The sequence below is a fragment of the Hippopotamus amphibius genome, chromosome 16, assembly GCF_030028045.1.
Source record: "Hippopotamus amphibius kiboko isolate mHipAmp2 chromosome 16, mHipAmp2.hap2, whole genome shotgun sequence".
Lineage (NCBI taxonomy): Eukaryota > Metazoa > Chordata > Mammalia > Artiodactyla > Hippopotamidae > Hippopotamus > Hippopotamus amphibius.
In genome coordinates this window covers 46,246,050-46,390,228 of record NC_080201.1, presented here as the reverse complement: position 1 = coordinate 46,390,228, position 144,179 = coordinate 46,246,050, and the positions used below count along the sequence as shown (strand labels likewise).

Below are 144,179 nucleotides of genomic sequence, written 5' to 3'. Positions count from 1 at the left end.
TCAGAAAATAAAAATAAAAATATACAAATTAGAAGGGGAGAGGTGGGACTTCCCTAGTGGCACAGTGCTTAGGAGTCTGCCTGCCAATGCAGGGGACACAGGTTCGAGCCCTGGTCTGGAAAGATCCTGCATGCCTCAGAGCATCTGGGCCTGTGCACCGCAACTACTGAGCCTGCGCTCCAGAGCTCCCGAGCCACAACTACTGAGCCCATGCACCACAACTACTGAAGCGTGTGCACCTAGAGGCCATGCTCCACAAAAATAGAAGCCACTGCACTGAGAAGCCAATGCACTGCGATGAAGAGTAGCTCCCACTTGGCATAACCAGGGAAAGCCCGCATGCAGCAACGAAGGCCAAATGCAGCCAAAAATAATAAATAAATAAATAAATCATTAAAAAAAAAAGGGAAGAGGTAAAACTGTCACTATTTGCAGATGACATGATACTCTATATAGAGAACTCTAAAGTCCCCACACAAAAACTATTAGAACCAATAAATGAATTCAGCAAGGTAGCAGGATACAAGATTAACATACAGAAATCTGTTGCATTTCTTTACACTAATAACGAAATATCAGAAAGAGGAAATATAAAAATAATCCATTTAAAATTGTGACAAAGAACATAAAATAGCTAGGAAAAAACTTAAATAAGGAGATGAAAGACCTATACTCTGAAAACTATAGCACTGATGAAGGAAACTGAAGATGATTCAAAGAAATGGAAAGATATCCCATGTTCTTGGATTGGAAAATTTTATATTGTTAAAATGGCCATATTGGGACTTCTCTGGTGGCACAGTGGTTAAGAATTCACCTGCCAATGCAGGGGACACGGGTTCGATCCCTGGGCTGGGAAGATCCCACATGCCCACCTCAGAGCAACTAAGCCCGTGCACCACAACTACTAAGCCCATGCGCCTAGAGCCCATGCTCCACAAAAAGAGAAACCACCACACTGAGCCTACTCACCGCACTGAAGAGCAGACCCCTCTCACCACAACTAGAGAAAAGCCCACATGCAGCAACAAAGACCCAAGCACAGCTATTAATAATAATACTATAAATAAATAAATAAATAAATAAATAAATAAATAAATAAATATTTTTAAAATGGCCATACTAACCATAGCAATCTACAGATTTAATACAATCCCTATCAAAATACCTAAGACATTTTTCACAGAAATATAACAAAAATGCTAAAATTCACATGGAACCACAAAAGACCCCAAATTGCCAAAGCACTCTTGGGAAAAAAGAACAAAGTTGGAGGCATAACACGCCCAGACTTGAGACTATACTACAAAGCTACCGTAGACAAAACACCATGGTATTGGCACAAAAACAGACACATAGATCAATGAAACAGAATAGAGATCCCAGAAATACCTACAGTCAATTATTCTATGACAAAGGAGGCAAGAATACACAATGGAGAAAAGATAGTGTCTTCAACAAATGGTGTTAGGACAGCTAGACAGTTACATGTAAATGAATGAAACTAAAACACTCCTTTATATTATATACAAAAATAAACTCAAGATGGTTTAAGGGCCTAAATGTAAGACATTACACCATAAAACTCCTAGAAGAGAACACAGGCAAAACATTATCTGACATTAATCATAGCAATATTTTCTTAGATCAGTCTCCCAAGGCAAAAGAATTAAAAGCAAAAATTCTTAAATGGGCCTTAATCAAACTTAAAAGCTTTTGTAGGGACTCCTTCGTGGTCCAGTGGTAAAGACTCTGCACTGCCAATGCAAGGGGCACAGGTTTGATCCCTAGTTGGGGAACTGAGATCCCATATGCTGCATGGTGCAGCCAAAAAAATTAATTAAATAAATAAAAGTTAAAAACTCTTAGAAAGTAGAAATAAAAGAATATATCCTTAATTTAACAACAAGTGTCTACCAAAAATAATTCCCACAGTAAACTTTCTATTTAATAGTGAAATACCAAAAGCTATCCTTTTGAATCTGGATAAAGGGTATCCAGAAATACTTCATAATATTTTGTAACTTTCTTGTAAGTCTGAAATCATGCCAAAACAATAATAATATAAGATGAAAAGCTGTAAAAAACAAAATAAAACAAAACAAAAACCTTTCCCATGGGTTTAGAGAGACGATAAGGATGCCTATTTTTACCACTGCTATTCAACATTGTACTAGAGATCCTACAAATGCAATAAAGCAAGAGAAGAAATAATCTATGGAGATTGAAAAGGAAGATGTGAACAGGTATTAGATACAGTTATAGAAGTCCAAAAGAATCTACAGATAAAATATTAGAGAGTTTTTTTAAATGCTGCATGCAAGTCAATACAGAATAATTAAAATGTTCTATATAGCAGTTCAAACATCTAGAAAATTACATTTTAAAAGGAGATAACATTCACAACAACATAAAAAATAACAGATGCCTAGGATAAATGAACTAATAAATGAATAACAGATATATATATAGATATAAATATAGAGATAGATATACAGATATACAAAACTTTATTGAGAGAAAATAATGAAGACAAATAAATGGAGACGCACCATCTTCATAAAGAGGGATATTAAATATCTTAAATTTTTTAATTATCTGCAAATTGGTCTACAGATTTAATGTGTGGTTAGGTCAAATTCAACAAGCTGGTTCTAAATTTACATGGAAATGCAGAGGGCCTAAAACAGCAGACACTCTGAACAAGGCCAAAATGGAAGAACTCTCTCTACAAGAGTCAAGAACTAAAGCTTTAGTTTGTACTTAACAGTGTATGGTATTGGCATTGAGACAGACAAATAGACCAGTGGAATAAAATTTAAAAAAACATGGAAGCAAATCTATATTCCTACATGAGACACTTTCATTTTTGACAAAGGTGGCACTGAAAAGCAGTGGGAAAGGGATGAAATTTTCCTATTGGTGTAGGAATAAGGTGTCTACATGAAAAAGTAATTGGACTCCTACCTCACAACCACACACAAAATTTAATACTATATGGATTTTAGACCTCAATGGGAAAGGCAAAACAATTAAAGCCTTCAGAAAGGCTTTAAGAGAATATCTTCACAACCTTGGGAATAGCAAGATTTTTTAAACAAAACATACACACACACACACACACACACACACACACACACACACAAAACCCTGACCTTAAAGGATAGCAATGATAAACTCAATTATGTTAAATTTTAAACTTCTGTTTACTAAAATACCATTAAGAGAGTAAAAAGGTAATTCCCTGTGTTGGGAAAGATATTTTCAACAAATAATCAGTAAAGGCTCTTATCCAGAATATAGAAAGAACTCCTGTGAGTCAACTAGAGGGGGGACAATAAGAAAAGAAAATGCAATATATAAATGGGGAAAATACTTCCACTGGCATTTCACAAAATTATCAACAAATGTACAAAGAAGTGCTCAACACATCAGTAAAAGCAAATTGAAAGCACAATGAGATACCACTGCACACCTGCCTACCAATGTCTAATATTAGAATGTCCAATAATACCAGCTACTGGTGCTGTAGAGCAGCAGGAATGAATACACTGCTATTGGGGATGTACGTTGATGCAACCACTTTTCTAGTTAAAAAAAATTTTTTTTGGACTTCCCTGGTGGCACAGTGATTAAGAATCCACCTGCCAGGAAGGAAACACAATATAATAACACATAGCTTCAAAATCCACAAGTATTTGTTAAACATTTATGGAGGTTTAGATTTGTACAAAAAATATTTTAAAAACTATCAACATGAAAGACATTAAATTCATGATGGTGATTATTTCTAGAGCAGGGGCAGGGGAATAGGGTTAGGGAGGCGGATACTGTATTCTCAACTTTCACTGTAATTTTTTTTAATGTCTCCAGTGAAGATGGCAAAAATCTTATGATTTAATAAATGTGACTGATAGATATGTAAGTGTGCACATTAACCTCTCTAATTACCTACAAATGTAAAACATTTCATAATAACATCATTGATTTTTAAATAACAGGAAAAAATAAAATTAGATGAAGTTTGAAAAAAAAAAAAAAAAAAAGAATCCACCTGCCAATGCAGGGCACAAGGGTTCGAGCCCTGGTCCCAGAAGATTCCACACACCGTGGAGCAACTAAGCCCGTGCACCACAACTACTGAGCCCACATGCTGCAGCTATTGAGCCTGAATGCCACAACTACTGAAGACCGGGTACCTAGAGCTAGTGCTCTGCAAAAGAGAAGCCACCTCACTGAGAAGCCCACACACCACAACAAAGAGTAGTCCCCGCTCACCAAAACTAGAGAAAGCCCATGCACAGCAACAAAGACCCAATGTAGCCAAAAATAAATAAATATATATAGATTTTTTTTTTTCGAGAAGATTACACAAAAGTTGGGAAGGGAAGGAAGGATGTCAACTAGCCTACATCAAAATCTGGGCTGAGGAGGGACAAAGAACTGCTTATGGAAAATGACAGCTGGAGCAAACGGCAGAGGTCAAGATGGCACCTGGCCAAGGGACCAGTAGCCTGGGTCAGCCACCTTTATGAGCACCAGCGGGGTGCAGCAGGGACAACAAAGGTGCTGGCCCCAGTCAGCACTCCTTTTCTGGAAGAGAGAAGCAGAAGCTCACTCTTTAACAGGTTCCTGGTGGTCTTGTGCTCCTTCATGGCCTTCCCGCAATCGCTGCCATTGAATTCCTCAATGACCACACTCAGCCTGGTGCCCTTACCCAGGCAGGGTTTGAAGCAGGCGTGTAAAAGCCCTGGACACCACATCTCTTACAGAAAGCGTGCTTTGTGCATGTTGAATGTGTATATGTATACGATTAGGTTCTTGGCTCCCTTCAGGAGCTTGAAGCAAGAAGCTGGAACAACAAAGCGCCTATTCCACTTCTTCTTGCAAATGCTGCAGGTGCCGTCAAAGACTGTCAAGTCTGCTGAGGCCCAAACTTCAAAACGAACTGCTCCCAGTGGCAGCCTCCTCGGGGTTTCACCAGGGTCCCCACCCCTTCCACCCCCCGCTGTGCTCACTCTCTGGTCAGCAGGCTCCAATCTCAGATTGAGGTCTCTGCCTGACAGTCCCTACCCAACTCCTGCCCCGGAATCCTTAGGTCACCCCCTGGGCCACAGAAAGGCAAAGGAGGTGAGCTGTGTGAAGAATGCATTGTTTAGGGCCGTGGCTCTTTTCCACAACCCAGTCTGCCCACAGGGCCAACGGTCCCTGGCTGAAAATCACATAGCTCCCTAAATGGAGAGCCTTCAGTCCCATGACCAGATTCACGCAGAAGCCAGTCTGGCCTGGCAGGCAGGAAGCCTGGCTGAAGGTGCCCAGAAATACCCATCAGCACTGTTGGCTCAGCTGGGGGAAATTCCAGTTCCCTAAATGAGCAGGGCTTAGAGGCAGGGAAGTCAATGCCAGGCCTCACCCTGGAATCCAGCGCCAGCTCTCGCTCTCAGCCCAAAGGAGATCGGGGTTCTGCAGTGATCACAGGGAAGTGGGGGACTCAAGGCCATGGACCTGGGGGCATGGCTGAGGAGCCCAACTCCAGTCAGTCTGCCCCATGATTTCCTCTGACCCCTGCAGCCCTTCTTCTCTGCTCTGCTCCAGTTAAGTGGAACTACGTGCTGCTCTGATGTGTTTCACTGTGTCATGTCCTGTTGTTATACTGTGTTGTGCAAACTCCCTATCCAGGTCCCTCTGGGGCCTCACCTGTGAGATGCCCCCAGCCCTTCTTGGCCCTCAGGAAAGGTCTGTTTCCCCTATGCCTCTGTTCCCCAGCTCACCCTGCTTGGTCCTCACACTGAACCCTTTGACACTCACCAACCACTGATCACCCGACTCTGAAACTAGCCCACAGTGGAAGCTATCTCCCCTCCATCCTTCAGCACACACACACATTTCTAACAGCAACCAGGTGTTGTGTTAACTCCTGATTCAATCCACCCCCAGGCCTCAGGGCCACCTTCTGCTCAGATACTTGGCACAGAGAATGGTTCACACTTGCTCTTTTTTTTTTTTTTTAAATACTTGCTCTTGAGTATCCTCACTTGGTGGCCTCTTTGCTACAACACAGGCTGCCCCTCTGGTTCTGGGTCTGCTCTGAACACCTCTCTTTGCTGCTGGGCACAGGCAGGAACAAAAACTTGCCAACCTTCCCCTACAGTCTCTGCTCTGATGTCAGCAGTGGTTGGCGGTACAGGAAAGGCCAAGCTTTGCTTCTTTCCCCGGCACCCTCATTCCCCACCATACACCTTTACCTGGAGAAAGCGGGAGGGAATTATAACGGAAAAGAAAACTTACTCTGTTACCTAGCTACAGAGAGCCACATCCCAAGAAGTGTTGGTATGCCTCTCCTAGCCCAAACTTATCACCATATTACTGGTTGCCCTCCCTCATCCTAGAGACTTTCAGGGAGGACCCGTTGTGGTTCAGTCTCCTGACTTCAGTCTGCACCTGAGTTCTCCTTGCCAGTCTGACCCTGCCCTTTCCAAACCCCTCAAAGCCCATTTTCTGTTTCTTTGGAACTCAGGTTGCCATCAGCAAACTGTCCTCTAGCCTCAGAATGTCCCCTTCACTCTCCTTTTATAACTGAACTTGCCCTATTAAGGCAAGTATGTTCACACAAAGATGTGCATGGTCAACACAAGGAAGAAATACTCCTAACTACTACAGGCTTTATTTCTGCAACTGCTCACACGATCATCGCTAACACGTATAATTATATTTCTAATTGCATTTCCACTATCCCACTCCATAAGCCTTTTGTTCTCGGCAAGCACCTCAGCTGGTCATCCTTCCTTCCCTAGTGGAGCAACACAGACTGTCATTCCTGAAGGCTCTGGGCCATGTGCCGGTCTGTCTGTGGTGGGGGTTGTAGTTTTCCATTAATTTTTACCGTATATACAAGGTACACTAATACAATAATATACAATATAAGGGAGCACGAAGAGATCTCCACAGGAGATTGACATACTTCTCCTCACTCTCATTATGTAATAGGAACTTACTGTTCCCTCTATGATCAAGACCAATCACCCCAGTAAGCACAATAACTTCTTCTTTGCTTGGTCACCAGGATAGGACACCAAAATGGCCAAGAAGTAATCTCAGCCTAGAACCAGTTCTGTGTCTGCTAGTGAAAGTATTCCTCTCTCGAGAACTAAAAGTTCTTTTCCTTTTTTAAGATCTTTTTTTAACATGGACCATTTTTTTTTAAGTCTTTATTAAATTTGTTACAATAATGCTTCTGTTTTATGTCTTGTTTTTTTTTGGCCCTGAGGCATGTGGGATCTTAGCTCCCCAGCCAGGGATTGAACCCACACCCCCTGCATTGGAAGGCGAAGGCTTAACCACCGGATCACCAGGGAAGTCCCCGAGAACTAAAACTTCTAAATCCCAAAGTGGCAGGGACAGAAAGAAAAAAAAAATGTTGCTATTGGATCACTCTAATAGTGAGAGCAGCCAGTCCCTAATGGTCAGACTCTCGAATCCAGGCTGTGTGGAAAAGAAACCTGCAAGAAGACCCCCGACAAGTGGTGTGCCTCCTCCAGTTGGTAGATCGGTTACACACATATTGATTGCTGATTTAGAACATACACCGCATCCCGGCAGACACTGGGCCAGCCCCACAAGGTGTTACTTCCCCGCTAGCACCATGTGTGTCTGAATCTTCAGAAGGCCATGCAGGGCTTCCCTGGTGGCACAGTGCTTAAGAATCCGCCTGCCAATGCAGGGGACATGGGTTCAAGCCCTGGTCCGGCAAGATCCCACATGCCGTGGAGCAACGAAGCCCACGCTCCACAACCACAGAGCCTGTGCTCTAGAGCCTGAGAGCCACAATTATTGAGCCCATGTGACAAAACAACTGAAGCCCGCACGCCTACAGCCCATGCTCCACAAGAGAAGCCACCGCAATGAGAAGCCTGCACACTGCAACGAAGAATAGCCCCCGCTCTCCGCAACTAGAGAGAGCCAGTGCACAGCAACGAAGATTCAACACAGCCAATAAATAAATAAAAATTTACCTTAAAAAAAAAGGCCATGCAATCTACTATCAAACCAACCATTTGTGGTTGAGGGGAAACATGGTAAGACCAGTAACTTCAACGAGCATGAGACACCTGGCACACTACGTGTGTTGTACAATGACTCCTTGGTCAGAGCGGATGCTGGCTGGAACACCATTGATGCCACCATGCAAAGCATTTCCTAATCTAGAGATGGTCTAAACTTTCATGGAACTGGTAGTCTCAGCAGTGGCTGTCGTAACAGGTGAGGATGACATGATTCAAAGTGGTGCATGAGGGATGTTTGGTACCTACCCTTTTCTCTTTCCTCTTTCTCTCCCCACATCATCTCATGGATATTATTAAGCTGAAACACCATCTTTACGGTATTAACTCTCAAGTGTGTATCTTCATTCCATATCTAAGATTTCCAAACTCATAACTTACTGCCTACTTGAAGTCTCCTATTGGATGCTCTCAGATACTTCTGATTTAGCTTGTCCAAAGTCCAAAATGCAATTCCTAATTTCCCCACAAATAACCTGTATCCTTCTAACCATGAGGAAGTCTTCCCCATCTCAATACATGGCACCACAGAACCTAGATCTCCCCCTTTCCCTCATCATTCACATCAGATCTACCAGATTTCCTATAAAATCTATATCTAAAATGTATCATCTCTATTGTCTTCTCTAAGTATACTCCACCATGACCTTGGTGGAGAAATCTCTCCCCAGAAGAGGACAAAGCAATGCCTATCTGGTAACTCGAGGCCAGCAGTGACCTCCCTGAGAACCACCTCAGTGCAGATGTGGGCATGAACGCCAAGTGGTGACGCTTGAGGACGGAGGGGGAGATGTGGAAGTGGAAACAGCAAGACTAGCCAAGACTTACAGGGAGTTCTGCTGTGAAGGGAAACAGAGGCAGTGCAGTTGCCACCCCGCCAAAGGGATGTCAGGGTCCCACTCTGCTCCCAGGGTCACTGAGACTGTTCTCAGTCAGACAGTCCTTGGCCTCATCGTCCCCATGGAAGATGCCCCAACACCCTCAATCACATCATCTCACCCCAGCTGAGGCAGCCCAGGACTGCCAGGGTCAATGTGACTCTTCCACCCCAGGACCAGAGAACAGGCAAGGAATGGATGGTGTGAGAGGGGACCTGAAGAGATCAGGGTCACAGAGAGGAGGCTGTGAGCAGAGGGATGAGGGTATCGTTTCTTTCTTGTTTTGTTTTTAATATTTACTTATTTGGCCATGCCTGGTCTTAGTTGTGGCATGCAGGATCTTTAGTTGTGGCATGCAGGATCTTTAGTTGCGGCACGTGGGATCTAGTTCCCTGGCCAGGGATCAAACCAGGGCCCCCTGCACTGGGAGCATGGAGTCTTAGCCACTGGACCATCAGGGCAGTCGTTTCTGAGTATCGTTTCTGAACTGGCAATTTCCACGCCCTGGTCTGGCATCAGGGGTAACAGTCTCTGGCTGAGACTCAGACAGTTCAGGAACAAGGCCAACACTCAGGCCCCACATCCAGGTTCAGACTGAGAATGGGACTGGGTCAAGTGAGGTAGGAATGCTGGCTGGGAGTGTGCAAAGTCTTACTCACTCTCTTGGCTCAACTCAGAGGTCAACAAGTTCCATGGGATAAAAGGCTGGTAAGGTAAATGTGTCAAGCAAGGTGACGTCCCTGGCCTCCAGCCACCGCCACCCCTGCAGTGTCCTCAGGGCTGAAGGTACGAACCTTCTCCTGGCCCAGTCACTGTCACAGAAAAGTGCGTTACCTGGCTGAGTCATGAAGGTGAAGTTACCTGTGTGGCTGTTAACTTCAGGCGGGTATGGTGGGGCTCGTGAGGCCGTCACAGAGCCAGTCGTATGGCAGGTGTGTGATGGAGGCAGGAGACACGGAAGCTAGAGCCCCCACAGAGCACGCGTGGGCAAGCATGTGTATTGGGTGTGGGCTGATGTAGTGACAGGTTGGGGGTTGGACACAGACAGGTGAGTGTGTGACAGGTACACAAACACCACTGCTGAGCACTTCCCTCCAAGCTGCCTAAGTGTGTCAGGGCCACAATCCCCCCAGCTGGGCAGCCCAGAGGGGCCTCATGTCCTCAGGGAGCTCCCCTCCCCCAGCCCTCTTTGCCCTGCAAAGTGACCCTCCTGCCTCTAGAGGGCCCTCCAGATGTCACCGCCCCCTCAGCTTGGGGACAGCAGTGCAGCAAAGCTCGCGAGGCCTGAGAAGGAAGGAAGGTGGAAGCAGAAGAGCAGAGGTCCAGCTCCCTAGGCCCCCTTGCAGTCCTCCCTGGTCCCACATCTATCAGCTGCCAGCATCTTTGTGTCTCTGTCTGTAGGATGAAACTCTCTAAACGAGCGCTCTGCCCTCAGATCTCCCCTCAGACCTTGGTCTGTTACCCCAGCAGTCTGTTTGCAGCACGATTTCCTCGAGCCCCCTACCCCTGTCCCACAGCCCCCACACCAGGTCTGTCTCTCAGACACACACAGCAGAGTCAGCCTGACACACCCCATCGCAACCCCACAATCATATTCATATAATCACATGCACCCTGTCACACACATACGGTTTCACACACACACTTCCAGACACACACAAACACATGTTCTGAGACAGACGGGCTGTTGCAATCACATGGTCACACACACTGCAAGTCTCATGTGCGCCCACAAACACACACTCCCAACAGAGCATTCAATTCACACACACAAAATTAAATTCTCACACACCACACACACCAAGCCTTATGCCCGTCACACAAAACGAGACCCATGCACTCTCCTAGCCAGAAGCCCTCCTGCAGACAGAACACACATACACATACACTCTCTCTCTCTCTCTCTCTCTCTCTCTAACACGTGCAGAGACACATCCCCCAACCTAACATCCCTTCATTCACTAGTGCTCCCCCAGACGCTCAGGGCATCCTTCTGCAATGCCCTCTCTCCTCCCATTCTTAGTGGCCTGAATTCCTGCTCCACAGGGGAAGCTGGGGGCGTGGGGAGAGGAATCGCTGAAGGTGGCCATTAGGACCCCGCCCTGAACCCACACTTCAGGCCCAATGCCCCCTGTGGGTAGCACAGGTCATGTTCCCAGCTAGGCCCCAAGGACCAGGAATTTAAGGAACACACCACCTACCGGCAAGAGGTGTCCGCAGGTCCCCAGCTGGACCCCACTGCCTGCAGCCCTGGGAGGAGGGGGCACACCCAGCTGCCATGCTCCTCCCTCCCCTCAGCGTCCATCTAAAACTCTCACCAACTCATGGATGACAGGAACAAGTTTCTCACCAAGGGCAAGGACACCCACATAGAGCCTGCTGATGAAAACAGCCCCCAGCGCTGGACGTCAGCACAGCCTCACAACTGACTGTGCGGCCAGCACCACAAAGACCCCTGAGGCCCAGGCCATGGCACAGCTAGGGCTGAGGACAGCAGGGTCTGGGGCCATGCACACACTCTCTTGTTCACTGCCCCTGACCTCCTTCAAAAGCAGCCACCATTTTCCCCGAAAACCTCTGTTTAACACAAACCACCACCCATCTCTCACCAAGAAATCGCAGGGCAGATGGTCAGCTGCCCAGGATGGTGCTGGGCCGCAGCCTCCTGACGCTTAGCCTTCCCTTTCTGGTACTCCCACATTCCTTACTTTCCTTCCCGGAAGACCCGCCTTTCAGCTTCCTCCCCACAGGAACACATCAACGACATGGGCGCCTGCTCCGCGACACAGAGCTCTGAATAGAACCGCGGTCGGTCGGTCGGTCACTGCCCAGGCTGCCTATCCAGGCTGGTGAGTGCCTGCATCGACCCCCGGGGCAGCCCCAGTCCTTCTCCGGCGGCTGCTCCGCTGCTGCTCCTTCCATCTTGCCGACGGTGCTGGTTCAGGGCCAGGCCCAGTGAATCACTGCCCCCATCCCAAGACCTGTACGTCTGCTGGGCAAGGCTGTCTGACAAATTTTACAGGCCATTCACCAAGCTGTGGCTTGTGTTTCTTAGCTAAAGGGGGAAGTGGTGGGTACTGACCTCAGAAGGGAAGGTGGGAGGGGGCCAGTCTACTGTCAAGACGGGCATGTAGCAGCCTGATCTACTGCCCCCGACCCCACTACCCTCCTTCCCTACCTCGACCTTCTCTCCCCATCTTCAACATTGCCCCTGACATCTGGAACGGATAGAAGGCCACAGCAGGACTTCCCTGGCGGTCCAGTGGTTAAGACTCCGACACTTCCACTGCAGTGGCATGGGTTCGATCCCTGGTCAGGGAACTAAGATCCCACAAGCCACGGGGCAGCTAAGCCCGCACACCTCAACTAGAGAGCCCACATGCTGCAACTAGAGAGCCTGAGTGCCGCAAACTACAGAGCCCACACACTCTGGAGCCAATGTGCCACAACTACAGAGCCCATGTACCACAACTAGAGAAGAGAAAACCCACATGCTACAACTAGAGAGAAGCCCATGTGCTGCAGTAAAGAGCCTGCATGCCACACTGAAAATTCCTGCATGCTGCAACTAAGACCCAACGCAGCCATAAATTAACTAATTAACTAAAGTAAATAAATATTAAATTAAATGTGGTGTTTTCCCATAATTTTTATAAGTTGTCCTGAAATCATATGCATACCAGGACTCTACCTTCACATATTTATGCAGTTCTTTTCAAATGTAGGTAGATGCCAAACACAATGCATAAAACATTCTTGAATTTGGAGTAGATTTCCTCTTATCTTATTTGTCTTATCAAAGTGCAATTCCTGGATTCATCATGAAATCAACCGCCAAAGCCAGACTGACAGTGAAAATGGAACTTGACCCGCCTCCATGGCCTTCCTATGAAAGCCAGGAGAAAAGCAAATGCACCGTCGCCCCACTACTGTTTACCATCGTTTTGGAGTTCCAACCAACAAAACAGGGCCAGGGAAAGAAGTGAAGCACAGGGACTTCCCTGGCAGGCCAGTGGTTAGGACTCCACGCTTCCACTGCAAGGGGCACAGGTTTGATTCCCGACCGGGGAACTAAGATTCTGCATGCCACGTGGTGCAGCCACGGAAGGAAGGAAGGAAGGAAGGAAGGAAGGACAGACGGAAGGTAAGATCCTAACCCATAAAGCATGACTGATGTCAAACAGCTTTCACAACATGAAGTGCATTCTAGAAGAGATTACTCAGTATTAAAAGGGTATCAATTGTGCCCAAAGTAACCTAAAATTGGAAAGTGTTTCAAATCAAAACTCTAACACATATTTTTCTCTTTTGTAATGTGATGAACTGATTCTGAAAGTTCTTCAAGAGTAAATGTTTAAGAACATTCAAACTCCAAACTAGAAAACTGGAAAAGGGGGAGTTAATAGGAAAATCACACAGAACAAAGACATATGGGACTTCCCTGGTGGCACAGTGCTTAAGAATCTGCCTGCCAATGCAGGGGACACGGGTTCAAGCCCTGGTCTGGGAATATCCCACATGCCGAGGAGCAGCTAAGCCCGCGTGCCACAACTACTGAGCCTGTGCTCTAGAGCCTGCAAGCCACAATTACTGAGCCCACATGCTGCAACTGCTGAAGTTTGCGAGCCTAGAGCCCATGCTCCACAACAAGAGAAGCCACCACACAGAAGCCTGCACACCACAATGAAGAGTGGCCCCCACTTGCCAGGACTAGAGAAACCCCACGCACAGCAACAAAGACCCAACATAGCTATAAATAAATAAATAAAGCCAAAAATAAATTAAACAACGGCAACAACAACAAAGGCATATGACCATCACACAGAAAAGATGTTCATTCTCACAAATAATCAAAAAATGCACAATAAAACATTTTCACCAAAATAGAACAGACTTTTTTTTAAACTGGCAATACCCACGGATAAGTGAGGGCATCAGAAAAGAAAGGAATTTTCACATTGTTGACCAGAATGACAGTAGGCACAAATGATCTGGTGGGTAAGGCGGCAGTGTGCATCAAAATCATTACCAATGTGAAAACCCTTCACACTACCATTCCCACCTTTAGGACTTTATCCTAGGTATGCAATTAAGACAAGAAGTAAAACTTGGCTACCATATTATTTACCGCTACTGATTTACAAAACAAGGTCTTAAATGTCCAGTAGGAAAGCAGACAATGTTTTACAAGAAGTAAATTATTTAAATCTTCCTAATGGGCTAACATAAATACACATTGCTTTGTAGAAAGAAAATTTTAAAGTGAGACTCCTATTTAATTGTTTTAAAAAGAGTGGCAAGGTCCTTACTTGGAAAAAGATTGGGAACTACTACCAGAGTGTTGATTTTGTAGAAGCATGTCTTTAGATAACACCCCACAGTAGACTTGGAGTACAAGGGTATGTCCTGGGGCAGTAAGTACCCCCTATTCAGTCCAGACCTTCAGGACCCCCAGGAACTGCTAGTCCTGGAAGACATGGGGAGCAGGGCAGATATCACTTACTACTTCCCAGGCTGAGCTTCTTGTCTCCACAGTGTCAGGCAACAACTTCCCAGAGTCAGCCATCCTGGATGCAACTCCGGGTCCTTGCCACACCAAGCCACCAGGAAGGCAGCCCCAAAGGGAAACATGTCCATGCAAGGGAACTCCTGGCAGCATATCAACACACCACTACAAGTAAAGTCATACAGACTTCCAGTTACAGATGGCCTGAACACTGTCATTCATGCTCTCTCCCACCAGTGACCAAACCAGAGGATAAAGAAATATGAAAATTGATCACCTCACAATTCCAAAGACAAAGGGAAGGGGTTCATTATAGGATTTGAGATTTCAACAAAATTGTGAAGAATATTGGGGGGGGGGGGCAGTGGCGGGATATTGAAGGGAGAGCTTAGCAGGACTCAAAAAAGATAAAAGTGCTCCCAAGATGGATAAGGACAGGGACACAGCTACTTGCTCCCACAGATTGCCACAGGGGCTGGGCGTGTTGTAAATTGGAGAGTAAGTCCCCTTTGTGGGGTCTTTAAGGATCAGTTCAACATGGCTGCAAAAATTATACTCAAAGAGGCATATGAAATTAAAGGGTTTATTATACACATAAGTCCCAGAGAGAGAGACACAGCACACCTCACGGGGCCATATGGGAGGAGTACCAAGGCAACAGGCTCCACCAAGCACTATTGAGGACCCATGGGCAAGTGCCATGACTGGGGGTCAGGGAAGAGTACACAAGCAACAGGTTTGAGCAGATTTCACTGGTGCATTTGAATGTCACTAGGTTACAGTCATGAAACAGCAGGAAGGAGAACTTGTGGAGTGGACCAGCCTTGTCATACTTTAGTCTGTTTGTGAGGATGTTGAGGCATCAGGAAAATATGAAATTTTAAAATACTATAACACAATAAACCCTGGTATGCCTCAGCATCCGCCATACTAACTGGATGGGTAAAAGTTATCACCTGTGTTGTGGAGATACTAAAGATGAGTGGGACACCTTGACTTAACCACCAAAGGCAAACTTTGTTAAGGTGACAACCAGGAAGAGTCCTATTAGGCAAATGATGAGAATTTAGAATTGTCACATACAAGGGAACCTACATTAGGCTATCAGCAGATTAATCAGCAGATATGATACAGGCCAGGAGAGAATGGAATAATATATTTAAATTACTGGAAGAAAAAAAAAAGGCCAACAAAATGGACAAATTCCTAGTAACATACAACCTACCAAGACTGAATCATGAAGAAAGAGAAATAACTAATAAGATATAACTAATAACCAATAACAGACTAATAACGAGTAAGGAGATAGAATAAGTAATCAAAAACCTTCCATCACAGAGAAGCCATGGACCAGCTAGTTTCACTGGTGAATTCTACCAAACATTTAAAGAATTAACACTCAATACTCAAATTCTTTACAAAAATTGAAGTGGAGGGAACATTTCCAAAATCATTTTACAAGGCCAGCATTACCCTGATACCTAAGCCAGATAAGGATACTACAAGAAAAGAAAACTACAGGCCAATATCCCTGATAAATATAGATGTGAAATTCTCAATAAAATATAAACAAACGAAATTCAACAGCACATTAAGTGAATCATATGCCATGACGAAGTGATATTTATCCCTGGTATGCAACGATGGTTCAATATATGCAAATTAATAAATGTGATTCCCCAAATTAATAAAATGAAAGATAAAAATTATATGATCATCTCAACAGATGCAGAAAGCATTTGATGAAATTCAACATCCTTCATGATAAAAACTCTCAGTAAATTAAGTATAGAGAAAAGGTACCTCACCATAATAAAGGTCATATGTGACAAGCCCACAGCTAACATCAACTCAATGGTGAAAAAAATGAAAGCTTTTCCACTAAGATCAGTAACAAGACAAGGTGCTCACTCTTATTCCTATTCAACACTGTACTGGAAGTTAATAAAAGACATCCAAAATAAAAGCAAAGAAATAAAATTGTTTCTGTTGGCAGATGATAAAATTTTTTTTAATTTTATTTATTTATTTTTTAATTTATTTAGATTACGTTGGGTCTTCATTGCTGCTCACGGGCTTCTTCTAGTTGCAGCGAGTAGGGGCTATTCTTCATTGTGGTGCTTGGGCTTCTCAGTGAGGTGGCTTCTCTTGTTGCAGAGCATGGCCTCTAGGTGGGTGGGCTTCAATAGTTGCAGCTCGTGGGCTCAGTAATTGTGGCTCACAGCCTCTAGAGCACAGGCTCAGTAGTTGTGGCTCATGGGCTTAGTGGCTCCGTGGCATGTGGGATCTTCCCAGACCAGGGCTCGAGCCCATGTCCCCTGCATTGGCAGGTGGATTCTTAACCACTGTGCCACCAGGGAAGTCCCAATATGATCTTATATACAAAAAATCCTAAAGACTCCAGGAAAAACTGTTAGCACTAATCAATTCAGTAAAGTTGCAGGGTACAAAATTAACATACAAAAATCAGTTGCATTTCTATATACCAACAATGAGCTATCTAAAAAGGAAAGCACACAATCCCATTTATAACAGCATCAAGAACAAAATAATTAGGAATAAAATCTAACCAATGAGGTGAAATACCTGTACACTGAAAACTATAAGACATCAGTGAAATAAATTGAAGAAGATACAAATAAATGGAAAGATATTCTGTGTTCATGGATCAGAAGAATTAATACCAGTAAAATGTCAATAATAACCAAAGCTATCTATAAATTCAATCCTAATCCCTATCAAAATTCCAATGGCATTTTTCACAAAAATAGAAAAAGCAATCCTAAAATTCATATGGAGCCACAAAAGACCCTGAAGAGCAAAAGTAATCTTGAAAAAGAAGAACAAAGTTGGAGGCATCACATGTCTTAATTTCAAACTATACTACAAAGCTATGGCCATCAAAACACTATGGTACTGGCATAGAAACACTCATATACACCAATGGAACAGAATAGAGTCCAGAAATAAACCTATGCATATAAGATCAACTAATACTTGGCAAAGACGTTAAGAATACTCAGTGGGGAAAGGATAGTTACTTCAATAATAAATAGTCTTGGAAAAACTGGATATTTATATGCAAAAGAATGAAACTGGATGCCTATCTTACACTGCTCACAAAAATTAATTCGAAATGGGTTAAAGACTTCAATGTAAGACCTGAAGCCATAAAACTCCTAGAAGAAAACATAGATATTGCAGAACATTTGATTTGTAGCATAGAAGAGAGAAAAGTGGTTAAGTAAAAATGCTGTAGTCCTGAGTTTGAATTGGAAGTATCAGTATAAACTCCTTAAAAATATGTGATACAGTGGAAAAAAGAAAAATATATATATGATATAGGTGAATGCATATATAACATGGATTAGATGTAATATAGTAGAGGTAAAGTAGAAGAAAATAAGTAAAAATGCTGTAATCTTGAATTTGAATTGGATATAAATTATTACAACCACTTTGAAAAATGATTTTACAATATCTAGAAAAGTGAAATAGTATATATACCCTATGATTCATTGGTATATATCCTAGAGAAACTCTTGAATATGTGAACCAAGACAAGAATGTATAAGAACATGTATAGCTATGCTCTCTATAAAACCCCAAATAGCCATCAACAGTATGATGGTTAAATCACTTATGGTGTCTTCATCGATGGAATACTACCCAGCAATCAAAATGAATGACTACACCAACACACAAACATGGATGAATCCTTAAAATGTAAGGTTGAACAGAGGAAGTAAACACAGAAGAAAACATTTAGGATGATTCAATCAATATAAAACCCCAAAGCATTCAATACTAAACAACAAATTGTTTAAGGATACATAAATAGGTGGTAAAATGATAACAGAGGGACTTCCCTGGTGGTCCAGTGATAAAGAGTCCGCCTTTCAATGCAGGGGATGTGGGTTCAATCCCTGGTCGGGGAACTAAGATCCCACATGCCACGGGGCAACTAAGCCATTGTGCCACAACTACTGAGCCCACACACCTCAACTAGAGAGCCTATGCACTGCAAACTACAGAGCCCACAACACAATCAGAGAAGAGAAAACCCGCATGCTACAACTAGAGAGAAGCCTGAGCACCGCAACTAGAGAGGAGGCCCACACACCGCAATGAAAGATCTTGCACCTCACAGCAAAGATCCCACGTGCTGCAACTAAGACCTGACGCCAAAAATTAAAAATAAATAAAATATTAAAGAAAAAAATGGTATAGAGAAGGAGTGATTGACACACAATTCACCATGAGAGCTCCGCCTGACAGTGTAACCAAGGGAGGTGTGTTCAGAGCAGGGCACATGGAGGGTGCTGGTTATGTTCTATTTCCCCAGCTAGGAAGTATCAGTAGATCCATTGGCATGCGTTCTTCTTTTCTTCAAATTTAACCTGTGTTTTCTAGCCTCACTGTAAATAATATATTTCTCAATATAAAATTGTAAAAAGGAGAGGGCAAGAGTGGAAGACGAAAGGGCTCTGGGTCTAGGGAGCATCTTTAGGGTGGGGACAGCTTGAACATGTTTTCGAGCCACTCTCTCTGTGATCGTGGCAAGGAGGCAGCCAGGGCTGCTGCAGGCCAATGAGTTTCTGTTGGAGAAGGGGAAAGAGGAAGTGAGCCCATGCTTCCTCTTGATGAAGGATGGGGGAGGGTCAGGCGCCAGCCCTGAGCAGGGTGGGAAGGGAGACAATGGGGACCAGGCAAAGAAGGTTCAGAGCAGCACCGAGGGGTGAGATGAGGCTCCTGCAGCAGACAGAGGAGGGGAAGAGATGCACAACGGCCATGTGACCCAGGGTGGGACCTGCAAAGAGGGCTGGTCAGGGGATCCTGGTCCTGCACATCCACCTCCAACGTGGACATGGCCCTGAGAGCAATGTGCAAAGGGTCTGCAGTGGCTCAGGGGCCCCTTCTCAGGAAGGAGCTGACCTGAGTCAGGGATACTGCTGTGACCTCAAAACCAGACTAGCTGGGACCATAAAAGCAGGAGTCTGGTGGTCCTCACGCACCATGCCTGGTCTGAGTCACATGTCCCCCCAGCCGTACAGCGGCAGGTCTCATGGACACAGAATGTCCATGCAGAGTCACACACACCATTGCTGAAGTGACCCACTGTTCCACACAGGGATTCATGTACAAACTGCAGAAATGCCTTACACTACACTCACTCATCTAAGTGATAACATTAACTCACTTTTGTTTTTCAGACTGCAGCAAATCTTTTATTACACATAATAGCATGTATCCAAACAGCATCCAATACCATTTCATATTTCTAACACAGGGCAGAGTGGGCCTTCAGGACTAGAACTGAGAGAGATGTGTTAAATTTCAAGCTTCTGACCACATCATATCATGATCAGGCAAAGCTTATATGTCATTTTCTCACATTATTCAACATGTGGCTCATACATTTCATCATCTCGATGGAGACAAAAATTTCCATTTCATATTTTGAGCACAGGAAGTTGAGAGAGAAAATCCAGTGAAAACACATTAATCTCAATTCAACTGAGGTTTTTTTTTTTACAAAAAAAAAAAAAAGAAACTTAAGTTAGTCATTTTGAAGGGAAAAGGAAAAGGAAGGCATGGGGTTAAGAGTCAAAACTATGAAAAGGGCTGGTCCCTATACAGGGCCTGCTGCAGCTCTGGAAACTATCATAGGATATTTTAAATAAAGTGGCTTTTCTGTATTTTTCTTTTTTAGTACTGTAAACATGTGCTGTTTGAATTTAACTTAAAACTTTTTTTTTTGCAAACAAAATAAAAAATTTAAGTCTTTAAGGCAAGTATTTTCCTAAGGAAAAAAAAAGAGTTCATTTATTATAAAACTGTGAGGATACCCAAGCCAGGCCCCACTTAAGATTCAACAGCGTGAACTTGAGAGCTTTTTGTTCCTCAGAGTTGAAGTGGGTTTCAATAGAACAGGAGCCACCGGGGCCTCCTGTGTCCTCCTTCTTGCCTTTGTCCACACCCACCCTGTAAGGAAGACTTAAACGGATGTCTCATCTTTCTCAGCCCCTTCTTTGAACTGCTGCTCACAGCCCAGGAAAGCCCCACTGCATCGCCACACCTGCTGTACAAGAAAAACCACGGCCCCCAGACCAGTACAGCAGCAGCCCCTTACATTTCCCTGAGACGCCAGACTCCACAGGGAATACGCCGAAACCTCCACAGCCTCAGACCCGTCACATGGGCCAGGGCGTGGGCAGCAACGCCACCGCCCAGCCCCCCGCAGCATTCAACCCGTCCCATTCCCCAGGAATATGATGCATCTGGTTTTCTACACCCTTTGGCTCATCGCCGTCTTCCAGCCATTGCCGTTTAAGTTCACCGTATTCCCTCTGCTACTGAGCTGCTTCCGGATCCAGTCTCAGCCTCGGCCTGGACATCCCCAAGACGTTCTGCCATCGTCTCATGGTTGTTTCCTTCCGGCTCCCGGTCGGCCTCTCCTCCCCCAGTGCCAGTTCCTTTAGTCCACCTGTAGCTGTTCACTGTCACCCTTGTTCATGTGCTCTGAGATCCCCGAAACTGCGTTTGCCGTGCCGCTCTGACCCTTATCTTCAGTGAGGTTGAGCTGAGTGTCCAGCTGGCCTCAAAGAGAGCCTGTGCCTCGCTCTCCCAGCGGTGATCCACGCCTGTGCGGCCGGACGGGATGTCAGAAAGGCCTCCGGTGACTCTCACACTTCAGCTAACGTTCTCCCAGGTGCTGCGTCGGGCGCCTCCCGGTCAGAGTGAAGCTGCTGGCACTACAGACATCCACCAGGCTGGGGGCGTGACTGTGTGAGACACCATCCTGATGGGGTTGGATAAACGGCTCCTCTCCTGAGGTGGACCCTTCCTCCTGCGTCTCTCCCGGTTTCCCCTGGGCCGGGAGTCGTCACGGAGCTGAGGGCTCCTAGGTGGTGACATGGCCCAGTGGCGGAGGCTGGCTGTGGCGCTGGCACAGGAAGCTGACCCACGTGGTGCCGCCGGACATCTCCCACCCCACCATCCCTCGGGACCTGGAGCCGCGACCCTGGTCCAGTCTACAGCCAGGGCACTGTGGCCTCCCATCTGCCCCAGAGCAAGGCCTCCTGAGCTGCCGTCACCCCATCTTCAGCTACTTTCTGGTCCGCAGCCAACAGTAACTCAGTGTCCCTGAGCATTTATGATGCACCTGTTAGTGTCCTAAGTGCTTTACAGGTATTGGCCCCTTCACCTAACCACTTAACTGACACTCATTAGCACCCGAGGAACCGGACGCTGGGCTCCTGGTGGACACAGCTGTGACCACTGCAGTCAGACAACCACCCCCCACCCCGACCCCATGCAGACCGAGGTCCGGTGGGGAAGACAGCCCTGGGAGTGCCCACGTGGAGTGCACGTGCTCTTACAGACATGTGCAGGGAGCCTCCGACAGGCCTCAGCATCCTAAAAGAACTCACCCTGACCCCGGCCCCTCCGGCTGCTGCACCTCTGCCCCACACACGTGAAAGAGCTGGCTGCTCTTTATGCCTCCTCTTCCTTCCCTCCCCTCATCTCTATCAGCTCCCATCTACTTTCCCCCCACTGCTGCTCTCAAACAGCTCTGTTCAAGGTCTGAAACCCCTGCGGCAGCCCCTGTCCTCCTTTCTCAGCCCTTTTCCCCCACAGCTTCTCTGATGCCACCTTAACCCACCCCCTCCCCCTGCCCGCCTGCCTTGCTGGTGCCCCTTCTCCATCCCCCTTGCTGAGGCATAAATGTGGGAGCACCCCAGGGCTCAGGCCTTCTTCTCTTTTCTGATCTCATCCTCCTTCCACACGATCTCATCCATGACTTCAAATACCTCTATACACGCATGGCTCCAAGACGTGCATCTCCTGCCCTGACTTCTCCCGAGCTCAAACTCATAGATCCACCTGCCTGCTCCAAACAGCAGGCATCTTCAAACGGCAAAACAGAATTTTCTATTTATGCTCCCACACGAACCTGCCCTATGCTCCAGGAACACGGAAAACATCCACCCAGGGCTCAGTCCCAGAGCCAATGAGGTATTCTTTTCTCCCAATCAGATCATGTATAATAAAGTCTTTAAATTTTTTTTTTTTTTAAAGAAGGGAGAAAGGAGGAATGGAGGGTGGGAGGGTCAGTCCACATCAGAGCTAAATGCAGTCTTCCTCACTGACCCCTCACAGCCAGGGGGATCTTCCCTTAGACTCTGTGGCCTCTTGCTCACAAGAGAGGCTCCTAACCCCACCCAACACAGGGTCGGCAGCACCTCTGCTTCCCGGCTGCGTGGTACAGGTCTGCTCGGTTTGACCTCCTCCACCATGGACACAGCCCTCTGCCTCTCTGAAGACACACCTCTCTGGCAGTGGGACTCCCTCCACCCCCATGAGAGCTTGTTCCCATGCTGGATGGAGCCCCTCTCCCCAGAGGCAAGTGACTCCCCCAACCCCAGGGTGAGAGCTGGCCCAGGTGTCGTGGGGGACCGGAGCAGGGTGTGTGAAAGGAGAGAGCTGAACCCAGTTGAGCAGGTGGATGCAAAGGGGTAGTTTGGGGAGAGGCTGAGACTCAGAAGCCCCCATCTGGCTGGGAGGACAGCAGCTCCTGGCTGAGACCCACACCGCTCAGGAATGTAGCCACACCAGGCCAGGGGCTGGGCAGAGGGCCCAGCTGAAGAGGCCTGGAAATCCTCTAGCACTGCTGCTTAGGTGAAGCAATTTGGGGTTGAAGGAGGCCGAGTAAACATCAGGCCGGTGAAATGTCTGTCCCTGAACTTGAGCTCCACCCTCAGTGTCTGCAACGCTGACGTGGACAGGGCACTGATGGCCCAGGCACTGTCACAGAGAAGTGAGTGAGCCAGTTGGGTCACACAGGTGCCCGTGACAGGTGTGTGGCATGTAAGTTCAGGTGGGTTTTGTGGGACAGTCATGTAATCAATGACGGTGCAGGTGTGTGTTTCACAGGCAGGTACATCTGCACAGCACAGGTGGAGGAGAATGTGCAGTGATGTGGGATGATGGGAGTTGACAGGTGAGCAGCTGGGGACAGACAAGTGAGTATGTGACAGGCACACCAACACCACTGCTGAGCCCTTCCCACCCCAGTGCCAGATGTTTCAGAGCCATGTTCCACCCCTGCCCAGGGAGATCCAAGGGTCCTGATGTCCTTGGAGAGCCTCCCAGGCCCTCTCTGCCCTCCAGAATGACCCTCCGAGCAGGACAGGAAAAGGCCCACCTGTGACACACACCCCCCCGGGCTTAGGAACGACAGCCCGGCAGTGTCCTCAGGACCAGAGCAGGAAGATGGGAGAGGGGAGGCACCCTCCACTCCAGCTGTGTTCCCCCGGTTCTCCAGGCTCCTAGACACGTCCTGGGCTCTCTGTCTCCAGGAACCAGAGGCCTGGTGAGTGCTTGTAGCCTCAGACTAGTCTGCTACCCCAGGAGACAGTGCCACACAGAATTCCTCCCGGGAGGGCTGAGGAAGAGCCTCCCTGTCTCCACCCCAGGTCGTGGGGCCCCTCCCATCTCGGACCCCTCCAACCCAGGCCTGCTCCCAGTAGTCACTGAGTCCGCAGAGCATGCGCACACACACCCCTCTCCCAGCCAGGAACCCACCACATCCACTCTGGACGCATGCAGATCCCATCCCCACACGCCATGCGGGGGCAGGTCCTCCAGAGCTGCTGGGTGGAAGGACATGAGCAACCTGGGCACTGCCCCCACCCCCAGACCTGTCCTCAGATCTCAACCCAAGGCCCTCCTGGAGCCCCCACAGGCTGAGCCTACTCTTACCCCTTCGCCCTCCTCCCCGGGGGCACCTGCTAACTAGAAGACCAGCCTCAGGGATGGGAGTTGAGGTGGGAAGAGATGGCGGTGAGCACAGCCCCACTCATCACCACATTCAACTGCTGGCTGCTTGCAGGACTGGCCCACTGACCCCAAGCTACTCCTTGGCCCACCTTGCTCTCTAGACCTCTGCTGCTGTGGATTCCTACGCCCAGCCCCTCCCACAAACCATTGCCCCAACTGCCCGTCCCCTTCTAGCTCCCTCCAGAGCAAGCCCAGAGGAAGCACCCAAGTTTATCTGCAGTTCAGCAAGCTCTCATCTGTTTCCTGTCCAAAGAGGGGCAGGAAGCACTGACCAGGAGGGGTCAGTACCATCTCTTCCTACCCTAAGACCTGCAGGCACCCCATGTTCAAGACCCACCTGCAAGAGCCCACCATCCCAGCCTAGCATCATACACACCGCCCCCCACAGGCTTTGTCACTTACAAGAGATGAGTCTTTCCTGCTTGTGGGCCAGGCCATCCAAATATTTCCGAATCACCTGGCCCTGGGGACCCCTGCCTTACAGAAAAAGGACCCTAGCTTCTGTTGGCCTCACTCAGTCAATTTAATCTCTCTCCCTCCTGCTCATTCCATCTCTCAACTTCTTCCTCCATCTTTCTCTCTACCATTCTCTCGGTCACTCAACCCCCCTCTCTCAATCTCTTTCTTACAATGTCTCTCTCACCATCTCTCCCTCTCCCAGGCTCTCCTGATCAGTCCCCCACCATCTCTAACAAACATTCATTCTCTTTCACACACAATGTCTTTCTCAAAATTTCCCATTACCTCTCTCATGGCACCTAGCTCTCTCAATGTCTCTTGCAATCTCATGCCCCTTCTCATCTCCCTCCCAACCTCCATCTCTCCCTCTCCCTCCTCCTCACCCATCTCAACCAACCTTCCTCTCTCTCTCTCTCACACACACATACACACACACACAGCAGTGGACCCAGAGCTCAAGGGTCTCCACAAAGGCACACCTGTGTGTGTACAGGGGCACACACTGATGTGCAGTGCATATAATATTTGTGTAAACCCATTCTTGGGCCTTTATCCCACCTGTGGCTCCTTCATTGCACAACTCAGGCTGCACTTGGACTTGCAAACCCGTAAGGGAGAGGGGTCCCCAGCTGAGACTCTAAAGGCCAGGGCAGGGTCTGGCTTGAGCTATAGTACCAACCACAGGCCAGGCACTGTGGAGACAAGAGTGAACGACCCAGACAGACCCTGGCCTGGAGAGCCCAGCCTCTAGCAAGGAGAGAGACAGCAAGAGAACTCTTAGCTTCTCAATACGTGGAAGTACAGCAGTTAACAAAGGCACAGTTAGAGGCATCACCAGGTGTCAACATGGGGGGAGATAACCTATGGGCAGATGGGTGTGGCACCCAGCATTGGAGGGTCATGGGGAATCTACCTGGCTTGGGGTCTGGTTCTCAGTCTCAACAACCATCAAGTCAGCATAATTCCTGACAATGGATTGGAAGATGCTGCTTTTGGAAAAGAGCTTAGAGATCAGGGCCTCAAATTCTGGGTGTTCGGGGAAGTGTAATAACTAGGAGTCTGGCTTATTCATGTAGCTGAGATTAGAAGGATCTGGGCAGGGGGTGGGTCCAGGCAGAGCAAACTCCATGTGCAAAGGCTCTGGGGTTAGACAGATGGTGGCAGTTACTAGCCCTGGGAGTAGGCAATACAGGGCCATGGAGCCCAAAGAGAAAGGGCAAAGTGTGGCCAGAGATGAAGCCACTGCCCCCCAGGGTCCTGCATTCCGTTGGCTCTGACTTTTGATAAAGTTCGGCACATGAATTTGAAGGAGGCTCCATGCTGTGATGACTCAGCCCAGCTGGGTGGGGGAGTGTGGTGACCAGGATGGAGCAGGTGTGGAGCACGATGGTGGTCCCCATGGCAGGAAGATCAGGGACCACCTCCGCAGCAGACACAAAGGAAGAGAAAAAGAGGAGCTGAATTTGCAACAAGGAGAAACCGAAAGGAAAGAAGCTTCGACACTGGAAGCAATCAGAAGAAAGCTTTGCAATCATTGGCTAGAAAGCAAAGCAGCCCAGCTCAAGAGGAAAAGAAAGCCAGAAAGAGCCTCCCATTCCTGGAATTTACTCTCTCCTGCCCCACGGGGCTCACCTCCTCCAAGAAGCCACCTTGATCCTGTGAAGTCCCTTCCTTAGGAGACACACGCTTCCCCCATCTCTGGACAACCTCTGCGTTAAAATCCTTGGTCAACCAAACTCACCATGTACTTGCTTCCTCAGCCCACTAGGGGGCCTCCCAACTCCAGGCCTCAGCCCAGCGGAAACTCGCCGGGCTGCCGCTTTCCCTCCTAGGCATCCCAATGGGCACTCCTGGCGTTGTTCTGGTTCCTACGACCTGGCTCCCCCAGACGAAGGAGCCTACATCTAACAGTGGGCGGAAGGGAGGGCAATAGCAGTAGTCGAGGTGGTTCAGTTCTCACAGGAACAAGTGGAATTAAAATAGTCCACAAAAACCACTCTGATGGTTATTGTGATTAGGGGGGGTCTCTCGCAGCAGGGGCCACCCACAAGTGCAAATCCAACATTAGCCATTAGTGAGAAGTCCAAGGTTCCCAATGCTGATGTGTCTTTCAGAGGGGGGAAGAAAAACCCTACATTTCCACATACCACATTTCATTAGGTGACCACTCTCAAGACATCGACACAAACAAAACCCCACGCTAGCCTAAAGTCTGGAGGGCAAACACATATTTTGAGATTTTAGAGGAATTTATACAAAAATAGTTAAACTACAATGTTTTACCACTTGAACACTCGCTATATGATATACAAATTGGACATGTGTGAGTTTCTTGTGACGTTCCTAAGAAATAACAACTGTGGGCCACGTTTTTAGAAGAAAACTATATTCTTTTAAAGAAAATGAAAATATTCTCAAAGGAAAAACTTAATTTAAGTCAAATCATATACTTTTGTTGTGGAGCCTGATAACAGTGCTTTCCTGCACCAGGTGGGCAGGGCGCCCCCCTCGCGGTCTCTCTCCACCAGACCTGTGGCTGGAGTTCTGCATGAGAAGGTGTTCTTCTCCGAGGACGGGAGGGTTTGGGAACAAGGAGCCAGGGATGGGAAGCCCGGGGCGGGTTTAAGGCTGAAAACACCCATCGGAGTCCCGGTGGCCAAAACCTGCAGAGACCACGACGGCCAGAGGGAAGGCTCCTTCGCAGGCCCCACTCCCTAAGGGTGTCACCCCCTTCAGCGACCCTCCCCAACAACGAACCCTTCCCACCCACCAGCGGGCAAGGCGCGTGCCCCCCCCCCGCCCCCCGCCTGCCAGGCCACACCCTGCCCCCGGAGCGCTCTTGAAGGGGGTCCCAGACCCCTTCTACACAGGGAGGCTGGCTCCCACGCGGAGGCCAGCGGGAGGACGGCGGCCGTGTACCCCGCGCCCCTGCACGTGGGGACGGCCCTCTTCAGCCGCGCGACCCACAGCCGGTCCGGGAGCCTGCCCCCGAGGCTACGGGGCACAGGGGGTCCCGAAACAGAAGGCTGGTGGTGGGGTGGGGGCGGGAGGCAGGCAGGGCCCGAAAGAAAGGAAGCGGCTGGAGGAGGCACAGACGGTGAATAAATATTAGTAGCTTCGCCGCGGGGCCGGCCCCTCGGACAGCAGCTCGATGGCTGGCGGGGGTAGGGGGTGGGGTGGGAGCCGGCGGCCGCGCCCACCCTGACAAAAAGCCCTGACACTGACCTGGGTCACCCATCGCCGGCGCGCGCGCCAAAATATACCCGCGCAAAGACACGCGCGTGCGCAGAAAACTCGCGCGTGCGCACGCGCACACAAACACACGGCCCCAGGGCCGGGCTCCCCGCCCCGGTTCAGAGCTCGGTGACGTGCACGGCAGGTGAAGGAAGCGGGCCTGGCCGGAGGCGCCGCAGGTGGCAGCGGCGGCACAGCAGGTGGCCCTCCAGGGGGTAGCAGCGGCGTCCATCCTCCCCGCTCAGCTGCAGCCCGCAGTCCTAGGGAAGAACACAGACCCCGCCCCAGAGTAAACACGGGAGGGGCGCATCAGAGATCTGCAGGACCCTGCCCACCTTCCGGGGGACTCTGGCCTTTACTCTTTGGGGGAGGGGGGTCAGGAGCCCACTGCTGGACACCCCGAATTGGAGAGCCTCTTACACATCCAAAGGAGCCAACCAGGAGGGAGGTAGTCAGACACTAGGCTGGAGTTTGGGAAAGAGCGCTGGGGCATGGGCATAAAAATGCGATAGTTTTTAACAACAAAGCAACAGGAGATTCTCCCAGGGAGTGCAGATAACTAGAAAAGAGAAGAGAACAAACAGCTGAGCTGTGGAAGCTCCAGCTTTCAGAGCGGAAAGAAGAGGACCAGAGCCAAGATTTCAGGGGAAAATAAAAGAGGAAAACCAAGAACAGCCTGTCCTAAGGGCCCAGTGAAGAGGGCATCTAGGAGGGAGGGAGAGTCTAGGAAAGTTGCTGCAAGCTTAGTCCAGTGACAACTGAGAATCATCTCCTGGATCCCCACATGGGGTTCACTGGTGACCCTGGGAAAGGGGGAAAAGGTCAAATGGCTGGCTTCAGTGGCCTTAAGAGATAATGGAACAGAAGAACTGAAGACATCAAGTAAACAGGGAGTTTTGCTCTATGTCCCTTATCTTACCATTTTCCCACTGTGGGATATTTTATAGGCTAATTTTCTCTGTTTAACAAGTTAAGTGATTTGTGTTTGACCTCTAAATAACAGGCAGGAAGTGTGATGGGCAGCCACGGAGGGTGGTGTGGTGTGAGCGACAGTGGGGCAGCAGGCGGGACCTACTGGACACTTTTGTCCTTCCTTTTGCCCCCCACCCCAAGGAGGCCCCTTAGGACACACTCTCACTGCACCCAGGGCTGAACTCCAGCCTGGAAGCTTTGATCCTTGTTACCCAAAGGCCCTGAGACCAACACCTGCCCTGCCCCACACAGACAACAGAGCCAGGCTACTGTGATGGAGCCTCATGTCCCAAGCAACTCAGATCCCAGCCGTCCTCCGTGTCCTGTCTGGCCACAGCCCCCTGACTGGGCCTGCTACTCCCCACCACACACCGGAGGAGGGAGGAGAGGGGGGCCTGGAGACCCTAGTTCCCATCCAAGGGTCTCTCCGGGGGACAGCAGCACCACATCTCACAGCCCTGAGGTGCCTCTGTGATCTGCCCACAGCTTGACCTGCTTCTGGACTCTCAGCATCAGCCCTTCCCTAAGGACTGTGCTTAGCGATCCCAAGGGGACACTGAAGAGCAGTAGGACAGCAGAGGAGGATGCCCTCCTACTGTTGCTGGAGCAACTGTGGGAACGTGCCTGCTCCCAATCTGCCTTCCCTGGTCCTCCAGCAGGAATCCTATTCCCTTTCGGCCACTTGCTCCCACCAAGGCAACCTGGTTCCCAATGAACCCTAGATTCCTACTGAAAATTTCTCCCTGACACGCCTGCTCTTCCCTGGAGCTCTGAAACCCAACACTAGGTTTTTCTCCTACCTTTTCCGTCAGTCATTATCAGCCTCCTGTGTGGCTGCTTTGCCTGAATGTATCCCTGGAATGCTGGAGCTCCCTGGGCTATCCTGAGCCCCCCGCTCCTTCCTCTACAGCTCTCTGTGGAAGACCTCATTACTCCCTACAAAGACAGCCCATTGGTCTCCTTGAACTGAGAATCTGGGGAGGCAAAGACAACTAGAAACCACAGGGCAGAGTATCAGAGAGGAAAGAGCTATATACGCCAATGACTCCCAAACTCCTACATCTGTACCGGAGTCTTTATACTCCAGCACATCCAGCTGTCGCCTGGATATCTCTGTTCAGGTGTCTCCAGCTACCAAAAGTGAGAACATCTTAAGCCTTCCTCCTCTCACCCTCACTCTCTCCTGGGGTCCTAATGGACACCTTCCAACCCCTAAACTCCCACATTCAGTCCCTGACCAAATCCAGTCCCGTGTACTGTCTAACCAACACTCACCTCCGTCTGCTTCCCGGAACGCAGGGTCACAACCTTGACTCCACCAGCCTCCTCAGGGAACCCCAGCCCCCACTCCCTCTTCTTTCCTTTATTCTCTGCGTGGCATTGAGTGCCCTTTCTAAATTCCCAATGACATTGCATCATCCCTTTTCAGTCCTTCTCCACTGCCCTCAGGATAAGTCCACGCTCCTCAGTTCAAGTGGCCTTTCATCCCCAGCTCCTGCCAGCTTCTCCAGTGACACAAAAGAACACACTCACCTTTGCGCCTCAGCACATTCTGCTTCCACTGCCTGAAAACGCCCTTCTCCTTGCTCCTTAGCTAACTCTTATTCATCTTTCAAATCTTAGCTTGGGTGTTACCTCCCCGAGAAAGCCTTCCTCGATTTTCCAAGGCCTCCTATGTGTTCTGAAAACTCCCCTTGATAGCAATGATGACCCTGTATAAATACTGCCTGAGTACTTGCCTCTCTGGAGGGTAGAGACTGTCTTTATTCTCTGTACATCCACAACACCCCAACACGGTACATAGGAAGTATTTGAATGAGAAACGGGCTGAGAGAGACCATAATCTCGGTGGGGGAGGGAGAGAGCTCACTGGGGGAGGACAGGCAGAATGGGGTAGAACCATAAAAGAGGGGGTGGGCCCACAGAATACCTAGGGAGAAGGAGGCCCGTGCGGGAGGGACTGCCCCAGCCACCAGCCTCCGGGGAGGGGCCCAGGCTCACCTCACAGTGATAGCATTCCACGTGGTAGTCTCTGTCCATAGACACCACACGGATGGTTGTCTCACAGCCCTGGAGGAAGAGACAGGGTTGGAGGTGAACTGTGTGGTGGGCACACATCTACAGAACATGCTCTGTGTGGGGGCTGTGCATTTACACCCATGTGAGCACTGACATAGGTCCTCCCGTGGGGCCAGAACCGGCATCGGCAGGTGCACACAAATGGATGCACGAGTGCCGTGGGCCTCCTCTCACGGCTACAGCCAACACACAGCAGGCACACTTGTTGATGAGAGCCATCATGTGGGTGTTGGTGTGTGTGTACATGTTCTTTTCAGTTCTTTGGAGTCAGGAAAGACCACTGCCAGGCCTGCTTCGCCAGAGCCAGCATGTGTGGAAGACCCAGTGCCGGATGGAGCTGCACCACCCAAGGGCGTCTCCTGCACAAACAGCATCCTTCTCTCATCTGCTCCCCCCACCATCTCGGCTGCGAGCTCACAGATCCAGGGGCCAGTCCTGACATCGATGGGCAATGGACCTGAGGGGGCAGTGGGACAGCCAAGCAGCAGGGGCCACCATTTCCCTCTAACTCACGTGGGGACACCCGCGTCCTGTGTGCACTGGGCACGACACACATCCTTCAGCCCACAGGGATATGGGGCAGGAGCACCTGCTCCTCCCTCCCACTGGGGGCCAAGACCTGGGGCCAACCCGGACAGGACCAGCAGGGCTGGGCGGGGCCAGGCACCTGATCATCTCCAGGTGCGTGGTTCCTACCTGTGCAGGGAGGATAGGACGGGCACAGGAGGCACATTTTGGTGCAAAAACCCTGGAGGAATAAAGGAAACCAGAAGTGACCAGCTGAGTGACCAGAGGCCAAGGGCACGAGGACAGGTCCACCCACAGTAGCTCCATGACGTGGCACAAGCATCAGGCCCCCTCTCCTTGTGAGAATATGCTGGGGTAGGAGCCTTCTTGGAACTGGCCTTTTATGTGGCTCCCCAGTTCGCCTCTACCCATCACCCCCTCAGGATGGCTTCACGTTCTGCCCTGGACTCTCCCTCATGCTTCCTGCAAGTCATTGCCCCCTAATGTCCAGGGGTGGGCCTCCCCTAGCTGAATCCCCTGCAAAACCTGGCTCCACACTGAGTACCAGGAACCGATGCCCAGCACCAGCCCCACGCAAGGCAGCAGCACAGGACCAGAGGCCCGAGGGCTGAGCCTGGAGCCACAGCAAGGGAGACTGGATCACCTGATCAGATGGGTACCAGAGAAGCAGAAAGAGACTCTGCAGAGACCCCAAGCCCCCATTCCAGGCAGAAGAGTCCCGGCCTGGCCACAAGAGCAGAGGGACAGAAGCTAGATGGGGCAGCCGAGAGTCCCCACCACTAGGAGGAGGGGGCTGCAGGCAAAGGCGGGGGAGGAGAGGACTGAGACGGGAGGCTCCAGGCAGAGATCTGTGCCTCGCCCCAACCACTATGCGCACAGCGGAGGCCAGAAGTGAACAGACCAAGAATGGAGAGCCCAGGCAGGCCAGGAAAATGCTCCCAGGGGAGGCAGAGGAACCACGGGAGTCACAGTGCTCCACAGCGCCGGCTACTCACGTGTGATAATCTCTAACACAGTAGATGTTGTTTTCCACGTCCACAGTGAAGGGCACCCCATCCAGGCACTCGTTGCACACCGAGCACCGGAAGCAGCCTGGGTGGTAGGACCTCCCAAGGGCCTGCAGGATCTGGGGGCAGGAGGCACTGAAGGGTCAGTGCAGGGGGAAGGCTCAGCACAGCCCCCAGAAGACACTCTGGCTCTGAGCCCCTGGCAGGTCTCCAACAGGTGAAAGGGTGGGGTCCTTGACTCTGTGCATGTCAGAGGGGCTCCAGGAGCCTGGGGGAGGTTCTCACCATCTCCATGATGAGGTGTCCACACACGCTACACTTGTCAGCCGTTTGCTGGAACCCGGAGTACTGGGAAGGGACACAGGATCCAGGATGTTATGTAACAAAGGGGCACTCGCTGCCCAGCCAGCATCTGCTTCCTGGCCTCAGGTCGCCACGTGAATCAGAAGGAGGGTCCCCGCCCCTGCTCCCACCCATGGCACCAGCCAGGGCACAGCTTTGACTCACCAGGAAGTCCTCCTGGCAGTACACTTTCTCACCCACATTGTAGAAAGCCTTCCCTCGAAGTCGTCTCCCTGCAAGGATGAGGGGTGAGAAGGGGGTCCCTGGACGGCTGGAACCAGGGAGGACGCTGCTGCTGCCATGTGTCAGCACCCTCCTCCAACAGACGAGAAGCTGACTGCAGACAAATTTTTAAACTTCCCTCTAATGTTATGTTATTATCATTACGCTAATTGATATTTTTAAAAAATTAAACAGAATATGTTATTGACAAAACTATGGTAAGAGGTGTCAAAGCACACATATGAAGACTTTTTTTTAATGTAAATTGAAGTTCTAATAATTAAGAAAAAATTGCTTTAAATTCAGTTGAATTCAGAGCAGACTCTGCAGAATGAAATTCTTTTCTTTTTTTGTTTTTGATAAATTTATTTCTTTATTTATTGGCTGCGTTGGGTTGCAGCTGACAGGCTCTAGAGTGCAGGCTGAGTAGTTGTGGCGCGTGGGCTTAGTTGCTCCAAGGCATGTGGGATCTTCCCAGACCAGAGATCGAACCCATGTCCCCTGCATTGGCAGGCGGATTCTTAACCACTGCGCCATCAGGGAAGTCCCCAGAATGAATTTCTTAATCTAGAAATATTAGAAGTACAAATCTCACCAGGTGAAGGAGCCAATGTAAAAAAAAAGGTATCCTTTATTTCAAGGACGCCAGAATAGTTCAACATCCGCAAATCAGTCACATTAAAAAAATGAAGGATAAAAACCCTATGATCATCTCAATAGACACAGAAAAAGCATTTAATGAAATTCAACATCCTTTCATAATAAAAACTCAACAAAGTGGGTATAGAGGGTACGTACCTCAACATAATAAAGGCCATATATGACAAGCCCACAGCTGATATCATACACAATGGTGAAAAGCTAAAAGCTTTTCCTCTAGGATCAGGAACAAGATAAGGATGTCCACTCTTACCACTTTCATTCAACATTGTATTGGAAGTCCTAGCCAGAGCAATTAGGCAAGAAAAAGAAATAAGAGGCATCCAAATTGCAAAGGAAGAAGTAAAACCATCACTATTTGCAGATGACATATTACATATAGAAAACCCTAAAGACTCCATCAAAAACTGTTATAGAGCTAATAAATGGATTCACTAAAGTTGCAGAATACAAAATCAATACACAAAAATTTGTTGTTTCTCTAACTAAAAAATGAACTATCAGAAAGAGAAAATGAGAAAACGGTCCATTTACAATTATATCAAAAAGAATAAAATACCTAGGAATAAATTTAACCAAGGAGGTGAAAGATCTGTATATTGAAAACTACAAGACATTAACAAAAGACACTGAAGAAGACACAAATAAATGGAAAGATATTCTATACTTATGTATTGCAAGAATCAATATTGTTAAAATGTCCACACTACCCAAAGCAATCTATCAATTCAATGCAATCCCTATCAAAATTCCAATGGTATTTTTCACCGAAATAGAACAAACAATCCTAAAACTTACATGGAACCACAAAAGACCCCAAACAGCCAAAGCAATCTTGAGAAAGAAGAACAGAGCTGGAGGCATCATACACCCTGATTTCAAACTGTATTACGAAGCTATAGTAATTAAAAAGTATGCTGTTGGCGTAAAAACAGACACATTCATCAGTGGATCAGAATAGCAAGCCCAGAAATAAACCCACACATATATGGTCAATTAATTCACAACAAAGGAACTCACATCTGTTAGAATGGCTATTATCAATAAGACAAGAAATAACAAGTGTTGGTTAGGATTTAGAGAAAAGGGAACCCTCGTACACCGTTAGTGGGAATGTAAATTGGTGCAACCTCTGTGGAAAACAGTATGGAGGTTCTTCAAAAAATTAAAAACAGAACTAGCATATGATCCAGCAATTCCCCTTCTGGATATTTATCTTAAGAAAAGAAAAACACTAATTCAAAAAGATATCTGCACCTCTATGTTCACTGCAGCATTATTTATAATAACGAAGATATGGAAACAATCTAAGTGTCCACTCATGGATGAATGGATAAAGAAAGTATTACACACACACACACACCAGAATACTATTCAGCCAGAAAAGGGAACGAAAATTAAATCTTGCCTTTTGCAACAACATGGATGGACCTCAAAGGCATTATGCTAAGTGAAATAAGTCAGACAGAGAAACACAAATACTGTATGATCTCTCTTATATGTGGAATCTTAAAAGCAACAACAAAAAAACAAGCTCATAGATACAGAGAACAGTTTGGTGGCTGCAAGACACAGGGGTTGGGGATGGAAGAAATGAGTGATGTGGGGTTTTTTAGTTTAAAAAAATTGAACCAAAACTTTAAAAGAAAAAGGTATCCTTGTCAAAACCACAGCCGCAGCAGACCTATGAGAAGCAGTCCCGTTACAGTCAGGAGACGACAACATCTAACCAGGAGCAAGAGGGAACCCCTTCCACCTGATGAAGGGCATCTATGAAAGCCCCACAGCTAACATCAGACATAACTGTGCCATATTAAATGCTTTTCCCCTTTGGATTCAACAGTATACTAGAAGTGCTAGGCAGTGCAATAAGACAGGTGAAAAAAAATTAAAAGTTAGAAAGTAAAAACTGTCTTTTAACACAAATGACATGATTGTGTTATATTGAAGATCGTAAGGAATCTACCAAAAAATTGCTAGAACTAATAAGTAGGGTTAGCAAAGTTGTAGGATAAGGTGGTCAATATATGAAAAGCAAAAATATTTTTATATTCTAGCAACAAGTGATTGGAAAATAAACTCACCATTTTTAAAGTGAGTTTATAATAGCATCCCCCCCAAAAACATAAAAACTAAGGGATAAATTTAATGAAAGATGTGTCTGACTTTACTCAGCAAAACCAAACTTTGTGAAGAGAAATTTTAAAAGAACTACATAAATCAAGAGATACAGCACTGCTGGTAGACAGATTTCCATAGGATCCCTTCCATTTCTGTACATCTTCCCAACAGAGGGCTGGCAGCTTTCATTTTGGATTATCTTTCCAAGGACATTTGTGGAGCAAACTGCTTAGAAGACAGAGATAGCATCTCCCTCTGAAGCAGAAGGCAGGTTTGTTTGCTGTTCAGCGTAACAAAGATAATGTTCTTCTCTGGGATGAGTCAGACAGCTTTGCTGGCAGCCCGTTATAAAATCCTGGAGTTCCCTAAGCTCAGGGTTCCTCAGCCATGACATAGACACCCACTGCATGTGCAGCACACACCTGGCATCCACATCATCACTGTGGGACCAAGGAGGACACAGAGAAAAGATGCAAACGTGAAGCTCACGCTGCCTGCAGTGCTGTATCTGTCCCAGGAGGGTCATGTCATCAGCCAGCACCTGTGAAACACTGGCAGGCTAACTTGTCAGCTTGCACGTAGGGAAAAATCTTGGACTCTGCACAGTTCTGACAACCATCTTCATAGCTTCCAATGTTCTCCTATCAATTCTCCCCAAATTGATCTATACATTCAATGCCACCCAATCAAGTTCCCAGCACTCTATTTTTTTGTGGTAACTGATGTGCCAATTTTTAAATTTATATAGAAATACAAAGAACCTAGAGTAGCCAAAATAATCTTGGAAAAGATCAACAAAACTAGAAAATTTATACTACCTATTTTAAGACATACAGAAATCAAGACAGTGTAATATTGTGGTAAGGAGAGACAAAAAGATCAGTGGAACAGAGTGGAGTCTAAAAATAGACCCATAAATATTTCAACAAACATACAAGTGGGAAAGCAAAGTCTTTTCAGCACATGGTGCTGGAACAACTAGATATTCATGTGGGAAAAAAAAGTAAGACTCAATTCCTTACCTCATACCATACACAAAAGTTAACATGGAATTGGTTATCAACATAGACATAAAAATGAGAAACCTAAAGCTTCTAGGAAAAAACAAAGGAGACTATCTTCTTTAAGTCACAAAAATAATAACCATAAAACCTGAAGAAAATATTTACCAAACACCTGAAAAGAACTTATACCATATATATTCCTACAACTAAATAATAAAAGGACAAATAACTCCCAATTTAAAAACTGGGCAAAAGACTTGAACAGACTTCACAAAAGAAGTTATAAAAGGCCAAGAAACAGAAAAAAAAAAGATGCTCAAGCCTCATTAGTTGTCAGGGAAATGCAAATTTAAAAACACAGTGAGATACCACTTCACACCCATTAGAATGGCTAAAATTGAAAAGATTAAAATATCAATTGTTGGCAAATATGTAGAATAACCCAACTATCTCACATTTCTAGTGGGAGTATAAAATGATACAGCCCCTTTGGAAAATAGCTTGGCAGTCTCTTACAAAGTTAAACATACACTTAGCCTATGACCCAGAAATTCCATTCCTTGAAATTTACCCAAGAGAAATGAAAACATTTGTCCACAAATGACCTGTACAAGAATGTTCACAGCACAACCTAGTATCTATCAACAGTTAAGTGGATAAACAAATTGCAGTATATTCATACAATAAAATCCTACTCAGCAATAAAAAGGAGTGAGCTAGTGATACATGTAACAACATGGATTTAAAAACAAAAACAAAATAAAAACATGCTTAGCAAAAAAAGGAAAAAAAAGCCACTTTAAAAAAAAGATAGTACATACTATATGGTTGCATTTATATGAAGTTCTAGAACAGAAAACTAATCTACGGTGGTAGAAATCAGAACACTGGTTGAGTGGATGTGATGGGAGAATATATGGGGATCAACTGAAAAAAAAGGAAAGGTGTTTAAAATTTTCTAGATCCTTGTTAGGGGTGTGAGTCACAGAAATGTACACATTTATCCAAAATCTTTGAACTATGTACTTAAGATCTGTTTGCTGTACTATAGGTAAATTGTACTCAATTAAAAACAAAACCAAAGATAAACAGAGTATATCTTGTGCCAGAGTAAAGAAGTGTTCAAAGAACAATGGGGACATGTCAACAGGGCACAGGAGCCAACTGGAAGGGACTTCTCCGGCCAAACTTGACACAATTTGTGCATCATGGCATTGCAATACATTACATGAATACAAGTCCATAAATACTCATAAAAGAAAAAACTATATTTGCCCCGTTCGAGTTTTTTCCTCAATAAAAAGTTTTCAGGGACTTCCCTGGTGGTCCAGTGGTTAAAACTCCGCACTTCCACTGCAGGGGGCATGGGTTTGATCCCTGGTTGGGGAACTAAGATCCCACATGCCGCATGGAGCAGCCAAAAAGATTAATTTAAAAAAATAAAGTTTTCAAACATCTCATAGGGAAATGCATCTTCAACATACACCTCAATGAATTCCCACAGACAGACTTCCACAATCAGAAATTACAAAACTCATGAGGAAACAAGGTATCATCACCAAGAGTGAGGTGAAACAATAAACAACAGAAGTAGGCTCTTGGGATAATTAGATGCAGAATACAGAATAGGTAGGTTTAATATGCTTAAAAAATAAAAACAGATGTCCAAAACATAAAACTACAAAGATTTCTTGGACAGGACATTAAAAGCAAAGATTGTAAACAAACAAACAAAAATGATCCTAGGAAGCTGTGTTTGTGGCAGTATAGTTTGTTTTCTCATGTGTTTCACAGTCTCTTTTAATGAATAGAGGTTTTTAATTCTAACATAGCCAAATTTTAAGTTGGCTTCAACCCTTCTTTTAAGTTGAGCATTTTTTGTGTGAAAAAAAATTTTTTCTTAACCAGAAGACTGGTAAAGATATGTTTCTATATTTATTTCTAGAACTGTCAAGTTTTTCTTTACACATTTAGGGCTTTGATGCACCTGGATTTAATTTCATTATTTTATATGCATAACCACTTTTCCCAGCACCATCTGCAATGCCATCTCTAACATCCATCAAGTCTTCGCACAGACATGGGTCTGTTTCTGGACCCCCCACTCTGTTCCATTGGCCTATTTGTCTAGCCTTGCCCCAATACCACATGAAATTAATTAATATAACTATACAATATATATTGACATCCGGTAGTGGAAGTTTGCCCAGCCTACTCTTCTTCAAGATCATCTTGACTATTCTTAGCCTTTTGCTCTTCCACTGAAACTTTAGAATTACGGCCTTCCCTGGTGGTGCAGTGGTTAAGAATCCGCCTGCTAATGCAGGGGACACGGGTTCGATCCCTGGTCTGGGAAGCTCCTGCATGCTAAGGAGCAACTGAGCCCGTGAGCCACCCCTGAGCCCACACACTGCAACTACTAAAGCCTGTGCGCCTAGAGCCCACGCTCCGCACCGAAGAGAAGTCACCGCAATGCGAAGCCCATGCACTACAACGAAGAGTAGCCCCTGATCACCACAGCTAGAGAAATGCCTGCGCGTAGCAACGAAGATCCAACAGAGCCAATAAATACATAAATGTTTTAATAAATAAATAAAGTTTAGAATTAGCTTGTTAAATTCAGGAAAACTTGCTTAACTGGAATTACAAAGCTTCACAGATCAATCTGGAAAAAACTGACATCTCAACACTATTAAATATAGCCGTGTTCAATAGTATATGAATATGGATATATTCATGAATACTTACATGAATACGGTATACTCATTTTTCTTGTCTTACTGCAATGACTAGGACCTCCAGGACAATGCTGAACAGAAGACATGATTGCGGGCATCACTGTCCTTCCCTCTTTTAAAGGTCCATTTTTCTTATTTCACCATTAAGTATGTTTGCAGAGATTTTTAGTAACCAATGTTTATCAGGTTGAGAAAGTTCCTTTTTATTTCTAGTTTGCTAAAATCTGAATGTCAGATTTTACTGACTGCTTGTTCTACACCTATTGAGATGATTATATAGTTTTTCTTCTTTAGTTTGTTAATGAGGTGGATTACATTAATGAATTTTCTACTGTGAATCCACTAGTATTCTTGAGATGAGCTCCACTTGGTCATAATATATTATCCTGATTCATACACTGCTGAATTCAGTTCCAGTGGAAAAAAGAAGGGAATAAAGAATACAAGAAAAATTCCACCCCCCAAAAAAAGAAAGAAAGAAAAATTCCCAGAACCAAAGGGCAAGTCTCCAGTCTAATGGGCTTTGTGTGCACCCAGCTCAACCAATGGCACAAAGCCTACATCAAACATAAACAAAGTATCCTAAAGCCAAGCTGCTGCACTGCACAATCTCAGGAGCACCATTCTTGCTGCATGTGCATAAATGGCACCCCCTGGAACTGTGCAGTTCGCAGCCCTTTCCAGAGGCCATTACAGCCAGGTTTTGTGCAATGATAGCCCTCTTCCTGAGATCTCCCAAAAGGAAAAAAACAGATCACACACACAAAAATGAGAATCAGAATGTCATCAGAATTTAGCAGCAACTATGGCTTCTGGAAGATAAATCTTTGACTTCAAAATACTTAGTGAAAATTATTTCCAATTTGGAATTCTATTCCCAGTCAAACCATAAATTGTGAGGGTAGAATAAAGGCATCTTAGATACAACAGAATTCAGCAAATTTACCTCCCATGTGCCCTTGCTTAGACAACTACAGCAAAACGCTGGACACAGTTTTGGTTGTTTCACAGCTTTGATTCCTCCCTACTTTTCCAAGTTGTGTTCAGTAACCAACCTTACCTCAGACAGCCTGGTGTGTTTAAGGGAAACCTGAATCCACTCCCCTTATCCATGGATGGGCTTGATTAGTATAAAGCTAATTCTTCTTCCCTTATATGGTTCAGAGACTCAGGCAAGCATGTCAATCAAATCATAGCACGCCCTCAAGCCACAGGAATTGGTTCAGGAATGCATGTGTGACGTGATCTGGCCAATGATATACAAGATTTTTGCTAGGGCTTTTCTGAAAAAGAAGTTTCCCCACCCCAAAAACATGACCAGAAGAAATGCCCCCTCTTCCTCCAGACCAGTAGTGTGCCAATGGAAGTCTCAAGCTGCCTCAGACATTTCACCACCATAAGAGAAGTTGCCCTAGGGATAAAGCCAAACCCAAGGGAAACCCAGCCAAGCTATTCATAGGCCCTAAGCTACTAGATCAATCCCAGCCTGAAGCCAGCCCTATCTCTGGGCTCCCAGTTCATTGAGTCAAGAAATATTCTTAGCGTTTAAGCCTCCTCAGCAGCTTTTCTGTTATCTGCAGCTGAAAACTTCTAGGAAACAGTGGATTCAATCCAAGGAATATACATGGGAAGGTACAGAATGAGCACTCCACAGGGGTCCAGAGAGCAACTGGCTCAGACTAAGGAGAGGCCAAGGGCTCCAAGGGGGAACTCAAAGGAATGCCTACTAAAATGCCTCCCTGGGGCAGGGAGAGGAAACTGAAGATATGGTAAGTCAAGACAATGCAAGGAGAAAAAAAGGTTAAAAAAGAAAAAACTCCAGGAAAAGTAAATGACTATAGAAAAAAGGAAATATAATCACAGTACAATTCTTGGCTCTGCAGTCAATAATATTTATATAGTCATATAACATATTATAGGAACATAAACCTGGTTTATTGACTTAATCACAACTTATGATGACTACACTGAGAAAATGGAAGGAAAAAAAAAAAGAAGAAGATGTAAGAAGAGAGGGGAGAACAGTCAGTATAAGAACCTATTCCTCGGGACTTTCCTGGTGGTCCAGTGGCTAAGACTCCGTGATCCCAAAGCAGGGGGCCCGGGTTCAATCCCTGATCAGGGAACTAGATCCTGCATGCATACCGAAACTAAGAGTTCGCATGCCACAACTAAGATGTCCACGTGCCACAAGTAAAGATCCCTCATGCTGCAACTAAAGATCCCACATGCTACAACTAAGATCCAGTGCAGCCTAAATAAATACTTAAAAAAAAAAAAAAACCTATTCCTCATCTACCACAACGAACGTAAGTAAATCATTTCTAAAACTGATAATCAGGAAACCGCAGTGTAGGGACTTCCTAGGTAGCACAGTGGTTAAGAATCCGCCTTCCAATGCAGGGGACACAGGTTCAATCCCTGCTCCAGGAAGATCGCACATGCCATGGAGCAACTAAGCCTATGCACCACAACTACTGAGCCTGCGCTTTAGAGCCCATGAGCCACAACTACTGAGCCTGTGTGCCACAACTACTGAAGCCCACACACCTAGAGCCCCTGCTCCGAAACAAGAGAAGCGACAGCAATGAGGAGCCTGTGCACCACAACGAAGAGTAGCCCCCGCTTGCTGCAACTACAGAAAGCCCGTGTGCAGCAAAGAAGACCCAACACAGCAATAAATAAATGAATGAATGAATGAATGAATGAATAAAATTAAAAAAAAAAAAAAAAGGCAGCAGCAGTGTAGGGACTTCCCTGGTGGCACAGTGGCTAAGAATCCACCTGCCAATGCAGGCGACATGGACTTGATCCCTGCATTGGAAGATCCCACATGTCACAGAGCAACTAAGCCCGTGCGCCACAACTACTGAGCCTGTGCTCTAGAGCCCACGTGCCACAACTACTGAAGCCTGTACACCTAGAGCCTGTGCTCTGCAGCAAGAGAAGACACCGCACTGATAAGTCCATGTACCACAATGAAGAGTAGCCCCTGCTCGCCACAACTAGACAAAGCCTGCGCAGAGCAACAAAGACCCAATGCAGCCAATAAATAAATAAATAAATTTAAAATAAAATAAAATAAAATAAAAATAAACAGCAGTGTATGCTGTTAGAACATGGAGGTGTCTACTAGAAGTTGCTAAAAAATACTAAGTGGCTGCCCCTGTGGAACAAGACCAGGAGTAGAAAGATAAGAGGTTTTTTGCTGTTGCAAAAGTAGCTTCTCAGGACTATCTGACTTCACACTGTGCACATATTACACTTTTATAAAATAAAATATTAAAATGTTTTGTGTAAATATTTAAATAAAAGATGTCTGCTCCAGGGCAAAGCATGAAAGAACAGTAAGAAAATCAAGAGGGCAGACCTATTAGGTTGGTTGGATTATAGTTACTTATTATAACTTTGTCTAAGTTAAACTATAACATTTATATTTTATACCATGTGTAAAATTAGGACAAAAAGTAAGTTGCAGGGAAAAAAATATTAGCCCCATATCCAGGCAAGCAGAAGGCACATCCCTGACTCCACAAGCTCCACCCAGGCAGCCAGGAGACATCAGTACTCTGCCCAGGACAGAGGTTCCAAAGCCAAAGGCTGCAGGAGCAGCCTTTCCCTATGGCCAGCAAAAGGCTCCTCCCTCGCCCCACGCCTCCCTCCCCGGGGCGCAGCAGATCTCCCCAGGAGCCTGGGCCTCTCAAACAGACCAGGCCAGAAGGAAGGGGCCATGACTCAGCATCCTCCACATTCCAGCCTGGGCCATAGCCGGGTGGTCCAACTGCCTGGGGCTTAGAGGCAAGAGGGACGGGGGCGAGGTTACCTACCACAGGAGTTGCAGGTGAAGCAATCAGTGTGATACAGGCTCCCCATTGCCTGGCACGCCTGCCTTGCTCCATAGATGCCAAGCCCACACTTGATGCAAATACCTATGGAAGAAGAGGCAGAAGAGAGCAGCAATTAGCACCACGACTGTGGACTTGAATGGACATGCATCTGACTCCCAGTTCTAATGCTGCCCAGCCACGTGATCTTAGGCAAGGGAAATTCCACAGGCCTCCATTGCTCCGTTACTAATGGCTTACATGGGGACCGTAAGGGTACCACTACTTAGGGTTTGCTGCTGTTGTTTTAGGATTCAGAGGGTTTAGTAGAGCATCTGGCAAGTCAGAGCTGACACAGTCCACGCATCAAAATTATGGTGCCACATTTATACCTAGAAAGTTGTTCTAAGCCCCTTCACCTTGACCTACTCTCGGACTGAGGGAAAATTCTTTCTGCTATCTATGAACCAAAAAGAATGAAGACCACATAGGCACAACCAGGGCAGAGTCCCTGACCCTCCCAGCCACACCTCCCTCATCTGTACCATAAGGTCAATTTATTTTCTTGTTCAGTCAACAAGACAGCATAGACACTGATCCTCCGCATAGTTTAGGTGCCAGAGATTCTGCAATGCACCAAACAAATCCCCACCCTCAAGGAGCCTGTATTCCAGTGGAGAGAGATGGACAACAGGTAAATCACATCTCAGGTGGAAACAAGTGCTATGGAGGACAAGAAAGCTGATTAAGAATATGTCTGAACAAAGGGAGTCCAACTCGAGGATGGAAGATGCCTTAGAGGACTGGGGCGGGGAGGGTGGGGGGGACTCGAGGGTGGGGGGGAGTCAAGGAAGGGAGGGAATATGGGGATATGTGTATAAAAACAGATGACTGAACTTGGTGTACCCCCCAAAAAATAAAAAAAAATAAAAAAAATAAAAGAATATGTCTGAGTGTGTGATTTTTAAAGAGGGTGGTCAGAGAAGGCCCCAGTGATAAGGTGATATCTGAGCAAAGGTCTAAAGGAAATAAGGGGGACTTCCCTGGTGCCACAGTGGTTAAGAATCTGCCTGCCAATGTAGGGGACACGGGTTCGATCCCTGGTCCGGGAATATCACACATGCCAAGGAGCAACGAAGCCCGTGCGCCACAACTACTGAGCCCGCGTGCCTAGAGCCCATGCTCTGCAGCAAGAGAAACCACCGCAACGAGAAGCCTGCACACCACAACGCACAGTAGCCCCCACTCACTGCAACTAGAGAAAGCCCACACAGCAATGAAGACCCAATGCAGCCAATACAATTAATGAATTGATTGGTTAATTTTTAATTTTAAAAAAATAGAGGAAATAAGGGAGGGAAGTTGCTCTGCAAGGATAACTGGGTGGACCTGGGGACCAGCCCGGGGTGGGGTCTCAGCTGGGGCGGTAAGGAGAGGGGTGACCAGCAGTGCCAGGGCAAAGGCCAGCACTAGCCTTAGGAGACCCTAGACAGCCCTCCCGGAGACCCTGGAGGCTGCAGGCGGCCAGCCCAGGCATCAGAGGTCCTCTCACAGACTCACCCAAGGTCTTCCAGGCCACAAAGGGCATGGAGATGGGCTCCCCCTGCCCCCTGGACCCTAAGTCTTCTGGCTGCTTCAGGACATGCTGCCCTCACCCTCTCCTTCTTGCTTTCCACCAGATCTCTCTCCCTAACATTTACCATGGTGGAGCCTCTCCCACCTTAAAAAACCCTCCCTTCCCCACCAGCCACCCCACGTTCCCCCTCCCCTCAGTCAAGAAAGAAAGCTTAGTCCACATCCCATCATCTCCTAACGGTGCAGATTTATGGACTTTCTCTTCCGATCTTGCTAAAGGGGGCCCTTCTCCTCCTCTCAGGTCTCCAGGATATGATCCTCACCCGGCTTTCTGGTTCTTCTCTCTTCCCAGTTCTACTGGGTATTCCCTTGCTCAGTCCTGGGCCTCCCATGCCTCAGTCTTCCCAAGGGAGGGAGGGACAGTTCAGATTCCCTCAAACCAGGTAGGAATGTAAAAGTGGCTGGTGGGGACCCAGGTGAATGCAGAGGAGAGCCATGGCCGCCAGAAGTCACAGCCAAGCCTTGGCTCCTCTCATGGCTACTGGGTGGGAAGGCAGAGCCAGCAATGCTGATGATTCTGATTTTTCAAGAAAAGCTAGAAATCTAGATTTGTCCATGAAATTCTTCCATACTGAAATTAATTACTAACTTAAATGTTTTGAGAATTTGGAAGCCAAGCACACCCACCTCTACAGGTCTCCACATGTGGCTTTACCCCATCTCCCCTGGCAGTCTCATCTGCTCCCAACTGCTCACCCCTGCTGAGGCTCCTGGCACTCTGCCCAGCCCAGATCCCTCTCCTGAGCCACTAATCCACCTCCCAGATGGCCCCAGACCACCTCAGGTCCAGAACAGAGCTCTGGATTCCTGCTCAGAAAACAGCACTTTCAAGTAGCCAGATTTCAGGAAGCATCCAGGTCTACCTTGTCTTTCTCACCTCCGACTCTGAATCCAGTTCCTACTCTGGACTTCATTCCCTCCCCTCACTCCCACTGGCCTGACTCAATATCGTCAATTCTCATCCCAGTTGTGGTTTCAACAGCCTCCTCACCGCATCCCATCCTGTCCCCGATAATCCACCCCCAAACTGCAGCCAGACTTATCTTGCTAAAGTGCAAATGATCCACCCTCACACCTTCATTCTTATCCAACAACCCTGAAAACCTGACCCTGTCACTTGCCTAAGTTACCAGAATATACAGTAAAAGGAACAAAAGTCAGCCGCCTATTGGAAGCAGAACAGAAGGACGGGCAAGAGGAGAAGTTATAACATTGTATTATTTGTTTTTTGCTTCTGTTTCATTTTTTTCCGAAATATGAGCTTGTACCACTTTAATAAAAATACACTGAAGAAGGACGACCAGGAGCATGAGGTACCTCCCAAATCCAGGGAGCAGAATGTTTCGGAGGAGAGTTGGCTCCATCTTTGGAATGCAGTAAGATCCAGACCAACAAGACCTGGCACACACCCTCTGGTGTTTGGGGGCTGTGGCTGGGGCATCACCAGGGTGCTGAGCAAGAGCTGGGTCAGTCCAGTGGGAGGAGACAACGATGGCTGAGGGGAGATGGAAGGCGGATAAGCAAAGACGATGCCAACCAGACACTGGGATGAGACGATGGGATGAAAGGGCTGATGAGACTTTAGGACCATATAGGTTTGGGTTTGTTGGTTTTCTTCTACTTTTGTTGTTGTTGCTTAATGAAAGACCCTTGTACATATTTATAACCAAAAGAAAAGGGCCAGTAGAAAGAGGAAAGCTGACGATGAAGCAGGTAGAGGTTGGAGATGGAAGGACCTTCATCCTCAGATCTGGACATGGACTTGAGAACCTTCGGGGAAGGGACAGGCAGCCAAGACTGCAACTGCTGACCCCAGTGTTCTCAGCAAAGTAGAAAGCACAGGCAGGGCAGAGGAGAGAGGCAAGCTGTTGAGGGACTAAAACAGGGAACTGACCAAGGTTGAGAGTGATGGGTGGTGCCCAGAAGAGCACCAAAGCTAAAGCCCATCAGTCTGCCGCCTGGTATAGCAACAGAAAAGGGGGCTGCAGCACTGACTTGGAGCCAGGGTTCTTCAGGGCAGACAGCAATTAGAGGAGTCAGAGGTACTGGTGAGATGCAGGCTGCAATCAGAACTGAAGACAGCTGAAATGAGGCAAATTCAGGGTGTGGCCTTGGGGGAGGGTGGCTGAAAAGAAGGCAGAGAGGTCACCAAAGTTAATGAGGTTCTGGAGACCTGAGGCTGGCTCATGGCAGCAGAACTTGGTCCGGAGAAAAGTCCACGAAAGACAGAGAGGGACCAGGAGGTGCGCGGGTGCCAGGGCCAAGAAGAAGGGATAGATAGAGAGGAAAAAAACACACTCTGAGAATGAGGTTTATCAGAGGTCACTTGAGCTCATGCTACCTGCAGACTTCCTTTTGTAAAATGTATTACTGAGGTTGATCTGTATGAAATTGCCACTTTTATAACTCCGAAAGGTGGAATATCGGCAGTAAGATATCAGCAGTTCAAGCAAATAGCTGCGCATATTTTTAAAAAATCAGGAAAATGTTACCTAGATCTTGCTTCTCTTAAAAAAAAACAACAACAAAGATTTGGCTCCCTGGTGGTGCTGTGGTTAAGAATCCGCCTGCCAATGCAGGGGACACGAGTTCGATCCCTGGCCTGGGAAGATCCCCCATGCCACAGAGCAACTAAGCCTGAAAGCCACAACTACTGAGCCCACACGCCACAACTATTAAAGCCCATGCGCCTAGAGCCCGTGCTGTGCAACAAGAGAAGCCACCACAGTGAGAAACCTGTGTACCTCAACAAAGAGTAGCTCCCACTCGCCACAACTAGAGAAAGCCCATGTGCAGCAATGAAGACCCAATGCAGCCAAAAATAAAATAAATAATAAAATAAATCTTTAAAAAACAAACAAAAAACCCCAAGATCTATCATCACTCACCTCCCACTCTCACATGGCTTCAATGGGAGCAGCAGCTCCCATTAGAAAGAATGACCCATCAGCCCGTATGGTCTTGTACCATCAGCCCCTTCACTCTTCCCACTACCTGCTCTGGTCTGGCCACCTCAGCTTCAGATAAAGATTCAGGAATAACTACAGGGGCCCAGAGAACACACCCCTGCCCAGGCCCCGCAGTGAGTGGGCACAGGAAAAGGGGTACTCTCCCCGGGGAGAGAGCACTGGAATCGCGTTCTCTTCAGAAGGCAGCCCCAGCTTCTCCTCCTGGCACCTGCCTGGCAGGAGAGGTAATGGCTTCCTAACTTATCTCCCTGCTCCCAGGCAGTCTGACAGCAGCCACAGGACCTATCACACCACAAATTCTCACCGTGATGCTCCCAGATGAGCAGGTCCCCTCGCAAAGGCAAGACAACCCTTTCGCCTATACATTCCCTTGACCACCTGACCCCTCCTGGGCTGCAAACCCCAGGGAGCATAATGGCAATGTCCACATCTTTACTTGCCTCCTTGTGGCCACATTCTTCCTTCTGCCTGCAATGCCCCCACTGGCCTGTCCCCTACAACCGCCTTCTCTCTCAAGATCCGGTTCACGGCAGTCCTGAGCTGCTAGCTGGAATGAACCATGAAAGACAAACTCCAGGACAGCCTCAGTCCCAGACATGATAACCACCACCCCCCTGCAAAGCCAGGTGCCTGCTTATCAGTAAGGCAGGGAGGGAAGCCCCTCCCCAGGCCTCCTCTCAGAACCTCAAGCCTAAGAATTCTAAGAGTTGTCCGAAGGACTAGGGATCAAAGGGCCAAGGTCAGCCTGGGAAAGGGAGGCTGTCAGAGGCTGGTGGTCTTTGCAAATGACGTGAAGCAGGATTCCCTTCAGAAACATCCCATATGCAAGGCACAGCCCAGAGTGAGGACAGCCCAGTACGACCAGCTTAGTTCCCCCTCCCCTCCACCCAGGGTGACCTTCTCCTCCCTTAAGGACTCTACCTCCAGCCACTACCACTACCAAAGCCTCAGGTCAGGCGGGCTCTGGTGGCATCCGGGCCATGCCACCCCGCTGCCCCGGTCCACAGCCCGTACTGCTGGGGGGAGGGGAACACACAGCTTCAGCTGACCGACTGATCACAGAGCACGTACGATGAGCTGAGGCAAATGCCAAGGGTTAAGAAGAAATTCTTCGAAAATAGCTTATCCTGCCTATTAACGTGACTTTTTCTCTAAGTTAGGAGCAACGCATCCACTGACTTTGCCAGAACTCCCGGCGCGGAGACCCAGAGGCTAAGCTAAGCCACTGTCCCAAATAAAACCCAGACCTGGCGGTTCACACACATGTGCACCGTCTTGCGGGAACAAACATCGCCGGCTGCCCAGCTCCACGGGAGGGAGACGCGCTTTTCGCATCCCGGTCCCTCGTCCGAAGCCCAGCCCCCGGCCCACCCAGCACTCTCCTCGGCCGAGCGGGCCGCCTACCCGCAGGCCGTCCCCGACCCCCGACGAGGACTACGAGGGCGGCGCGGCCGAGCTCGCTCACCGAAGTAGTCCCGCGCCGTGCGCGCCTCCAGCGCCCGCTCCAGCTCTCGGGTCAGCGCCTCCAGCCGCCGCTCCGCCGCGCTCGGGCCGCCCTCCCGGCCCGGGGGCAGCTGGAGCGAAGGCAGAGCGAAAGGGGCCGGCCCGGCGGGCTCCGGGGAGCGAGCCGACGCGGAGCAGGCGCCGGGCAGGAGCAGGTCGGGATAGGCGCCGGCCGAGCCGCGGGAGCCGAGGCTGGACACGCTGGAGCGGGCGCTGCCCACCGACGGCGGCCCGGGGCCCGGGCGCGGGTCCGAGCGGCCCGAGCGCGGGCTGCCGTGGCGCTGGTCGTAGCCCAGGCTGATGCCGCTGGAGCGGGCGCTGCCGCTGCCGCCGCCGCCGCCGTCGGAGCCCGCCAGGCTGGCCCGCGGGCTGCCCGCCGGCTGCGCGCTGAGCTCGGGGGCCGCCGCGCGCCGCGGGCCTCGCTCCCCGCGGCTCAGTCCGTCCACCCCGGCCTCGGGGCCACCGCCACCGCCGCCGCCCTGCCCTCTGCGGCCCAACGCCTGCGCCGCCTCGTCGCCCGGCCCGGGCCGCGGCCCCCGTCGACCCCGGCCCGGAGAGTCGCCGCCCGGCTCCGGCTCCCGCAGGGCCAGCCCGGCCAGGAGCAGAGCCGCCTCGTCCGCGGCCGCCCGGGAGCGCTTCATGGCCCGGCCCGCCGGCCCCGGCGCGTCACCTCCGCCTCCGCTTCCCGCCGCCGCTCCGGCCGCGCCGCCGCATCGTCCGCCCGAAGCCCGGAGCCCGCCCCGGGACCCCTGGGCGCAGGGCGGGGCGGGGCCGGCGCCGGGCCGGGGTCGCTCCGCCGGCCACGCGCGGTCCGGGGGCCGCGGCGCTCCGCCCGGTGGCGCGCGCGGCGGAGGAATGTGCGCTCGGAAGCGCCGGGCCGCGTCCCCTCCTCCCTGCGGCCGTGCGGGGGGCGGAGGGACTCCTTTGTGGGGGCAGGAATGCGAGGAAGGAGACGGCGCTGCGGCCTCTGGAATGTGGGGGGAGTGGCGGCGGCGGCGACGGCGGAGCCGCGGTGTCCGCGCTTCGCCGGGAGCTCGGAGGGGCGCGGAGGCTGCGCCGGGCAGCCGGGGCGTGCGGCTCGGAGCTGGCCCTCGAGTGGCGGAGCGGCCAGCTGTGGCGCCGCGGGGAGGACCCGGGCGCGGTTGTGCGCCCCGACCGTCGGGCTTCTGGAAGGATCCTGTATTCCCGCGTGCTGAGCTGGAGGCGGCTCCCCCAATCCCGGCCAGAGAAATATGAGCAGTTGACAGACGTTTCCCACATCCTCCCCCATCTTACTTCCCAGCGCCGCCACGGTTTCAGGCGCTGGGCCGCTCACGTTCGGCCTTGGGCAGAAGCGCTGCACCCGCCCGCTACAGAACTCTGGAGACCACTGCACGTCTCCGGCAGATGTGACCCCGAGACCGCAGCCTGTCCCGGGGCCATGTGGCTGCTCACTGGTTTCAGGTGCCCCCACCTGCCTGGTGGGGAAGGCGCCTTGTACTAGGAGCTGGGGCTGCATGGGGACTGGTCCCCAAGCCTGGTCACCGTTCACAAGTGCCCAAGGCCAGGCGAGGCCGGAAACAGGCCCCAGGCTAAGCCAGTGGGCGGGGAAGCCTCAGCTGTGACCCACAGGCATTCACCAAGAGATGTGAGGACTCCTCCATTTTCCAGCACCTGCCCGCAGAGGCTTGGGTGAGGCGCCAAAGGGATGCTCCTTCTGAAAGCACATCCTGGGACACGATGGGGCCTTGGGGCCACATGGTGGGGGAGGGGAACGAGAGGTGACTAGGGCTTTGTCCCCAAAAACACAAGCTACAAAGCTCTTGTCATACATTTCAATCAGCTTGTAGAAAGAAAAGAAACCGTTACCTGTCAGCACCTGGTGGATCCAGGAAATCAACCTTGAGTGGAAGAGTTCTCTTATTTCCATGCACCTCCCTCCTCAGAGAATTCCAGGAAGGCACCTACAGTGTCTCAGGGAACAGGGAGCCTGGATGCGGAATGGGTCCTGGTGCAGACCGACCATGGCATCTGGCCTCAACATTGCTGAGGAGCTGGCTGTGGCCCATTCTCAGCTGGCAGAGGAGCAGTGTCTGACCCAGCTACTCCTCCCTCCTTCCACCTCTCAGAGCTGGAAGAATTCCAACCCCTACTCCCCAGGCTGGGGGGCAGGGAGGCACAGGTAGGGGCAAGTGGTTTGGGGGAGCAAATATCCAGAGGAGCCATCAAGTGAAAAAGGATCTTCCACCCTGAGAAAGGAAAATAAAATTAAGTCAACAAAAGGTACCATATTTCACTGATCACATTATCTACCATTTAAAAGTGGAAATATTGGCAAGACTGTGGTGAAACTTGTGTATATTTTACTGGTAATGAGTGTAAGTTGGTATATCCTGTCAGGAAGAGCAATTTGGTGTTATTAACATCCTCACAAACAAACAAAAACTCTCTTGAAAGCAGTAATGCCCCAAGAATCTACTCTAGGCAAGTATCCCAGTGCAGACAAGTATAGCCACAAAAGTGTTTATCACATTATTTATGTAACCTATACAGTCCCAGGATCTCCAGCCTTCTGAAAAAGAACTCAGAGGGGAGCTCTCTGCCCTCAGAGGTACTTCTTAAATACCTGTTCCATCCTCACCTGCCCACTTAGAGCTTTCAAGATTTAAATCATATACTGGCGTCCAGGGTCAACTAGAGGGCATTACTTTACTAATAGTAGGTAGATAGGTAGCTAGATAAATAGATAGATAGGATAACAACAAACAGGAACAAAAACAACATAAAATATGTTTGTTTTCTCTCTCTCCAGCAATCCTGGCAGCTGTTCTTGGCTGGGGGTCATCCCACGCTAAGACAGGAAGGTGGCGGCAAAGATGAAAGAGTTGCTGGAGTCCATCCGCTCTAGGCTTCAAATCATTATGAAAAGTGGAAAGTACTGTTAAGGTAAAAGCCAACAATGAAAATGATCAGACAAGGCAGAACAAAACCAGTCATCCTCCACGGAAATAGAGAACTACACTTTGTTGGCCAAAACTGGTGACCATCATTACAAGGGCAATAATGTTGAATTGGGCAGAATAGGTAGAAAATACTAGAGTTTGCCCACTGGCTGTCATTGATCTAGGTGATTCTGATATCATTGGAAGCATGCCGAAACAGACTAGTGAAAATCACACAAAATTATTCTTTAATAAAATTGGCCGGAACTTGTTTAAGTAAACAAAATATTCGCTGTTAACCATTAAAGTACTTCCATGAAGTGCAGAACTCATGAAGCAATTATTTTAAATACCTCTAAAATATTTAATGATGTGGGGAATCCTACCAGGTAGGATTCAAAGTTACATGCTCTCTATGTACATTACCTGAATGTGTCCCAGACCCCATCTTCTTTTGTATCCTCGCTAAACCATGTATTTGATCTCCGTTCACTGGCTCTTTCTGCCTGAGAAGCACAATGGGGCACTTCTCTGGCCTTTTCCTTCCTGGGTCCAGTGGTGTTCGTAAAAGCTGAACAACCAGTGCTCCATGGGGAGATCTGTACAAATCAGGAGCTCTGATTTACAGCATTTGCCAATACCATCACTGTCAATTGTAAACTACCAATATGGTGTCACTGAACAGAGTTGGGAAGAGATGGGTATAGTCAGATCTCAAAAGCTAGTATGAACTGGCTCCAGTAACTCCTGCCTGGGTCCCACTGTTGGAGAAAGAAGTTTCACAACAGAACTGCTGGGCCTCTAGTTCTATCATTCTCTCAAGTTAACCAAAATCTTCTCTTTGTCTACACAAATGGACAACACTCAGAGGCTAGAACAGGACATGTTCCATCTAGTCTCACACCAAATCCTGAACCACTGTCTTTTCCTTCTATAAGGCCGCAGATCCTGATCCTACCCAGGCTCTGTCTACACTAATGGTGATTTTTTTTTTTTTTTTTTAGAGAGCCTATTGTCTTCTCTTTGTAACCTAGCTTCCATGAGACGCCCTTATCTGTCTGTAGTATCTGTATTTCCTGGACCCCAATTATGGACACAATTCAGGAGTTTTCTCAGTCTTGGGACACACTCAGATGTCAATCAAATGTGGACTGAGTAATGAGTTATGAGGGAAGGGGGATGGCATGCAGTCAAACAGCATACAGAAGAGATCACTGGGATCCACATTTCTTTCCCTCCCCTCAGCTTGCAGCAGTCTTTACTTTTATAAAATAATTTTTCCTGGGGAGAGTAGAAGTAATCTTTCACCTAAAGCACACTTGTACCTCTCCCAGCTCAGCGCCTAGGGGCCAGTCCTCCCATTAACACACAGCACCGGACCCCAGGTGCATGTTCTACCTAATCCACTGGGAGGCTGTCCACCGGGAGTTGTGCCCAAAGGGATTTTTTCATCCCCTTTTCTGAGGCCCAGCTCTTTCTACCAGATTGAGTCCACCAACTTACCCCGGTCCTAGCCATCCCTTAGGCCTCTCTGGGGGCACAGAAGTTTCAGAGCACTGACCACTAAAGCCATAGATGGTTGATTCCTCAAGCTAAGAATTAGGGTTAGGATCTGACAATTATAGCTTGCTTCCTTCATCAGGGAGCAAGTGGCCATCTTGGAAGGACCTTCACTTTCCTGCTCTGAAACCTTATCCTACACTCAGGAATGGGAGTTTATGCACAAACTTTACATGGCAGAGACCCCAGCCAGTCTGCATCTCCATGGGGAGGAGCTATTTGGGGATGCCCAGATTCCTACAGCTTTTGGAGTCATTTTTGAGAATGAGTTGGTGTTCATGACTTTCAGTGCTGCTGGAAGCTGCCACTGGGACCAGCTGGGAAGCTTGGCAACACACAGGCTGTGTGTCCTCAGATCCTCACTGCTACCTATTGCTGCTGTAAGATGAGAAGCTGGGTTTTTGTGCACACCAGCCCTCAGTGTCTTATTGCTTTCAAAGATTTCTACCAGCTGGCAAATGTGGCAAGATTTTTCAAAAGCAGCATAGTGCAGAGTAGGGATGCAATGTTTATAGAATGACTAACGGTGTGTACAATGCCTACATTCTTCTAAGATTGATCTTCTGAGAAAGCAAATTTCAGATTTCTAAAGTAAATCCTGAGGACCTTCTTGGAGCATCGTACCTTCTAGTAAAATTTTTGCTCAGCCTTTCCCTATGTAGTAACTGACCATTTGTTGCAAGATTTAAAAATTTTAAAACTGTTATAGGGAATTCCCTGGCGGTCCAGTGGTTAGGACTCCGTGCTTTTCACTGCTGAGGCCAGGTTCCATCCCTGGTTGGGGAACTAAGATCCCACATGCCAAGTGGCCAAAAAAATTTTTTTGAAATAATTAAAATAAAAATATATATATGTATAAAAGCAAGCACACAGCAGCATCAGAGCCCTGTAGTTCAACCCAGTTGTTTATTTCGAGTTCAAATGATTTCTGGCAGCTTCTAAGTGGACTGTTAATCTACTGGGAACAACATGGTCCTCTTCTTAGTTCTCTGGAGGCTCAAATGAGAGAGACTTTTTCTTAAGTTGCAGCCTAGCAACAAAGCTGACTTCATCGGTGCCCACCCAGGAATCGCTGCAACACTTTCTCATTCCAACCGATATTTTTAATAATCTTTATTACCTTTCTGATTTCAACCATAGGATATACTCAATACAAAACTTGAAAAAGTCACATAGGCAATAAAAGGAAAATACAGCATATATATCTCCACTTTCATTATGGACATTTTCAGAGAAAAGTTAGATGGCACAATGAACAATATAAATAGGTCCCATCTATAGTCAATGTTGATTTTTTCTTCCTGCATTATTTTGCTGGGCCGTTGAAAAGCTGTAGGTATCTTGAGCTTCACCTCTAATATCACAAGAATAAGGACAATGGCCTACATAACTACAATATCACCATAGTGAAGAAACTAATTCCATTATCACCTAATTTATCCCATTTTCAAATTTCCAATTGTCACAAGAATTTAGTAATTTATTTTGCACTTGAGTTCTAGAATGTCACACATTCTATACTTGTCCAATTATTTCCTCTTAATGTTTAACTTGTTCCTGTACCCCCTCTACTTCCTGTCCCTTCCATGTCTAGATGCTAGATTCAAGTTACTTTTTTCTTTTTGGCCTAGGTATTGTGTTCTTCAAATCAACATCTCATCAGGAAGCACATATCTGATTGTCCCACAGAGATACTAGGTTTGATCACTTGATTACATTGATGACAGATCAGTCCATTGTTCAGACCGAGCTTTTTTGTTCCCTTTTGCAAGTTTTTTATACAGCAACACGAGTACTCTGCAAAGTTCTGTTCCTCAGTAGCCTTTTACTAAAGGTTTTGGCATCCACTGATGATCTTTGCCTGAGCAGTTATGTCATTAATGGTTCAGGCTGTATATTAAAACATTGAATCCTTTCATGGTATGTGCCAAGTACGCAGAATGATCTTTGGGACAATGGACTCTCTAGGTAAACTTGAGTCACCAGACTGCTCCCCATGAGGCTAGAAGATGGTCGGTGAGACTGTATTTCAGGCTTGAGCTGCCGGAGGACACCCTTGTTGAGCCTTGCTTCCAGCTCCCCCACCGAGAAAACTCGTGTGGGAAAACCATGAATACAAGGCCAGATCTAAAGTCTCCCCACACTCCAGGGACATGGAGGCAGCTTGGATCTTAGTCTAGCTGAACAAGACCACTGCAGTCAGAGTTGCTTTGCTGATAAACCCACATTTTATAAAAACAAGTAGAAAATGGGACAGAAACTGTAGGGACAAAATTCCATCATGTCTGGGATATGCTCTAAAAACATTATAATGGTGGACTCAAATTTTGACCACTGCTTTTAGGGAAGAGGTGTGATTTCTAGCAGCCTGTATATTTGTATGAGACCATTCTGAAAACAAACATATTATAACAAATGGAAGAAGCAATAAAAAAGAAAGAAAATGGACAGAAACTGCTGGAAAAGTAGTTAATAGAGTTGTTGCGAAGATGAAAACCACTGCTCTGCCAAGACAGAAACACACCTCTACAGGTCAAACTGACACTCAATGCCACATACATTCAAATGGGAAAGAAAAAACAAAAGAACATACACAAGTTGCCAGAAATACACTGTTGACGATTGTGTTTAAAAAGGCAGGGTGATGGGTGAGGTTTTAAGAAATGGAGAGACTTTCAAATTTTCTCCAGAAAATTTGAATTTTCTGGAGAGCTCTTCAGAATTCAAAATTTCAAAATGGGTGATGATCACCAATGACCAACCAGTTAACCAAAACTTGCTTCTGAGAGGTGGTATTCCAGGATATTTCATTTTTATCTGTTACACAGCTCTGTAATTTTGATATTTTTTTTTCCTGGAGGAAAATGAAACCTTCAAAAAAATCTAAAGGCAAAGTGAACCTCACAGGCTCACGGAGTTGTGGGTGGGGAGCTAGCTTGCTTGCAGTTGCTGTATCAGAAGAATCGAAGTCAGTTCATCCTGGAGGCATCGAGCAGCATGCTGCTGAGGGCTGGGTCTCCTTCCCCGTGATTTTTCTGAAGGCTTTGATTACATGCTGAATTTACAAATGATACAAACAGGGAGTAAGCAGGATGGCAGAGTAAGAATTACATAAAGTAGAACAATATAACGAATTATCAACTTGAAATGTGGTTGACTGTGGCCAAAAACACCAAGGGCGGAGGTACAGAATGGGGAAAACAGCTTCATGGGTTTCTGTTACCCGCACACTCCAGGCACATCTGTGTGAGAGCAGCCTAAGGGTCAAGGTCTTCTGAGGTCCAGGACAGAGATGTGAGTGCTGATCCATGAGCACTGGTGTGGCCACACCTGCTGGCCGGAGTGGGCCCTGAATGGTACAATGCAAGAAGGGATCTGGATGACCTGGGGACAACCCAGAGTGGAGGAGAGACTTTCCCTGTGGAATCTCAAATCCAAGGCTCCAATTTGCTGGGGCTGAGCAAAGATCACTTAAATGTTCTCCACAGAAGGCCAACTGTTTACAATCAAATTTAAAAAGTAACACGCCATTAAAAGCTGTCTTTCAGAAAGTACTCGTCTATGGTAAACAGCGGAGGTCTTTTAACCTCCACATCCATTTCCAAGTTAATTTTCTAAAAGGAAAGAATATAGCATGCCTGCAGCAAATGCAACGTATAAACCCAGTAAGGCAGCAGAAACATGAACTGTGCAGGCATGTATAACAAGTATGCAGATGCCATTTATTTGGTCCATAAGTACAGTATAGTCGTATTTGAGTTTTACAAAACATCAAATATAAATAACCTGAAACTGTAACAATACACAAAATTGGCTTCTTACATGGACATACCAGGCAGTACAAGCTGAAAACTTGAGTAAATTGACAACCGTTTTACATTAATATACATAGTGCCAGTTAACATTTAAAAACAAGTTTCAATGCATAGCACTTGATACTTCTTTGAATCTGTTTCAGTCAGTTAAGAGTATGAAAATGGTTAGATCTAGGCTAAAAATAATTCTTCTTCTAACCAAAAATAAAGGCATAATATTTATAACCAGGTATCAACTTTACTAAACCACAATATTGTAAAACTGTTAAATGATACCTAAGGGTATTTACATTAAAAAGGCAACATGCACTGTGTTGTTTCATCTCATGACTCATTATGCACACACTTTGTTCAGAGTTTTAAAACTATATTCCTACTTTCAATACAGCATACTGCAATGTTTCTAATAGTTCTAGCAAAATGAATGCTTTCAAAGGGAGCAGAATCATCTTCAAGTCACCGGTGTCAATTTTCTTCCCTTTGGAACAAAGGACATAACAAATAACCTGGTTCTGCCCAGAAGGCCTAATGCAGTAAGAGAGTTCTGTTCAGAGGCATTTCCGTTCAATCTAATGCTATAACATCATCGAGCTCCTCTGTCTGCTCTGTGCGTGACCTTTTTGCACTGACATTCTCTTTCTCGTCTAATTTCCTCTTGCGACTTCTTTCTTCTTCACTGATGTCAGCATTATTTGAGGGACCTTCTTCACCCGAATCAACTATGAGCACATCATCTTGCTCTTGTGCTTATTTCAGAAAAAAAGGGAAAAAATGGTTAACAGTGGGGGGGTTACTAGCAGCTCACTAAAATTTTATGCATGTGAACAACAAACTCTTCTAATACACACCAAACTTTAAAATGGCTAACCTTAGGGAACCTTGGCTTTATACATTATACATTTCTGTAGTGTTGGAATGTTTTCTGTTACAAGCACCTATTTCTTCAAAAAATTTTAACAAGCATTATAAAATTCAAAGGAATTGTTACAGTTCCTTGTTTCTACTTCTCCAACAGAAAAGGGGGGGTACATACCCTACCATTCATAGCAGTGGTAGTAGTAAACAACACCATACACACAGCACTTACAGTGTGCCAGGAACTGCTCTGAGCACTCTGCATATACAACTCATTTAATCATCACAACCACCCTATAAAGAAGATAACATTATTATCCATTTTCCAGAAAAGGAAACTGAGGTACAGACTTGCCCGAGGTCACACACTAGCAGAGGATGAGGTCAGGATTCAAACCCACAGCTGGGCTCTACAGTGCATGCTCTTATCTTTATACTACAATTGGTTTTGTGTCACCCACCCCCTGCACTCCACTAAATCAAAGGCAGAGTACCTACCTTACTCATCATTATAGCCTCCAAAACCTACCCACAGTAGTGGATCAATACATGCAAAATTCAAATTATGATTTTTAAAAAACTACCAGTCCTTTCCTCAAAGGAGGATGATGAACCTTTCTATTTTCAGAAGGGGGGAAAGGTCATCAACCCATGGCCCACACACTCTAGACCATCTCAAAGTCCATCTTTACTACTCTCAGAGAACATCAGAACCAAGAACCACCATATGCCAAAGAACACCAAAGACACAGGGTCAAAGAAATGAAAACAAAGAAGTAAAAATTTAGGAACCTTTAGTTTCCTGACACTAAAGAATCAAGGGGGGGGGGATGGTGAGAGCTGGAGGGGAGGGGCAAGTAGTACACATTCACATTAGAGCTCAGTAAAGCACCAACACTGAAAACCAGGGAAACAGAGCTTCTGATGCACTTTACCAAAGTCACACTGGTTCTGAGAAAACTGTGAAATGCTAAAATGCTATACTCACCAAGCACCTGTTCACTCAAAATAGTCAGATGCACTGATTCACTGCCCCTACAAACAGGGATACAAAATCCAAAACTACTACTACTAAGAATGAACCACCTTTATACACTAGTAAACGGACATTTCCAGTTGTAAAAAATAACAAAAAAATAGTGTGTCTGTTTTCCATAAAATTTTACCCAGTCTTAAATGTCTTCACAGTTCATACATTGAAAGCACCATTAAAACAATGCCGAGCCAACACACACCTCTAGTAGTCCTGTGGATTTCTATTTTATGGCCAATGTTCATAAAATACTCAGTTTGTTCTAAATAGTCCTGCTCAGTGAGTGAGTAACAACCTGCTAGCTGGGGCCATGACTCACCTGTGGATGTGGAAGGTTGCGCTCCGTCGTCACTGCCATTGGTTATGCTTTTGGCAGCATCCTCAGCTTGCTTGGGCCCCACTTTTTCTGGGGCATCACCAACAACTTCAAATTCAACATCCTTTCCTAGGTCTTCACTGTAAGAGAACCATGTACTATAACACTGGACCACTGCTTTGACTACTGACAAAACCAAAGGCACACCAGAGAGAAACTATCCTCAAAGCTCAAAAAGTGTATACAATGTACACACCAAATATTTGGTTTCTGATTTTCAAAGAGTTAAAAAAAAAAAAGGCTACATAACAGACTTTTATGATAATTCAAAACCCTAATTCAAATGGTCAATAACACTGCACTTTCAATTCAGGGAAATGGTTTAAAAAAAATTGTTAAGTAACTTTTATTGCTGAAGCAGAAAACTTGAGTCGAAAACTGTGAGGCCTGGTATAATTCTTAGGCATTATTTCTTCAGCTACATGTGAAAAGATTCTATACACTCTACTCTGATCTTGACCAGAGCATAGGGTTTGAGGGTAGAGTTACATGGATTCTAGATTTTCCCCCCATCTTTACAGGCAGCACCCTACTTTTGTAATGAGTTCCCAAAAACATGTATAAAAGTTTAATGCATGAAAGTCAAATAAAAGACTTACATGTTATAAGGGGGGTTCTGATCCCAGAGAGCTAAAAAATATGATAAAAAAAACCCTAATTATGCCTCCTCTTTTAGATACCATCTGATATATTTCCACTTTATTTTACATGTTCTTTCACAACTGAACACAAGCACACCACTGACATCCAACTGGTGTCTAATCAAGGCCAGAGATCACTCCCTAGCAATACCTATCTTTGATTCAATTGTCTCATTGTATACTATTACTAACAACCCACATTCAATTTTTCCTGTCATTTTATCCTTTTTATGAAGTATATATAATGTAATACTCTCCAAACGACCACACAAGTTCTAAATGTTTGGCTATATAGATGGCAACACTGGCAAAAACCATGTGGGTACAGGTTGCATTTGTTAGATGCTACCTAAAGTAACGAATTAGGGTACAGTTTAGTGGTATCAATGAGCATGTACCAAAATGCACCTTGTTCAACAGATAAACAAACCAAAGCGAAGGACCATCTGTATTTAAATTGTTATATATGTGCAAATATCCTGTGATGCAAGCACTATTGATGCTTTTTTATAAAGTGGGCAGGATATAAAATCAAATAAAGAGAAAAAATACATGACTCAGGGATCAACACAGGATAATTTTTAATGCTCTCTTATTACTGTTCCAGATCACAATGAAATAGTTGCTTTATGGGAGAAATAGTTCTCTCTTACAAACGAATCTTTAATTTAAAAATTTTTATTCTAGTTCAATTATCAAAACAAACACACCCCTGATTATAACTATTCAAACACCTGGATTTCCACCCTCTCTAGGTCTTTCTAATCAGCCACCACTGATGAGTTACCCTTAAACATTTCTTGCTTATCCCTTTCCGGATTCTCAGATTTTTCTGTAGGTCAAACCTCAGGGGACTTAGTGGACAACTTGAGCATGTATACAGTGCAGCTTCAAATGAGCAGTAGGGTTTAAAGGTAAGAAAGCTTTCTCTCCACTTTATCTTAAGTCTGTACATTCAGATAATTTCTTTTTCTTTTTTTTTTTTTTTTTTTTTTTTGTTTTCTTTTAGTTTTCTTCAGATAATTTCTTAAACTTAAAATATTAATAGTTCCTACCTATGAAGGATGTTGATCAATAAAGTGTAGTCCTGAAGGAAGTCATCTGCTTGAAGTCGGCTCCCATTCCTAATTCCAAATTCTGACAACTTCTTGTGATTATTAGCTAGAACATTTGAAAGAAATTTAGATGCTTTAGTTATATGTCCATGGAGCAGTCACCTTAGTTTTTAAAAGGTAAACCCCTGGCTATAAGCTGAATTGTTATCTTCCCCAAATTTGTACGCTGAAGCCCTACCACCAGTGCCTCAGAATGTGTACTTGGAGACAGTGCTTTTTAAAAGAGGTGATTAAGTTAAAATGAGGCTGTTGGGGTGGACCCTAATGCAATCTAACTGGTATCCTTAGAAGCAGCCAAGGAGAGAGGCCTCAGGAGAAACCAAACCTGTCGACTCTCCCCCACCCCCCAAACATTTTGATCACACAAATTCTACCCTCTGGAACTAGGAGAAAATAAATGTGTTATTTAAGTTACTTGTCTGTGTATTTCGGTATGGCAGCCCTAGCAAACTTTAGTCCACTAAAATATTAGGCACTTAGGTATTCAGCCCTGAAAACTCAACTGCCAAAACTACTTCAAGGGAACCAAACTGTGAGAAGTTCTGAGAACCTTCTCCCCTTGAAACCAAATTAATCTGGAATCCTATAGGAGTCAATGACAACTTTTAGAATTGTTCAAAATATACTCTATTTCCAAAGAGGTTATCCACAGAAATGTCAACAAACTACCTTTTAGCAAATTTTACAATTCAGAAATATGAGGAAGCTGTGTATTTCAATGAATTTTTCAACATAAATTTTCAACACTTCTCAATGGAGAGACAGTAGGGTCTCCAAAAACTAATCACTTCAGCCTAGTTCTCTCTCTTCCACATGTCACTTCTGCTTCATCTGAATATCCCCAGCATGTAGTACACCATGCTTAGCATCCACTAGCACTCAATATGCCTTTGCTACATGGATTATAAATACTCCAATGAAGAACAATCTCTCCAACCAAACTTTTGGTGTCACCACCTCCTCCTACCTATTCTAGAGCCTTCATGCCTTAACTATTCTTTCTCTCCTGCATGTTCAAATACTCCTCTCCGGACCTGTAAAAGCACTTGTTTCATTTATAAAATTGTTTCCTCATTTAGCTCCCAATTTACTCTCTCCTCACAACATTCAGTCCACTTTACTATTTGCTCTGTGTCTACAGACTACATAGAACCTGTTGACCTATAGCCACAGTGCCCGGCACATACTAAGTAAACTGTATTTTAAATTCTACTTATCATGATTTTTTATGTAATCTAACAATCTTTTTCTTTCTTAGTTTTTATTTCTTATTTTACCTTTTTAGTCTACCTGGAATATGTCTGGAAAACAATAGTTTCTACCCAGATTTCCATCCTCAAGCCCTTTCACACTCACTAAAATTTCTCAGCCTAGCATGTTCAAAAGGGAACCAGTCACTGAGCACTCTATCCTAGTGAATTAAGCATCACCTCTGAAGCCAGAGTCCTGGCAACAGTTCTGTCTAAGCCTAACAATGCTACTCTTCTTCACTTGTGCTCTAAATTCTGCCTCTGCAAATCTCAAGTCTGTCATTTGCTTCTGCCTTCCCTCACTTCCCTCAATTTTTTTCTCCCTGCCTCCACTCTTAAATCCTTATCTCACCTCTCTGCAGATTACACTACAGGGTAACTACATTACTTCCCTGCTTAAACCCTGGTGGGAGCAGGATACTGGGAGACGAGGAAGATAAACAGACATTACACATATGACACAGAGAATCCTCCAGCTGCACCATCACTGCCAATTCCACAGCACCCCACCTTCCAGTGAAACAAAATAACTGGCCATTCCTAAAGGCTTTTATATTGTTTTACAAGTTCATGACTTTGTAGATGCTGTTCCCTCTGCCCAAATGCAGACTCTCCCCTCAGCTCTTCCTCGAGAATTAACCCAGGAGTCCCCTTTCTCCTGTGACACACCCCGCCCCCAACCCCAACCCTCCTTTTACAAAGCTTCAACTCAAACTTTGCACACTTTCTCTCTATATTTCTTAGACAGCACTAAATCTACTTGTTGATAATCTCTCCTCTCCTTCTAGGCTGTAAGTACTTCAAGCCAGGGACTATTATCTTATTCATCCTTGAATTACGAATATCTATGACTATGCCTGTAATACAGAAGGACTCCAAATGTATTTGAATAAATGCTCTCACCCTCAGTAGCACAACTATTTTGTGGAAAAGGGTCACAATTTAAGACACCGAGATTCTTGACCAGTTTCCATTTTTAAGGTCCTAGCCTTTAAAAGAGCTGGCTAGAACTAAGGGGAGAACAAATAGTCATGGACAAACTTTTTTTTGGTGGAGACAGTTGGCTAGATCGGAGCTTAAATATTCAACTAGACTCTTCCAACAGACTACTATCAGCCAAAACAAAACCTCCAATTACTCAAGACCTAATAGCCCCAAATTTCTTGATGAGGAACTATAGCCAAAAAGAATCCTGACACTCCCCATCAAGACAGATGAGGTGTGGAAACTTCTAAGTCCAATCAGACTGACCAGTGTGGTCTGAAGGAGGCATAACCACTGCACAATTCTCACTTAGAAAGCTTAAACAGAATCTAATGCCTTGTACCATACATAACAGATGCATTAACAAAAGTGATAACCTGCTTGAACTTCTGAAAAGGAAACCCAAGAAAGGCTGATTTCAGCAATACTCTCTGCTCTATAACAGGAGCAGGCTATCGAGGCCTCCCCACTCTTGGACAAACATCACCCCTGTCAGCTGAGATACTGAGTACCATATATGTGAATGGATAAACTAATGTGCACTCCTTCATGCAGGCAGTCCCCATCCACATGAGGGGGAGTGAACAAAGGCAATGTACAATACCTTCTGTCTCTCCCTCTTCTGAAGATATTAGGATTGTTCCTTTCCCATCTTCAATTTGGACATCTGGTGCTACCATAGCAAATTTTTCTTTCACTATCTGTAAGAAAAAAAGATTCAAAATATTAACATATGGAAATAAAGACTATAAAAAGCCTAGACTTTTTTCATAAAGGCTCTTAACGTTCCCCTTCCACTGGAGATGAGCCCAGTTGTTCTTTAAGGTACCTTAGGGGAAGCAGGAAAGCAAAGGAATTACCCAACTATCCCACGCCCATGTCTGACCACTGGTAAAGGTAAAACTTCCTCCGGATGGGGACTGAGAACTCCTTGGCTAGCGCTCAATATTTTGTCCTTCTCAGCAGATGAGGTACTAAGTTAGATACTTGACACATTTTATCTTAGTCTCTATTCCAACCCCATACTGGCAGATGTTTTATAGATGAAAAACTTCTCATCAATCTGATTCTCAAATAAAAAGTCTTCCCCTTCCCAAGTTCTACCTTTAAATTCCAAGGTGGTTCAGGAGTGATAATATGGTTAAATCCTACCTGATTCTAAAAAACAAACATACAACAAAAACAATCGAGGAACTCTCTAAAGGTCCAATTACCCTACAAATTGTGGAATTACCTTTAGCTCAAGAACGAGTAGATACCAACTATAACCTTTTCTTTCCTAAGAAAGAAGATGGGGCAACCACTCTCTGCTGGCCAGTATATCAAGTTCTGCTGCTTCCCCATCCAAAACATAAGCTCAAATCAACTTGCCCTATGTTACCAGTTCTGGGAGAAAAGGCCATTCATCCTCAAGCAGCCACAGAGGTCTACCCCCTCATGTCAGGAGGCATATATGAAGTACATACGTAACAACATGATGGACATAATCAAAGGAACTATATGAACTGATCTCCAAAATGGGAAGTGGCACCCATTCAGGCCATTTTTAAAATCTTTCCTAATAAAAACAAACTAGGGGACTTCCTAGGTGGCGCAGTGGTAAAGAATCCGTCTGCCAATGCAGGGGACACGGGTTCGAGCCCTGCCCTGGGAAGATTCCACATGCCACAGAGTAACTAAGCCCGTGCACCACAACTACTGAGCCTGTGCTCTAGAGCCCATGCGCCACAACTATTGAGCCCGTGTGCTGCAACCACTGAAGCCCATGCGCCTAGGGCCCATGCTCCACAACAAGAGAAGCCACTACAATGAGGAGCCTGTACACCACAATGAAGAGTAGCCCCCGTTCCCAGCAACTAGAGAAAGCCCGTGTGCAGCAATGAAGACCCAACACAGTCAATAAATAAATAAAATAAATAAATTTATAAAAACAAACAAACTAGGAAGAACTGAAGGCCAGGCTATAGGACCAGACGATATCCTAACCCTCCATTTGTCACTCCAGAGCGCTATAGCTGAATCTAAGTGTGCAAACGATGCAGCTCCTCAGGGACTAACTTAACACACCAGGATTAGGACCATCACTAGACCATTTAAGTATACCTCCTGTTTGCCAAAAAATACAGAATTTACACACTGTCTGAGAAACAAAGAACTTGCTTGCTACGATACTGTGCCGCCTATATACCACCTGTGCTCCATATTCTAGCCAAATACACCATCTCTTTCTGGGATGTGGAGCACATGTTGTGGAACTACAAACAGAAAAGCCAACAGGACCCAGATGGTAAAGAAATCCAGGATATCAGAACAACACACCTCTGCAGTCAGGGTAATTATCTGGCTTTTGGTTTGTTATCACAGTAACACTGTAAAAGGCAAAGGGAACTTGTTTTTTCTTATAAAAAGAAAAATGAACAGCCTGGCACTTACCTTATCTTGTAAGGTGAGAACAGTCACTTTATGGACATTTAGCCGCACAGTCACCTCGGGCTTGCTGGCACATACGTAACAATTAGGGTTGGGAGGATCCAGTGCACAAGGCACAAGGAGCTTCTTTCTTGGGTTTGGTTGTTTATTCAAAAAAATCTTTGGGAAAAAAAAAGCAGAAATCAGAAATCTGAGGTATACTTTTATATACCATACGATGTTCACTTAAATACTCCCTTCCAGATGGCAAAGGATAAAGAAAATCAAGACCTTCTTAAGAGACTGATTTTTCCAATTTCTTTTCAAATTAGCTACCTTGTAAATAAGGCTGAGCTCAATGAAAAGAAATATCCTTGTACTGAATACTCTAGACTATTCTGTAAACTAATTTAGCACGAATAAGGGTCTAACCATACTTGTCTCTGCTATCATTATTAAATCAGTTTGGGGGTGACTTCCTAGTGGTTATTCTTATCAACTTTAAGCCAACTTCTAACAAGAGCAATACACTAATTTCTCTAATTAATGATAATGCTTTCACAGATATATGGAACAAATGAGCTGCCTTTTAACTTTTTTTTTTTTTTTTTTGGCACACGGGCTTAGTTGCTCCGCGGCATGTGGGATCTTCCTGGAGCAGGGATCGAACTCATGTCCTCCGCATTGGCAGGCAGACTCCCAAGCACTGCGCCACCTAGGAAGCCCTGAGCTGCCTTTTAAAAAAAGTTTTCTGATGACTATGATATTAACATTTACATAATTAAAAGAAAAATAATGTATGTCTGGCACTATTACCATTTCCCTAATACCCAGACAAAAAAATAATATGAACCAAGGCAAAAAAAACAAAAATGAAAACAAAACAAACCCCCCTCCCCCCCGCCACAAAACTGCACTAAAGTTACATATGTCAGAACACTGGAAGCTGACACACAAATTCTGATCGTGGAAATACCATGTAGAATTATGGTATCTGCTAAGATGAATTAACTCTAAAGAAGAACCCCTTCAATCTCCTCAAACTTAAAGAAGTAAATCCCTTGACAAGCATTAAGTGCTAGGAAGCGCCCTCCTGAGCTACAATGAATACTAGGCATATATATGTGTACTGTCGGACTGGAAGTAGGGTACAATGGAAGAACAGATTTATTTGATCTTGGGCTTCAACGGGAAGGTAGCTGTGCTAAGAGAAACTGATAGTAATAAAAACAATTGTTAACACTACTAATTCTCAGGCTAACACTATTATTAATCTATCTTGACATTCATTTATAAACGTGAACAAATGAAGCCTAGATATGCGGGTATCATCAGCCCAAGAGAGGAAGAGAGGAAGAGAGGTGAGCAAGCAAAGAAATGAGAAGGATGTTACAGGACAAAGTAGACACTTGCTCAGGCTGCTATCAAAAGGTAGAAATAAAAAAACACAGTTCTTAGAAATTAAAAACATGACTACCAAAAAAAATTTAAATAGAAAACAATCAAGATGGCAGACTGGCCATGTGATTCTGCATTCCCTCACCCTGAAATTTCACGGAAACAATAAAAGGTATTTTAAGAGTGCATTAATAATGGCAGTACCATCACAGACTAGGTTTTTTCTTTTCTTTCTTTTTTTGTTTTAAAGAAATTTCTGAAAGTAAATTGGTCCCTTTATTTCAACATTATAGTAAAAAGGAGAACCTAAACAATACCAAAATATTGGCTCCAATATTTTTAGGAAGTTTTTTTTGAATCCTAAGCTGGTAAGAAAGCAAAGTATCTTTAAGACATGCAAATTCAATACAGAATGAAAGCAGAAATCCAGAGAGAATATCCAAGTGGCTTTAGTCTTAAGAGATAAACCCAGCCCAACCCCTACTAATGTAGGAACTCATGATAGGAGATGCTCACATAAAGCAAGGACCTGGAAGGGAAGGAACATAAAGAAGAGGAGAAAAATATCTTCCCTGCGGAAACAGCAAGAAAAATGCTATCAACCTTGGTGCTTCGTGAAGGGGGGAATATCTTCCTTTAATAATAAGATAGGGCTCGTGCAGATTTGCTGTCTGAATACATATGTGGGCTGAAAAACTAAAGCTGAGAATTTAAAAGTGGTCCCAGGTTGGTAGGACCCCAGACACCCAGATATAAACAAACACAAATCCTCTTTGAAGAAATACACCTTCAATGGGTCCTTAAAGAATTATCACAGATATAGTTTTAACAAATACCAATTGTTTAAAAAAAAAATCATGTATCACACAAGCAAACAAAACACTATGAGAGAAATCTAGCAGATGACAGTAAACTCACCCATAAAGAGTTCAGACATTAACATGATCAAATATAAGTTTAAAATAAAAAAGACTGACAAAAATGACTGAAGAACAGGGGACTATAAAGTAACCAAACAGAATTTTAAGCCAGAGAACTCAGAATTAAAAAACAATCGAGAAAAGTTAATATAAGGACCCACACAATGAATTCGTCCAAGAATTCAGTAAAACCAGAAATGTTAGAAGCAAACTAGCTTCTACTTCCATTTTAGACAAAAATAAGAGAAGCAAATGTTTTCCTTTTTTTTTTCTTTTTTACAATTTCCAGGAAGCTTAAACATGCAACTCACAAGGTAACTTGAACAATTACTTCTCCATTGCTTTAAACCAATTTTATTGTTTTAATTTAAAAATTGCAAATAGAAACACTCACTGTTCTACACTGGTCTATTTTTCCTGATAAAATCTTCAATCCTTCCAATACTATCAACCCAGCAATCACTGCATTAGTTGTAGCGATAGCAGGAATAATGTTCCCTGCCATTGCTGGAAAAAAAAAAAAAAGTTAAGCTGTTAAAAAAAGAAAAAAAACTTAGACTTTTAGATATACAGTTGATGTGCAAAACAACTTACATTTGATATCAAATCTGCTCTTCATGTTCATACTGAAAATATGCATCCTGAGGTTTGCAGCAGAGGTGACAAAGTCCATTGCAGATGGGTCATCCTGCCAATAATTTAAACAATTTAACAAGTCTCCCCACAAATTTACTAATTAGGCTAGTATTGCTTTCTGAACAGCACTTTCACATATTTATAATAAGTCAACTAGAATAAGAGATGGCCTTGAGGGAGAGGCCGGTCTGGATGAGAAGGGGGCAGGGGCTCATCATCAGCTCCTGTGATCCAGGAATGTGGGCTGACCAAGAGCCAGCACGTTCTAGGAATTCACTCCTGCTTAAACAAACGCACTGGAGACTAAGAGTAAAGACCAGCATACCAATTCCATTTACTGATGATGGCAATCTTCCCCTGGGTCCACCAGTCAACAATAAGGTTGTTCGACAAGTACAGAACCCAGGGAAGAAGACACAGGCTTTTCTGAGACAGCTATTTCACTGAAGCCTCAGAAACACCTGGACTACTTACTCCTTTTGGCTTTCCCTCTCCAAATTCCCTTCACATACACCACATTCCTATATTGGTTGTTTCTTTTCAGATATGGCAGGACAATAAATGCTTTCCCTTTACAATTTCCATTCTTCCTAAGCCTATATCCTAGTCTCTCTAATTAGATTTCAGCTAGGTTTCCTGCTTTGAACTGAGAAGAAACTATCCTAGCCCGTAATTCAGAAACACCAAAGTATAAAAGAAAAAGCTGATAGGATGTGGGTTCTTTACATACTTATTTGGCTGGCTGTGTAACCACAGGCAAATAAATAAACCTCCCTGACCCAAAATTCATTAAGCTGTTAAAAAGGGGAAATTACATAAACATCTTGTAAGGTTGTGGTGAGGATTAAGTATGATTATTTAAGAGTACCCAACACAGTGTCCAGCAGGTACTTCCCCAGGCAATTGGCTTATCACACTCACTAGTTACAGATTTTACTCACAGAGGGTGACAATTCACAGTTCCAAGTTTTGTTATTTAGCCCCTGTATACAGAAGAAAACCTCCCAAACCCCAAACCACTATTATAACAATAACAATGAAAAAATTTTTCAAATAGTTACTCCTTATAGCACACAAACCCTAAAGACTAATGTTTACAAGACCCCCCCAAAATCTAAATTTACCAGCTTTATTTCAAATGTCTGATTCAGTGCCAGTTTCAAAATTTGCATACATAAAGTTATCTTAGTTTTCTAAAACTGATCAAACTTTTCTCCTTACTTTAAAACTCATGGCAAACCTTTATCAACATAGGAACATATAAACTTTATCAGATAAATCACTTATAGCCATAGAAAATACTGACAATTAAAAATAAGTAAAATTGACTGATCGAATCTCAAAACCCAACACTTAACTGCAAAATACTATTAAATATTGCTTTAACTTGTAAAAAATAATTACATCTCATTTGTGTACTGAGAAGTCTCTCAGACCTCTAAAAGTTATACTTATTTCAATAGAAAGGCAATTTTATTACTTTCAAGGCCAAATTAGGCCTATGAGCTGTTGTCTCCAAAAGGATATTATGACTTCTATTAACAAATCTCTATTACATAAGAAGTTCTCTTAAGCCTGTTTTCTTAAGTCACAGAAATATTTTACTCCAGTAAAGTCACATTATTTCTCTAGTCAACAGCACGAACACATTATGAGAATCTAAAATGAGGTTTCGTGATGTTTGCCTAAATTCACATACAGAAAATTCATAGTTCAATGTAGTAATCAGAGATAAAAACATCCAAACAAAAATCAACATGTCCTCAAAATCTGGTAGAATATACAATAACCCAAAATTACTAGATTCTGGTAGAGCTCAAGAACTAAAATATACATTTGATATACAAGTAATTGTCACACATTTTCAAAACAAACCTTGTCCCATATGAGCTCAGCTCCATCCCCCTTTTCTGCTAAATGAACTCTTAAAGTCTCAATGCTCTTTGAAAAAAGACGTGCATAGCTCTTTACATCTAGAACCTGCTGGTCTTTCAGACCTAACTGGGGTTCATTTTGTTGATCTGATGCATTGGTTTCTTCTCCTAAAGAAAAAAACATTACAAATTTCACTATTAACATCATTCCTCTACTCTGTTTAACAATTCAATGCCTGACAGTGAGAAAACCAAATAGTATGAAACAAATCCCGTTAAAGTAATTATCACTGTGATACAATTATGTGTACCAAAAAATTGCCAATATTGATATGGAAAAGGTGCAAGACTGTCTCAGAACCTCATAGGATATAACTGGAGGATTCAAGAATATAAATGTAGATAAGATAATAAGCATTATGCCCAGATCATAGTTAGCACTCAATAAATGGAAGCTACTAGAACAATATTTGAACTGGGCCGTAAAGTGACGTATCCATTACTGTAGATAACTGTAGGAAACTGCTCCAAACTGACATCCTAAGTCTCCTGGAATTGTTTAAGTTCCAATATGCTGAACACTGCTGTGCAAAGCAAGTCAAGACACAATGCGCTGAAGGAGAGCAGGGTAAAGAAGTAGTCACTACTACAATAGTTTTTCTTGCACTTAAAGTTATAAACATGTTCCAAAGTTAAAGGAACAACACTATGTCAGGGAAAATATGAAACAACTAAATGTTAACTGATAAGGGACTAGTTAAATAATACTGACTCAAAAGAGCAAGTCAGAGAATATAAATAGTATGGTTTCATTTACATAAAGTGCCATAACTGAGTGTGTCTACGTGCACGGAGTTATCACCAAGACATTCCCTAAAACATTAATAGTAACTATTTCTCTAGGTGATGAGATTTCCAGTGATTTTCCTTCTTCATACTTTTCTGAACTGTTTGAACTTCTTACCATGGGTGTGTACCATTATATACCAAGAAATGACAGAGCTTTTTAAAGACTTTAGGTTAGAGAATTTACAATTTAGGTATCCCAAAGACAAAAATGTATCCTTTACCTTGACTTTGCACTTCAGCCCAATCCAATGGAACTGGAGGTTTCCTTTTCCGCCATAGTTTGTCCATTGTCAACAGATACCTGATATCATCTTTAAAAAGCTAAAATACAAAAAAGGAAAGGAAAAAAGAAGGATAAATTCCATGAACCCTACAGTCCCTATGCTGATAAAATATAACAAAATTTCCCTGCTGATTTATTTTAAACATTACACTATAGTCTGATTTAAAGACACATGTTAAATACCAGTAGATTAATAATTCTCAAATTGGGGAGCTTAAACCTTTGCATAAAAGAAAATTTTACACACAACCCCTGCATTTGAAACAGTTAAAATCAGAGATGCTGAGGAAAGCAGAGTAAGGGAACTCTGAACTGTGCTGACTGACCCTGTCCTCCCAAGTCACCTCCCCTAAATTAGCTCCTTAGATCAGTCGGAAGCACAATCATAGCACATAAGGGACTAAATAAATACACACCAACTCCACAAGAACTGAGCCTAGAAGTTAGCAACATCTCCGAGTTTGTGGGTACATACCAATAAAGCACACACATTTAAGAAGTGCTCAAGAACAGAATTTCTTAACCATCTGCAGTATCTTTGAAACATGCCCCCCCCCCCAATAACTTCAAACACACAAGACAATTCCTGTTTCAAAAATAAAAACATAAACATTATCACATGTAGACAAAGACTATCACATGAATCACATTTCCTATGTGGTAGAACTTCAGATTTTAATAGTTTACCTTTTCCTTAGCTATGTTTTCTATCGTTGACTGATTTATTCCACACATTTGCTGTATGTACCAGGTATGAATTTAGATGTGGCTAAATTAAAAGTCAGAACTATTTCTATCAAAATATACTCAATTCAATAAATATTAAGCATCCTTAATCTTTGGAAAACCAGCCAAATATACAAATTAGACCACAATTTAGTGTGAAAATCACACAGCTCTGAGTACTATAAGTTATTTTGTTCTATCTGAGGACTAGGGACAGATTTGGTAACATTTGAAATGGATACACAGACAAGGAAATGAGGAGTTCTGAATGATTTGGGTAACAAATTTGGCTAGAGACATTGTAGAGAGGACCTTCAGTGCCTGGCTGTAAAGCCTGTAGGGCAATGGGGAATTAGCGTGCTTTTCCACACACTCACTCCATGGCATTCTTCATTCAATTATTAAGTACTAGGAGTCCCTCAGAGTTGTGTACTGAACTATCTTCACACTCCTGTCTCTTTCTATGAACCTATGAATCTCAACCAAATCTCTAGTCCAAACTGCTCAACTTACCTACAGAACCACCTGTCATCTCTCTAATATTCCAGAGGAATCTCAAAATGAATTCTATCACCTTCCCCTCTCCCCCAACCCCTAAACACACATCTGTTTCCCACCCTACCCACCTCAGAGAATGCCACCTCTGTTCACCTGCTGCCCAGCAGGAAAGCAAGTAGTACTATTCTTGGTTCCTCACTTTATACATTCAAAGTCCTGTTGAGTCTACTTTTCCTCCACACTCCACTGGGAATGCAGATGGACTGTTCTTCAGATTACTCTGGCAACGCACAACTCCAGAAGGCACTGTCCCATGTTGGTTACAAGAGGAATACCAGGTCCTACAATAGTGCACTGCATACTCTCTATACCTTATAGTGATCCTATAGACTATCCTTTAACGGATTCCCATTGTCTTGGTATAACAGCCTTATCATGACCTAGAAAGTCCTGCCAGATGTAACCTCAGCTTACCTTTCCAGTCTTTCCACTCTCCCCTTTAATGGGAATTATTTCAGTTCTTCAACCTGAGACTTTCTATACACTGCACTCTCATCCCCACCCTTATTCTTTAAAGTCTTGAGTTGAAATGTCATTTCCTTTGGACAGTCTCTTCTGAACCCTCATACTAGGTCTAATAATAATGTTTAACAATAAGTGGGGTAAGGGACTTCCCTGGTGGTCCAGTGGTAAAGAACCCATCTTGCAATGTGGGTTCAACCCCTGGTCAGGGAACTAAGATCCCACATGTTGCGGAGCAACTAAGCCCATGCGCCACAACTACTGCGCTTGCGCACCTCAACTAGAGAAACCTGCGTGCTGCAAACTACAGAGCCCACACGAACTGAAGCCTGCGTGGCACAACCAGAGAAGAGAAAACCTGCATGCCACAGCTAGAGAGAAGCCCAAGTGCTGCAACGAAGAGCCCGCATGCCTCAAGGAAGACCCCGCGGGCCACAATTAAGACCCAATGCGGAAGAAAGGAAAGAAGGGTTAAGTCTACTTATTATTAGAGGGTTCCAATGCATCAGAACTTAATGTCATAACACTCTGAACTTGAAATTCCTTGTTCAATGTTTGACTTCCCTTCTAGATGCTGAGTTCCCTCCCCAAAAAGAATAGGGACCCTATTTTCTATCTATTTCACCACTAAATCTTCTGTACTTAAAGTGGTGCCTGGCACACAACAGATGCTTAAAATTACCTGTTGAACAACGGATTGGAGATGTTTTTCGGATTCTTCTGGCATTGAACTGTTGCTCAGGTTGGAATGGAAATAGGTATATGGATACTGATTTAGAAAATGCTATCCATATCAGAGTTAAATGCATTTGATTTTAAGTATAATCAAAATAAAAACCATTTTCTAAGGAAAAGGTTGTAGTGAGGAAATAAATTCAGTAGATTTAAGAGAGTCAACCTGTGATGTTTACTGCCACTAAGGAAAGATGAAATAGAAGCTGGAGGGAGCAGTAGGCCATTTGCTTAGGACAACAGGACCTGTGCACGTCAGGAAGCAGACAGAAGGAGCAAGGAGAGATTCAAGATGTAGGGCAGAGAGAAAATATTATTTGAAGAAAAAGCTACAAGAAGGAAAAATAGCAGGTGGAAGCGTTAGCCTTTACTCAAAGGAATTTCTCTCAAACAGAAGGGAAAAGAATAAGGAGCTACCGTAAAACACAGGGAACTCTACTCAAGTCTCTGTAATGACCGATAGCAGAAAAGAATCTTTAAAAAGTGGATATATGTATACGTTTAACTCACTCACTTTGCTGCACACCTGAAACTAACACAACATCGTAAAGCAACTGTATTCCAATTTTAAAAATATAAAAAAAAAAAAGAAGAAGAAGGGAGAAGAGAAAGAGTTTGCAGTGAAGTGAGACTTACTCTTATCAGGTAAATTATATCCAATGGCTTCAAACCTGTTAATACATCCTTAAGGTCATCTGCTCAGTGAGGGTGGCAAGAGTACATCAGACAGTTTAAAATGAGTTGAGAAACCTTCAGGTGCCCATTATGATAAACTTGCTAGGCAATGAAGGTAAGAGAAATAAAATGACTTAAAACACAGATCTGAGGGGCAAGCTGAGCCATAATTAGGTGGACCTAATTAAAGCAATCTTAACAGATTCGTCTAAAAATATTGAGCAAACAATATAGGAAATGAAGAGGGATTCAGCCAAGAACAGAGGCTTAGGGATTCAAGAGCAATTTAGAACATGTCAATCAAACTGCCAATAGAAGATGGGAGCAGCAAAGGGACGTAAGACAAGAAAACAGCAGGAACCAAAGGTCAGTTACATAAAGAAAACTAAGAAGTTCAGTGAAAGTGAGGGAAGGAAAGACAACCAAAAGAGAATAAAGCAAGCCTCTGTTATTTTACTGTCTATAAAGATGCTCTACTGATTTACTATTGATGTTAAAATTTCAAACCTGTTTATCCCAACCATATCAATGAATTCACTAAGACAGCAGTAGGCATAAAAAGAAGTGTAATTCAATCATGTACCAGTTTAAAACAGAATAACAAAAATCTATCCACAATTACAAAAAAAGAAAAAGTAAACCTAACCTTGGTAAAAAGTTTAACTGGATCATATCCAGTTGATTTAGCCCATTCCTTGGTGGAAATACGTTTAATGTCACCATCTTCATTAGATGCTCTGGCTCTGGCTTCAGCTTCCATTGGTTCCCCTACAAAACAAACACTATTTTATTTTCAACTGGGAAAAAAAGAGTCACTCATGGAGGTCACCAACATGTGACACTTTCTGAGTTCAAGGAGAAAGAATTATAACATGCTCATCACCATCCTTTCCTACTTCAGTTTCTGAAGGCCACATGTGGAGCAGTGCCAAGTACAGACCTATAATCAGATCTGGCAGCAACCCCCGGCTCTATTCACTAGATCTGTGAAATTTCCCTGCACTGTGTTTCCTCAGAAGTAAAATGGCAGTATCCGTTTTTTAAAACATTGTCTTAAAGATGAAATAATACATCTTAAGCACATAATATATTATCTAGCACATAACAGCAATTATTTCCCCCCTTAAGCTATCAATATTAAGTCAGCAAAATAAAGGTAATGTTCACCAATAAGAAAATTGATCCCAACTAGTTTACTCACAGGAAGCTTCAGGGTCAGCTCTGTCAGGAGATACTTCTTGATCAGCATCTTCTTCCCCAAACAACTGGCTATAATTTAAGAGTGGTAAATATTTATCTACAACAACATACTCTGAACAAATGTTAAATTTTCCTACCTTCCTCAAAAACAACTAATTTAGTTATCTCAAATCTTTAGTAGGGATGAAAAATAAACAGTTGATAAATTATACTCCATAAACCTAAACGTATTAAAGCAATGTGTTTAAAACAGCTTGCATCATCATTTGAACCACAACACACAGGCAAGGCTAAATTTTAGTAGACCTAGATTCATTTCTGTCAGCTAGGCTCTGCAAATTCCTATGTTAAAATCTCTGATCAAGGGACAGGTGAGCAGCTTTACATTCCAACATGGACAACATTCCACTGCCAGAATAATATTTGTGAAGTATACCTGCACCCAGTTGTTAAAAAAAACACTGACACACCTATTATGTGTGAGGCAGTGCCCTAGGTGCAGGAAACTCAGCAGTGAAGACATTTTTTTTAATAGTAGTATGTATCTTTACCACTTAAGAGTCTTACGCAATAACAGATAAGTATGAAGCTGAAATTCTCTTTTGTTAAACAAGTTATCCTAACAACTGTTTAATAACTTTCCAACCTTTCCTCAAGCACATGACTTATAATAAAGCTCTCTTAAAAAGATATCTTTTTTTTTTTTTTTGCCACGCAGCATGCGGAACTTCCCACACCAGGGATCGAACTGGTGCCCCCTGCACTGGAAGTACGGAGTCTTAACCACTGGACCACCAGGGAAGTCCAATAATAAAGCTATCTTAAAGAAATCCTTTGTATAGTTAAAATCTCAAAGATCCCGATACACTTTACAAGAAAATGGCCATTTGTTTCCCATGCTGGCTGTGCCCCAAAATATACCCCCACAATGGCATGTAAGAGTTCCTATCGATTTACTTCCTCTCCAGACTTAATGTTTTGCCCAACTACCAAGCATGAATAGTGTGTCACTGTGGCTTTATTCTTGATTTTGTAAGTTAATCATAAAGTTAAACATTATCTTCATTTGCTTATTGCCTATTTGGGATTCTCTTTAAGTGGAAAAAATGTCTGTTAGTATTATTTTGTCAGGTTGTCTTTTCCTTATTCATTACAGGAATATATTTCAGATCACATTTTTAGTTGCTTACATGCTGCAGCCATTTCATCCCATATAATAGCTTATTATTTATACATCATTTAATGTCTCTTGATGACAAGATACTAAATTTGAATGTATCAATCCTTTCTTTTATAATCAGTACTTTTGTATCTTGAAAAATTGTTCCTTAACACCGAAGATAAAGATTTTCTCCTATATTAGAACAATTTAAAGTTTTGCCTTTCACATCTGAATAATTCATCCACTTGGACTTAATTTCTATATATTGTTAATTTACACATATTGTTTGAAGTAGAGAATACAATTTTTTTCCACACTGGTAATGAACTGCCTTCCCTTTTATTCAGTCCCTTCTTTCATCTGGGATCTACTATGCAACCTCAGTTACGGCCTGTTTTTCTATCCCTGCACCAGCAACTCACTAAATTATTTCTAGCTTATATTAAATCTTGACATCTGTTAGAGCAAGTTACCTCAACTTACTCTTCTTTAGGAATGTTTTGGTTCCACTTAGGCCTTATTCTTCCATATAAATTTTAGAATCAACTGAACAAGTTCCAATAAAATCCCCAATGAGATTTAAATTAGAATTGCATTGAATCATATTAATATTTTATATCTACAAATTGGTATAATTGTATTTTTTGCTCTGTCAGCTAAGAGGGCCTAAAAGAAATGGCACCCCAGAACTACACCTAACCACCTGTATCTTGGTTCCCAAATATCATTCTTCAATTAAAGGAACCAGGGATCCTTGAAGAAATGTCTAATTCTAGGGCTGAAGCAGGAAATATACAAGATGAGCCTGGAGCATCTTGTAATACCAGAAAGTAAGGAATTGCTCCAAAAAAACCCCATACATTGATGGCAGTTATCAAAGAGCACAAAGCCAACTGAAGAGCTCCCCGTGGCCAAAGCTGGAACAATTTGAGCAATAAAATAAAGCAGTATTAGATTATAACCCAAACTATACTCAATATCAATGAGTCCACACTGATACAACGGTGAGACAGGACAATACAGAAAAGGGAGGAGGGAATAACGTCACAGTGGAGAAAACAGACAAACGCTACCGTAAGTGATCAAGGCCTACATTAATAGTCAAATCATGTTGCGAATATGTACCCTTCATATGATATGATGAAAATGGCACTTTACCTCTGTGGTCTTCCTCCCAACAACCCATAACCACAGTATTATCATGAGAAAAACATCAGACAAATTCCAACAGTGGGGCATCCTAAAAAAATACCTGACCAGTACTCTGCAAAACTAACAAGGTCATCAAAAACAACGAATGTCTGAGAAATTGTCACAGACCCCTTACGGGGGGCCTAAAAACATGATAACAACTATAATGGGGTACCCTGGAACAGAAAAAAGACATTGGGAAAAAAATAAGGAGACTTAAATAAACTATGGACTTCAGTTAGTAAATAATATATCAATATTGGTTCATTAATTGTTACATTATTTATCATACAGAGGAAACTGGGTGTGGGAACTCTATGCTGTCTTCCCAATTGTTTTGTAAATATGAAACTGTTCTAAAAAGTCTGTTAAGGAAAAAAAAATTTGCCAAATAAAGAAAGCTTGCAAGTGTATTTCTTGTGAAACTTTGTCATTTTCTGAGTGAATATATTATAACTTCATCAAAAAAATAAAGAAAATTAATGTTTGCTGTAGATTTCTAGATCTCTTATTAGGTTGATAAAGTGTTCTTCCTAGTTTACTAAGAATTTTTGTCATGAAAAGGTGTTTGCTAAATTTTATCAAATGCTTTCCTACATCTATGAAGCTTATATAGTTTCTCTTTAAATTCTTTATGAAGTAAATGAGATTTAAAGATTTTTCTAATGTTAAAACACACTTGCATTCCTGGAATAAATACAACTTGGTCATGCTATACTTTTTGTTTTATACCATTCTAGATTTGTATGCTACTGTTTTGTATAGGATTTTTTCATTCCATACTTATGAATGAGCATGTCTTGCAATTTTCCTTTTATCTCATAATGGACTTAACTGTTTTTTTTTTAAATAATGTATGTATGTATGTATGTATGTATGTATGTATGTGTGTATACATGTATTTCTGCATGCATGCATGCTGTGCCTGGCCTTAGTTGTGGCGTACATGCGGGATCTAGTTCCCTGAGCAGGAATCGAACCCAGGCCCCCTGCTTTGCTTTGGGAGCGCAGTCTTACCCACTGGACCACCAGAGAAGTACCAGGCCTTAACTGGTTTTGCTATCAGAGATAGGATATCCCCCCAAAATTGAACTATTCAATTTTTTTAAAAATTTCTCTGAGACTTTAAGATTAGAATAATATATTCCTTGCAAGTTTAGTGGAAATCACCTGTAAATTCACATAAGTTTGGTGCATTAGTCAGAGGAATTTAAACCACTGATTAAATTTCCCTAGGGTACAGTACTACTGGAGCTTTTTATTTCTTTTTGAGTCAGTTTTGTAAGTTTTTTAAATGAATTTATCCAATCATTAAGTTTTTTAAATGTACTGGCATAATCTTTTATTATCATCCCTTTTTTCCTTATTATTATTCTAATCTGTGTTGAGATTATATTCCCCATGTAGTTATCTATCCCCCCTCCTTTTTATGATCAAACTTGCCAATTTATTTTTTGCTCTTGCCTCAATTATATCGTTCCTTCTAATTTTTTTGACTTTATGTTCTTCTTTTACTGACACAAGGTGGATCCTCTACTCATTAATGTTCACCTCTCTTCACATGTGTAAGCCTGTAACTTTTCTTACAACACATTCAATGTATCCTCTAAGTTTCACATGTAGTATTTTCAGTATTATTACAAAATACTTTCAACTTCCATTATTTCTTTTTTAACCAATGAGTTCCTCCTAAGTATGTTTTAGTACTTCCAAATACACAGATTTCTATTCATTTAGTTACATGCCTGTCTCCAGTCAGACTAAGCTTCATTATCATAAGTACAATTTCTCGAAGGTATTTAAATAAAAATGACCCCACTGTCCATCATCAGTACTAAAAATACACCCAGAAATTTATATACTCTTACTTGAACAAATATTTTGCCCAAACGATGCAATGAATAGGTTCTGAAGGTGTGTTACGAATTGTACAGCCAGGAAAAGTTCTCTGGGTTGGTTTGGGATGACATTCGTAACACTCAGTCACACCCTGCAAAGTCAGGATATGAGAAAAACATTTATCTCATTATGGTGGTTTCTCAATATTGTAATATAACCATAAACATTTCATTCCTTCATCTACATTCCAACTGTCAGGAAATTTTAAAATATCAGTGACTCCAAAATCCTTACTTTACAGGTAAGAACTATAACATAAAAGCTAAGTGAACCTACCACAGTCACAGCTAAGGCTAAGCCAGGACGCCTCTGATTCCTGGCCCAGTGAGCAGAAAACACAAGTTTACCCTGACCACACTAAACAGACAGGTAAACTACTAGAAAGAAAAATAACAGCTTCCCAACCAATTATCTCTCAAAGTTGTGAAACTCAGTTATTTGAATAGTATTTAAAAAGTTACACTGTAAGGAATCCTTGAAAGAAGTCTACAACACCTGCACCTGAAATAATTTTCCAAAACTTGCAATGAATATTCTTAATCTTGGCAATTCTCAATCTCAGTCTTAATACATACTAGTGTCTCAGGATCATGGTAATGAGCAATGTCTTTCTAACAATGGTTAAAGACCCCAAACCTGCAAATAATGTTTTAATATAAATTGCAGCAGGTCGAGGATTTTCTCCATAATGCCATTTCCGGTGTCCTTCTAATCTGCTTTCTTGGGGACAGCCATATGACAAGCAGTCATCCCTCATAAACTGATATTCACAAGTCTTTGTAGAATTATATGAATTAAGCTTCCAAAGACTAATATTAAACAGCAAAAACAACTGAAGCAGAGCCACAATTTTCAATATGGAAAAACTGCCAAGAGCAGAAAAAAATACCAAGTTTCAAGTAGAGCGTGTAATTCCTTTTAGTTTCAAAACCTGCAAAATGATTCTTCAAATATATCTACGTTTAATTTCTTAAAAGAATTAAAAGATTTGAGCAAAAAAAAAAAAAACTTAAGAGCAGCAAATGAGTAACAATGCTGAGATTGTACAAAACTGGGTTATGAGCACACAGGTATTTATCCTTATTCTCCAGTTTTATCTAAATATTTGAAATATCAATACTTTACAAATGCACCAAATTTTCTTTCAAAGTGCCCTTCAGACCTTTTAAATCCAGACTTCAGACAAAAAGTAACTTTTTTGAAGGCTGGTTTACCATGTATCAACTACAACATGACATGTAGTCTCATGGCTACTAAGAATTTAAAAGGGCAAGTTTATTATGCTTGCCAGCCTAAGGATTTAAATATATAAACTACATGAAACAAAGCAGCACAGAGCTAAAAGATCTTTGCCTATACTCTTTTTGGTACCTTTACTGTAACTTAAGTTTTATAGGAGCACAAAAAAATCCTTATATCCTGGATGCCGACAACCTCATGTCATATGTACCCAGTCTACTTCTTCCCTCCTTAAGGTCCCCAATAAATATCTGGGAAGCAAAAACTAAACTAAAACAAAACAAAACAACATACTTTACCTTTCTGATAGTGGTTACTTGCCCAAGATAACCAGCAGTTCCACTCTCAATAAGAGGGACATCAGCTGCTAGACACATTCTATTAACATGGTTGCGGGCAGCTGGAAGAAAAATACTAGTTAACAGGAGTTTATGGGGAAAAAAAGAAAGGGGGGGAAAGGGAGGGAGGGGAGTAGAGAGAGAGAGAAAGAAAGAGAGAGAGGGAGGGAAGGAGGGAGGAAGGAATTACCTAGTTACCTTTAATTAAGATGAAATTAACCCAAACCATTTTTTATTGTTTTTATTTCATGTACAATTTTCTTATAGCTATGACCAGAGTACTACAACTGTTACAGACATTTAAGAGATATTCAACAGCAAAATTCAAACATAAGAAATTTATATCACAAACTTACTGTAGGAGAAGCACCCCTATATATTATTTTTTAATTCCAAAGCGCCATCTTCCTCTTCTATTGCTGTGCCTACTTCTATTAAACATGGCTAAAACATTGTTTCAATGTTTTCCAAGCCCTTAACTTGCTCTTATTCTAATAAAATTATCAGGTAATATATGGAAATGAATGGAGAATGTGGAGTATCAACTTGTAACTATTTCTTTCTTTTCTTTTTTTCCTGCCACCTGGCATGCCGGATGTTAGTCCCCCAACCAGGGATCAAACCCACAGCCCCTGTAGTGAAAGCTTGGAGTTTCAACCACTGCACCACCAAGGAAGTGCCAACTTGGAACTATTAAGGCAGTTTAAGGTTAGGAGAAAAAAGATGAGTCTGGTTACAAGAGTTATCCTCTTTCTCACGCTACTCTGTATGTTTTGGTTTGTTTTTTGATATTTCTGGCCCCAAGTTGTTACAAAATCACTTAGCAGATGTATTTTTACATGTGGAAGTAATTAGAGGAAAAAGTACTATTAAGTATTTTCACCCCACATTCCAGACACACAGATTTGTTAACAGTAACTATACAATACTTGATTATATGAAATATCACCAACTTGTGAAAAGTTCAAATGGTCCAAAATGTATACATGTAATAGGATCCAGGCTGATACATCACAGCACCAGATACACCTAAAATAATACAAGAGCCATGACTTCTATGCTAACTTTGGCATCCTGTTGCCTTACTCTCAAAAGGGTGGTTTTCAGCCCTAACTGCCCTTTAGATCATCTGGGGAACTGTGAAAAAATATAAGCTTTAGGTCCCATTTACAGAGCTTGATTTAACTTGTGTTAGGTGAAATCTGGGCATATTTTTTAGAATTCCCCATAAATGAAGGAAGTCATACTGTGTTTAAGTGCTGGGATAATCTGAAACAAATACGCGTGCACGCAACCTATGCAGTCGTCCTCTTTAATGATTTTAACTTCCCCTATATTCACACTAGTTCTAGTTAAAACTACAATCGATTGGCAAGCTTTAAACCTGATCTTACGTCCCTTTTGGTCTTTTAAGTTCTAACTCATAAGGAAATATTTTAATTAACACTAACTGTGTAAACAACCTTGTTATGGAGGAAGGGAAATACTTAGAATTAAAAGTATTAAAATAATCTCACCTCTGTTATCTAAAGCATTCATAACCAATATAAATTGTCGAAAAAATTCCACATTATAGTCAGGGCTACAAAGTAAAACAACAACAAAAAAAAGTCACCAAAACAACCGGCCTTACACATGAGCTTCACAGTATAACACAGGGTCCTAAAAAGCACATTAAAGTAATAACAGTACAAAAATAACTGATACTAGATGTCTCTACCGTATAGTTAGGTTTGACTTTTTCCCAAACACCATAAACAGATTTAAACTACACATCCTTTTTGGCCAGCTACCTCGGGCACAGAGCAGAATCTCAAGCTGGCATGACTTCACGAGTCCCACCAGGCCTTCTTGGGGCAGCAAGTGCCTGGGAACATGCAAAGAATACATTCCCAGGATCTGCTTGGCCTGTGGCTTCATCTCACATGGTCAGGATCAGGCAGGGTTCAGGCCCCTAGGGTCCCTGCTTTTAGCAGCACTGGGAAAGCAACACAGGGTAAGGAGACTGTAGAGCTATAGGCAAGCTTGTAGAGCAAACAACCAGGGAATGAAAACGGAGCTGGAGACACAAATTCCCTGAGAAAGCATAAGACTTTCTCTAATTCCAGTCCTCACACGAGAACTCATTTTTTAAAATCACTTACTTGTGAGCTGAACAGCTACAGATAAAGAATACTTTACATGCAGGGCTCCTGTGCCCCACCACCTTCAAAATTATACATCTACTCTATCGTCACTGAGATCAGAGTATATTTATGTACCATCAAAACTACTGCCCCATCACAATTCCCAGTGCTATCTTACAGAATTCACAATCCTACTAAACAAATTATTTTGAGAGGGAACCTTTGAAACTGAAAAAGGCCACAGCTGAAATTGATCAGAATGAGAGCAATATACTTAGAAAAGTCTGAATCATCACGTATATTGATTTCTCAGTTTAGAATATCTTTTTATTTAAACCAAGAATATAAGGTCCTTTTAAGTTTCCAAGTACCTTATTTATTGAAAGTATTAAAGTAACTCACCTCTTATCTAAACCATTCAAGTTTTTTATATATATATAATATATATACACACACAAATATATGAACTGTTAAAAGAATGACACTTATGTGGGTATAACCTACATTTTAATTATTCTAGAAAAATCATTTTTAAACAAACAGAATGACCCTGAGTTCTTATATTTAGCTAATAAAAGTATCTTATACTTTAAAGGTTTAATTAAAAATTCACAACAAACAATTTTGCAACATAATAATTAGAGCATACTTCATGATGCTGTCATGGTAGGCTATGATATTAGCTTTCGGGTAAAACTGCAGTACGCTTTCTTTGGCAACCTGGAAAAAAAACAACACTAAATTACTAATTTACTACATTACTACAACATTTCTATCTATATTTGAAATCTATATGTAGCAGAGATAGTTATTTCAGCTACTTCTATACACTTGTACACAAATGGCAGGCTTCAGCAAAAATATCAAATGCAGCAACCAAGTGTATTCATCCATTCAACAAATATTTACTAAGAATCTTCCATATATCAGAATCTGTATAAGGCACCTGGTAAGCAAAAGTGACATTAATCAAATAACCAATCAGATAAATTTAACTACAAACTACGATAAATGATACACAGAAAAAGTATAGGTTGTAATGAGAGGAAGATCTGATTTAGTCTAAGAGATTTAGGAAAGCATCCCTAGAGAAAATCTGAAAAATGAAAAGAAGAGTGAAAGTTTGCCCAACAGGGAAAAGATGTTTTACAACCTTGAATCAAGATGGAACATTCAAGGAGCTAAAGAAAGGTCAGGATGGCTAGAACCTCAGGAAAGGCTTATTCTGAAGGGAACAACTGCATAAGCTGTAGCTTATCTTGCCCCCAGACACAGGACCAGCCAAGCTCTAGGAAATGCAGGAACACAAGGCTCATTCTAAGTAAATGATGCAGAAATTTAAGTAAGAAGGGGACACCATTTACAGGCTTAGTTAGAGCACTTTTACTTCCTCTGCAGATAAAGAAGAAGGGCACAGTCTTCGGTCCTTTTCTAGACAGATCTTTTTTTCTTCATAATCCCTCAGCTAAAAAGAGACGGCTTCCCCCATATTCTCCCTCCTACTAGTGAGTCCAAATTAATCTAACACCACAAATAGAAGATCCACCAAAGGGCAGAAATATAAAGAAACAGACAAATAGAAACCATATGAGAAATACAAAGTTACCTGGGCCTTTGATCTTCCAACATGTTTCTTTTGAAACAAAAACTGCCTGTTGAGGTTGCTGACATCAATAGTATCCAGATCAATCTATAAATGCATAAACCCCAGGTAAATCACAAAGTTCCTGGTATGTGTGAGCTGTAAGGATCACTATCCTCAGCATCCATAACCCATAACTTTTGATATCTGCCACATTAGTGGGGAAAATGTTTTTTGACCAATACACCAAAGTTGTTAATTGATAAAAATTTAACGCATGTTAAAAAAAACCAAGAGATTTAATTTCAGAGACAATTTCCTCAAAAATATTTTCGAAAGGATGCTTTTTTGGTTCGTTTGTTTAATCAGACTGGTAAATACGTTAGGAGATTCCTTAGATGGCATAAATGATGCTGAAACTGCATTATACTTCCATTATTTCTCTATCAATCTAATCAATTATTCTTTCAAATCCAACATAATAGATTTAACTGTGCCCTGTTCTCTTACTTAAATAACTTCCACACAAAGTTAGAAGTCTAACGTTTTAAGTCTTATATAATTGCTGGTTAAAAGTAAATATAAGGGAAGAAATAATAATAACTAAATCCATTTTCATTCCATTTCAGTAAATTTAATATGAAGAGTAATCAAATGTTCTAACCGTGAAACACCCGAATGCTTTTGGTTACAATTTGTGAAAATCACCAAAACATATAATCACCTAACATTTCTAATTTGTGCTTTCTGAATTTACTACAAAAATTAAACCAGATAAAAAAGGTTCAGCATTTATATTTTAGGTGCCCCAATTCACTGTCTTGCCTATTACAAAATGATCCTTTTAAAGAAATATCACTAATTATTAGCTATGCCGCATTCATATTTGGGATTTGTGACACAGAATTGAATGGAAAGACTAATAACCCTCTAAAAACCAAAGGAAAATGCGTAAATGCTTCCCCCCCCCCCCCACCCCAGTCATTCATATACTAGTTCAGCCGGCCACCTCTACCTCTGTTTTTTTCAATTCTATGTTTCCACTACACCTTAAGACGCTACAAACTCACATCCAAATTTCAGGTTACAACTCCGACCTCTATAAAGTTTACATTAACAGAAATAACCTGATTCGAAATTACAGTGGTTTGCCGTCACTGCACACCAATGCGAAAGTTAAAATCCTAACCAATACCTTTAAGGAAATAATCTATGGTTTTAACAATGACTGTCACGCAGGTTGTACGCAGGAGAAGCGCGAGCCCCAAAGGAGTCCTACCAGTTGCTTGGCGACCCAAAGTGAAGTTACTAAACCCCACTGTACCTCACTTCTCCTCTTATCTGTTAAAAATAAAACGGGTTGGAAACGGCGTTTCCAAGCCTACGACGCGAGTGAAGACGAAAAGCATTAAGGCGAGGAAACCGCGCAGGACAGCGCCGGGCTCGGGGCAAGCGCTCCGTGGGTGCTGGTTATCACCGCCACACTCTGCTCCGGGTAGTATCTGAGTTAAGGGGGCCCTCCGAACTGAACACTCACAACATCCCTAAGGGACCTGGGACAATCCTCTCCAGCCTCCCGTTAAAGCTGGGGAGCTGCTCTGAAGCGAAGCCACGAGGACTCCTCCACACCCCAGAGCCGCCACAAACTGGCGCTGCCTGGGAGGCGGGGGACGGCCCGTCGCGGGACGCCCGGAAGACCCGGGCCCTCGGCCGCCTCGGCGTGCGGAGCGGGCCCGGCGTGCAACGAGGCCCGCCCCGTCGCCGCCAAAGCGCTCCCTCCAAGCGGGGGGCCGCGACCCCGGGGGCCTCTCGGTCCGCCCCCACACCCCCCAGCTCCGGTCCGGACCTCCGGGTCCCGAGCCCCCAGCCCCGGCTCCACGGCCCGCCATTCAGCCCGCGCGCAAGCCTGGCCCTCACCAGGTCGATGTGGGAGAAGCCGGTGAGCACGAGGTTTTTGAGGAGCTCGCAGCCGATGCCGCCTGCGCCCACCACCAGGACCCGGCCCCCGGCCACGGCCTCGGCCAGCTCCCGGGGTAGCCCCCGCGACAGTGCCATGGCGGGACGACCACGAGCCGCGGCGCAGGCGGAGGCGGGAGAACGGAGCCGCGGCCGGAAGCGGGTGGGGGAGGGGCGGCCCAGCTTCCGCTCCTGCGCACTGTCGCCGCCTGACGGCGCTAAGTGGGCGGGGCCCGGGGACCCGGCCAGTAGTTCCGGAGGCCCGGGCCGGGCTGGTCTCGTAAGTAAAAGACTTCACACCTGCCGTTGTACTCCTGCCTGGTGGTGTTTCCCACCGACGCACGTAGTCCCGCTCTCCGGCTTAAAAAGCCTAAGGAGCGTCTTTTGGCCTGGGATTCGGACTCCCGGCCAAGACTTCCAACAGGTTAGAAAACAGATGTCCCTCTATGTAAACAGCTCTTACATATTAGCAAGAAAATAAATGTCACCCAAATAAAAAACACAGGCAAAGGATGTGAACGAGCATTCACAAAGACAATGGGCAATATGATCAATATTGAAATTTCATCAAAGACCATGCAGAATAGTATTCAAACTCTTTTCACCTATTAAACAGGCAAAAAGAAACATTATAACACTCTGTTGTTAAGCATTCTCATGCACTGCAGGTAAGGATACTAAAGCAAAGCTTTCTAGAGAGTAATGTGGCGATATGATTGCAAAAACCCTAAAATTGTGCATAGCTTTTGACTCATTCCAATTCTAGGAATTATCCAGTGGCAGTTATCGCTGGTTAAAAAAAAATGAAAATGAAAAAAAATAGCCATAGAGATGTTCATCACGAGAACAAAAAATGGAAAAAACAGATGGTCAAAAATTTTATTAGATTTTTAACGTGTATTTTTAAAAAATACTTTGCAGCATATATGTAACCGAGCAAAGGCCTCATGCCCCAAGCAAAGAAAGCCAAACTCTGACAGGAGGAGCCTGTAGCAAAGTAAGGAGTTACTGCACCATACCAAACAAGGGAGTGGGAGGCAAGCCTCAGATCCACTTCAACTTGGTCTTTCAGTTAGGGGGGTTTTTTAAGGGTGAGAAATGGAATATTTCCTGCCATATCAGTAAACAAGGATGTCACAGTGATCAGCAACTGCAGCCCTCCACTGTGAGCTGGTGAGCCCTGAGGGAACTCAGGAAGGAAAGAATACCTGCCATCTAGCAGCCATCAGACTGCACCCACTCCCTACAGAGAGCCCTGAGGAAACTCAGGATGTGAAAACTCAGGATACTGGCCCCAGATAGCTGAGGTGCATATCAAAGGAATGATTTCAGTGAGCCCACACTCTTGCATCTTCTCGTGCACAGAAAAGCGCAAAATTCCTTAACTTGCGGTATCTGCTTTTCTTTAAGATAATCCTTTGATATTCTGACTACCTGCCCTTTGTTGCGAAACTTGTATATAACCTGGCTCCCCGCCCCCCACCCTCGGAGCAGTTTTCTCAGGGTTACTTGAGATGGCTGCTTCCTGGGCTTGAAGTCCTAAAAGTTCCTGCCAAATAAAACAACTCTCAACTTTTAGGTTGTGAATAATTTTTTAAGTCCACAAGGGGAAGAACAAAGAGGCTGGGGTTAATCATCATCTTGTAACATTTCTGTGACATTTCTTAATTGTAGTTTTGGGAGTTAGGATGTCTCTGGTTTACAATCCTCTGGCCACATGGTCCATGGCTCAGGGGTCTGTTAGCTCATCTTCCTCTGGAGAAACAACATGAGTTTGTACCTTAATGATGACATCTATAACAGCAAGTTTAGTACATTAATGATATTATCAACAACAGCAATTTTAGCTGACTCTGGCTGATTAGTGTTCAGTTAGCACAGGATTGAGATCAGCGAGGATAAGAAAGGGAATAAAGTTTTGGAGAGAGAGATTTATCATAAACTCAGTAAGGGAACTCAGTTTCCAGGGGACTCAGTTTCAATTACAAAGTATGTCCTGGGAAAATACTGATGGCGGAAACACTCACAATATAATGTTAAATGAAAAAGATACAGGGACTTCCCTGGTGGTCCAGTGGTTAAGAATCCACCTTCCAATGCAGGGGGCACGTGTTCAATCCCTGGTGGGGGAACTGAGATCCCACATGCCACGGGGCAACTAAGCTGGCACCCACAACTACTGAGCCTGCACGCTCTGCAGCCCAAGAGCCACAACTAGAGAAGCCTGAGCTCCACAACAGTCTGTGCAGCAAAAAAGAAAAAAAAAAAAAAGATGCAAAATCATATATGTGATTAAAATTTGTTTAAAAAAGTTTTTTTAAACAGGAAGAAAATAACCATGGTTAACATTTTTGTGTATCTGTGTGATGGAATTGTGGGCAATTTTTATTTCTTCTCTAAACTTTACTGTATTTCCCAGATGCTCATGCTCCTCAAAGAAAATGTGAATTTTAACATCAGAAAAAAATCATTAGAAGAAAAAAGGAAGAGATGGTGTGAAAGGAAAATCAAAATAGAGTTGCTAAGAGAGCTCTCTAAAATGGAGCTGGAAGGCCACTGACAAAGTAATTTATCCACGGCTCAGCCTGGATGAAATCTGACCTTTTGACCACTTTCTGTCCTAATGAAGGCATCCAGAACATCTGCCAGAAACTCGATACTTATTATCCTTATCCTAATATAACTCATGACAGCCTATTTAACAGACCCTTACCCTAAAACAACTCGTGACCACCATCTCTTAAGGACAAGTATTTTCTTTCCTGTGTCAGAGTAGTCTCATGGCTTTTGCCTTTATAAGCCTCTTACCCTTTGTCTTCCCTGGAACACTCCATTTTGCTCAAATCTGTGTCTTTCGAAATGCAATTCTTAGGACGTCATATATACTCTTTTCTTATTTTCTTTCTTTGTTTTGTTGGTTGACAGCGGAAAACAGAGGAAAATGCTTTTGACTTCTGTGGTCTGTCTCATCAGTTGCTTAGTTCACCAACCACACATCAAGCCTGGTGTGTGAGTACTCAGGCTGTTGCCCTGATCCATGAGTGTCGGGGTCTGAGCATGGGTTGGAAAAGAATTTCCAGGGCTTCCCTGGTGGCACAGTGGTTAAGAACCCGCCTGCCAATGCAGGGGACATGGGTTTGAACCCTGGTCTGGGAAGATCCCACATGCCGCGGAGCAACTAAGCCCGTGTGCCACAACTACTGGGACTGCACTCTAGAGCCCACGGCCACAACTATTGAGCCCATGTGCCACAACTACCGAAGCCCACTCGCCTAGAGCCCATGCTCTGCAACAAGAGAAGTCACCGCACTAAGAAGCCCACACACCGCAATAAAGAGCAGCCCCTGCTCTCTGCAACTAGAGAAAGCCCACACGCAGCAATGAAGACCCAACACAGCCAATACATAAAAATAAATAAAAATAAATTTATTAAAAAAAAAATTTCCAGACACAAGGCAGAACGTAAGGAAGATAGAGTTTATTAGAGGGAAGGGACGTTGTAGAGACAGCAGGACGACTGCCTGGTAATCAGGGAGAGCCAACCCTTTTGTGGACTCGAAGCTAGCTTTCGTAACTGCAAGACAAAGAAAATTCCTGCCAAGAAAATGGCATTAATCGATTGTTCAGGGTGCCATAAGGTGAAAGTGTCTTTTGGTGATAGGCTAGCGTCCTATAGAGTATCTTCTGAGTATCTTCTCTAATACGGGGTCATGTTATCAGCTAGCCCAAGTCTTGAATCAGAGGTTGCTATGGGGGCTGAGTTAACCCCAGAATTAGGTTGCTCTGGGGAGTCAGGTTAACTCCGGATTGTGATTTTGGTATAGGGCTCCACAGTGAGGTGAAGGAAGGGCCAGAGCACCCAACCATGGTTGGGGTTGGGGGCACCCTTGTAGAGTAGACTGCTGATGTTCCTTCCCTACTGTTGGCTTGGCTCTCACAAAGGCCCCCCTCTGGCAGCTAAAGCTAACAGAAGTCTTCCACGGGATGCTGACCTTCCTTCTCCCACTAGACACACAGTGGATAGAGCCTTTCCTTTGCTTCTCTCCTGCCTCCCTCCTCTTCGCTTTGCCTGGGCTGGGCTGGGCTGGGCTGGGCTGGGCTAATAACCCTGAGGCTTTTTCTTCGTGCGTTTGTGTGTTGTTAGAAACAGGATACAAGCTCAAAATGAAGCCACTTATGCTAAGCCCCATGTCACCAAACTGAGACTTACAGTTTCAGCTCTCCCAGAAACAGAATCTTGAACCATCAATCAGGAATCACCTGATCAGCACTAGTTAGGCAATCTACCTGACAGACCCCTTCTCTCCCCTAAAGGAAAGTAACTTTGCAATAACCAACACCCTTTTTTGCTGGTGTAACTTTCTTATTCCTGTAACTTTCTGCCTGTAAAAGTCATTTTGTTCAGCTCCTTGAAGCTCCTTCCTTAGCTGCTAGATTGGGTGCTGCCTGGTTCCAGCTGATTTTTGCTCAAATAAGCTCTTATGCCTCAGTTTATCTTTTAACAGTGTATATAAAGTGTAAAATGTTTGTCCACCTTAATAAATGCAAATAGGATGCAAGTGCAGGAAATAAAAACTGAAAAGCACCATCCACAAAACTGCACACCTAATCCTACTCCTCAGGGCCTTGCTGGTGTTTTATTTCCAGATCTAGATCTTTCACACAGCACTATGCAGTTTTACATTTAAGTGAGTTCACAATGGACTTGTTTTCTCACATCTCATTTCCTTTACAATATATCGCAAACATTATTTCTTTTGGATCATGGGAATGCCCCTGCTAATCTGTACTCCAGATAAGACCTGATACAAACGTGTATAACTAGATTCAAGAACTTGTTTGGTTAGAAACACAAGAAGTTGTCTCCACCTAATAATCAGAAACATGACACCTAGCTCAGATATCTGAAAATGTCTATATCAACAGTTTAAAGCAACAATTCTACCCCATCCTCTCATCAAAGGAGGGTACTCTCTTGGCCATTTAAATAAATCCAAAGTGATGCACCTGCAAATATGAGCAACCTGTTTTCTGCTCCAGTTGGAGTGAATGGTCTGACAGTCTGAGGGATTCTCCACCTACAACAGGAGTGCCACAGGGGAACTGGTGGTCACTTCTCCAACATGATAGAGAAGAGGAATCAAAACCGCCCTCTGCAGGTCCACACTCAGCCTCAGCCCTGCAAACCCAGCGACCCTGAAATATCACTGACCAACACCTTTGCTTTCTTCTACACAGCCAGCCACTTTCCCCCAGGTGCCTCCCACCATCCCAGAATGGGGGAGAGGGCAGGGCAGCATCAGATAGGGTTCTCACCAGTCACACACTGCCCAGGAGAACCACATATCATGATAATGCGGGCCTAATGTGTTATTTCCCAGAGTTTATGTTTATTAGCATAAATAAATCAAATTGTTTATGTTAATACCCAGTTTCCTCATCTACGCACACAAACAGCAGATCTGTACACAGCTGGTGAGAGTGTTTTCACACTGCTGTCAAGGGTAGCAGAAAGGAAGCAGTTGATAACATAAAAACTAAATGGAGCAAAGGGGAGACTGGAGAGGTAGACAGCTGGATGAAGGGACAATGTCCAGAAGAGAGAAAGGGCCCCCTTCTTGTGATGCTTTAGGGGCAGGAGGTGGGAGTGCGTGAGGGCGGGGAGTCTGCGGTAGGGGAACAGGAGGCAGGCCTAAACAGCTCCTGTCAGCAGGAGCCTCAAGCAGCTGGAACAGTTCCAGGAGTTTGCTCTGTCAGCACCCAGGGACAGCAAAAGTGCAGTGGCCGTAGGGGTAACACGTGGCTGGCTGCTGCTCAAGGCTCTCCAGCTGTTCTCCCTCCTAGAACCCACCAGACTGCTTGAATAGGATCGCCTGCCCTCTGGGCTACAGATGGGCCACATTTTGAGCTGCCACTGTGGACACAGGCCACTGACCCTGGAAGGGTTAACCAGCCCACAGCTGGGAGTTTCTAAGTCCTGGCTCCAGACCCATCACAGGTGCCAAAAAGCAAAAAGAAACAAGAGCTAATAAACCGTGAGTCAAAAGTGAGAGAGTAGCACAGACATATATATACTACCAACTGTAAAATAGATAGTCAGTGGGAAGTTGTTGTATAACAAAGGGAGTCCAACTCAAGGATGGAAGATGCCTTAGAGGACTGGGGCGGGGAGGGTGGGGGGGACTCGAGGTGGGGGGGAGTCAAGGAAGGGAGGGAATACGGGGATATGTGTATAAAAACAGATGATTGAACTTGGTGTACCCCCAAAAAAATAAAAAAAATAAAAAAAATAAAAAAAGAGGTAAAAACACAACTTAAACATTAAAATTTGCTTTAATTTATATAAATAAAAGGAAAGGCACTATTTAAATAATAATTCATCTGGGTCCTCTTGGATAATACAAAATTCTTCTATGGGAGTCTGATGATTTTGAGGCCAGCAACTCTTCTCACATGTGTAAATTAGAATGGTTCCAAACTCCACAGAAAGACCTGAAAAACATAACATATTCAGGATTCCAGCAAAGAGAAAGTGTTATGAGATACACTCAATATTCAAAGTTTGCTTAGTGGATACAGCCCAGACTCTGGAACAAGACTGCTTGAGTTCAAACCCCAGCTCTAACACCTTGAGCAAGCGATTTCACCTCTATGCTATCGTGGCTACATTTATCACAATGATCTGATTGCTGCAAGGAGGAGTAAATAAGCTAATACATGTCAGATACTTAGAACAGAGCCTGGCACATCTTAAGGGTTAACTGTAAAATGAAAAGGTTAAGCCATTAGAAGATAATAGAAAGGACAGCAAACGATGGCTCAATACCAGTATAACTGGTGTTGCCACAGGGAGAGATTCTACCTTACATGCTGAAAAGATAATTACTTAAAGTAAAAACAGTGCTCACTAGTTTTTGGTCACAATACAGTCTCAGTGTTCCTACAAAAAGCAACTGCTGATTGCAAAAAAAAAAAAAAAAAACCCAAAAAACCCCAGATTTATCAGTAAAATACACTTAAAAAAAACAATATTTATTTATTTGGCTGCATCAGGTCTTAGTGGCGGCATGCGGGATCTTTAGTTGTGGCATGTGAACTCTTAGATGCGGCATGTGGAATCTAGTTCCCTGACCAGGGATGGAACTTGGGCCCCCTGCATTGGAGTCCCGGCCACTGGACCACCAGGGAAGTCCCAGTAAAATATACTTTAAAAAAAACCAAAAAATCTCAATTAGTCTTCATTACTAATTACTGTCTAGACTATGTGACACTGAAGATCATTTAAAATATGTCACACTGACAGAACACTACCTCCAAGAAAGGATACAAGCAAAAAGTAGAAAATAAACCCTAAGAATTTATAGAAATTTATCAATGGATGGAGCCATGAAGAACGGCAGCAAGAGAATGTGAGCAACAAGAACTCCTGCCGACATCAGAACAGGAAAACAGGAGTCAACAGGATGAGCTGGGCAACTAGTTTGCAGCAGCAAAGGAAAAATACTTTTTGAAGATGTAGGCAGTGATAATGGAAAGAAAATCAAAGACAGTACCACAAAAGGCCACAATAGAGCTCATTTTGAAGAAATAACGTGGTGAATTTGAGATAATTCCCAATGAGAATATGCAACAGGCAGTTTGCAGAGGGCATGAGAAAGCTGAAAACTCAGGACTAGTAACCACCAAGAGAGGGGAAAAGGAGGTGTAAGAAATCAGACAGAATGAAATACCAAACAGCTGAGTATTATACATGAGCCCAGAGACCTGCCACATTTGGGGGATGGGTGGGCGGGGCAGCGGGGCAGGGGGAGGGCGAGAAAGAGGAAGCATATGGAGATCAAAACAGTCCCACTACACATCTAATGAAAAACATCAGAAACCACAACAGAGAAGACAACTGAAACCTAATTACAGGTAGAAAGGAAAGGCTTGAGAGAATCTCAGTGAATAAAGAGGGAAAGGGAAAAGCATGCATTCGAGAGGTGAAAGGTGACCAGAGCTACTTGTGTTACTTCTGTAGAAAAGCTACAAACTCACCAGAAAAGATACTCGGAAATAAAAAAGAAGAAAAACTAAATATATAGGTCAGGAGACTTATCCTGTCCCACACTAAAAGGATTACAGAACAATGGGACAGCAAGACATATGTTAGTTCAGTGACTGGACTTCATGAATAAAGACAATTCTACAGACATCCTAGAGTAAGTGTTAGTTACAAAGCTGGGGGAGAGGGGATCAGTTCACCCTCAAGACTCCTACAAAGCAGCATTCAATGCCAAAACCTACCTTCCAGTGAGACCCAGCCACAGGTTGTGACGGGAGGTACCAGATAAAAGGGCTGGCAGGGCTCTCAAAGTTGACAGCATGGGCATTTACAAAGTTTTGAAGAAAGAAAGTGGGGCTTGGGACTTCCCTGGTGGTCCAGTGGTAAAGAATCCGCCTTGCAATGCTGGGGACTCGGGTTCGATCCCTGGTCAGGGAACTAAGATTCCACATGCCACAGGGCAACTAAGCCAGCATGCCACAACTACTGAACTCAAGCGCCTCAACCAGAAAGCCTGTGTACCACAAACTACAGAGCCCATGCGCTCTGGAACCCTCTAGAAAACCTGCACGTCACAACTAGAGAGAAGTCTGCACACCACAACAAAAGATCCTACATGCCTCAATGAAGATCCCGCATGCCGCAACTAAGACCTGATGCAGCCATAAAAATAAATCAAAAATAAATAAACAGGGGGCTTCCTAGGTGGCGCAGTGGTTAAGAATCCGCCTGCCAATGCAGAGGTCACGGGTTCGATCCCAGCTCCAGGAAGATTCCCACATGCCGCGGAGCAACTAAGCCCGTGTGCCCAAAAACAAAAAATAAATAAATAAATAAATAAATAAACAATGAAAAATAAAGAATAATAAAAACTATCTCCCCTTATTCTAAAAAAGAAAAACAAAAAAACAAAACAAAAAGTGGTGCTTAAGAACTTTATAGATAAGTTGTCCTTCAAATATAAAGGCAGACTAGCATATACATTCTAAAGTAAGAACAACACCCATGAGCCCTCTTTGAGGCTACTACTTGATAGATTCCAGCGAGGAGAGAATAGTCAAAATAAAGAATTCATAGGCTGGGACTTCCCTGGTGGCACAGTGGATAAGACTCTGAGCTCCCAATGCAGGGGGCCCAGGTTTGATCTAGATCCCACATGCATGCCGCAGCTAAGAGTTCACGTGCCGCAACTAAGGAGCCCTGGAGCTGCAACTAAGGACCTGGCGAGTTGCAACTAAGGAGCCCGCCTGCTACAACTAAGATCTGGCACAACCAAATAAATAAATATTAAAAAAAAAAAAAAAAAAAGAATTCATATGCTAAATAGTTGGGAGAATTATGGTTATAGAATACAGACTTATAAATCTTGATAAAACAAAAATGATACTAAAATATTTGGAGATGGAGTAGGGTATATATTTCCTTATCTATTATAGTAAAGGAGCCAAACGCATACTATTCAAAATTGAAATATGGAATGAATATACTTCTCTTAATTTCAGAGGCTCTTTTAGAAACTAGGGCCTCTTGAATAAAGAACCCATTACCTAAAGTCCAGCAATTGCTTCAATTACACTTAATTTTCCTTATGTTAAATTTGCAAAGGGACTTTCCTGGTGGTGCAGTGATTAAGAAGCCACCTGCCAATGCAGGGGACCCGGGTTCAACCCCTGGTCCGGGAAGATCCCACAGGCCGGGGGGCAACTAAGCCCGTGCACCACAACTACTGAGCCTGCGCTCTAGAGCCCGAGAGCCACAACTATTGAGGCCATGTGCCTAGAGCCCGTGCTCCGCAACAAGAGAAGCCACCACAATGAGAAGCCCATGCATTGCAACAAAGAGTAGACCCTGCTCGCCACAACTAGAGAAAGCCTGTGCACAGCAACAAAGACTGAATTCAGCCAATAAATAAATTAATTAAAAAAATAAATTTGCACAAATTTATTCTAATACTTTAGTATTATTAAATTTTCCTTATTTATTTTTTAATTTTTAATTTTTAAAAAAGTATATATTTTTTGGCTGTGCCACACAGAATGCGGGATTTTAGTTCTTCCACCAGGGATTGAACCTGTGTCCCCTGCAGTGGAAGTCCTAACCACTGGAGTCCTAACCACTGGACCACCAGGGAAGTCACCAATTTTTCCTTTTATTTCTAGTCTTCCATCTATCTATGTAACTATCTTTTTCTTTTCTTCTTTTTTTTCTCTGGCTGCACTGCACGGAAAGCAGGATCTTAATTCCCTAACCAGGGATCGAACCTGGGTTCCCTGCAGTGGAAACATGGAACCCTAACTACTGGACCACCAGGGAATTCCCAAATTTTCCCCTTTCTAGAAAAATTTTTTCTCTAGTCATTCATCTACATAACTTTCTATCTGCATTTATGTCAGGGATGATGACTGGAATGATCCTTACTAATGTGCTAATAATGGCGATTTGCAAGGTTTACCAGATATTCATAGAAAATCTCCAACATAAAATTCAGGGGTCAAAATGAGTGAAGGAAAAAACGGTAACCTAGAGGAAACAGACAATGCAGATGACAAGTGGAAATTGAAGACAGAACACGTGTCAAAGATATGAAAGAAGATACTGAACTCATAAAAACAAACAAACAAAAAAGGCAGGGGAACGTCCCTGGTGGTCCAGTGGTTAGGACTCTGTGCTTTCACTGCCATGGTCCCAGGTTCAATCCCCAGTTGGGGAACTAAGACCGCAAGCCGCATAACAGGCCAGGGGAAAAAAAAAAAAAAAAAAAGATGGTATGAAAAAGTTTCAGAGAAGAAGATGGAGCTTTTGAAAAATAAAAAACGTAATAGTCAAACTAAAATCCAAGAGAGGGGTTAAAAGATAAAACTGACAAAGACATAATAATAAACAGAAGCAGCCAGGCCCAACAGTCATATGATTCCATTTGTGTGAAGTTCTAGAACAGGTAAAATTCCTATGGGAACAGAGGTGAGGACAGTAATGACCTTATAGAATGAGGGGCTCACTGACTGGGAAGGGGACACCAGGGGCCTTCTGAGACACTGGAAACGTTGCCTATCCTAATCTGGGAGGTCATTACAAAAGTGTGTGTATATATATATATATAAATTCATCAAATTGTATACTTAAGATTAGTGCACTTTACTGGGCGCCTTCTTTTTTAAAAAGAAGTAAGTGCTAAGGATTTCCTGGATATGACACCAAAAGCACAGGCAACAAACATAAAAACAGACAGGATGAACTATATCAAAATTAAAAACTTATGTGCATCATAGGACACAATCTATGGAATGGGAGAAAATATCTGCAAATCATATCTGATAAGGAGTTAATATCTAGAATATATAAACAGCTCCTACAACTTAACAAGAAAAAAAACCAAATAACCCAACTTCCCTGGTGGCGCAGTGGTTAAGAATTCGCCTGCCAATGCAGGGGACACGAGTTCGATTCCTGGTCTGGGAAGATGCCACATGCCGCAGAGCAACTAAGCCCGTGTGCCACAACTACTAAGCCTGCATGCTCCAACTACTGAAACCTGTATGCCTAGAGCCCATGCTCTGCAACAAGAGAAGCCACTGCAATGAGAAGCCGGCCCACCCCAAGGAAGACTAGTCCCTGCTCACCCCAACTAGTGAAAGTCTGAGTGCAGCAATGAAGACCCAACAATGCCAAAAATAAATAAATAACCCAATGGCACAACAGTATAAAGCAATTATACTCCAATAAAGAGCTTAAATAAAAAAATACATACATAAACAGAAACAAAAAAATGGACAAAGGACTTGCATAGACATTTACATAAAGTGATATGAAAATGACTAAGTCATTTACATGAAAAGATGCTCAACATCACCAATCATTAGAGAAATGCAAATCAAAACCATCAGATACCACCTCATACCATCAAAAAAATAGAAAATAAGTGTTGGTGAGGATATGGAGAAATTGGAACTCTTGTGCACTGCTGACTGGGAATATGTTAATAAAAAATGTTTATAAAGGGGAAACTGTGGGGGGGGTCGGGGGAGGGGGGAGTATGGGGATATGTGTGTAGAGGCAGATGGTTGAACTTGGTGTACCCCCCACCAAAAAAAAAAAAAAAAAAAAGGAACCAGGAAGCTGGGACGAAGTGAGAGAGTAGCATAGACCTATTTACACTACCAACTGTAAAACAGATAGCTAGTGGGAAGTTGCTGTATAACAAAGGGAGATCAACTCGATGATGGGTGATGCCTTAGAGGGCCAGGACAGGGAGGGTGGGAGAGAGTCGCGGGAGGGACGGATATGGGGATATATGTATAAATACAGCTGATTGACTTTGGTGTACCTCAAAAACTGGTACAAGAGTGTAAAGCAATTATATTCCAATGAAGAGCTAAAAAAAAAAGGGGGAAACTGGGTGTGAGGCATATGGAACTCTATGTACTATTTCTTAATTTTTCTGTAAATTGAAACCTTCTGAAGAATAAAGTCTATACCAAAATAACAGAAATAAAAAAAGACAAGCCACAGACTCGGAGAGACTATTTATAAATTTGTATACCAGATAAAGGACTTATATCCAGAATAGAAACAAAACTCTCAAAATTCAATAATAATAAGACAAACTATCCAATTTTTAAAAAAGAGAAAATGATTAGAACAGACACTTCACCAAAGAAAACATACAGTGGTAAATAAGCACATGAAAAGATGCTCAAAATCATTAGTCATTAGAGAAAGACAAATTAAAACCATATGACATCACTACACACCTGTGAGACTGGCTAAAATGAAAAAGACCATACTAAGTGTTGCCAAGGATGTGCAACTCTCATGTATTGCTGGTTGGGATATAAGTGGCACAACCTCTTTGGAAAACAGTTTGGCAGTGTCCTAAAAAGTTAAACACACACCTACCATATGATTCAACCATTTTTCTCCTAGATACTTGCAGAAAAGCCTATGTCCATACAAAGACTTGTACACAAACGTTCACAGCGACTTTATTTATAATAGCTCCAAATGGAAGCAACACGTTTCCTTAAAATAATACTAATTTCCCAAATTTTCTGTAATATGCTTATATTTTATAAGGAAACAAAATGAAACAATAGTCTTTCATTTTAAAATAATTCTAAATTAGTGCCAGAAACCCACAAACTCAAATACATAAAGGGCTTATTACCTAAATTGGCACTTTCGAGCATGCTGACCAGTGCTGGCATAAGCTGAAACTCAAATATCCTTCGGACTCCACAGTGACTGCAGGCTGGGAGCTCAGTGACTTCCGATGTAGGGCAGGTCAAAAAAAGTGGTTCTCCACTCCAGGAATATCTAGAGTAAGGAAACAAAGAAACCTGAATCAGGGCCACATACAAGTCACATTCTAACGTCTAAGACCACACTTTGTAAATTTTGTTTCTTTCTTGGAGTGTATCCAGAACAAACCTAGAGAGCAAAGAAAATCCAAAGGCCCAGAAAACTAGCTGCAAGGCTGTAAATCACAGTAAGATATCTGAATTCTTATCAATGCTTATCAAGTCTAGATGAAGACACTAAAGCTAATGTTGAACTAAATCTAACTAAAACTGCAAGAAAGCCCAGACTCAGCTCAACTGCAGATTAAAAAGACTCAGGCCCCCACAGTACTGGCCTTACAGAAGAAGTGGAATGCACCCCTAAGGAATAAACATCAACTTCGGTATCTACTGTTCTTCAACATACAATTTCCAGTAAACAATTTTTTTAAAGTTAGTAGATACGCAAAGAAGCAGAAAAAACTGACCCACAAAGACAGTGAATACAAGATCCACAGCCAAAAAGATGCAGACTTTATCTTTTTTAACTTTATTGAAGTATAGTTGATTTACAAAGTTGTGTTAAACGTCTGCTGTACAGCAAAGTGACTCAGTTACAACACACACATTCTTTTTCGTATTCTTTTCTATTATGGTTTATCACAGGATACAGAATATAGTTCCCTGTGCTACACAGCAGGAACTTGATTGACAATATTTTTAAAACCACCACCAGGTTAGGTCTCTCACTTCAATCACTCTTGTACTTTAATATCTGCAGATTTATTTTTTTTTAAAATAAATTTATTTATTTATTTATTTATTTATTGGCTGTGTTGGGTCTTCGTTGCTGCATGCGGGCTTTCTTTAGTTGCGGAGAGCAGGGGCTACTCTTCCTTGTGGTGCGCAGGCTTATCACAGTGGCTTCTCTTGTTGCGAAGCACGGGCTCTAGGCGCATGGGCTTCAGTAGTTGCAGCACGTGGGCTCAACAGTTGTGGCTCGAGGGCTCTAGAGCACAGGCTCCGTAGTTGTGGTGCACGGGCTTAGTTGCTCCGTGGCATGTGGCATCTTCCCGGATCAGGGCTTGAACCTGTGTCCCCTGCATTGCCAGGCGGATTCTTAACCACTGCACCACCTGGGAAGCCCCAGATTTCGTTCTTATTTCATTTTGGGGAAAATTTCCTATTTCACCTTTGAGTATTGTTTTTGAGCCATCTGTTGAGTTCTCCATTTTGGACACCAATTATCCTTATAATAGTTATATCTATAAACCTTCCAAAGGTATCACCTTTTAATTGCTTTAACTTTTTCTTCCACATTCACTAGGTTTTTGCAACTCTTCTCACATCAGTACTTTGATTTTCAGCCAAGTCTCCATTATTATTAAATTTATTAGATATGTAACCGGTGGCTTGGTTTCTTTAGCAATTCAATTTCCCTTGCCATCTCATAGTTACTTTATTTTCTCAACTTTGAGTTCTTTGGTTTTATTGAATGTATTTTCTTACAAAGTTCATCTATATCTTGAAAAATCTGCTGGGAATTATGTGTTCTCAGATTATGTTTTCTTCCAGATATGGTTCTTGGCTCATTTTTGTATGCACCATTCATTTCTTTAAATTTACTGTCGACGATTACAGGAGTGGCATGCCACTTTCCATCTAGGTCATGCCTAAAGGGGACAACTCTATTTACACCACCCATTTCCTCCAAAAACGTGCGTGGGCTTTCTTACTGACTTCCTGTCACTCTCATATCAGTGGTCTGTTCTTTTCCCCTTCTCCAAGCATATTTTTCATTTCTTCTACTTTTCTGTAGGTGAAATGGGGTGAGGATACAGTTCTATAAGACTAGATGCAATCTACTAGGATACCTGGGCTTCCTTTTTACTTCTGAGGTAGTTTAAAAGGTCTTACATGTTGGGAGATCCCATTCTAATGCGGAAGAAATTGCCCTTGAGTTCTTTATCATTACTGTAAGTCACCACTGGACCCAACAACCTCTGCTTCTGAGAGGCAGTTCCTAACTCCCTACATCGTCACCCCACCACACCCAGTTCTTTGGCCAGCAGCCCTACAGCAGAAGATACAGATCCTTCTCCTATTTGCTTCTTTGCAGATTCAAGATTATTACTGCAATTCTCAGGATTTTGTGGACTAATAAGTATATATTGAAGAGATGAAAGAAAAAGGCTGCATGGCTAGAATACACACTAAATTATTCCAGAAATGTCTGTACCTTCCTCTGTGGAAAATAAATTAATTACATAAATAAATATTTAAATACACGTGAGGCACCCAGACATTTAGTGATATTCTATCCTGGGTTGCCACTTTAGTTTTATGGTATTAAGTTCCTTTCCTTACGTCAATGCTGATGGAGGGGATTTTCTTTTTAATAGTTGTTTTTTTTTCTATTTTATTTTTGGCTGACTTTTACCTTTTATATTTATTCAGGTTTTAGGGGAGAAAGACCATTTGCTTTTACTCTGCCCACTTTATCTGGACCCATTTTTCCAAGTTTTCCCTATATCATTATTTTTATATACTATAACCCCCTAGGTATATCATTTCCTCTGAGACCTCTCTGACATCCTACTTATAACAGCTATGTTTTATTTTCATTTATCACTTGTGGAAGTCATACAATATGTCTACTTTTAGCCTCACCCACTAGAGGGCTAAATCTATAAAAACACGGACTTTGTGTCCTTTCCTTCTGTACCTTCAGCATCTAAAATAGACTCAATAAATATCTGCTGGATGAATGAACATGCTCACTGAATCCCTCCAAACATCCAGTAAAGTATGTATTAGGCCCATTTTACAGAAGAGGAAATAAAGGTAAAGTCATCTGCCCAAGGCCAAGTCTTCTAAGACCTAAACCAAGGTGCTTTTCATCCATACCATGCTTGAAAAGGTGTTGGCTCCACCAAATACCCACTAATATGGGCACTATGCTTTGCATGAGAGTTATATACTGTCCTTACTGCCAAAGCATCTACAGAAATTAGGTGAATATATAAATATGCCAGTAATATTAACAGATCCTAGGGAATTCCCTGGTGGTCCAGTGGTTAGAACTCTGTACTTTCACTGCTGAAGGCCTGGCTCCCATCCCTGATTGGGGAACTAAGATCCCACAAGCCCTGCAGCACGGCCCATGTAAAAAAAAGAAAAAAGATCCTCTGCTTCCCCAAAACACAGCAGAGTGGATTGTACATGACAGCTGGTATTTACATACATTTCACAGAGTGTTTTCATCATCATGTCACTTAATTCTCATACGGACCCTCTGAAATAGGTAGTTGTATCATCACCCTCATCTTAGAGATGAACCACTGGGGATAAGAAAGGTTAAGTGACTTGCCCATGGACCCACAAGTAGAAATGGAAGACCTGGGCCTTGAACTTCCAAGACCTATGATTCAATATCCTATGGGCACTTGTTACTTACTACAAAGTATTATGTCTTCAACATACAAAACTTACAAAGTAGAATGCAAAGGGGAAATAAAATCAAAACTATTATAACTAACAAAGATTTAGTTACAAAGATGTAAATCCAACTGATAAGGACACATTCTGCAGTTCAAGAAAAATCAAGACCCCACACCCCAGATAACAGCCTCCTAAAACCACATCTCAAGAATAGCATTAACACTCATCCAATTTCACAAGCCAGAAGCTCAAAACCACTCCTGTTACTTTCCAATCTTTTACTCTCATATCCAAGGGTCACCAAGAGCTGCCATTATAAACATACCTCCCAAGTTTATCCCTGTTTCCCATATCCTCTGCCCTGACCTGAAACCTTTCACCATTTCTCACCTGGATTCCTTTTCTCTAATTTGAGTAATCATATCATTCCCCTGGCATCCACTGGCCACAGAATAAAATACAAATTCTTAGTAAGAAATGGACTGAGGGACTTTCCTGGTGGCACAGTGGTTAAGAATCCACCTGCCAATGCAGGGGACATGGGTTCAATCCCTGGTCCAGGAAGATCCCACATGACTCGCAGCAACTAAACCCATGCACCACAGCTACTGACCCTGTGCTCTAGAGTCCATGAGCAACAATTACTGAGCCTACGTGCCACAACTACTGAAGCCCATGTGCCTAGAGCCCATGCTCCGCAACAAGAGAAGTCACCGCAATGAGAAGCCCACACACCACAAGGAAGAGTAGTAGCCCCTGCTCGCCACAATTAGAGGCAGCCCGCACACAGCACCAAAGACCCAATGTAGCCAATAAATAAATAGTGTATTGAAAGAAAGAAAGGAAGGAAGGAAGGAAGGAAGGAAGGAAGGAAGGAAGGAAGGAAGGAAGGAAGAAAAAGAAAGAAAGAAAGAAAGAAAGAAAGAAAGAAAGAAAGAAAGAAAGAGAGAGAGAGAGAGAGAGAGAGAGAGAGAGAAAGAAAGAAAGAAAGAAAGAAAGAAAGAAAGAAAGAAAGAAAGAAGGAAGGAAGGAAGGAAGGAAGGAAGGAAGGAAGGAAGGAAGGAAGGAAAGAAAGAGAAAGAAAGAAAAAGAAAGAAAGAAAGAAAGAAAGAAAGAAAGAAAGAAAGAAAGAAAGAAGGAAGGAAGGAAGGAAGGAAGGAAGGAAGGAAAGAAAGAGAAAGAAAGAAAAAGAAAGAAAGAAAGAAAGAAAGAAAGAAAGAAAGAAAGAAAGAAAGGAAGGAAGGAAGGAAGGAAGGAAGGAAGGAAGGAAGGAAGGAAGGAAGAAGGAAAGAAAGAAAGGAAAAGAAAGGAAGGAAGGAAGAAAGAAATGGATTGAAAACATACCAGTTGAGATTGTGACCAGTACTCCATGTCAGTACTAGGTACCAAGTCTGGGGAGTACCTAGTCTCTCAAGGAGGACAATAAGGGTATGTGTCCTAAAGGAGGTCAAAGTGTGGAGCTGCGGGAGGGAAGAACCAAGCTGCTCTCACTCCAGACACCATGATGCCCAGCTTAGGGACTTGCCCCCATCCCACCATTGTGTACCTGGGTACATTTTTCCTTTGTCAGTGACCCCTCTGTGACCCAAAGCATCCTTGGCCTTTAGTCCCTCCATCAGGACTAGGGGCCCAAGTCTGTCTCTCCTGCACGATGCCTTCCCTGATGAACCGAAGCAAAGGTCTCTGATCCCTCCTCTGTGTTTCTTCCATACTTGTTTCACATCTCCGTAGGGCACCTGTCACAGCATATGGTGTTGTCTGCCTCCCTGACCACCAGGTATTTTTGCGGCCAGCACCAGGTGCAGTGGTTACTGGACCAACACCAACCTCAGCACACAACTCCGCCCTCCAGAAGCAGAGGATCACTGTGAGCAGTGGGTCTCACTGCTGAAGAGGTCCCTCCTAAGGAGTGGTCTCCAGCTGAGAATTACTGCCACTACTGAGGGGCCACACGCCTAAGTATATTTGCTGAATCTGAAAATTCTGTTGAAGGTATCATAATTTGGGCATGTTTTCATGACAGCATGTCTAGCTGTCATACCTAATTAAAACAGGGAGAAACAAAATAAACTGGACTTTCAACAGTAAAATTAGGATGCAGGAGTCAAGAGTAAAGTTTGACTTTGTATTAAGTAGCAAAAACTACAGTCAAACAATATATAGCAAGAACCTTTAAACTTCAAACCTCTGATTCCAAATTTTACTCCTAAAACTAGATTAAGGGGAAATCACTACAACATTCTAAGATTTGTGAAGGGGATGTGTACTGTAGCACTAAAACTGTGCAAAACTGAAACAAATGAGATAGAAACAATTAAATACCCAACAATATCGCCATAAGCAAAGTCAAAAAAGAAACAAGTCCAGAAAATTAATCATAATAAAGGGCTAACCTCTAGTATACAAAAAAATCAAAAGGACTAAGAACTTATGGAAAAACGGGCAAAGACTATAAATAGATAGAAATAACTCCAAAACATAGAGGAAGATGCTCAAAATAAGAAAAAAATCAAGGTAAAGTTATACCAAGATGCCCTTTTTCACTTTGAATTGGCAGAAATACAAAAGCATGAAGCTCACTCTATTGGTAAGGCTATGGAAAACAGGCACTTATATGCTGCCAGTAGGAATGAAAGGTCACATATTGCCAGCAGGAATTAAAGTCTAACGGCAGACAACTGGGTACTATCAATCAAAATCACAACTGCATACACCCTTTTGCTTAACTATGCCATTTCAGGAAATGTACCCTACAGATATACTTGCACACATGCGAAATAGGTACAAGACTGCTGGTTAGCATAATTTGTAACAGCAAAAGGTGCAAAACAACATTAAATGTCCATCAACAAGTAAAATGAACTAGGGACTATAGCACCCCCCCCCCCCGCCCCCGCTTCTTTTGGCCACACCACACAGCTCGTGGGATCTTAGTCCCCAGACCATGGCGGTGAAAGTGCCAAGTCCTAATCACCGGACTGCCACGGAATTTCCAGTACCTTTTTTTTTTTAAAACAAAGTTCTCAATGTGCTAAAAAGATACTGTAACCCTAGATATAGTGTAGTTAAAAAAGTGGGACACAGAATGTTTCTAGAATGCTTTCTTTTGTGTAAAAAAAGGAAAGTAACAATTATATTTGCTTTGACATGCATAAAGAAACTATGTAAGCACACACAGCAAACTAACAACAGTGGTTACATGAGTAGATGTGAATGGTAGGAAAGGAATAATTTCATTGTATTTATACATATATGCATATCTATATAGTTTTATGTTTTTGAGCCTTAAGAATGTATTATCTATTGAAAATTTAAGTTAAAAAAGGAGAAAAATCATTTTCAAGAATTTTTAATACATAGGAAAACCCTCGATACCAATGAATGTTTACCTAAAAGAAAAAAAATTAAATATTCTATGACCCCAATTGCTTTTTAAAAAAAATACACAAAATCTACTTACATGTACGCATGCAATGCATAAAAAATAACTGAACTTAATATACTAAAATGTTAGCTTCTTGATTTGAGGAATATTGTAGATTTTGGTTTTCTTGTTATACTTTCCTGTGTTTTCCAAACTAATAACATTACTTTTATAATCAAGAAAAACAATGAAAGAAAATGAGCCTTTACCTCAAAATTTGCTCCTGACAAGCAGCAATTCTCTTCATGAATTTGTAAAACATCTTGTCTCCACTTTTAATTATGGTCTTCTCATATTTTTCATCACCATCACTAGAAAGACTAAAAAGACATGCAGAGAACACTTTCATCTGTCTATATCCAGAGAATTACAGTACTTAGAAGAGTACACAACTTTTTAAAACTTTACCAAAATAATATATACACATAATGTAAATATCGTAAATTTAATACTTTATAATGAATAACAGTAACCCCCTGCCCACCCTTCTCCCAAGCCCTGCTTCCTGGACAATTATTTGCAGTTTACAAAGTTTACAAAGTCATCATGCCCACTGACTCCTTTTCTTTCTCCATTATGGATTATGTCCAAATACTAACACTTCTTCATGCACTCCAGCAGTATTCTGAAAAAGCTTACAAATGAGACAGCTCTGGTAGAGAACCAGGTCAACTCTCCAAATATCCTATTGTAATTCTATTATAATAGCAAAGTGATTATTCTTACTTCTGTAGAGGGCTTTGGTTTATAAAGCCTTTTAAGACCTATGCTCTCACTTGACTCCAAAAACCATGTGAAGAGATACACCACCCAGATATCAGTATCACTCCCATTTTATAGGGGAGAATTGAGGTTCTGGGAAGGTCTCCAAGGTCCTAGGCCAGTTCTTGAGCCACAGCCAAGAGTCAATAAACAAACGGCATTTTTCTAACTTAACCTGTCTCTGTCATACATTTAAAAACAGAAAAGTTAGAGATAGTAAACACATCTTGTGTAAGTACTTGGTATCCCTAACTTCTGTCTGCTCATTTTCTTGAGGGTCCTTATAAATAGAACAAAGTGTTTTCAAGCTAACTCAAGGGTGACTGATCAGATCTCCTTGTCTGTCTCCCTTTCTCATCTAAGAGGAGTGAAGCGCAAAGGTCCTACACACACAAGTGCTGCCTGAAAAAGTTTCCCCAGATATGAGGGTAAAACCAAAGGGTACATACTGTGGCAGCTTCCTGACCAAACCTCCTCTCAAGCTCAGCAGTACACATTCTCACCTTTGGGAAAGCAGCTGTTCCATATCAAGTCCCTCTCTCTGTTGATACTCCCTCAGAAGGCTCTGAGCATGATCGAGACTGACAAAGTCCGTGCAGTCATCCTCATCGACAACACAGAGGTAGTAGGGCAGGAACTGAGGCACCACAGAAGGCAAGGCCATCCCTCCTTCCCCAGCAGGCACAGGAGCAGCAGCACCTGCGACAGTATCCTGCAGGTGCAGGTCCTGGAGCCGGGCAGTCCAGTCTCTGTCTTTGGCACTCTTGGAATCATTTCCAAAATCGGAGGCAAGCTGTGGTGGAGGCTCCTCACTGTCACTTCCCCAGTCATCCGCGCCTTCACACCAATCCTCAGCTGTGAGGCCATTTTCCTGTTTCTGAAAAAACATCCTGTGAGTGAGGTTCAAGCACACTTGGGTGATCTCACCTATTCCCTTGGCTTCCTAAGCCGCCCATCTCTTCACCTTCCTGAGGGAGCCTTAACACCAGCCCCGCACCCCTCACTCTGACACACTCTGATTCAACTTCCTGGACCCCGTTTACTCAAAAGCATGTTGGAGGTGACAAAATTGTGTTGTCCTCTTCAGGGGCACTGTGGCAAATACAGTATGGTGGTTTCTTCAACATCTCTTTCAGTTGTGCTTTATGTATTGTGGAAGCTGGTGAGAAAGAACTACGTTCCCCAGACTCCTAAGCAGCTAAAGTTCTAGATATGATCAGGGGTCTACTCATCAAGTCCACTAGAGAGAGACACAAACTTGAGATAGAGTGAAGTGGAAAGAGGGGCCATGAAGCAGAAGGTAGCTAGTCTGTAGATGGAGACAGAGCAAAGCTCCGGAGTCAGCAGTTCTGACAAGGGCCGCATCCTTTCACCAGAACACATCTCAGCTTCCTGACTGCAAGAGAGGTGGCACAGCAGCTCCTTGACAGGCCAGTTCTGAGCTGTGGTTCTGGAGGTCACTCCTGGAGTCATCTCCAGCCTATCCAATAGGTTAGTAAAAACTTAAAGTCTATCTCAGCTTTAAAAAAAGTCAAAGTGCTTTTCTAGTATCTGCAATTGAACCCTGACAAATATAGGCAGACACCATTTTTTTATTCCCAGTATTGCTAGTACTATGCTTGGCCCACATTAAGAATTCAGTGTGTACATAAAGCAACGTTTACAGGCAAAGGGAAGCTGAATTTTGTTCTGCAGCTATCAACTTGCCTGATTTTTTTTAATAAATTCAAGCTTTGTCTTATTAAGTGTTTGTTACATACACATACTTATCACAGAAAATATATTTACTGTAAACACACACATATATAACGATGTATATCTATACACCCATACTTCTTCCCAAACAGAAAAATCAGTCAGCGATGCGCCTCCATACTTTCAGTGCATAATTAAAGCAGCTAACAAAACCTTAAGGAAGTACCACTTGATGGTTCAAAACAGAGCAAAAACCATTCCAACGTACTCCAAAGAATACGGCTTGAAGTCTGTCTCAAACGAAATTCTAGAAAACACCCTCCCATCACAGAAGATCATAACACAGTCACAAGCGCTTTACCTGAGCGTCCTGCGTCTCTTTCTCTCGCACCTGCAGGCACTGGGAACGGAACACCTTCCAGCTTCACAGTAAAGAAAAGTTGAGGTGAGGGCTCCATCGTGGCCTCCCGGGGCGCCCCGCCCCTGCTCCCGCCCACTCGGCATAAAATCCCGAGGGCAGCTCCGGGCCCTCCCCGCCTACCTGCGCGCTCTGCCGCTACCGCACCCCGGGCGGGGGCAGGCGAACACGTGCAGGAGCCGATGAAACGGGGAGCCTTCCAGCGGGCAGTACACCTGCACGACCAGGGCAAGTGGCTGCTTGCAAAGTTCACACACCGGCCTCGGCGCTGCCACGGCGGGTAGGGCGTCCTGAGGGCAGGGGAGGCGCTCAGACCCTGACTCTGCCCCGGGACCTCGCCCACTCCCTCACCCCGTAGCCCTCACCAGCACCCGCCGACCCCGGCTCCGGCACCCCACCTCACCGGAACGCCGCCCAGCTTGCTTGCGGTCCAGGCGCCTGGCCCCGTGGGGCGGCCGGGCACTGCAGCATCTCGAAGCCCGAGGAGCACCGGCTTCCGGACAGCCGCCATGACGACGGGGCGCCCACGTGAAGAGGCGAACTACGGCAGCCGCGAGGGTGCGCGCTCGGTGCACGCGCACCGCCCACGCCTGCGAGACGGCCCCGCCCCCTTCAGGCCGTTTCCCGGGATACAGTTTGGAGCCGTAAGGTCAAAAGCTGGAGCCCCAAAGCTTGTTTGCCGCGTAGTGGCCTCTAAAGGGACTACGCACCCTGTATAGTGAAGTAGTCTTGCCAAAAAGTTTTATCTAAAATAAGTGTGGGACATGGGACTCCCCTGGTGGCCCAGCGGTGAAGACCCTGTGCTTTCACTGCAGGGGACTGGGTTCAATCCCGGAGCGGGGAGCCAAGGTCCCGCATGCCCCGCAGGGCAGTGAAAATAAATAAAATTAATTAAATAAAATAAGTTGGATAATAGTACTATCGTTAACAACAACAAGCGCCTCTCCCCAAAAAAGGAAAAAAAAAAAATCCATGGTGTGCAAAAAAAGAAAGGGGGGGGTGGACTTTCCTGTTGGTCCCGTGGGTACGGGTAAGACTCCGTACTCCCAATGCAGGGGTCCCAGGTTTGATCTCTGGTCGGGGAACCAGATCCCGCATGCATGCCGCAACTAAAGGGTCCTCATGCCGCAACTAAGCCCTGGCGCAGCCAAAATAAATAAATATTAAAAAATAAAAAAAAAGACACAGGTGCCTCCTGATGTTTGGCTCCAGCCCCAGTGAGGACCTGGAGGTGAAACCAGTTTACTCCTGGTTTATCACTGCCAATCTGATGGCTTTAAAGGTGCTGTGAAGTCCAATCTTGCTGTTCAGTTCAGGTCTAGCCAAAGAGGCTGGATGACTTTGTAGATACTTGTTATTTTAGCTAATGTTTCCCAGGATACATTTCTAAATTATTGCAGGAAGAAACAAATTTCAGAATTCTTGGAGACTTCCCTGGTGGTCCAGTGGTTAAGATTCTGCACTTCCCCTGCAGGGGGCACAAGTTCTATCCCTTGCCAGGGAACTATTGAGGCTGGCCAAAAAAAACCCTGAACGAACTTTTTGGCCAACCCAGTAAGATCCTGCATGCCGCGTGGTATGGCCAAAAATTTAAAAAGAACAACAAAAACTTATCCTTGCTAACACAGCAAGACCTCCAACAGTTACTGAGCTCTCCCCAACATGGCATCTGTTTACATCATAACACTACCTATTACAGCCTCTATTTTTTTTTAATTCATTAATTTATTTTGTTGCACCGGGTCTTAGTTACGGCAGGCAGGCTCCTCGGTTGTGGCTTGGGCTCCTTAGTCGAGGCAGATGGGCTCCTTAGTTGCAGCATGCAATGTGGGATCTAGTTCCCTGACCAGGAATTGAACCCAAGGCCCCTACATGGGGAGCGTAGTCTTATCCACTGTGCCACCAGGGAAGTCCCAAGCCTCTTGATCAAAGTGTGATTGCTCTTATTAGCTAAGAGGAATTTTCAAGATGTTAATTGCTGTCACCTTCTGGATCCAGAAGCAATTTAATAGCAAATTTGACCCTGACATTATTGTGGAGCCCTTGGAACAATGTAACGAGTGCTTGCATGTGTGAGACTTGAAGTGTCTAGCTTAATTCATGATTTTGTAGGGCTTTGGTTTGGACCTCCTGACAATCTCACACAGATCATCAAATTATGATACAGTTTGTATTTGAGGAAGTACAGAATGAAGATGTTGAATGCTGCTTCAGCCTCACCTGAAGAGCTGCACATGATGGTTAATTCTGTGTCAACTTAACTGGGCTGAGGAATGCCCAGATAGCTGGTAAAACATTTTTTTCTAGGATCATCTGTGAGGGTGCTTCAGAAGAGAATAGCATTTGAATCAGTAGACTGAGTAAAGATCTGCCCTCAACAGTGTGGGTGGGCATCATCCAATCTGTTGAGAGCTTGAAGAGAACAAAAAAGGTGGAGAAAGGGTGACTTCTCTCTCTCTTCTTGAGCTGGGGCATCCATCTTCTCCTGCCCTTGGACATCGGAGCTCTTGGCTCTCAAGCCTTCAGACTCTGGGCCTTACACCAGTGGTCTCTTAGTTTTCAGGCCTTCAGACTCAAACTGAATTATACCTCTGGCTTTCCCGAGTCTCCAGCTTGCAGACAGCATATCATGGGATTTCTCAGCCTCCATAATCATGTGCGCCGGCTCCCATAATACATCTCCTCATGGATCTCTCTAGAGATGTATGCACATACCCTATTGCTTCTGTTCCTCTGGAGAACTCCCGTATACTCTTCAAGATTTGCAACAACTGGCAGCCACAAGATAAGTGAGAGCTGTAAGTGACAACAGTGGCAGTGACGAGCAGAACAAGGCAGGGCCAAGGGACACACGGCCAATTGACATCTGCCAGGTCCTCCCGCTTAAGGGAAGACATGAGACCTGGCAGCTGGCTTAGAGGAACTCAGTGGTCCCACTGCTAAGAGACCCTTCGTGTGAAGCCACGGTAGCCTAAGAGGATCTGCCACCTAGAATTTTCCTCTCTACAGACTTTTTTGCGTGCTTGCTCTTTGGTAATAGAGGAAGTGCCTCTGATAGGAATATAGCTCACTTTCCGTCAGCTATATTAAGAAAGAAGGTGGGGGAATTCCGTGGCGATCCAGTGGTTAGGAATCTGAGTTTCCACTGCAGGGAGTACAGGTTCGATTCCTGGTCAGGGAACTAAAAGATCCCACATGCCTCAAGGCACAGCCAAAAAAAAAAAAAAAAAAAACCCAAACAAACAAACAAATGAAAAAACAGGTGGATCAGCAGGGGCTTCAACAGAGACTGACTATTGAAGAGCATCTTTCTATCACCTCTGCAAAAGGGGGGAAAGAAGTAGGCATTCACTTTTGGAATTAAAAAAAATTCCCATTTCACCAATAGGAAGATGAGAAGTGCTAACAATTTCTATTATTTATTTTAAGTGGCCATTTGCACCTGTATGGTCACTTTCTACAGTCAGGTATTCCCTTCTTTGAGCATTTGTGGGTAGTTTGTCTTCCCTTTACAGGAGCAAAAAATACAAGTCCTGACTTTTCCCTGTTTTGAGGAAGGCATGTGACCAAGCCAGAGGACAACTCAAATTCAGGCAGCCCAGGATAAGATGGGTTGAAGGCCACCCTGATGACAGAGTTGAAGACAGTTGGGCCTTGCAAAAGGGGAAGCAGTTTTCCAGTCCAGATCATTCTGTGTCGTCTAGGGTGTAGGTCTGGAAAGCTTAGCCTCTAGACTGCCCATCAGTTCTGCCCATCAACTGTTTTTTTTATTATTTATTTATTTATTTATTTATTTATTTATTTGGCTGTGTTGGGTCTTCATTGCTGCACACGGGCTTTCTCTAGTTGCGGCGTGTGGAGGGCTACTCTTCATTGTGGTGCGCAAGCTTCTCACTGCAGTGGATTCTCTTGTGGAGCACGGGCTCTAGGAGCATGGGCTTCAGTAGTTGCAGCATGGGGGCTCAGTAGTTGTGGTGCACGGACTTAGTTGCTCCACGCATGTGGGATCTTCCTGGAGCAGGGCTTGAACCCATGTCTCCTGCACTGGCAGAGATTCTTTACTGCACCACCAGGGAAGTCCCCTGGCCATCAACTCTTTAAATAAAATTCCTTTTCTGCTAAATTGGCCAGAAATATTATTTGCTATCTTGAATAGAAGTACCTTAAATAGAAGATAAAAGGATAGTGTGTTCAAAAATCCTGTTTTTCAATGTCTACCTTATAAAAGGAAAGAATTACCCGAGCATCTGGCCAGGAGTTAGTGGTCAACCTTGATCTGGGCCAGGAGTTCACCCAAAACAGACAAAATCTCAGTGTGGTTTTAAAAACCATCCAGTGGGGGCTTTCCTGGTGGTCCAGTGGGTAAGATTCTGTGTTTCCAACGCAGGGAGCCCCAGTTCGATCCCTGGTCAGGGAACTAGATCTCACATACCGCAACTAAGAAGCCTGCATGCCGCAACGAAGATCCCAGTTGTTGCAACTAAGACCCAGCACAGCCAAAATAAATAAATTAAAAAAACAAACAAAAAACTATCCAGTGAACAGAAGTGTACAATCCTTCCAAAGCCACGGGGGTGAGGAGTGTAAGATGAGAAAGAGATTCAACTGCAGAGGCCAAGTTGCCCTCGTTACCTGGACTGTGTCCCACTCCACCCACTCTCTTCTCAAAGGACCGTCCTCCATTCTGGATCTGCTCACCAATCAGTCAAGCCTCAGTCAAGGCAGCCACTCCTCCTACTGGGCATCCTCACTCTTGCAGAGAACCCCATCTCAGGACAAAGAAGAGGCTAAGCCTACAATCTCCTTTGTGGCATTCTTTATTTTTCTACCTGGTACATGAACAATGAACATAGGTCAGAAAAATCAGCTGCACTAAAACACTTCAGCCAACTCTAACACAGAGGGGGCTTGGACATGGAGAGGGTGGGGATGGCAATTCCAGACCAGCTTCCCCCAAAGGGCTTGTGGTCCAAGCTTAAACCAGAGGGTGCTCTGGGCAGGACCATGCAGTGCAGACTCCGGGCGAGAGGGACAAGAAGGACCAGTCACAACAGGGACTGCTGCCGGGCACGAGTTTATTGGCTTTTGGCCTCATGTTCCTGCTTGATGAAGTTGATCAACCCATTGGTGGAAGCATCGTGAGAAGTCACTGGGCTGCTGCCATCAAGCTCAGGTTCAATTTTCTTAGCCAGCTGCTTCCCCAGCTCCACTCTGCCAGGGAGAGGAGGAAGAATGGTATGAGGAAGCTTCCAGCACTGCTAGTGAAATCCACAAGCCAACTCCCAGGAATTCCCCACCCTCCCCTTGAGCCAGCGACTCACCCCCACTGGTCAAAGCTGTTGATGTCCCAGATGATGCCCTGAACGAAGATCTTATGCTCGTACATGGCTGTGGAGGGGGCAGATGTGGAGCGAGCACGTCAGGGCTCTACCAGCCCAGTCCGCCCTACCCCAAGCCGGGACCTTCCCCACTCACTCACCAATCAAGGCTCCAAGAATGAATGGTGTGAGTTTGGTGAACACAATAGAGTTGGTTGGGCGATTTCCTTCAAAGACCTTCAGAAAACACCCAGGAATGTCCCCCAGTTAGTCATGATCCCCAGCTCCTCAGAAGGGAAGCACACGCTGCCCCACAGGCTGGGACGGGCAGGTCCGTGAAAACAGCCCCTCCTCCTGTGCAGGCCAGGCCAGGCACTCCACGAGCCCCTGCCCTGGCCACACAACTTCATCCTTGCAACCCTAGGATGCCACCCAAAGCCCACTTCAGGAGAAGCGCTGACCTTGTGGGGCAACAGCTTCTCCAAGTCCTCCGGACTCTTCCCTGCAGCCTGAAGCTCCTTCCGGGCCTCCTCTGTCGACTTCCCCCTCATCAGGGCCTCCGTCTGGGCCAGGAAGTTGGCCAGGAGGATCTGACGAAAGAGACATTGAGTACCATTTTGAAGCACTGTCTAAGCTTCAGGCAGATGGACGAGACGGCCTGGCGCTGCCCAGTCAGGGTTAGTCTCAGCAGCTGGGGTCCGGCTGCGTGCCCCTACTCTGGAGCTTATTTGGACCAAGGGTGGGGGGGAGGGGTGTGGGGGGTTATGACAGAGCACATCTGATGACACTGGAACGTAGGTAACAAAGATAACTACCCTTCAAGAGCTATGTACTACGTGCCGAAGACCCTGTTAAGAACTTCACCAACATCTATTTTTTAAGATTCTGAGGGGGAGAGGCATCACCTCTCTTTTTCAGCTGATCCTCAGTTTCCGCAAGTCAACGGCACTGAATCCCAGAAGGACAGAGAGGAAGAATCAGAATTCAAACCAGGACTCTAACTCCGAAGCGTATGCCCACGGTAACCCGTGCTACTCTGCAAGCCCGAGATAAGGCAGGATCCGCCCTCTTCAAGGACTTGGTCAGGTCAGGAGTTGGGTGGCTTTCCCATTGCTGCTGTGGTAGGTGAGGTCTTGGCTCCCTGATCTTTGCCCCCTGCTGTTAACGCCTATGTATATTACATCGCATGGCAAAAGGTATTTTGGCAGATGGAGCTAGTTACAGACTTTAAGACAGAGAGATTATCCAGGTGGGCCCAATGTCATCACATGGCCCTTAAAAGTAACAAAAGAGGAAGGCAAGTGAGTCAGCCAGAGAGATGCGACAGGAGAGGGAGGAGAGAGTCGAAGCTTCAGATGGACTCAACCCACCCTTGATGGTTCTAAGACCAAGAGTCAAGGGGGTTTCTAGAAGCTGAGAAAGACCCCCAGCTGCCAGCAAAGAAACCGGACCTTGGTCCTACAACCATATGGAAATGGATTCTGCCAACAATCTGAAGGAACGAGGAAAAGGCGGTCCCCCCCAGAGTCTCCAGAAGGAGACACCTTGATTTCAGCCTGTGAGAACCTGAGCAGACACCCGGCAGAGCGTGATGGACTTGGGACCCACAGAGACCAAGATAATAAATGGGCGTTGTTTTTAAACCACTACGTCTGTGGTGACAGGAACAGAAAACTAGTAACTGCCAACTAAGGCATCAGTCTTAAAAGGCCTGGGTGTAATGTGACCCTAAGACAGCATGAAGAGAGAGGGTTGGGATGAAGGCTTTTACCTTGTGATGCAAACCCTTCCTTATCGGGTGCTGGGTCTGGACCGGGATGAGGAAGTCACAGGGTATCATCTTGGTACCTGTGAAGGGCACTGTGGTCACCCAGGCGCCTAACCCCACCATGGGAGCCGCCCATGTGGCCTACAGGAGAACGCTGACTTCACGGAGGAGCCTCTACTGGCGTGCCCTCCCCGTCCCTTGCAGCACTCCTGCCCAGGCCAGATGGGCCCTACCTTGGTGGATGAGCTGGTAGAAGGCATGCTGGCCATTGGTCCCTGGCTCCCCCCACACAATGGGGCCCGTCTGGTGGTCCACACGGGTGCCGGACTTGGTGATGTACTTCCCATTGGACTCCATGTCACCCTGGAATGGGGCCAGAAACCCAGCCTTCATGCACCACGCCCCAAACCAGCCTGGGAAGCACCAGGCATGCCTACCCTGCCCTGGCCCTGTGAGATGAGCACAGGCACGATCCTTTTATGTCCAAGGAGGACCTCCCTAAGAGCAGAATCTGGTCGCAAAATCTTCAACTGATTTCATAATGGAGAGGCAGGCTGGGGTCCAGGCTGTACAGCCTTTGAGACTCATCACCCCAACTACACTCTGGGCCTTGGGGAGCCTCGGCCCCTCCTCCAATTACTAGGAGATCCACTAGGAGAGGGGCTGCGGAGATTCCAGGGGCAGAGGGTCATGAACAGACCAAAGAGGCACCACAGAATGTGTGTAAACTTGCTTTTCTGGAGGGACAAAGGCAGTGCAAGCCGTGGGAGGTCCCAGGCTGTGGCCCCACTCTATTGGGTGACATCCAAAAACGAAGAGACCCGCTGAGGCACGTGCCCTAAGCCAAGCCAGAGCCTGACTGGCCAGGGCAACATGATAGCCAATCATGCCCCTCCCAGGATAGTCAAACTCGACGGACACAGATCCTGGTCACAAAGATTCGCCATGAGATGCGGCGCACAGGTGGGCCTTGGACGTGCCCAAGGGTAATGAAGGAAAAGGTCCCTGGAGGAGCAGAAACCTGGGCACCCAGGCTCATGGGCCCCCCCTGACCCAAGGCCTGGCCTGGCAGCTGGTACCTGCTGGAAGTAGGCAGCAAAGCGGTGCAGGTACTGGTCATAGGGCAGCATGGCATGCGTCTCACACCCAAAGCAGTTGATGTACCAGATGCCCAGCAGAGCCAGCAGGACGGGGGCGTTCTTCTCCAGAGGTGTCGTGCGGAAGTGCTGGTCCTGAAATGAGAACAGGGTGGGTGGGGGGCTGAGCAGCCGCCCAGGAGGGAAGGAGCAAGGGGGAGGGGGAGGGAGCTGGACCAATTGTATGTCTCCGGCCAGCACTTGCCAGAGAGCACGAGCCTCAGCACTTACCATCCAGTGAGCCCCTGAGAGCAGCTGCTCGAAGTTGTCAAATCCTGCGACACAAAAGCAGCATCAACAGAAATGGCCGTGCCCTATGCCTCCTGGCCGTGGACACAGCTTCTTCTGGAACCAGGGAAGGGCTGGAGGGGGAGCCAGAAGAAACAGGATCTGGAAGGACTTAGGCCTATAGAAAGCTCCTCTAATCAGTCAGCCTTGAGCACAAAGGCAGCTCTAACTCCGCCTGGCATGGGAAGTGAGCAGGACTGCAGTTGTGAGGGGCAGGGAGAAAGGCCAAGCTGCAAACCAGAAAGAAAACTCGGCCCTTCCCGCCTGACCTGAAAGAAACGTTCCAGCCAAGGGCAGAGAGGCCTGTGGGAACAGGAAGGTATCCAGGGACATGAGCCCCCACCCTGACCTCAGACTGCAACACTGTCTCCCGAGACAGAAGCACAAACATACTCACCCACGTGCAGGGCGATGGAGAGTCCGATGGCTGACCACAGCGAGTAGCGGCCTCCCACCCACTAGGAGAGACAGGAAAAGGTGCTGAGGAAGGGTTGGCACGCCCCGCCCCCTCCCTCCTGCCATGGAACTTGCCCCGAGAGCCATGCTCTTCTACAGGTGCAGCTCGGACGGCCTGGGCTCAACCCACCTCTGGGAAGCAAGACAGCAGGCCAGGCGCTGGCAACTGTTAGGCTGACCAACAGGGCAGGCTACACGAGGGACTGACCAGAGCCACAAGACTCAACTAAAGACCTTACCTGGGCTGGCCCCACCTCCTCAGACACCGACAGGCCCAGCGCCTCCTACCTGTGCCAGGTGGGCCTCCTCAGACACGGACAGATCCAGTGCCTAGCCCGCCTCCTTGGAAACTGACAAATCAGAGTCCCTACCTGTGTCTGGTTGTGCCTCCTAGGACACCGACAGATCCAATGACCCGTACCTGTGTCCAGCCTCTTAAATACTCACAGATCCAGGGCCTCACACCTGTGCCCATTCCCGACTCCTCAGGCTGTACTCACAGAGCCAGCGCCTCCTACCTGTGCCTGGCCCTGCCTCCTGGGGCACTGACAGCCCAGCGCCTCCTACCTGTACCTGGCCCTGCCTCCTGGGGCACTAACGGGCCCAGCGGCTCACACCTGGGTTTGACTGATCTTCAGCCTCAGCCCAAGACACACTGAGACCTAATTCACACTGCGCCTTCTGGTGCCACGCTGCAGACTCCACTTTGAATCATCAGAATCCTCAGATCTCCAGTCACGTCTTCCTAACAATTATTTATGGAACACCTACCATGTTCCTAGCACAGGCAATACACACAGTCCACAGGGGAGAAAGATATAAATGAAACAATCCTGCCAATAAATGTGAAAATGAGATAAAGTGCTTGGGAGAAAGGAAATACAGTACTGAAACCAAGAATAAAAGGACTCTGAGGATGCTTGAGCCTGGATGTGAAGAATAAGCAAGTATCACCCAGGGAAGCACAGAGGGAGAAGGATTCCAGCAGCCAGAACAAGAACAGCCTTTCTCAACAGTGAGAGAATTAAGCCCCACAGAAAATGCTTTAAGTGACTTAATTTCTGAATACTCTCAAGGTTGGTCCAAGGCTAGCATCCTTCTAGATGCAAAGGAGAGATGCTAATTCATTACGTCCAATGGATGCCCTGGGGCATTAAGGCTTAATTCTCTCCTGTAAGCCCACTGAGACAGGCTGGGCAGGAAGAAGCGTAGCACAATCTAGAAGATGAAGGAAGGAGAACTGGAGAGTAGAAGCTGAGAGGCAAGGCTGGAGAACCAAGAAGCCTGTGGGTGAGGTGAGAATGGAAGCAGGAAACCACGTAGGAGCCCCAGTGGTCATCCGAAGAATGATGCTACCCTGAATGGGGGGCGGCGGGGATGCAGAGCACTGATTCAGGAGGTTCAATTAAACAGGATAAACTGGAAGAATGAGAGAATCAAGTGTGGCCCAGAGGTTTCTGGCTTGGATAATAAGATGAATGATGGGGCTCTTTACCTAGAAAGGGTCTGGGTTTGGGGGAACCTTACCTGACAGTCACAGTCCCACACCATGCCTGACACAGGCTCTCAGATTTCACCCAATCCAGAAATGACTGAGCAGCCAGCCAGCACTCAGACCAACAGATTCTCGGCTGCTGACCTTGACTGAGGTCAGGTTCTCAGACTTTGCTTTTGTTTTGGGAGAGCCCAGAAGAGCCAGTGTCTGATTTGAGCCTCTGAGACCTCAAGCTGCAGACACAGGTCTCTAGACCTCACCTTTACCTGCAGGGGGTTTCTCAGACCACATCTCAGAGAGATGTAGCTCCTCGGTCAGTTCCATGTTCTGAGCCTCACCCGCCCCAGAGCCTCAGACCTCACCTTCTCCAGCCAGGTGTAGTCCAATCTCTTTTCCCACTTGGTTAATTCAGACCCTGACAACCAGACCCCAGTGCGACAGACAACACCTTGGACTGGTTACAGATCGTCCGGCCTTTGCAACACCCTGAGATCTGCCCATCACACCTGACCAGGGTGCTAAGAACAGCTGGCTGACTTGCCTCAGCTCATTCTGCCTCTCATACCTGAGCCCAAGGGCTCCGAAGACCTCCCCAGGCAGACCCAGGCAGACCCACGTACGATGAATCTGGCTTTCTCTCGTGGAGAGTCCACGCTACCCACCTAACTGTGCCTGATCCTACCACCGAGGGTCCCATCTGTGTCTGACCCACCTTCTCAGGCCTTGCCAGCCACACCGATTATGTACTTCTGGGCTAGATCTTGCCCTACTCACTTCATCTCACGAGCCCAGGGATGTCAATTTGTACCTCAACCCAGGGGGCAAAACCCCACCTAAGATCACGTTTATACCTCTGCCCATGTGACCCTGATCCACGGACTCACTGACAAAGCCAGGTCCACACAGCTGCCCTGGGTGTGGATGCCATGGCTTCACCTGGGAGGTTAACTCTACCGACCTGTGTCCAACCCCAGTACCTCAGACCACAGGATTACACACCTGTCAGAGGCAGGCTCCAGACAGCTCAGCTGATGAACCAGGCTTCACGTACCTGTCTGTGCCTAACTTTGACCCCTCACATCTCAACCAACGGACCCAGGCCCACCTCCCTGAGCCCAGCACGCGTCTGCTTCACACCTTCCAGAGAGATCCAGCTCTGTCTCCATGGGCCTGACCTTGGCTCCCAGGCCTCACAGGAGAGACCCAGGTCTATCGTCTGTGTCTGACTTGGCTTTTCGCATCTCACAAACGGATCCAACACTACCAACCCCTGCTTAACCTGGGTACCAACACCTCAGTAGGGAGCCTCAGACCTCATCAGGTGCAAACATTTTTGCATATCTGCGCTCAGCAGACCCCACCTAAGAGATGTGGTTCTACCTACTTGTGATTAACCCCAGGCTCGACTTCTAGGACCTGGGTATTTGCACCTGAGCCAGAATCACACTCGAAGGATTTCACCTGCAAGACCCAAGCATCCATACGTCTAGGCCCAAAGTCCTTGCTTGAGAGAGCCATACCCACCTACTCAGGTTTAGCTTAGAGGCCCCAGATCTCCTGGGAGCCCTGCAGAGGACCCCAGTGTCATGGGCCTGAACTGAGGCTGCTCCACCGACCCAGGCTTAACCCTGGTCCTTCAGGCATCACCAAAAGACCAGGGGTACATACCTTTGCCTGAATCTAACATCTGAAAGAGCCAAGTCTACCTGCCTGTGTTCAGCCATAACTCCTTAGGCCTCCTGAAGACGACACTTGGCAGACAGGCTTTGGCCTACCTACCTCGGACTCAGGCTCCTCAGACCACATTTGCTAGGCCAGTTCTGCCTACATGTACATGACCCTGGACCCTCAGTCCATACCTGACAGATCATTCTGCCTACCTGTACACGACCACGAATCCTCAGACCATACCTAGTGGACCAGCTCTGCCTACCTGTACATGATGTTGGGCTCCCAAAGCACACATCATGGTCCAGCTCTACCTACCTATGTACAATACTGGACCCTCAGACGATACCTAGCAGGCCAGCTCTGCCTGCCTGTACGTGACCCTAGGTCCTCGGACCACACCTAGCAGGCCAACTCTGCCTGCCTGTACATGACCCTAGGTCCTCGGACCATACCTAGCAGGCCAGCTCTGCCTACCTGTGCATGACCCTAGGTCCTCGGACCACACCTAGCAGGCCAGCTCTGCCTGCCTGTACATGATGCTGGGTTCCCAGAGCACACATCATGGTCCAGCTCTACCTACCTATGTACAATCCTGGACCCTCAGACCACACCTAGTCAGACAGCTCAGCCTACCTGTATTTGACCCTGTGATCCTTAGAACCAAACCTTATGGACCAGCTCTGCCTACCTTTACTTGACCCTGGATCCTGAGACTTCACCTGGCAGGAGAGCTTTGCCTACCTGTGCTTGACTCTGGGTCCTCAGACCATACCTGCTGAATCAGCTTTGCCTACCTGTATTTGACCCTGGGTCCTAAGACCATACCCAACAAACCAGTTCTGCCCACCTGTACATGACCCTGGGTCCTTAGACTGCACCGAGCGGGCCAGCTCTGCCTACCTGTACATGACCTGGCTTCTTGTGCTGAACCTAGTGGACCAGCTCTGCTTACCTGTGCTTGACTCTGGGTCCTCAGACGATACCTAATGGAACAGTTCTACCTACCTGTATATGACCCTGGACCCTCAGTCCATATCTGGCAGACTAGCTCTGCCTACCTGTGCTTGACCTTGGATCCTCAGACCATACCTAGCTGGACCAGCTCTGTATACATGTACATGACCCTGCTTCTTATGCTGCACCCAGCTGACCAGTTCAGCCTACCTGTGCTTGACCCTGGCTCCTTACGATATACTGAGTGGGCCAGCTCTGCCTACCTGTACTTGACCCTGGATCCTGAGATTATACCTGGTAGACCAACTCTACCTACCTGTGCTTGACCCTGAATCTCTGACCATACCTAACCAGACAGCTCTGACTACCTGTACACAATCCTGGACCCTCAGACTATAGTTGACAGACCAGCTCTGCCTACCTGTACGTGACCCTGGGTTCTCAGACCATAACCTAGTGGACCACTTCTGCTTACCTGTACTTGACCCTGGGTCCTGAGATTGCACCTAGTGGGCCAGCTCTACCTACCTGTACTTGACCATGGATCTTTAGACCATACCTAGCAGACCACCTCTGCCTACCTGTACACGACCTTGGAACCTCAGACCAGCTTTGCCTACCTGTGCTTGACCCTGGGTCCTGAGATGCACCTAGTGGACCACCTCCACCTACCTGTACTTGATCCTGGGTCCTCAGACCATACCTGACAGACCCCAGCTCTGCCTACCTGTGCTTGACCCTGGGTCCTGAGATGCACCTAGTGAACCAGCTCTGCCTACCTGCACTTGACCCTGGATCTTCAGACCATACCTAGCGGACCAGCTCTGCCTACCTGTACGTGACCCTGGAACCTCAGACCAGCTTTGCCTACCTGTGCTTGACCCTGGGTCCTGAGATTGCATCTAGTGGGCCAGCTCTGCCCACCTGTACTTGACCCTGGGTCCTCAGACCACACCTGACAGACCAGCTCTGCCTACCTGTGCTTGACCCTGGGTCCTGAGATGCACCTAGTGGACCAGCTCTGCCTACCTGCACTTGACCCTGGATCTTCAGACCACACCTGACAGACCAGCTCTGCCTACCTGTGCTTGACCCTGGGTCCTGAGATGCACCTCGTGGGCCAGCTCTACCTACCTGTACTTGACCCTGGGTCCTCAGACCATACCTGACAGACCAGCTCTGCCTACCTGTGCTTGACCCTGGGTCCTGAGATGCACCTAGTGGACCAGCTCTGCCTACCTGCACTTGACCCTGGATCTTCAGACCATACCTAGTGGACCAGCTCTGCCTACCTGTACGTGACCCTGGAACCTCAGACCAGCTTTGCCTACCTGTGCTTGACCCTGGGTCCTGAGATTGCATCTAGTGGGCCAGCTCTACCCACCTGTACTTGACCCTGGGTCCTCAGACCACACCTGACAGACCAGCTCTGCCTACCTGTGCTTGACCCTGGGTCCTGAGATGCACCTCGTGGGCCAGCTCTACCTACCTGTACTTGACCCTGGGTCCTCAGACCATACCTGACAGACCAGCTCTGCCTACCTGTGCTTGACCCTGGGTCCTGAGATGCACCTAGTGGACCAGCTCTGCCTACCTGCACTTGACCCTGGATCTTCAGACCATACCTAGCGGACCAGCTCTGCCTACCTGTATGTGACCCTGGAACCTCAGACCAGCTTCGCCTACCTGTGCTTGACCCTGGGTCCTGAGATTGCATCTAGTGGGCCAGCTCTACCCACCTGTACTTGACCCTGGGTCCTCAGACCACACCTGACAGACCAGCTCTGCCTACCTGTGCTTGACCCTGGGTCCTGAGATGCACCTAGTGGACCAGCTCTGCCTACCTGCACTTGACCCTGGATCTTCAGACCATACCTAGCGGACCAGCTCTGCCTACCTGTACGTGACCCTGGAACCTCAGACCAGCTTTGCCTACCTGTGCTTGACCCTGGGTCCTGAGATTGCATCTAGTGGGCCAGCTCTACCCACCTGTACTTGACCCTGGGTCCTCAGACCATACCTGACAGACCAGCTCTGCCTACCTGTGCTTGACCCTGGGTCCTGAGATGGACCTCGTGGGCCAGCTCTACCCACCTGTACTTGACCCTGGGTCCTCAGACCATACCTGACAGACCAGCTCTGCCTACCTGTACGTGACCCTGGAACCTCAGACCAGCTTTGCCTACCTGTGCTTGACCCTGAGTCCCGAGATTGCACCTAGTGGGCCAGCTCTACCTACCTGCACTTGACCCTCGGTCCTCAGACCGTACCCTGCAGACCAGCTCTGCCCACCTGTGTTTGACTCTGGGTCCTCAGACCATTCCCAATGGACCAGTTCTGCTTTCCTGTACACGACCCTGGCTCCTTGTGCTGTACCTAGCAGACCAGCTCTGCCTGCACGTGCATCACCCTGGCTCCTCAGACCATACCTAGCAGACCAGCTCTGCTTACCTGTGCTTGACCCTGATTCTTCAGGCCATACCCAGTAGACCAATTCTACCCACCTGGTAATGACCCTGGCACCTCACACTGTACCTAGGGGACCAGCTTTGCTTACCTATACTTGACCTGGTTCCTCAGACCATAGGTGGCACGTCAGTTCTACCTCCTTGGGATTAACCCTAGCTTCTGAGACTGCAGCTGGATGGCCACCTCTGCCTACCTGTGCTTGTTCCTGGGTCCTGAGACTGCCCCTGCCAGGCTAGCTCTACCTACCTGTACTTCCTCTCAGCTTGCCAAAGCTCATCTCAGACATTTGATTCTTCGTACCTGGACTTGACCTGACTTTTGAGATTTCACTGGACAGACCCAGTCTCCTGAACTTGCTCCACAGATTTTACCTGACAAACCCTGCTCTAACCACCTGTGCTTAACTCACCCTGACAGACCCAAGGATAAAACTGTACCAGAATCACACTCCACAGATCTTACCTGAGAAACTCAATTCCACATACCTGTGCCTGGCCACAACTCCTCAACTTCGTAAGACATCTTTACAAGATAAGTAGAGATGCAGTTCTACCTACCTATCCTGACCTTATCTGGGAGATCCAGATCTATTCACCTGTGCCCAATCCCAGCTCCCGAGATCTCACCTGAGACACCTACCTCTATCCACCTGTGTTCACTTCATATTCTCAGAGATCATCTAAGAGATCCAGTTCTTTCTAGCTGAGCCCAACCCTGGCTCCTCAGGCCTCACCTGACAGATCTGTTCTACCTACCTGCACCTGACCTCAACTGCGGGGCAGAGTTTAATGAACTTAAACATGGCTTTTCAACCTACTTCTGGCTTGCCTTTGGCTTTATAGATTTTACCTGAAAAACTCAGTTCTATCTACCTGTGCTGAACCTCAGCTCCTAAGATTCAGAATACAAACCAGGTACTGACCTCAGCACCTCAGACCTTACCTGTTTAAGAACCAAAAGTACAAACCTGTATCTCACCTCAACTCCTCAAGCCTTACCGGACAGACCTGCTCTGTGTACCTGAGACAGATCCAGAATCCATGAACCTTCCAGATGGATGGATGCAGTGCTGCATCTCTTTGCCCGACTCCAGCTTTTCAGTCTTTTTCCCAGGGGACCCAGGACCATCGCCCTGAGTAGCACCAGAACTGCTCGGACAACACCTGAGGACACAGTTCTGACCTGGACCCAAGCGTGGATTTCTAGTTGCCACTTATCAGACTCAGCTCTGTCTCTACCTACCTTTGGCTCCAGTGTCCTTACCTGACCAACCCACTTCTGCCCAGCTGTGCCTCATCTTGGCTCCTCAGGTCTCCCCTAAGACACTGTTACACATACCTTGTCTGATTCCAGCTTCTGAGACCTCAGACAGACGTGGCTTTTCAGACCACCACTATACAAACCTAACCCGGAGAGACTCTTCCCTGAGAGCTGACAGATTCCTGGTTGCTCGCCTCGGCCTGAGGGAAGCCTGGCAAGAGCCCACTGGTGCCAAACAATGCCTGAGGGTCTTGGGCCTCTGACACCTCTAGAGACCTTTGTCTCTAGCCCTTTGTCTACCATGAGCCTCTCACACTGCACCTCAGTGACGTGTGGCTTCCTTGGTCAGTTCACATGTCTGTTCTCCACCTGGCCCGACTCCCCAGTCCTTACTTTTTATAACCAGGTACATTCCTACCTATTCCTCATCTGGGCACCTCAAACCCACCCCAGCCAGACCCCAATGCCACTGACCATGTCTTGGGCTGGTTATGGAAAGAGGCCTCTACAACACCCTGAGTTGTGCCCGTCACACCTGGTCAGGATGCTGAGAACCTGGCAGCTGACCTGGCTCAGGGGACTTACCTATGTCTGCCAGTGAGTTCTAATCACCTCGCCTGAGTGATCAGCCACCCACTACCTGATGCTCACTTTTCAGAGCCAGTCAGAGATCCCAATGTGTACACCTGTCCTGAGCTCACAGATCCAGGTTTAAGTACCTGTACGTAATTTTGGCTTCTCGGACCACACTTGATAGAATAAATATCTGAATTCTTCCAGAATTCACAGACCTCCCCTGTACCTTTACTTGTCCAGGTATCTCCTCTTTAGATATCACCTGTACGTGTACCTGTCCTGGCTCTTCTTCAGATATCACCGGCCAAAATTAGCTCTTCAGTGTGTGCTGACTCTGGCTGAGCCCTGACGGATCCCACAGTTCGTCACCGTACCTCTGTCTGATCCCGACACACAAGGCTGCCCCAGGACTGACCACAGCTGACCAGGCCTCACCGCTTATACGTACCTATGCCAGACTGGACTCTTCCAATCTCACCTCAGAGCCAGCACAATATCCCTGTATCTATTCTGACTCCTCTTTCTCACCTGAGACCCTGGCTCTAGAAATTTCATCTGTCTCTCTCCCTGGCTCCTCAGATGTCACCTTTTCAATTCAGCAATATATGTCCTTAGTGACCTGGGCAAGTCCCTCCACGTATGTCTGGCCTGGCCCCGGAGGCCTCCACGGTGCCCACCCTGGCCCCTCGGGCCTCACTAGCCAGCCCCAGCCCCACGTTCCTGTGTCCCACTGTCATTCCTAGGCCTTACCTGGAAGACCTAGGTCTCTCTCTAAGCCACACCCACATCCTTGCAGGCTGAGTGGTTACAGGCAATGAAGACCCAGGCTGGGATACAGCCCCGCTCTGCTGGGCTCCGTGGCTAGCAGGAGCCCCACACGTCCCTGACCACCACCTGCTCAGGCTCCAGATCCCGGGGAGGAGGAGGAAGACGGTGCTGCCCCTCCTTTATCAGGCATGCAACATTTGTTAGAAGCTGCACAGTCTCTCTTGACCGGGGTTCCTCACTGAGCCACATGACGCAGAAAAGGATTGAGTGACTCTTCTCAATTCTTCCAAGGACGGTACATAACTAGACCTATTCTAGAAAGAAGTTAACTCATTACACACAAGAGATGCCTTAATTCTTGAGGGCTTAATTCTCTCCCAGACTCCAGGCCTTTAGAGCTTTCAAAGGAAGTTACATCTTGGCATGCTGCCACCAAGCAGAGAGCTTCCAGTATAAAGGCCTGGAAACAGCCTCAGTGGGAAAATCCCCAATTGGAAGATGCTCTCTTAGGTACACCTGCTGAGGTCACGTGTTAGAGCCACACCCACTGCATTCCCGGCACCCACGCCACACCCCGCCCTGCGTCCCTGCACCCTAAGCTTTCCCTGAACTCTGTGGCTGAAGCCCTTCTCACACCACGGCTGCGCTCAGGCAAGCTGCAAGGAAAGCTGCCGCTCACTGGCACCAGCTGTGCCCTAGCAGAGAGGGTCCGTGTGACCGCCTGTCACTAGAGCGGTCCACAGCTCTGCCACCCAGCAGTGCTGGCTCTGCCAGCTGCCCAGCGGGGCCCCACCCAGGCCCCAGCCTGGCACCTCCTCTCTGCCACCCTCCAGCTGCCCCTGCAGCTCCCTTCCAGGCTTGCCCAGTCACACCTCCTGCCTCACCCTGCCCCTTGGCCTTTACAGACTGCAGCTACAGTTCAGAGAAAGGTCATCACTGAGAATAACTCACAACCTCAGCTTAGTGCGGGGGACAGGGTGGCTCCGGTTACCCCCAGAGGGTGCTGCCGGCAGGCACCCAGGAGAGCGTCACCCTGGCCTTGCGAGCCGGCCCTTGGTGGGAGTGGAGCCCTCATCCTGACTGAGCCAAGCTGTTCCTGCCCCATGAGCCTCTCTGAGGGCCACCTGGCCCTTCCCCAAACCAGTCACGCAGCAGGTGCTCAATAAATGTTGACCTGACCTTACAGGCCCCTCATCTATGGCCTGAATTGGCAAAGGACACATAATTCACCCACCACGGGGAGGTGCCTTTACTTACATCCCAGAACTCGAACATGTTTTGTGGGTCAATTCCAAATTCCTTCACTTTGGCCTAAAAAGGGCAAAGGGAGAGAGAAGGGAGGAAGCCTGGGTTAGCTGCACAAGGACAGGAGCTCCAGGGCATAAGAAGTCGCGCCCTCTGAGCTGCGGGAGCACCTCCAGCCCCGCTGCTGGGGCTGTGCTGGCGCCGTCTGTATGTCCAGGGCAGGCCCAGCAGCCACCCACCCCCAGAGCTGGATGCCAGGCCAGCTCCCATCCAGCACACCAGTGGCCCGGTGCCTGCAAAGCCCTCCTGCTGAGGGGGGCTGCACACCCACTGTGAGAACCTGGCCCCCACGCTGCTCTGCAAGAGCCACCTCCTGGCCCAAGGCCCCGGGACACCTGGGAAACCGAGCCTAGAGCTCGAACCTGAGCATGGGCAGGGGCCACCTCCCAGGCCAGGAAACATACAGCCTGGACACCTGCCCAGCCCTTCCAATACTGGGATGGTGACTGCACCCCAGGAAGCCTTCAGGGAACGACCGGTCAGCACCCCTTCCCTAGACCCCACAGCAGACGCCCTACTGACTAGTCTGAGCTCTAGCTGCAGGAGGTGGACAGTGGTGCTGTGGCTGGCCAGCCTTAAGATGTCCTCCTGTCTCCCCCCATAGGCAGGTCAGCACTGGCGGCACGGGTGGGGGTGGGGGAACATGGGAGGAGTGGGAGTCAGGAGGAGCTGGGTGTGGTTCCAGCTCAGGCCACCCTGCACAAAGCCCACCACACAGCAAACTGCTCAGCCGGGTCTGCCTTCCTTGTGACTCCTGGAGCACAACCCTACCTTGCACAGTCTGGGGCCAGGTGGATAACCGTGTTCTGGTCCGTGTTCTAATCCCGGCATCACTGACTCGTGCAATCACCGGGCGAAAAGCCACATCCCTTCCCTGGGGCCTAACTAACATCCCTATGTGAGAAACGGGATGCACACCCCACCCGGACCCAGCATAGCTCATGTGGGGAGAGGCCAGTGGCAGAGGCCAGGGGAAGTCACATGTGGGGAATGTTGTGGTATCAGCCAGGCCCGGGAGGTGGGTGGGGTTAACGTGATCCCATTAACTGCAAGCCCCTTGCTGGAGCAGCAGAGGTTTGTCTGTCTTGCACAAGAGGTAAGGATGGATGGTCTGTAACTCACATCCCTCATAGGCAACCAACCCTTCTACCCCACAAGCTGAGCCAAGGTCCCCGAATCTGTGAAGCACATCTCAGCTCATGTATTTGGAAAGGCCACGACCCTGACCTGGCCTGGACCCTCCCAGGGAGGTAGTGCGGGAACCCCCATGGGCACTTACGGTGTTGGTAGACAGGGCCACGAAGTGCTTCGCGACTGCGGAAGGCTGCAGGAGAGGAGCCGAGTTATACCACGCCAACCCGGGGGCCCCCCTGGGGAGGTGACCCTCCCATCTGGAGAAACCAAGGCCCTGGGGGGGACCCACTGCTCCCAGTCCTCAGTGTTTAGGTTGTTAGAGGAGCCCCATGTCAAGATGGAGAGGACAGAGGGGTCAGAGGTCAGCCAGCCCAGCCTACCTCACAGGCACACAAGGCCCATGGTGCCTCCCCTATAAATTTGGCAGGGCTAGGGGTAGAAAGGATCCTACAGGGCCAGTGGCCTTAAGGAAAGAGCCCTCAGCAGTTAGAACAGGGTTGCCACATTTGGCTTGTCTGAGCTGGCAAAGCCAAATATCTTTTTTTTTTTTTAACATTTATTTATTTTGGCTGCACAGGATCTTAGTTGCAGCATGTGGGCTTCCTAGTTGCGGCATGCATGTGGGATCTAGTTCCCTGACCAGGGATCGAACCTGGGCCTCCTGCATTGGGAGCTCAGAGTCTTACCCACGGGACCACCAGGGAAGTCCCAAAGCCAAATATCTTAACCAGAAAGGCCGCCTCCTGCTGCCAACTTCAGGAGAAATAGGGCTACAGGGCTAAGCATGGCCATGAAGGCTGAGGGGCAGACCCACCCTGTCCTCCCGGGCCCGCACACTGCCCACGGCCCACCCAACACTCACATCCTTGGCCGACAGGAGGAACCACTCCTTCGCCGTCTCTGCATTGGTGATGGTCTCCTGGGTGGTGAAGGTCTGCAGGCAGAGGACAGGAGTTGGTCCCCAGTCAAGGCTGGTGCAGCTCTGAGCCAGAGCTCAGCAGCGGAGGCCACGGGGGTACCCAGTTATCACATGGAGCAGTGCATGCGGGTCAGTGAGTTACTCCCCATCACCTCCACCCCCATGTCCACAAAGCCACAATTCGTGGCTGTGTCTGGGGCAGGGGCCTGGAAGTAGCAGTGTCATCCTGTGATTCCAAGACTTCACAGAGGAACAGGAAACACTAGTAAGAGCCACATCCTCACCTGCCCACCACCCCACCACAGGTCAAAGGCCAGATCACCCTCCAGGACAGCAGTGGCGGCCACACCTGGGTCTCCCTTCAGCCCAGACGAGGCTATGTCTCAGAACTTGTATGGAATTCTTAATATTTAATGTACATGGATATGAGTAAACAGGGCATAAATGACAAAAAGCAAGATGTTTACATTATCTGGGCATGGCTCAGGGATCAAAAAGGAGCAGACGTTAGGAACAGATCTCTGAGAAAGATGGGAATGGTCCCAGGCTGAGCACAGAGTCAGCAAAGTGAGTGCGTGTGGCCTAAGATGAAGGCTCATATGGACCAGTTCAGGCTTTCATCCAACAAACGGCGTCTGCCACCAGATAGGGAACAGTCTGAGCGCAGCGGTGCCCACCTGATCCACAAAGCATGGCTCATTCAGAGCGGCTGGGAGGGTCCAACGTCCAGGGCAGTGACAAAGCATCTACCCCCCCACCCCCAAGCCCTGCCCCCTCCCCAACACACACAGGGCTGGGAGTCAGGCCAGGTCTGCAGCCCATACCTTGGAGGCGATGATGAACAGGGAGGACTCGGGGTTCAGGGTGGCCAGCGTTTTGGCAATGTGGGTCCCATCAATGTTGGAGACAAACCAGACCCGGGGGCCTCCGGAAGAGTACGGCTTGAGGGCTTCAGTCACCATGAGGGGTCCCTGCGGGGAGACGCAGCATCAGAAAACACGCTTCCAGGGCCCACAAGAGGTCCTACCTCTGGGGAAACCAAGGCCCCGGATGGGACTCCTCCCCCTTCCCAAGGCAGCCCTCTCCTTACCAGGTCAGAGCCGCCAATGCCGATGTTGATGACGTCCGTGATGGACTTGCCTGAGTACCCCTTCCATTCACCACTCCGGACACGCTGGCACAGAGCGGGGAGAGGCAGTCAGCCTTGACCCCTGAGTATGAGCTGCTGCTCAAAAGCATCGTTACTTCTGAATCCTTACGCCCCAGTCCCAACTTCCAGGCCCTATCAGAGGCCGACCGAGACACAGTGTCAAGTCCCTGCCACACTCAGCCCCAACTAGACCCTTGTCCATCGTTACAAAGCGGGGTGACATCCCCACCTCACAGCAACACTGTCAGAATTTGCAAGAGTGAACTCTCAGCAGAACCTAACAGGACAGAGGCCAAGAGATGTATAATGCCAACTACTGTGACTGGTCTGTGCCAGGGTCAGGAATGACAGACATGCCACCAAGTTCCACAAGGACCCCAAGGATTCTTGCCTCCTGGCATTCACCTCCCTATAAGGTCCCTCATGCTGTACAGGGCTGACTGGGCCCCCATTAGGATACTGAGAAAATGATGGAGTGTGACTTCAGAAGCTGGGTCACGAAAGACCATGCAGCTTCTGCCTTACTCTCTTGGATCGCTCACTTTTGGGGAAGCCATCTACTATGTTACAAGAAGACTCAGTCGTATGAAGAAGCCAGTGTGGTGAGGAACGGAACCAGTGCCAATTCACCATCCATGAACAGGAACCGCCTTGGAAGAGAATCCTCCAGAATGCAGCAAACCTTCAGATAACTACAGCCCTACAGGCTGACATCTTGAGTACCATCTCAAGAGAGACCCTCAAACCAAGACCAACCAGGTAAAGCCTGAATTTCTGACCCATAGAAACTGTGCAAGATACTAAATGTTTACTGCTATTTTAAGCCAAGTTTTGGTGGAATCTGTTATATAACGATACATAACTAATGCAGATTTTGGTACCAGAAGTAGGGTACCATAACAAAAACCCAGAAATGTGGGCAGAAGCTAAAAGAACCTTGAGGAGAGAATTAGTAAAGGCCTAAAAAACATTGGAAGAGACTGTTAGCAGAGGTTTAATAGACCTCGAGGGGGCTGCTGGTGTAGATTTAAAGAAATAGGAGGAAAACGTTACTGGAAATTATAGGAAAGAGAATCCTTGTTACACAGTGAAAGAAAGTTTAATGACACTGTTGCCTACATTAATGGAGAAAGTAAAAGGTGTATCTATTATGATCTGGACGATCTAGTTACAGAGATTTTCAGGCTGTGTTATAGGCTTGGCTTCTTAGTGCTTACAATAAAATTCAAGAGGAGAGAAATAAGCTTAATGAAGAACTTTTAAGTGAAAAGAAGCCAGGAGTTGTTGGATTTGAAAATTCCCAGCCTCTCCAGGCAACAACTGATGCTAAAACTAAGAGATGGATCTTTGAAAAGTTCAAATTCAGGGCACTGTAACCAAAGCTTCCAAAGGTAAAGCAGAGAATGTAGCTGTAAAACCCTTTGTTAAGACCTCAGGAAGAACTAATGTGGTAACACAGAGAAATTCTGGCCAAAGATAAGGCTTCTAAAAAGGTTAAGAGTACTGTCTCTGTGGTCTCAGAAGAAATGGTAGAAAAGAACTTATCCTGAAAAACATTATGGGTGTAGCTTTTGTCTAATGGACTGAACCCCCCCTCAACCCCCATATGCTTCATAGGAGACCCACAAAGTTTTTAAGATAACTGAACTGTCAGAAACACTATCAGCTTGGACTGAAAGGGACAGAGATAGCACAAAAGGAAAAGAGATCTTTAAAAACCCACATGTCTATAGGCAGTAAGCAGGCTGAAAAAACTAGGCAATTACAAACACAGACTACTTTTCATGTAAAAAGGATGACTAAGGACAAAGCCAAAAGACTTGAGGAGTGACTCTTAGGCCTTGAGTCCTAACCAAGCAACTGCCAACATGTGTCCTGCTGAATTTCAGAACTGCTTTGGACCAATGTTTCCCACGTGCCTCCTGCTTTCCTCCCTTTTTGAAAAGGAATTATCCTCTATCAGTTATCTATGCCTATCTCACCATTGTTATGCTGGGTGTGTTAAGGGTAAATAACTTGTCTACTTAATTCACATCTCTTCAGGTCAAAAGGAATTGCAGGGACTTCCTAGGTGGCACAGCGGTTAAGAATCTGCCTGCCAATGCAGGGGACAGGGGTTCAAGCCCTGCTCCGGGAAGATCCCACATGCTGCGGAGCAACTAAGCCCGTGCACCACAACTATTGAGCCTGCGCTCTAGAGCCCGTGAGCCGCAACTATTGAAGCCCACGCGCCTAGAGCCTGTGCTCCGCAAGAAGAGAAGCCACCACACAATGAAAAACCTGCACACCACAGTGAAGAGTAGCCCCCACTTGCCGCAACTAGAGAACGCCTGTGTGCAGCAGCAAAGACCCAATGCAGCCAATAAATAAATTAAATATATTTTTTTTAAAAAAAGGAACTGTATTTGAATTGTATTAAAGAAAATACAGATATATCTGTACCTAATTTAGATTATGAGGTTCTCGACTTCTAGCTGATATGGTAATGGGATATGGCCTTCAGAGAAAGGGAATGGGGTATTTTGCATGTGGAAGGAACACAATGAATCCCAGGGAGCCAAAAGGCAGTCGATGACAACCAACTTCCAAGAAGGCGCCCAGCGATCCTCACCTCCTGGCACTGCTTTCATGTCCTTGTGCAGTCCCTTCCCACTCTGATCGGAGCTGACCTATACAACTAACAGGGTATCACAGAAATGAAAGAGCAGCTTTTGATGCTGGCCAAGGTAATAAAAGACCTTGAGGCACTCTGCCTTGCTCTCTCTTGGATCAATCACCCTGGGAAAAATCAGCTACCTTGTCATGAGGACACTCAACCTGTAGAGAGGTCCACAAGGTGAGGAACTGAAGCCTCCCCAAAAGTCACTGCTAACTGCTAGTGAGTCAGATCTGTGAGCACATCCTCCGGGGCCCCCATCAAGCCTTCAGATGAATGTGACCTTGGGCCAATATCTTGACTACAACCTTATGAGACCTGAGCCAGAACCAGTCAACAGAAACACTGACTATTGTTTTCAGCTGCTAACTTTTGGAGTCATTTGTTACACATTGATAGGAAACTACTATACATGGCTTTCCCCAAACCAATAAGACCTAGTAACTTTATTTCTTTTTGATAATAAAAAGTAATCAACTGCCATGAGCAACTGTCCATCAATACAGAAAGAAAATAAGTTGCTCAGCTTTTCAACCATCAGTCTTACCATGGGTTTTGTTATAACAAAGCATCCTGGAGGGGAAACTTTATTTATCTTTACTATTACTACATGTACCCTTTATCTGACCAGGGGTATGTGTAGTAATAGTAAAGATACATGAAGTTTTTCAAAACATACCAGTTCTGTTACTTCCATTTTCAACTTCACAATATATCCTGCACAGCACGGCAGGTCAATGCAACTGTAGCTCCCTAATCCTGATGGTGCGAGGACTACAGTTCATGAACATACACTGATGTTATCGGTCAGTCCTCTAATAAATGAGGTCAGGCTGTTTCGGTTTTTACCACGACAATCGAGGTCATGGTGAACACCCCCACCCAATCTTGGAGAACTTTTGAGAGCACAGCCACAGGGAGTATTCGTCTCCGTGGAACGGCTGCTATTCAGCAGCTTTTCTGAACTATAAATACCCCATCAGTCTGAGTCAGGTATCCAGCAGCCAGCTATAAGGGAGGGCTTTCCTGGAAACAGCTTCCCAGATGACCAGTGCCACACACTCTCCACGAGGCATGCCCAAGCACACAAGAGTTGACCAAACAGAGAACCACACTTTCAAGACACATCAGATCTGCAACTCGCAGCAGGTGTCTGGAAAGGCTCTTCCCTACATCCGGAGCCCATCACGAGCACCAACCACTGGGAAGGGACATTCTGGAATCCAGATTCTCATCAGGATCCCGAGCCTTCCTCACCCTGGGACGTCCCGCTCACTTGGCCGCCTCGCCTCTACGACTGATGCCCAGGTCACCTCCTGCCACTTCAGGTCTGAAGGTGGCCCTCAGCCAAAGCAACCGGTCTTTGACCAGCCACACGTGGGGGACACTGCTCTCAGGGACAAGCGGACTAGAGCCTAGATTGTCACTCCCAGAGTACGCAAAATCCACACATACAGACACGCGCACGCCCACACAAACAGTCCAGCCCACAGACATCCCCCTTGCACTCCCCGCTTGAGGACGTCCACCGACTCTTGCAGAATCATCCCTGGGGTAGACACTGAGGCAGTGGCGGTTGATGTGGGGAAATCTCTAGCTGGTCTCTGAGGCAACCCCTACACCCCCACACAGGAAAAGAAGGCACAGCTACATGTGTTAACGCTGACACAGGGACAAGCTGCATGTGTGTGTACACGTGTGTGTGTGTGCTTCAGAGAAGAGACAACAGACATGCCAGTACACGCACAGGAAACTTTCAGAAGATTTAACAGTAAATATTATAAAGGCTGCCTCTGGAGAGTCGGCTGGGATGTGGTCAAGAAAATTTTAAGTTTTAAATTTTGTCTAGTTGCAATGAGGCAATAAGGGCACATGAGTAAAGAGGTTAGAAAAAGCAAGTGTCTCCCTGACTAGCCCATCCCTCAGGAGCCTCACTTTTCTTTTTCAGATCTCTGTCCTGGCCAGACTGACACCACGAGCCCACAGGTATTACAGTTCAGGAAGGAGGCCCCTCTACTGCTGCCAGTGGTGGGTTCCCTGAGAAAAGGGTCGGGGAAATTCCTGCCTTAGCAGAGCCCCCACAGCCAGCAATCACACAGACGGCCCCCACCTCAGGCTGCATTGAGGGCTGGGGTCCTCTCCAAGGAGAGTGGAAGGGCAGCCCACTGGGACCCCCAGATTCCCAAACACAAGCACACACACAGCCAAGGGCAAGTCCAGCCCAGCAGCTGCATACCTGGCAGAAGGACTTCATCTTCTCCAGGACCCTGTTGACCTCTGGCATCACATCCTTGCCATCCACCAAAATGGGTGTGTTTGACCGGTTCCGAAGGGCCACGTGCAGCACTGCCCGATCCTGGGGGCGAGAGTCCGTGTGTGAAGGCCCCCAACCCCAGGCAGACACACTCCCAGCTGGGCATGATGCAGCGTGGCCCCAAGAGTCCGCTCAGCCCTTTATCCGCTGGACACGCAGACCCTGAGGTCGGTGAGCACCATGGGCTCGTACTGAGAACCCACTGTGTGTTCGTGGAAGCTGCGGCCACCCCAGGACCTAGGGGGAAGGCAAGGCATGTGCCGCTCCCTTATGTGCTGCAGACACTCACGAGGGGAGGGATACCGGAACAAGCCCAGGACAGGCCCCAACGGCCCACAGATGTTCAGGGCGTGAAAGGTCTAGGAAAGCCAAACAGTGAGCAAAGGCGGACGGGTGACTACACAGGTCAGAGACGAGGAATAAAAGGCGAGAGGACCAAGGCTCATGAAGCCCAGTCTCATATTCCTGGTGAAAGTACACAGTGTTTGTTGGCACCTTGTGAAAAGTGTCCCTGGCCCCCTGGAAGTAGAACAAAGCAGGCAACTCAGCCTTCCCTCACCAAGCGCCCCATCACACCCACTACCAGAAACCAAATCAGACCCTAAGTCTGGGATAGGCTCCAGTCAGCTGGCCTTATCAAGAGAGAGCAACAGCCCCATCAAGCTGGAGGCAGCAGAGGAGTCTCTGAAAGAAACAGGTCCGAGACTCCAGGGGTACAGGAAGGGATGATCTCGGGACTCCAGCCCAGGGAGGGGCTCACTAAGGTGGAGGGCTTAGTGCCGTGCTGCCCTCACCCTGCCCAACCTCACTCCTGCGCCACATTCTGTAGGCAAATGCACCCCTCCAGGAAGCCCTCCTTGTTCGCAGTCTCCCTCAGCCTAGCCCAGCAGTAAAAGACAGGGATGTTTGAATCCTGGTTCTGCCACTTACAGAATAACACTGGATAAGTCACTTGACCTCTGAGGTACAGGTTCCTCATGTAAAACAAGGATAATAACAACACGAGGATGACGCCCTGAGTGCTCAGTGATTCTTATGCCTCCAGGCTCCCACAGCGGATCAGGAACAGGGTGGCCGTGGCCTGGCCTTGCCACAGCTTCCTGTTGACTCCTCCCATTGAGGAGGTTGATTTTGACATGAGTCTTCTTTTCACTAATAAAACTTGCAGCAAGAACAGATCAGAGTTAATATCTCTGAGCGTGCTTTGAGAAGCCCTCTCTCTGCAGCCTTGAGAGGTGCTGTCCCCAGGCAGACACTGGGAGCCATTCCACGCTCACAGGATCCAGACTGCAGTCTTGGGGAAGACACACCCCAAGGCCGTGCAACTTACTTGAGGAAATAGGCCTTCAGGCCCCTGGTTAAGCAAAAGCATTGCCTAAGGGGAGGGGTATGGACACAGAGTGATGCCGCTAACAGTCAGATGAACCCCAAAGGGAAGGAAGAGGCTGTGCAGGGTATACAGAGTCTGCTGCCCACCGGCCTGCTCACCTCGGTGAAGTTGATCTTCTCACCACTGAACATGCGCTCCCGGGCAGCCTCCACACCCCTGGACTTGGCCTGAGAAGAGAAAACACTGAGGCCTGGTCCGACCCACGTTAGCCACCAAGAGTCCAAGGCCCCAAACACAAGGCTTGGTGCAGCCCCCAGCAGAGCTGACAGACGGCTGCAGCCTGGCACCCTCCCCTACTGCCTGGGAAGAGTCTGCTCAGACATCAGGCACTGAGTCCCCTGGGATGCTGGTCAGAACCTGAGCCAGGGGCAGAGGCACGAAATCAGTTACTAAGATCCATGAAGAGGAGGAAGTAAAGATGCTCAAGGACCTGGGGACGCCAGGAGCCCAGCTCGCCCACCACTCCATAGGTTACAGGTCACGACTCCCCAAGCAGAACTTTACCAGGTCCACCAGCATGTGCATCACAGGCTCAGTCACAAGGTTCTTGGAGTAATCCAACAGAATCCGCCCGTGGTTGGTGTTGAGGTTCAGGCTGCAGAAAGATGGCAGAAGCTGCTGACCACACCCCAGCCTGCTCCCTGACCAGAGATGCTTCCAGAAAAAGCATCCTCCCTGCGCCAAATCCAAGCAAGCCTCAGCTGGCCAGCACAGTAGTGTCGTCTGTCACCTGCCCGCCCACCACGCTGACCTGCAGCAGCAGCACAGGGCAAGATGCAAACCCCGGGTGAGGAGTCTTTCCTCTTGCTGACACTGAGCTGAGGGATGGGAAGACAGAGCTGGGCGCGCTGCTCCAGCCTAGGCTAAGGAGTGACCATTCCCTCCCAGTGCTTCCACTCTGTGACTCAACTTACCCAGGGAAGGATCTAGATGACAGGGCTGGCCATCAGGGACTTCCACTCTGGAGCCTCAGACCTCCCTTCCAAACACCTGCACCAGTGACCATTCCCGACCCCCAAGATTTCCTCCTTTCCTGGTCGTTCACGGGTCTCCGGACCCAGCCTCCTGGGCAGGATTCATGGCCCCACCTCTCCACCCTTTCACCGCGGCTCCCCGCAAATCCCCCGGGCCTGTCCCACCCTGACCGCACCCCGCAGATGGTTCCAAACACATTCTCAGCCAGGACCGGGTGTAAGGGGACAGCCCTTCTGAGCCTGCTGCGTCAGCGAGGGCCCCTGCTCACAACCGCGGAAGGATGGCCTGCTTCAAACGGCCGGGACTGGTGGCGGCGGAGGAGCGGGGAGAGAGATGTCCCCGTGGAGGGGAAGCGGCGGAGGGGCCCGCTCCTCACGGCGAAGCTGCCGGAGCCCCGAGACCTCCGGCGAGCACCCGGAAACCCGCTTCAAGGAGGCGTCAAGGACGAAGTGCGGCCTGGGCCTGGGCCCAGATCCGTGGCCCGGGGACCCCGGGGACCGCCGCCCCGGCCTCCCGGCCCTGGCCCTGCACAGCGGGACCCCGCGCGCCGCATCCCGGTCCCGCACGTCCGCGCCCCGCCCTGGCTCCGCGCGCGCACCTGAAGTGGTTAAAGCGGTCCTTGTCCCCTTCGAAAAGGTGGCGCAGGTTGAGGTCAGAGCGGTGCTCCTGGTACCATGCCTGCAGCTTCTTAAACTGCGGGTTCTGGGTGAGCGCGGCCATGGCGAGAGCGGCTGCGAATACGGACTAGCACGCGAGCGGAGAAGGAAACGCGGCAACCGGCACACTGCAGGCGGAGCACCCGGGAGAGCAGCGGGCTTTATGGCGCAGGCGCAGGCGCCGACCCCCGCCCCGCCCCGCCCCACGGCCCCGGCCCCGCCCCCGCGCTGCAGTCCGCGTCCCCGGGGCAGCCACGCCCGCAAATCCGGCTCGGCGGCCTTTGCTGGGCCGTCCTTGCCATCGGGGGCCTCTTAGGCTGCAGCTCTGCCGACCTCCGCCTGGAAGTGACTGAGGAACAGAGGCCCAGCCCCGGCCTGCTTCATTTGTTCGTTCATTCTCTGAACACAACTCCTTCCAGCACCTTCTATGTTACACGTAGTGTTCCAGGTGCTTCGGATACGTAGTGACAAGTAAAATATATGGCATATCAGATGCTGGTAAGTGCTACTGAGAAAAGGAAAGCTGGAAGGGGTGCTGGGAATAGGAGTTGCAATTCTGAAGAGAATGGTCAAGGCAAAACTCACTAACGAAGTGACATTTGAGCAAAAGCCTGAAGACGGTGGGGAAGCAAGCCAGTTGGATACCTGGGGGAGAAGTGTTCAGACAAAGGGAAGAACTACTGCAACATTCCCCGGAAGAGTCTGCTTAGATGTTTCAGCCACAGCAAGAGGCAAATGTGGCTGGACTGGAGTGAATGAGGGGAGAGTGATAGAAGATGAGGTCACAGAAGGAAGGAAGGCAACAAGTGAGAACTTTGGTTTTTATTGCGAGAGCGAGATGGGAAGCCATTGAAAGGTTTAAGCAAAGGAAGGGAACTTCCCTGGTGGTCCAGTGGTTAAGAATCCGCCTTCCAACGCAGGGGACGTGGGTTTGATCCCTGGTTGGGGGAACTGGGATCCCACATGCCAGGGGGTAACTAAGCCTGAGTGCCACAACTACAGAGTCCACGTGCTCTGGAGCCCTGTGCCACAACTAGAGAGAAGCCCACGTGCTGCAACAGAGAGCCCACAAGCTACAACAGAAGATCCTGCATCCCACGGCTAAGACCCAACGCAGCCAAAAATAAATAAATAAATATATATATAAAGGGGAAAAAAACAAGGAAGCAAAGGAGGGACATCATCTCACATGTTTTACAAAGGATCACACCGACAGTTCAGTAGACATGAAAGTAAGGAAAACAGGACGCTACAGCAATAATGCAGGCCAGGAATGAAGATGTCAAGGTAGGAGCAGTTGGGAGTGGTGATCTAGATATATTGAGTGAAGAACTAAGAGAAAGAAAAAGAACAGTCAATGTTGACATCCAGTTTTTTACGCAAGTTCCTGGAAAAATGGAATTGCCATTGCATTTGGAGAAATGCAAGTTTCAGGGGGAAGATCATGATCTTGTTTTTTGACATGTTAAGTTTTCAAAACCTCTTAGACATCTAAGTTGAAGTGCTGAGTTCGGTGTTCATGTCTGGAGTATTAGGAGAGATGGTTCAAGCAAGAGGGAAAACTTGGGAGTCATGAGTGAATAGCCAGCACTTGAGTCATAGGCCTAGGTGAGACTCTGGGTAAGACAGAGTAAATATAGTCAGAGAGAAGAGGTCCAAGAACTGGGCACTCAAATTGAGCTTCTCCATCACCCATTTCCCCCAGAAATGCCAACCATCCAGGAGTGTGCCCTGTCCTGTTGCAGACCCAGGTCTAGGTCTTCCTCGCGCCCACCTCCCAGTTCCATGCAGTTGCTGCCCCCTCTGGCCTCTGCAAATGTTTTCTCTCTCTCAGTCCAGAATTATTTGAGATCCTAAGGATAAAGAAGGAAAAAAAGAGAGGGACCAAAGACTGAAGAAATAAATGGTCACAGGATTTTGCAGGGAACAGCCCTGTCCACAAGACCCTTATTTAGCCAGAGTTTTGGGTCAACTGTTAACTATGAGATTTAATTCGGCTTCCCATACCCAGCACAACCCTGACAGTTGCTGAACAGCACCTGGTCTACTAGAGTTTCTGAGAAATACTGCAGCCAGAGAGCTTCCCATCTAAGTAGCTGTCTGCACAGAACA

General features: G+C 45.9%; 4 protein-coding genes across 5 annotated transcripts; all 4 read right to left on the bottom strand.

Moving 5' to 3' along the window:
• Window positions 1-27,584: 27,584 nt before the first annotated feature.
• On the bottom strand, window positions 27,585-50,322 carry WTIP (WT1 interacting protein). 2 transcript variants are annotated; one of them, XM_057711235.1, is made up of 8 exons: window positions 49,547-50,322; window positions 43,481-43,582; window positions 33,074-33,141; window positions 32,852-32,914; window positions 32,555-32,685; window positions 31,728-31,779; window positions 30,954-31,022; window positions 27,585-28,240 (listed from the first exon to the last, which is right to left on the bottom strand). In XM_057711235.1, the coding sequence occupies exons 1-8, from the start codon at window positions 50,223-50,225 to the stop codon at window positions 28,100-28,102; spliced, it is 1,305 nt and encodes a 434-aa protein (XP_057567218.1). In that variant the 5' UTR covers window positions 50,226-50,322; the 3' UTR covers window positions 27,585-28,099. The 2 variants fall into 2 exon arrangements, with proteins under 2 accessions (XP_057567218.1, XP_057567219.1); XM_057711236.1 differs by lacking the exon at window positions 32,852-32,914.
• A 7,427-nt stretch (window positions 50,323-57,749) lies between these two features.
• Window positions 57,750-88,515, bottom strand: UBA2 (ubiquitin like modifier activating enzyme 2). The gene is made up of 17 exons (XM_057711370.1): window positions 88,311-88,515; window positions 86,418-86,501; window positions 85,461-85,531; window positions 84,203-84,267; window positions 82,647-82,747; window positions 81,078-81,199; window positions 76,858-76,925; window positions 76,303-76,424; window positions 72,442-72,541; window positions 71,373-71,539; window positions 69,456-69,549; window positions 69,256-69,368; window positions 66,568-66,723; window positions 64,739-64,835; window positions 61,841-61,946; window positions 60,088-60,224; window positions 57,750-58,626 (listed from the first exon to the last, which is right to left on the bottom strand). The coding sequence occupies exons 1-17, from the start codon at window positions 88,446-88,448 to the stop codon at window positions 58,445-58,447; spliced, it is 1,923 nt and encodes a 640-aa protein (XP_057567353.1). The 5' UTR covers window positions 88,449-88,515; the 3' UTR covers window positions 57,750-58,444.
• Window positions 88,516-94,647: 6,132 nt separating this feature from the next.
• On the bottom strand, window positions 94,648-111,950 carry PDCD2L (programmed cell death 2 like). The gene is made up of 7 exons (XM_057710591.1): window positions 111,813-111,950; window positions 111,533-111,699; window positions 111,353-111,413; window positions 109,800-110,173; window positions 108,744-108,854; window positions 101,558-101,706; window positions 94,648-94,841 (listed from the first exon to the last, which is right to left on the bottom strand). The coding sequence occupies exons 1-7, from the start codon at window positions 111,918-111,920 to the stop codon at window positions 94,711-94,713; spliced, it is 1,101 nt and encodes a 366-aa protein (XP_057566574.1). The 5' UTR covers window positions 111,921-111,950; the 3' UTR covers window positions 94,648-94,710.
• Window positions 111,951-116,208: 4,258 nt separating this feature from the next.
• GPI (glucose-6-phosphate isomerase) lies at window positions 116,209-142,221 on the bottom strand. Its single transcript, XM_057711304.1, has 18 exons — window positions 142,010-142,221; window positions 140,941-141,031; window positions 140,535-140,603; window positions 138,969-139,088; window positions 134,017-134,100; window positions 133,751-133,897; window positions 132,870-132,941; window positions 132,153-132,197; window positions 130,826-130,879; window positions 120,317-120,377; window positions 119,863-119,906; window positions 119,575-119,727; window positions 118,729-118,858; window positions 118,499-118,575; window positions 117,189-117,317; window positions 116,889-116,964; window positions 116,731-116,797; window positions 116,209-116,620 (listed from the first exon to the last, which is right to left on the bottom strand). The coding sequence occupies exons 1-18, from the start codon at window positions 142,129-142,131 to the stop codon at window positions 116,485-116,487; spliced, it is 1,677 nt and encodes a 558-aa protein (XP_057567287.1). The 5' UTR covers window positions 142,132-142,221; the 3' UTR covers window positions 116,209-116,484.
• Window positions 142,222-144,179: the final 1,958 nt, after the last annotated feature.

Coding starts and splice junctions, on each gene's coding strand:
- WTIP (XM_057711235.1), bottom strand. CDS start 50,225: ATGAAGCGCTCCCGGGCGGCCGCGGACGAGGCGGCTCTGCTCCTGGCC. Junction 33,142..43,480: donor CTTCACCTGCAACTCCTGTG/GTAGGTAACCTC, acceptor TCATCCTTGCAG/GGAGACGACTTCGAGGGAAG. Junction 31,023..31,727: donor GTCCTATCCTCCCTGCACAG/GTAGGAACCACG, acceptor CTCTTCCTCCAG/GGCTGTGAGACAACCATCCG.
- PDCD2L (XM_057710591.1), bottom strand. CDS start 111,920: ATGGCGGCTGTCCGGAAGCCGGTGCTCCTCGGGCTTCGAGATGCTGCA. Junction 101,707..108,743: donor TGTCAGGAGCAAATTTTGAG/GTAAAGGCTCAT, acceptor TCCTTACTCTAG/ATATTCCTGGAGTGGAGAAC. Junction 94,842..101,557: donor GCTCGAAAGTGCCAATTTAG/GTAATAAGCCCT, acceptor TATGTTTTTCAG/GTCTTTCTGTGGAGTTTGGA.
- GPI (XM_057711304.1), bottom strand. CDS start 142,131: ATGGCCGCGCTCACCCAGAACCCGCAGTTTAAGAAGCTGCAGGCATGG. Junction 140,604..140,940: donor TGCACATGCTGGTGGACCTG/GTAAAGTTCTGC, acceptor TTCTCTTCTCAG/GCCAAGTCCAGGGGTGTGGA. Junction 117,318..118,498: donor GGAAGGGTTTGCATCACAAG/GTAAAAGCCTTC, acceptor CTCTTTCGTCAG/ATCCTCCTGGCCAACTTCCT.
- UBA2 (XM_057711370.1), bottom strand. CDS start 88,448: ATGGCACTGTCGCGGGGGCTACCCCGGGAGCTGGCCGAGGCCGTGGCC. Junction 82,748..84,202: donor GAATGCTTTAGATAACAGAG/GTGAGATTATTT, acceptor TTTTTCTTCCAG/CTGCCCGCAACCATGTTAAT. Junction 61,947..64,738: donor AGAAGAGGGAGAGACAGAAG/GTATTGTACATT, acceptor CAAATGTTCTAG/CTAATAATCACAAGAAGTTG.